Raw genomic sequence first — 122,341 nt, forward strand, 5'->3', positions numbered from 1 at the left:
TAAGACAAATTTTATCTCCTTAAAAGAAGAGCTTTATATAAAGATAGAGGAAACTATCAAAATCTAAAATTAACTATATGAATGTTATTAATTACCATGTATGAGAGTTTATAGCTTGAACAATCTTATCTAAAATTAGAAGTTGATCTGATCGTTATTCTTACATTAAAATATCCTAGCTTAATTTTTTCTAGCTTATTGAACACCTTACCAGGCCTAGGTCGTCCTCTAGCTAGCATATTCCTTTTCATCATATTCAACATCAAGTTGCGATCATCTGCAAGAAAAGAGGGTACGTTTCAAATATGTTTTATTGGTTTTATATGGTTTACATGTATATAGTCCTAAGTATATAGCAAATAATTTGTACCCAACGGTAGAATGTAAACTTGTTAAGTAATCATTGTAGTTCTTTGCTACTTGTTCTAAGTATCTTTTAAAAACCCAGAAATAACTAAAATGAAAACATTTGACATAACATATTTATTCATAAATACTTTAATTTTGAGAACCTATATTTTTGTCAATTATCAATTTTGCACTGTATCGCACTACAGTACCCCTTGAAAACATGATCATTTGCTTAACATGTTTAAGGTTGTATAGGAAATCCACATATTGTGACGTACTTTCTATCAAAATATACAATAAAGTCAATCATGATTTTACATTGTTTCCTTCCCAATATTCTAAAGTAACAGCATAGCACAGTTTGTAAGATGGTCACATACGGATCTGTAAGTCACAAGTTCGAATCCCGCTGGGGCTTTTCAATTTTTATATCTCCAACAACTTTTTAAAAGATATTATTTGGTCAAATGACTTATTTATATTTTTTGAAATTCCAAACGCTGAAATTCTTATGATTATAACTTTTTAAACCCACATTAGTATCGACAGGTGTCTATTACCACCTGAAGATTATGGAATAGTTATTTCAGATATGTGTCTCCAATATGTCTTAAATTTGTCAACTCACCACATGATGAGTCAACCATATATATATATATATATATATATATATATATATATATATATATATATATATATATATATATATACTCGGAAAAAAATATATTGCACAGTCTATTCGTATTTTGTTAGTTTAAAATATATAAATGCATTATTTGAAGTAAAGCTTGTACAAAACATGGCATTGTTAGTTGCTCGAAATGTATATAAGCTGGATATGATATAAACATACCTACTGGTTCCTGCCCTCTTGAATGAAAATGGGAAGTCACATATGTTGATACCATTAACACAAGGAAGAGAACAACGTGGGAATTCATTCTGTCATTATAAGGTGAAAACATTTAATTACATTCATTGTTTAAAGTTTTAAACGAAAACTGTATTAAGGCTTTGCGGGACATGCTTTTGTTATCTCAAAATTTCTATTAAAACCCCACATAAATTGAAATAGAAATGGCTTACATGGGCGAACATTTCATACTTTTTAGAAATTATGTACAAGTAATTGTTAACCTTTACATTTTCTCTCATGTCGAAAGTTCCGACAAAATTTGTGATGAAGTATAAAACATGATATTTCTTTAATAAAACAAAACGTACTTACGAAATTGAGAAGTATTTAATAATATTTTATCATAGAGAATCATAAAAAATTAAATGTAGATAACATACTTGTAAGGCGATTGCTGCTCCCGAATTTGTCAGCTTGAATGGTGTGGGCATCCAGATGAAGTCATCTTAAGTAATCTAAGTGAAGCTCTAACTCTCATTTGTAACTCTTCGCTTGCAGGCGTTTTCTCCCTTTGAAACGTTCCTCGAATGCCAAAATTACTGCGCACAGTTATCACCCCCGACTTAAAAAGACGCGAAAAGACACGCTGATTTAATGAGTATTCACCTGTTTGGATCTTTCACTTTTATGTTTTAATTGGTCATTGACACGTCAGTAATATAAGGGAAGGGGCAATTTGAATCATTTAAAGATGATGAGTCTCTTTTCTCTCGCTGTTGAAATAAGATAATTGCACGTGGTGGTGAATAAAACAGCTTAAGGATACAATTTTTACTTTTTTGGAGCAATATCCGCATGCGAAACAACCAGTGTCAAACTTTTCTTGCACATTAAATTACATTTCAAAAGGGAGAGAAAGTTAATGAACTCAATGTAGTTAACATGACTTATCTAATCATGAAGTAGTAGCTGTGTTATCTATCTTAGTTTATCAGAGGAAAATCATAATCACTTATTGCAATCTTAATTCATTGTACAGGTAAAGTTATTTTCTAATTTGAATTAATTTACAAATCTGTTCTATATTTGTACAGAAAAAGAACATGTAGACACAGAGCATACACTTTTCAAAATGTCGATAAAATTTGTTTGCTAATTCTTTGTGTATTCTTCAAAATGGATTTGTTTATTCACATTTTTTTCTAATTCATGTGTGTTATGTCATTTTTTTGTTTTGTTACGTTTCGTAAATTCTGGAACACCTACATGTGATTTCTTTTAATATTATGTTCTAATCATTATATACTTTTTAAAAATTCTATTGCAAGTTATGATTTTTAAATTAATAAAACTGAAATTGAAAAAAAACCAAAAATTTGAATATAATCCATTGTTAGCTAAAATAATTTTCAAGTAATCTTACTGCTGATTAGTACAATTATTATTTAGTTGAATCATCTAAATGTGTACGAAATGGGTATTCTTATTAGAATTCTGTTCATTTTTTTTTCTTTCTTTATTTGTATTATATATATTTTTTAGAATCTCTCTGAATAAATATGTTAATAGCCATGACATACAAAAAATGTAAATATTGTACTACATGGTTATGAATGTCTATCTCACTTAAAAAAAAAGATGTTATTTTTTTAGAAGTTCATTGTTTTGTAAAAACCTGTAAATAAAACAGTAAAACGATTTTAGAATTTAAATTAGCAATAAGTAACAATATGCCACTTAATATGTAAATGCATATTAATTATTGAGCTTATTATATTTGCTATATATATATATATATATATATATATATATATATATATATATATATATATATATATATATATATATATATATATATATATATATATATATATATATATATATTTCTTATTTGTATTTCATCGTTAACTAGGTTTTTTTTTTAATTCCGTAATCTATAAATTACTAAAGCGTCTATGTAAAACGAAAATATATATAATTATATATATCTTGATCTCTAATGGAGTGAACAAATAGAGGTAATTTTTGTTTGCTGTTCAATTCATATTCATTTTTATACTAGTATTTATGTTATGAATAAAATTCTCCCTATACATAACTGTCGTATCTTTAACCACTTTCAAAAGTACATGTAAATGGGTATTTTAGACATCACAGTATTTAAAGTACAAAACTCAGTTATAAGTTATCTCTCTTTTAACTTGAGAAACTGTTATGATAAAAATGAATAAGACTTAATGATTATCCTTTTCGGAACCATTCTAACAAGACCTTGGAATCTCAGTAGTTAACTTGAGAAACTGTTTTGATGAAAATGAATAAGACTTAATGATTATCCTTTTTGGAACCATTTTAACAAGACCTTGGACTTTTAGTAGGGTGTAACTATCTATTTCTTGCGTCAAAACAAGTTAAAAATGACGCTGTTTCAAGCCAAATATACACAGACTGCGTAGTCTTAGGTCAAATCTTGTTGATTTCAAAGAGTCATGGCTGAGTTGCCAACAATGAAATAGACCTACGTCACTTTGTTGTTTGACACAACTACCCAAAGTCCAAGCTCTTGTTAAAATTGTTCTATATAAAGCAAAACAATTTTTAAAGCAATTTTGCATTTAAAAAAATCTTTAAATAATTAGTTCTGCCTTTTTTGAGTCATAAGTTCTTGCGTTAGGAAAATTTCGCACTTTTTTATGAGGGTTGGATAGTAATAATGTAGATTAATTGGTACAGGTAATATTCAGACACCTTATATTAGCAACATAATTACATCCCAAAGTTGATACGTTGTAGAAATTAGAATTAAAATATAAGTTCCTCTATATTTGGTAATAAAAGTAGCCCTCTAAAGTCTAAGACTTTTAAAGAATTATTATTAATAAGAACAAACAAAGTATGCCATAACTTCAAGCACAATACTTGTAATCAGTGTAAAGACATAATGTATAAATTCCCGAATGGTATATATAATTGTTGATATATACTCGTATGTTATGCATATAAATGTACATGCTCTCAATGAGATTCACTTTAAAAAAAACCAACACCACTTTTTTTCTAATTAGTTATCTACAAAGCAACATATTATCTTATACCTCAAATACTATTTTTTTTATTATCGTTATATAATTTCCTATTGCTTATGAAATAAAATACAAATAATGTTTGCGTATAGTATACGTGTATTCACAAATAACACAGGCGTATAGAGGCTATAATTAGCAATATATAGAGGTTTAAGTTAATGTTCAAGTGATATCCGGGCGGGCCGGGTAGACAATTTCATCTACATAAATTATTATAGTCCATCTCATGGTCTCCGAGTGTAGCAATACATGGGCAGATCCTATGTATCCAGGGTATATAACAGTCTACTATATTACAGTTGTTCAGTGTAATTGCTTGTATTTTAAATTCATAAAAAAAGAAGTTGCTGTCTTAATTGGGAGGCTCTATTTAGCTTTACAGTCCATATCCTCCCTTAAGTCTTAAGTCTAAGACTGCATAGTGGTATTGGGGCCAGCTGAGTGTTATGAATGAGATATAAACATTTGAGAAGTTTAGGTGACCTGCAGAGTGCGTGTGGTCAACGATACACATGTTGGTATTATCCCTGGGTGCAGGATAACGATAGACTACCCATCGTGAACCCGTCGTCAACGTGGGAAAAGTGACGCAGGCGGAGGCACGAGCACAGTATGACACTGGTTTAGGGTCCATTAACATCTATTATGAAAGGTTTGATCTACATGGCAGTGTGTCGATGCACGTGTACCAGAATATGCGTTATACATGTACGTGTGATGCATCCTTATCGCCAGTGATCTACATAAATTGTGGTCTCAACTGTTCATGCATATTCCTGCTGCCGGTGAACTTGTTTATTTTATTCAGAAGACAACTTGCTAAAAATATTGTTCGGACTAAGTATTAATAAGTGTCATCAGCTAAAGCCATGTTATATACTCTGTTTATATATATGTTGGGGGGATATGTAGGTTTTTGTGTGTGTGTGTGTGTGTGTGTGTGTGTGTGTGTGTGTGTGTGTGTGTGTGACTTTTCAGTTATTTGAAGGTGTGATTGCGAGTGTTTGAGAGTGTTTGTGTAGAGAGTGCTGTATGCAGTAGCTATATTTTTTTCTTTACACTGTAAATAAAGTCATTTTCACGGTTCTTCATCTTTATTTATTCAAACATCAGCTCATAAACGAGGGAATTTCCAGGCCTTTTAATACCAATTTTGACAATCAATGACCAAATTTTCCTTGGGTATCTGACAGCAATTTACACGAAGCCAGAAAGAGAAATGGTACGTACATAGACTGCTGAAACCAACAAAGCACACACAAAGGATGCAACAATACCAATAACTTCACTGCTTGGTCATGGAATAGTCATTAATATTATGGAATCATCATTGTTATTGGCGGACTAATGTTCGTGGGTTTATTTTTTTTTGAAGGGGGGGGGGGTGTAACTCTTACCCACAAATTTACATCCTTACGAATGTATATATACAAACATTTGTTTAATAGTTATTTAAGGAATAAGGAATCATTCTTTGAGTATAATGAGGTGATAAGTTTGGTCGGGGCATCATCAAATCCAATAAAGCCCGAATGGCTTTATGATAGATTTGATTACACAGATGAATCTCTGCCATTCAGTTAACTGAAATGTGACTGAATGGCATATCTGTACCATTAAGTCATCTTTTCAGACCTTTTAGTTAACATTCAATTGACTGAATGGCAGAGGTTCATTATGTGTTACGCCCCGACCGAAATTATCACCTCATAATATTCAAAGAATGATTCCTTTTTACTTATATTTAATATATAATTTTGAGCCATCGAACGATTAAATATTTAATTATGAATTTGTAAACCCCGCTGGCGCCCAATTTAGCGTCATTTGAAGTTATGGGTTTTATAGTAAAAAATCTATGCGTAGTGTTATTACAGGCAAAGACACCGGAAAAACAAATATTCAAAATTAACCTGAACCTGCTGTCATCTACAAAGTTTGATTCTCAATAATCTAAAGTTTTGTAAAGGACAGGTTATCGTGTCAAAGATTTTACTTCTGTTTATTTTGTTTTTCTTCTAAATTTTGCGCGATTTTAATCAAAATACTTTCTCAGGGTTTGAATATGGCTATTGTTTGGAAAAAGGTTAAAATGTTTGTAAATCACATTTGCCGTTTTTACTATCATGAATTTAGATAAACGAGTAACTACATAAAAAAAATGGAGGACGGAATATACCGCTTGACTGTTTTGTCCATGTAACATTCTGAGTGCTGTAACATTAATTTCTTCTTGTTCTTTTTTTATATGAATAATTTGAATGAGGAAAGTATGATACATTCTTTATTTGTGTTCATAAGAGCATTGACGGTTATAGTTATTAATAAATCACCGCACAAGTCGCTGGCATTTTTATCGATTATATATATCGATCGGGCAAACATCGAATAAAAAAAATTAAGATAAAAAAATGGCGATAAAGTTCAAAATTGTTTAATGAATATGAATAAAACTTAAAAAGAGAATGCAATATAAATAATTGACATAAATGATGGAAACAAAAAAAAATTGCCTTCTTCAGCGGCCTTGACACAAATAATTACGGCGGTAGACAAAGACAGTTCAAAGACTCAGTATCCATGGCTGGTCGTGGGAGTATTTCTTTTAATTTCTTTCTTCTCCAGCGACAATTAGTTGAATCCTCCCATTAGGAACGGCCACATCATCATGCTGTCTGGAATGTCCACCATCTGGTCCATCCAGTACCAGTTCATGGGATTCATTTGTCGTCTGCGGACTGATCCCCTGCTTCCGGGTGTGCTAGGGTTTAATGTGTCCGTTGCTCCTTAAAGATGGTATCAATGAAAAAAATATAGCACAAATACACATTTATAATTATACAACAGACCAATTTTTATTCGCGTGCGAGAAATTTTCGCGGGTTTATCGAGAGCCTCATTGTCGCGAATGTTTCTCGTCGCGAACTAGTTTTTAATCAATACAATTGTAATATAAAAAGACAAGTATGAGTAAAGCTTGATGCGAAAATTATTCGCCACGAACCAGTCCATCTCAGGTAAATCGCGAAATAAATTCGACGCGAATAATAGTTCACTTACAGCATACAATAAATCACAGATATATAGCGATCACGCTTATTATTAATGACGCTTACAGCGAAGTGATTTTTATGTTGAGCAAATACACATTTATGTATATAAATATAACAAGGTAATAGCGAACTAGCGAACACGCTCGTGATGAATTAACGCTTACAGCGAAGTGATTTTCAATCCCTTTGACTTTTTGACTTGTTGCAAACTTGACGAATTACGCTTTAAACGAAGCGGAATAGCTCATTCCGTGGCATTTATTAGTGTTTTACTGTAATCAACTATTAGATTTCTAAACATATTAAGAAAAAAGAAGTTCAAAATAGAATTTTGTAGGCATCAAAACGGGAGCATTAAAAATGAATGATAAATGACAATAATAGAAAAATACTAAATCAATAATAGAACTACTTCTATTCCATGAAATGTGTAAGAGAACTATTCTTAAATTTGCTAGAGTTTTCATCACAAACAGAATATTCATGTTGATTGTTGCTAATACTGTATCTTAATATCTTAAAACTGTTTCATTTTTCAGTAATTAATGTGAATCCATTATAAAAGAAGAATCACTCTTACCCTTTGGCGCAATGCTGTTGGAATCGAGTCCTCCTGTAATACAACAATGACATAATAACAACTTAATGTCAAATTTGAAGCAAAAATGACAGGTTTATCATTTTAACATTTTTTCTTGAAAATTAATTGCATTTTTCTTTTGGAGATATAATCATGAAAAAGTAATTAAAATTGTTGTCTACATGACTTATTAATTAACATAATTATGATCAAAAGCCATCTGTTTTCCTTTAGAATGTAAACAAGACATAAGGGACATATTTTTGTAAAACTGCGCAAATGTTTACGATTTTTGTCTTCTGAAATAAATGTTGGTTTTTTTTTCACATTCTAACACACATTAATTTGATGATAATAATAAATGATTGAGGGGGAAAAATCACATCATTGGCGGGGATTTAGCCATTTTTTTCAGAGAAAAAGAGTTTTTGGTTTGTTTGATTGCTTGCGTGGTTGGGGTTGGAATTCTAAACCTATCTTAAAGCTTTGGTGACCTAATGTATTTTTTTATTTCCAGATTGATTGTTTCTATGGGTGGGATAATACATGTACCTGCAAAACGTCATTTTATGCCTTTTATTTTGGTTTGTAAGTATACTAACTAAAGTAGCTGGGGATCTTAATTTTGTGTACTGCCACCATGTATAAATTTAAACTAAAGCAATAAAAACCCTATTATGAATTCATACTGACATTTAATTAAAAATAAGTATGGATTACTACTATAGCATTTACACTATAGATCTAAATAGGATACTTTTATTATTACCCAAAGCATTTGGCGTTGGTTAGAAAAAGTGAAGCGGGAAGTCATGAAATGTCTCCGTTATGACGTCATAAACGAATGTGCACAAAACTGCTACTGTAGTTGTCTAAACTGTCTACAGTTTTGCAAACTCGCGACATACCTTACGGGAAAGGGGGCGGGGGTTAGTTTCTGAACGCTTCCTAATATAATTTTTTTTTTAAATGTTGATATAGCCATGCATTTCCGCTAACTATGTTCTTTGTATAAAACAAGATTATCTATCAATTCCTTACCGTAAGGCTGATTATTCTGGCTCAGCATTCTGTTCAACGCTGTCATAAAGGAAATAAAATAACAAAAATTCAATGTAATATTGAGGTAGTAATCGAATTTTATCTATTAATATATATATTTAATTAGAACAAATATCGTATCAATAGATTTGAAAAAAAATCATTATTGATAAAAGCTCTCCTGATGAATGTTATACTTAAAAGTTTGTGATATTCGCTATTTATGTAAATAATTGTTACCAGTTTTAAACACTCTTATTTTACCATTGCTTTAAGTCGTTTATAAAATTTATCAAATCTCCAACTCCATTTTCAAAGGATTTTGCGTAATCCTACCTAAGGCAGTCCATAAATGATCCTGGGCAACCGCCATTCCCAACAGACACAGGGTCAAAAAAAGGACAGCATTCATTGTGACGTCAGATCCGTATTATCTCACCTTTAAATCACATACGAATTGAGAAATAAAAAAATATATTTAACGGCAGTTCAAACTATAGCCGATTGCGTTTACGTACATGTAAACGTGACAATGCGTATTTTTTAAGGGGCGTTTTCTAGCCTGCTCGCAGAATAAATAATTCAATCGTAGATTTCTGAATACTTTTGAATGAAATGGACTTAAAAATTGTCATATTTAAGAAAATATTTTAACGTGAAAAGTTTGATAAAAAAAAACCCCACTTTTTATTTAATTAAAATTACATTTACCTAATATACGGCCGATATAGCTCTTAAAGAGTCTTAAAACAAGACTTGATACATTAACGTTGAGTGTAGCTTTGAGCGTCGTAATTTAATTAATGCATGTATCTAAGAGCGTCTACTTCTTTCATTCCATAGTTTAGGAGCATGTTGGGGATATAATTCCAATTTCATCTAACCAAGTGGAAATGAAATACAACCGCTATGATCTCAAACGTAAATCACGCTTTTAGTATAGCGGTTATCTATTTTTGGCAAATAAGTTATTTTTTGCGTATTCTTCGCGTATTCTTCCTTGAAAAAAAAGGCATATGCAAAAATATTTGCTGGTATTTAAAACCGAAATATATAAATTGTTTGAGATTTTGAGATTTGTTTGGAACATAAATCTGTTAATTTACAAAGAGGAGGTGTGCGCATTTGAAGCCCTGTGATGATTAATCATATAAAGTAAGACGATGATTTTGATTAATTAGCACCCTGGCCCACTTGTCCAGCGTATGAGGTCGACAAAGTTGTGGAGTGATTTATACAATAGCTGGTCGTATAATAAAAACACAGTACTTGTGTACGAAATTTGTAGTAATTCACAAAGAGATACACTCAGAATCTTTTTAATTCAATCACACTATATTAATTTTTGCACTTTCGCCGAGAAAACATTCACAAAACCGTTCAATTGTAAGAAAAGGTCGAGAAGTTAGTAAATATTTAAAAAAAAAAAAATTAATGAATTATGTGTTTGAGATTAATGAATTTCAATAAAACAAAACCAAATATTTGTTATAAAAAGGATAATTTGCAATAATAATTTTAAATTAAAAAAAATCACTGAAATGAAAACAACTTGTATTTAAAAATTTATACATGTAATGCCCCTTTTCAAAAATGTCTATTAACCCTCGTCATGATGAAATCGTTTTAATTTTTTTTTCTCAGTAAAACGAATTCAAATATATACTTTAAATCAAAAGGCTTGTAGACACATACAATTTTTATAATTTGTTTTAAATTGGATAAACATAAACTAAAAAACTTAAAATATTACATTTCATCAATGGCTATAAAATCTTGATATTTCATTTCTCGAAAAAAAATTTTGTTTAAAATTGAAACAAAAAATTCACATTACCTGATTGAGGAACCTGTATAATTAAAACTAAAAAAAATATTTTAAAGTGGGGGTTTTTATATGAGGCGTTGATTTTACCTGACCGTCATTTCAAAAGGTACCGGGCCAAAAGAGGCGGGGGATAAATTCTCGCTGGGTCAGTCCTGATTCATGTGGCTGACCTGATTAATGTCATTGATGCTCCGGCCTGGATTCGCTCTCATAATTGTCTGGCAAACCATCAGCGACCCTCGGGCGCTCATCGGCGACTAACCCACAAACTGCAATATTTCATTTCATTTCATTCAGCAAGGATTTTTTTTATCTAATGGATTCTTCCTTTTTTCGCCTTTTTGATGTTTCACACGTGTTGAAATTACAAATACCACCGGCGCGCGCGTGGTACGAGCTACATTTATTCTGTTTTGGGGTTGATTTTTTTTCTCTCTTTGGGTATAATTATCATTAGACGTAAAGCTAGGATGGTAAAAGGTGTTATAAATTTCGTTTCAAGCTATGAACTATTGAGCCACAAGTTAACCGTCACGCTGTAACTGTCTTGTCCATTAAAAGTCACGCGCTGATAACACAATAATTCATAATTTTTCACCCTAATGTGTAAAAGGTGATGAAAAAAATATAAATCTTTGTATGAAAAGACCATCAATGAAAACTTATCATTCTACGCCGTTACTCACTTAAGTAAAAGTCTTTGGAAGATGTTGCATACGCATATTAACACTTTAGTTTTAAAAGTAAAAATAAAGAATATATTTCAAAAAAAAATTAAATAACATCTTTTATATAAAAAAAAAATATGTTTAAAATATGATTTGTTGCAACCGAGCATCCCAAGTGATAAATTTAGCAAACGTTTTACAAATCTGTATGTCAATCATCTATCTATCTATCTATCTATCTATCTATCTATCTATCTATCTATCTATCTATCTATCTATCTATCTATCTATCTATCTATCTATCTATCTATCTATCTATCCATTTAGCAGTCAGTTGACCGAGTCGCACTTGAATCTACATGTGTATATTCAACGCTTTAAGGAGTCAATTGGATCTTTATGTATTTGAAAATGAAGTTCAGCTAAAAACTATCATTTAGCAAAAAAAGTCCGTCAATCAGATTTACTACTCTTCTTCTTAAGGAGATCAATATAGTATCTAAAACGTCACAACCATTCAGTCCTTTTAAGAGCATACTCTGAAAGCCATTTGTAAGAGCATCAACTGACTCATATAATTTTTCGTTATATATTATGAGAAAAAGTTAAAAACACTGCAAACCCGAAAATCATTCCAGTAGCTTATATGATATTTCCTGCAATAGACAAAAAGAAATCGAAATTCACATGCCATTGTACCAATTAACTTTCAAAATCAACCGTTTAATAGTATATTTTGCATAGCTATAGAAACTGTGTGTTAATTGTAAAACTTCAGTATAATTTAATGATAATCAAATGAAGTATTTTGAATTGGAACAAGGGTTAATATAAAATGTTCTCTAAAATTAATGATATTTGTAAGAAACGTCGCAAAGTTAGGTAGAGAAGGTAGGTTTAAAAATCAGAGAGATTAACATTGATTTCTGAATTTCAAATACTGAAATATACAGTATAATAGCAATTGTGAAGAATACTAAAATTTGCTTTCTTCATGTAAGGATACCAGAGAAACACCGCTTCCTCTTTATAACACCTATTTACGTTTTAGTTAGAAAGTATTTGTTTTGGTTACAAAGTGAACACATTCATTCAATTTTACCAATTTTTCACAGTTGTTTATGGCCTTATTTACGTGTACAGCATGACTAATTGAATTAGACGTCCGCCCATTATGACTTAATGAGAACGATTTGTTATAAACAACTTGGGTTGAATAATGGGATAGTAATATAGTTATGTAAGATAGTAATATTACTACATGTACCTGTGCACATGCCTTTTCCAATGTCAAGAGCTCTCTCTCTCTCTCTCTCTCTCTCTCTCTCTCTCTCTCTCTCTCTCTCTCTCTCTCTCTCTCTCTTAAAACCCCCAAATATTTTAATAAAATCATTTCATGTCTCAGTGCTCTCTCTCTCTCTCTCTCTCTCTCTCTCTCTCTCTCTCTCTCTCTCTCTCTCTCTCTCTCTCTCTCTACCCCCAAAACTTTTTCTATGAGTTAAGATCGTTTCATGTCTCGGCGCTTGCTTCTCTCTCTCTCTCTCTCTCTCTCTCTCTCTCTCTCTCTCTCTTCTCTCTCTCTCTCTAAGCCCCCTAAATCTTTTACTATGAGTAAACATCTTTTCATGTCTCAGCGCTTCTCCTGATTTAAGATTCGCTAGACTGCAATTCATAGGGGGAGACTGAACGAGCGGCCAAAAAAACAAAAGTGAACGGCCCCGGTTTGTGTTCTGTTTACTTTCTTCTACAAGATTCTATCATCATGACTTAATTATCACGACATCATAAAATTAAAATCCTTTCTCCCTTTTAAAACATCGTTTCGTCACAGGTGGTAAATGAATTTATCAACCAAAACATAACGTCTTCTTGTGTTATCAAAAGCTTGTAAAAAGCATTTAACAACAACGCTGACAATTATTAATAATCGGTGGCAATTAGGTTTATGCTAATGGTTATAAGTACAGTGTCTTATCCTGGAACTGACGTCAGGTCACAAATAAAGAAAATTGTCGCCTTTAATGTATGATCACCCACGATTCCAGCATCTCGGAAATTATTTTGACAATTCCTTTGGCGTCTCAAAGTCTTTTACCGAGAGAACCAGAATCTTTTGACAATTACGTCTGTCCTGAGAGCATCTTAACAGTTGCTTAATTCTCTCACGGTCTTTTACCAGTGGCACATTTATAAATGGCACTTTCGCCAATAAGTTCAGTCTCTTGGAGTCTTTTACCAGTGGCATTTGTACAAATGGCACTTTCACAAATAAGATTAGTCTCTCAGAGTATTTTACCAGTGGCACATTTAAAAATAGCTCTTTTACTAATAACATCGCTCTCTTAGAGTCTTTTACATGTGGCATTTGTACAAAATGGCACTTTCAGCAATAAGATCAATCTCTAAGAGTCTTTTACCAGTGGCACATTTATAAATGGTACTTTCGCCAATAAGATCAGTCTCTCGGAGTCTTTTACCAGTGGCATTTGTACAAATGACACTTTCACCAATGACATCAGTCTCTCAAGTCGTTCAAAATGGCACTTTCACCAATGAAACCTGCCGCTTAGAGTTTCTGTTTTACCAGTATTACTTTAACCAAAGATTCTGGCCTCCTTCAGCTTTGTCCCCAGACTACCAGAGTCTTTTAACAATGGTCAAAAACGCATGTCCCTCAGAGATTTTCTTTTAATAATAGCACTTTTACAAATCGTGCTTTTCTCACCGTAATCCGTCACTGATTGCTCTTTTCAAATGGTTCTTTTATCGTTTACACTATTCCCTTATAAGTATATACCAAAGACAACAGTCATTTAGAGAGTGTGTTACTAGAGACGCCAACCAGTTGAAGTATATTGCTAGTCTCTCATTCTTTTACCAAAATATCAGCCTATCAGAGCTTTTAACAAATTCAACCATTGGTATAAGCCTCTATACGAGTCCTTTACAAAATAAATATACTTTTACCAATAACACCCGGTCCTTCTATTTATTACATGTATCAATGACACTTTTACAAATGGTAATCTTACAAACAACATCCGTATCTCAAAGTATTTTAACAATGGTAATTTTACATAATTTTATGGTCTTTAACCAATTAATCAGTCCTTCAGTCATTCATCAAAGGCATCTAAGTCAAGGTGTTTGATTATATGCGAAAGACTCTCAAATATTACTCGATCAGCATCATCCTGTCAGGGTTTTTTTTTAATTTTACTAATGATCCCTCCCTTTAAGAAGCTTTTTGCAGTGAAAATGTTTGCTTATATAAATCCAGAAAAAGGTGATATATGTTATATTTGCGTTATGAGTAAATATTCTTATTATATTGCATCTGCACAATAATTTGACGTAATGATGATTCAGATTCTAAATTTAAGCAGCTGAAAGTTCATATTGAACAAAATACCGTCATTAAAGACAGCTTTCGTATACATGCAATATTACATGTATTAAAATGTGTCCATGTGCGTTAAGATTAATGCCTAATACATATCAAAATTATTTTTTTTTTAAATATGCCCAATGCATATCAAATTTACGGTGTGAAGTTTACACGAATCAAAGGCCAGGCTGAGGCTAATATGCATTTATAATATGCACTCAAACTTTAAAACAGAGGTCAAGGTGAACGGCCAGCGATTCGGTGCATGGAATGTGAACTTTCGCGCATTATTCTTTCGTGAAATTTCTTTCTTGTTTATTCGCTTTGACGTTTATGTTAGTGAAAAAATGACAGCGTAGTAAAATAAATTACCGCGCTGACGAGGCAATGTGTGGTGAGAAAACATGACATTATGTGCCTGACGTTTTGATATATCTTTCTCTCAATGGCCTTTTTTACACCCCCCCCCCCCTACTTTTTTATCCATTAGATAAGGAGGTATAATAAGGGAGCAGCTAACATACTGAAAATGTGGTGGAAAAATCTGGACCTTATGTGTTTGCGTTTTTATGGATCTCTCTCCCCCCTTCTTTTCTTTCTCCGTTAGATAAGAAAGTACAAAAAGGTAGCCACGAACATATTGATAGTGATCAAACATTTGTGTGGTGGAAAAAAAACTGGACACAATATGTGCTGGCGTTTTTATGAGTCTTTCTCTCAATATTTTTTTTGCCCCCCCCCCCTTTTTTTCTCCGTTAGATAAGAAAGTATAAGGGAGCACCATGCAAACTGAAAGCGACCAAACCTATGTGTGGTGCGAAAAACGGGTCAATATGTGTTGGCGTCTTTATTCATCTTTCAATGTTTCAATGGTTTTTACCCCCCCCCCCCTTCTTCCCAATACTGAAAGTGATCAAACATAATTATATGTGGTGGGAAAAACTGAATATTGTGTGCCTGGTGTGTTAATGATTCTTTTTCAAATTTTTTTTGCCACCTCCCCCTTTTTTTCCGCACGATCCAAAAGTATTAAAAAGGAGCGCCTGTCTTTTGAAAGTGAAAAAGACAAATTCTAATAATTAAAAAAATGTCACCCAATTTCAGAATAAATTAAAAAATACATTATCATTTATATATTTGGAAATACGAAATATTTTTAATAAAAAGATTAAAGGTTATTAGATTAAAATATCAAACATTCTAATATTAAAATAAACATATTGGGTGATGTAAAACAATCGAAGATTCAACACCATCAGCTTATTACGGCACTTGCCATGTTAATGAGTTTTTGGCAGTATGTCCAAAATGTAGAACAGTCGACTGATGTACAGACACACAAACGCTCTCTCTCTCTCTCTCTCTCTCTCTCTCTCTAATACACACACTGTGGAATCATTAGAATTCGTGGTGTGTCATTTTCGTGGTATTCGTTGGTAGCCCTTCCCCCACGAATTTAAATCCTCAACGAATTTTTTTTTAGAAAGAGTATTCTTTTTTACTGAAGTTAAAACTGATGACGTACCCACGAAATTAAATCCCCAGGAATAAGTTAAAAACCAAAAATACACGAAATTTGGCCCCTACGAATTTAAACGATTCTACGGTATATATATATATTTCATTTAGGGCGAGGCGATATTGGATTTAGAATAAAGATTGTAGCTGTTTAAAACTTCTGATTAGGAAAGGGGGTAAACTGTTTAATTTGAGAAGACATTATGTTATAGGGAGGGATAAGTCTATGAAATGTAATCGACAATGGTGAAAGGTGAGATAGATACATGTATGCGTTAATTCCTGCTGCGCTCGGTTCAACGGTAACGCCGTTAACATATCATTTACAATAAGCAAGGGTGAAGCTAGTATAGTTGGCACATACTTGTTATATTACGCAAATATCATAATTTAATAATCTGCGGCAAACATACATCTAAAAAAATTAATAATTCTTTAATGAATTCGAAAACACTCGCATAGATGGTCAAGTGAGCCACAAGCCTGACTGAACGTAAACTTTCTTTCAAATACATATTTTATAAAAAAGCAAACAACAAGATATTGATTATTCATAATATTTATTTTTGTTTAATCGTCAAGCAATAATCAATCTGGAGAGTCATTTTTTCTGGAGTCAAAGACAGGAATGAGGTATCCGTCGTCGTCGTCAAAGTTGAAGAAATAATCTGTCGATGAATTTGACGTCCTGTGAGTAGCTTCTAGATAACCCGGCGGAGGGGTCATGACCTGTGTGTCGTCACTTCCGCTAGGATATGGCGTCAAAACAAATGTTTCGTTATCGTTATCTGTGTCCAGAGACGATGAATTTCTTTGTGCTGAGAGAAGGTGAACGGCGCTTAGTTTTTGGATTTCGATTCTAAGTTTGAGTTCATGAAGAGCTCTTCGATAGAAAAATCCACACTGGAGAGAAATAATGAGAGTACATTTATTATAACTTCCTCGAATAGATGTCCAATATTTACAACAAAATATGAATTACTGACAAAAGAAAGATGTAAAACACTGAATGATTATATGTAAATTAAAAGAGACCAGTAAAAGTTCAAAGACACATAAAGTCGGGCTGTTTTAGCTTACATGTAATATGTAAGTTGTCTGAAAACAAAGTACATTTGAAAAATGTTTTATATGCCTACATGTAAGTAATGCTTCGGTGATTCTTAAACGTACAAGGTATTTTAAATTTTGTTTGCTTTATTTTAGGCCTATAGAGGTGACCACGAATTTTGCAAAAATAGACAAAAATAGACAAATGCTAAATAAAACCCGGATATTCGTTATCATCCATATGTTATCCCAAATGTATACCTTCCATAAAAAGAAGCTCAGTAGTAGAATAATGGCCACTCCTGTGAAAACAGCAAGAGTAACGAACCAATAATGAATTCTCCCGTCCGTTTCATGCAGCGAAATATCCTTAATTTGAGTTGTTAAGTTCCGCTGTAATTGTACATGTTAACATTATAGAACAATAACTTCACTGTATCCTCCAAATGACAATCAGGTTTAATAGATGAACTAAGCAATAATATCAAACTAAGAGAGATTTATTAAAACGGTCAACCGCTATTAATCGACATTTATTTGCGAGGACTTAATTTTGCTTACGACTATTATTATTTGCAACCACTACTCTATTGATAAAAAAAAAACCAACAGTAATACACGTTAAATGTCTGATTCGTGGCAAGAAATGTTCACAACGACAAAGTCTGGTGCCTAATTTCTTTTTCAGCTAGTGAATTGAGGTTTGTTAACTTATTAGCTTGTACTTTTCTAAAATTTCTAGCCCTTGTTCACATGCATTGTATACAATTGTATTTATAGCGCGATTATATTTTGTGATATTTTCGCTGATGAAGAATTCCGTGAAATGAACGGAAATCTCGAGGGACTGGCGGGTTGTTGAATCATTATTCTTAGATTCTTAAATTTTTCATTTTACCTTAAAATCAAAGACATTTGTAATAAAAAGTCTAGGATGGATGTTAAACAACAATTGGCCAGTCATATTATCAAACTGAGAAATAAACTCACACATAACGGATTCTCTCCATGAATGACGAACTTGCTTGTATAGCACATGTAAGTTGAATATCCATGTTCTGTTATTTCCTTTATTAAAAAAAATGAGTAAAAGCATAAGAAGTTTGATCAAAGTAAATAACATGAGAGAGAGAGAGAGAGAGAGAGAGAGAGAGAGAGAGAGAGAGAGACAGACAGACAGAGAGAGAGAGACAGAGAGAGAGAGATCGGTGGTTAGTTTTTATACTTCGGCAAAGGGTAGTCTCCTGGAATTGACAACCAGATTAAAGGACGCTGCCAGTGTTATTCGTATGGACGTTGGTCTTATTTCACAGGTCAGCACGTCACAACCAACAGTCCTGCATATCTGCAATATGATAATACCGTATATCCGGTAGTTTTCGCGATGATCTAATTTTTGCTTTTTCACGATCTATTTTAAATCTCATTTTCTATAAGAAACTTCTTAAATCGCAAAATATGACTGACACAAAAAACAATTGTTACAGATTTCCCCCATTTTTGCATATATTTGACACACGAAAAAAACCGGATGTACGATATTGTACTCATCATCACCGGTATTTTGAGGCATAATAACTTACTCCAACCATTTTTGAATTATTTTGAAAATTAAAGAAATTCTAAGTTTTTTTCTAGTTTTGGTTTTAAATTAAAAATAATAGATAATGTTACGTTTGGTATTTGCTGATTATATAATTCAATGTTCATTCTAAACAAAAACTACCTTTTGATTGAGAGCCATTATCCTCTCTAGTTCTTCACTTGAGTTTGTTCCATTATTTATCACACAGGTGATGTCGCCTTCTCCATGTTGAATATCAACCTAGTTTAACAATCAACCATTGCATTCGCAACCTCTTGGGCCTTTCGGGCAAGATCTCAATTCTTCCGAGCTCTGCCGGAAAAACCCGAGGAGTTGCAATTGTTAGATACAAAAGGCAAAATCATTATATTAATTCATGTATCACAATGTATGTTGACTATTCTGAAAGCAAGAACAAAATCTTATATGGTTCAATCGTTGAAGCTTAGCCATATCTTTTAAAAGTATGATATCTGTTATAATTGCGATTTGTAAAATCAATTTTTAATTGCTAACATGTGATGTACTACTTTTTTTTTCTACTTTGTTATTTCTAAATACCCTATGCTTAAAAAAAGTTATCACTAAAACTAATAAGGAAAATGCAATTATTTTTTTGATTTAATGATAAAACACGCACATACATGAACTTACATCTGAACTGGACAGTGTCAAAGTTCTCCACAAGACAGGGAAAAAGAAATGCACAATTTCTGATTCTCCAGGGCGCCATAACGATAAAAAGAACTTATGCTTGAACTGTATCCAGTTGTTTTCATGAGTATTGACCATAACGTAGTTTGTAGGCCGTGAATATCTGGGGGAAAAAACCCAAATATCAACAGTGGGTAGTTTTGTTCTTGTGTACTACTGTGAAATGATTAACATTAATGATGGCTCAATTTTTGTGGTATTCGTGATTAGCCCTCGACCACGAAATGACATCCTCGACGAAAATTAATCATAAAAGATTTAAATTTGATTTCCTACTGAAACTGAATACCCATGCATCCATGAAATTTACACCCCGTGAATAAGCAAACAAAAAATATTATCCCTGAAAATTGGCTCCAAGAAATTAAATGAGTCCAGAGTAATCAGAATTAACAAATGCTTTGAAATCATAATTATTATGAGTGATGGCCTCGTGTTCTTGAATTTTCGTGAAACCCGTTATCTATTCCTATGAATTAGTCAAGTGTTCTTATTTAGGTTGGTTTCAAAACAAAGTTTCGAGAACCTTGATTGCTATAGCTATAACAAAATTAAGGATAATATCGCAGAAATCTATCATTCATACAGAAATGATGAAATACAAATGAATGTAATCTGTTAAAACCTAATGCTATTAAAGAATAAGAAATCAAATGTTATACTCCTCTATATAAGGGGATTTTTGCGTAGATATATAGAAAATTTTGAAATTTAAAAGGCTGAAATATTAATATGATGTTTTTTTAACTGAATAATAGTTCATACTTAAATTCATCATATCAGAAATTTTAGCACTATCTAATTGTTGACCACTTATCCTTCGTAAGAGTGTTTTGCATATAATTTTCAGAATGACTGTACCCTTTGACATCAGCATAGACACTCCTTACAGCCTTCACAGAATACTTTTCGAACACTTTCGGAGATGAGTTATTCGTCAATCCGAAATTTAATCCACTTTGCATTGATATGGTTGATGTGTTCACCATCGCCTGTCGTATTTCATAAATAAGTCTCAAAACAATGGTTTCGTTTGCCTTCAATAATCCTATTAGACACTTCAAACGAATTTGCTCAATTGTGCACGGCAGTGTTCGATTTAGATTTGCCCTCTCTATTTCAACGAAGGCAATTCCAGTCGGAATAATTTGAAACAACGTGACGTCACTGGCAGAAACTCCGCTGGCGGTGGTTGTCAGTGTTGTTACCAAGGTAACCATTCCTGGGTCCATAATTAAAGATGTCCCGTTTAAGAGGTTTTCCCATTGCTGATGTAATGAAACTCTAATGACGCAATCTATTACTTCGTCACAAAATGTGCTGTAAAGAAACTATTATCAACATAACTTGATGGTTTGAATTTTTTAAACTTTCTCACAACAAATCTTATACAAAAAAAGAAAAAAAAATACGAAAGCGTATTCATTGCTGTCACTTGATATTATTTTAACGCAATAAATTTCTCATGTTTACGACTTCGTATTATTTGGTATCTTGTATGTACAATGTAAGATATATTATATGTAATTCCTATGCACGTCTTAAAACTCGAATGTACGACATAACATCTTGAAAGTGAATTTTCTAGATACGCAGTAAGGTTTTTTTTAGATTGTCATTTAAAGGAGGCTGAATGCATTGTCTACCTGACAGTTTAAAATATGGGATTTTTATGTTTTTAACTGAAATCAAGAGTAATTAAAAAAAAATCCAAATATTTAAGCATTACAAAATGAACGTGTTCCTATATCTATATACAGTTGTGTTCATCTAAAGCAGGTTAAAATAGTCTTACTAAAAATCAATTACTAGACACATCCATCCAGTCCCCCTTAAAAATAATTCATTTTTATGTACAAAGAACTTAACCTCATGTGGTTTGTTTCACTTAGTTTTACGTCGTTTGTAAATCTTTTTGTACATACATGTATTCAATACTACCTAAGTCTCATTCGAACGTGTGTAAAACCTGAAATTTCGTATATTTACGACACATCATTTGGCAGCAATACGCTTCCGTACAAAAATGTATCTTTTATCTGACATGGAAAAGAAAACTAGCATCTACATGTATTTAATTGGATAAGAAGCGCTTTAACACGTCACAATATGATGCATCAATAACAATCAAAGTGAACCTGATAAATTTTCCATACAATGAAATAAGTTATTATTGATCATATCGAATTCCATCTCTTGCTTTGTAAAAATTTTAAACTCTTTTAATATCTTTTTTTCAGCCTTTCCATTATTTAGTAGACAAATGATTTCATATAAGAATATAGTCAAATGTTGCAATTCCAAATTGAACTTTACTGTCTTGAAAATATTGCTTTCTTTTAAATTCTTTTAAAAAGATGTTTATACATACTTATTTACTCATACTCTCAACATTTTCAGAAAAAGGTGGCTGTTTTTTTTTGGGTTTGTTATGCTTCCTTTTTATCAGTAGGTGCTTGTGCATTTAACAATCTCTTGTAACGTTGCATTGCTTACAATATATATTGTGCTATTACTCATTCAGACAGATTACCCAATATAAAACATTGTACAGGTTTATCTTAATCGACTCCTGCAATAGCATACCTTGTATGTATAACTTGGTGGTATAACCGGAAGTTCTCTGCTGCCAATGAAATTGTTCAATGCAATGGTGGAGGAGTTCGTGGTATGAAGCGCATGCTCAATAAGTACTTCCACACCATCCACTTTCGCTTGGAAATTCTATAATACAAACTTATTCGTAATGATATCGATTCTACGCATTTTTTAAAACATTGTTTCTATTTACTAAACTTTGATCTTTTCTTTGGGCCCCAGCTTTGGTCGTCAGGGGTCACGATTTTTACAGTTTCCCCAATTTTTACAATTGACCCAAGGTCAAATATGTGAAAAGTTTCCTAGCAGACGGACAGATAGATGGAAAAGCTCACTTCTGTTCAGTTGAGATACATGTACATGTACATGTCAAAGAGAGAGAGAGAGAGAGAGAGAGAGAGAGAGAGAGAGAGAGAGAGAGAGAGAGAAGAAGAAGAAGAAGAAAAAATCACTTTACAAACAGAGGTATCATGATTATGTCTATAACTATTAAATGAATTATTTTCTTTATAGTCCGAAACACGACGAGTTATCACGCTTGGTATTTCATAAACATGTGCAAGTTCAGTTTGTAAAGCTTAAATAACTTTCACGAAAAAAACCTTTTATAAATAAGACATCATGAAGGTTTCATTTTCTGTCCATAAAATTGCATAAAACTGGTCATTTTCCGGCAAAATTTTGTTTCTTTAAACACTAAGTGCAGACTAAGAGGAAAATATTAATATTTTCATCACTGATTCACCTTTGGAAAACTGATGAAGTCCCCAATAATTTTTTGCTTTAAAATCTGCGTAATGTTTTCTATAATCGACATCTGAACTCTTTGTAATCCATTGTTTGACGATTTTGGTATGCAGACAATACTTCATACCAAGAAACTATTAAAGGGCTACATCTTAAGAAGGCTGGATGGCCTTGATCATTTTTAGGCTATATTTACCTCATTTATATGAAGAGCTCGGTATAAAAATATATAGGAAAATGCTTAAATTTTAAAATTCAAATTTTAAAAAAATTTCTCAACCAAATATTAGTTTATGGCCGAAAACATCAAGTGACAAGGTTTAGCTCTGATATGGTGGTTAGTTTGATAACTGTCCAGCTTCCTTTATGTGTTTGCAACATGTAAATATACACGTTATGTTATTATTTTTATCTAAGTTCCGTCACAGTATAATCAAGCATTTTACCCCTGTAATCCGCACAATTTTTATCATGCTGAATGTGTTTCCTCCGTACGTGCCGATAGCTTAATTACACAATAAAGTATACGTTAGAGAAAAAAAACCATTCGACGGGTAAACAAACGTGACGCACATTATAGGAATAATGATAGTAATAATGTCTGCTAAAATGAAAGTTTACTTTTCGAGCTTAGCAATTCAAAGGACATTGTAACGATTTTGGTCAAATTCTATTTTTCCATTATTATTATTATGTACAATGCTTTAGGAATGCATTTCTAATGATCAAATGAAATTTGAGAGTCAGTCATAAGGTTAAAAGCAAGAAACATGTACATGGATCATAATTATTTGTTGTGTAAACAAGGCCCGTGGCCTGTTTCATCAATTTTTAGTTACATCAATTTCCTGTGTGCTCTCAAATGTCTCAAATAAATTTCAATAATATTAGTCTGAAATATTAATCTAAAATCTCAAATATGCATGAATTCAAATTTAATTATACTAAAATCTGTACTTAACAGCCATCCGATCACAGGATATATAAATAAATCCAATTTTGCAAAGAATGAAATAGTATCTAATAGTGCTAGTATCGTGCAGACGGTCTTGTATATTTTTTGGCATAGACATGCTCAAATTTCTCTGTTTTCATTCTACAGTGTTTCAGTTTTTTAATAAATCCTTCCATTTATCTATGTTTAGAATTATCAAGGTATCAGAGCGAGCGCTAAAACTATAAAACGTAGAGACTGGTGCAGGTCTATTTCTTTCCTTTTCTATTTTTAATTTGAAACTGATTGGCAAAAATAAGAATAAACTAAACGAAAATCATAATTGAATTTTAAATGATTTTTGCTACATACAGAACAATTGATTGAACATAAGAAATATTCAATAATTTTATCTCTAAATCATTGAGATATGATCATTCTTGGATTCATTTTTTTTTACAGAACTTACATGTATGTTATTTATAATATATTTAAACTTTTTCAAAAAATTGTTAAATTTCAGGTTGATATTTTGTCTTTTTAAATACATCATATGATGCTGAGCCATGTTTTTTGTACGTCCATTTTAAGTTCCTGGGCTGACATGACGTGAATTAATCAAAATCTAGAAAATAGACAACGATTAAATTGGGAAAAAACATAAATATACATAACACATATGTGTACATAGGATTTTTATTAAAACAATTTGCTTAATTAAGTCGAATTATTAATTGATTTTAATTGATTTTTTTAAAAAATCAATTGTCAATAGCAAATTTTGACAATTGATTAAAAAAAAAATAATTTTATTTGGTATGATTGTTCCTAGTGTTCACAACGGTTCATAAACTTAAGGTTTTTCAACCTGAGTGGCAGTTTCAAATTATCACATTGAAGAAAGCTTCCGGAATAAGAATAGGTCATTTACCGGCAGCAAACAATTATCACTCAATTTTTTTTGCTATCTCAGCTTAGCATGCCAATATTGGCAAATGCTAATGAAGAAAAGACACACGGACGTCAAAAAATAGTTCTTAATGGCTAATACTGTTCCTAAGTACGTACCCGATTGCACCTCTGTTATCGTATATAATTCTGATACCAATATCTCACTGCTGAGTTTATTACTTTTAATTAACTTGAAAAAACTCCGCTTTCAGACGGTTGCTAGAACCTCTTTAAAACCCCAAAACATTCATTTCTACACTGAAGTGAAGAAATTCCCCCCTCTTTGACTTTGTAACCAAACAACTGACAGGATGTGCCAAATCTTCGAAAAATTTCCACGGCATCTTCGCAAGCCAAGAGTCTTCTTCTCTGCAACCTTTGACAGACTTATCCAATGTTTTCAAAAATAGCATAGCGCCATCTAGCAATCAGAGTTAAATTACATCAGCAAATACACTTATTTTACATGTATATAAGTCGCATTAGAGAAAATGGTTGTGTGTAAATAGAAAAAAATAAGAATAGTTTACAAAATCTATCTGTTAACATATTCCATATGATTTAATTAGTCACGTGAAAAATGTAATAATGATTGTATTTTAAATTTTCACCGCCAATTAGTAAATTCTCTGCGACCGACTGTCTTTGTCGCCAATAAGTAAATTCTGTGCGATCGACTGTCTTCGTCGCCAATAAGAAAATTCTCTGCGATCGACTGTCTTCGTCGCCAATTAGTAAATTCTATGCAATCGACTGTCTTCGCCGCCAATCAGGTTCCGTTGCGCGAGTTTTAATTTTGTCGGCTCAATATGCCAAGGGGTATAGGCCCTTGGTTAACGAAGATGTCTCTACGGCAGATAGAAAAAATCTATCTGTAAAGTATAAATACCATATAATTGATTACGCAAGAATGAAGATTACGTAACAAACAATCCCAAAGTGATTAAAATTATGATCAGTGTAGTGAGTTATAAATAAGTATCAAGGCTTATTATGTTGACTGTGTGTTCGTAATAAAATTATCCAGAACTAATCATTGACCATTTGTACAGTACCATATATTAAGGTATCCAAGTACTCACATCTACAACAAGGACGTAGGAGCTAGAACAGCTTTTGTCTCGTGCCGTCATTGTTAATGTGTCTTCAACATGCTGAATAGACATTTCTTTGTTCAATCCTGTTGTTAAGTACACTCCGTGAAAAATATCGGCATCTTGAAGTCTTACAGTGAAGTTCAAGTTAACTGTCCAAAAAAGTAAAAAAAAAAAAAACAATGAGAGACAAAAAAAGGTCAAAGATGATTTTAAGTCCTAAAGTTAAGATATAGTAAATTTAAAAAAAAATCCCTTCAGGATTATGCATTTCAAGATTTGAATTGAATTTCTTTCAGTGATGCTTCATAACTAAATGGTGTAGGGTGATTTCACCATGCATCGGACACCTTTGGATTTTTCCCTTTGTTCACGCATCAAATATCGTCCAAATTTAAATAAAACTTGTTTTAAAAGTTGCAGGTTTTCCCCTTGCTTAATTATTGAAGAAAAAATTGTGAAATTGTTAAAAATGTAGAAAATAAAGCAAATTAATGAAGCGTTGAACTATTTCACCATGGATCGGACAATATTTACCAAGCATCGGACAGCTATAGCAGTGCAGTAGAGATTAAAAATAACAACATTTTCTGGTTTTAATGCAAAAATACAAAGGTTCGGAAATATTAATTTATTCAATTGCAATTCATATTTCTTTTAATGTAAGTCCTTAAATCTACATATAGGAATTTAGACTAGTGCTTCTGTTTAAAGGAATATTTATCATAAGGGGTTCTTTATCGTGCCAGCTCCTACAGGAACTTTGGACTAAAAAGGGTGTGTCCGTAAACCTCGATTTTTAAGTGGTTTGAGGAAAATGTTTGTATCAATTATTTTTTTAATTTATATTTTACTTCACATTTAAAGTATATCACAAGGAATGGGCACATAATCTCCATATTATTTGAAAAAATCATGCAGTGAAAACTGTCCGATGCATGGTTAACTTTTGTCCGATCCATGGTGAAATGTATGGAACGCCAAATTAACATATATTCAAATATTTGTACCTATCTTCAAATGATTGTACCTATCTTCAATTCAATTGTACCTATCTTCAATTCAATTGTACCTATCTTCAAATTGAATTAGAGATAGGTACAATTCAATTATACCTATCTTAAATTCATTTGAAGATAGGTACAATTGAATTGAAGATAGGTACAAATGCAATGAATTGAAGATAGGTACAATTGAATTAAAGATAGGTACAATAGAATTGAACCTATCTTCAATTACTAAAATATTGGCAATAATGAATACTCCCTGTATAGTACGTCATTTCCGTTACGTCACAACTGGCGCGAAATAAAATCGGGATCGGGATGATAAAATAGGCAATATGATTTTGTCAACTTTTCGAAAGATTGCACCTTAAAACAAACAAAAACTCATAATAATTGTTACCGCTTTAATAAATAGAGTGATTATCAACTGAATTATACATTCTTTGATAAAATTATAGAAAATAATAAAGCCAGTTTTTTATTTAGGTATATAGTGACCCTAACTACGTCACTACCCTAACTCCGTCACTTTTGGGGTATTCGGGTATACATGTTTTTGGCTTACTTATTGATATACATGTATATTTTAATAAGTAAATGATGCCTTTTGCAAATATATTGCCCACATATATATATATATTTATTTCTTCTTTCATCTTCGTTGTTGGTGCTTCCCTTGTTTCCCTCCTTGTTGAAATGTCTTTAAGGGAGCGTTCATTATTTTCAACAATACACAAAACGAATTGAACCTAGGTATAATTGAATTGTACCTATCTTCAAATCCTTTGTAGATATGTCTGAATTGAACCTATCTTCAAATCAATTGTACCTATCTTTAAATGAATTTTACCTATCTTCAAATGAATTAGAGATAGGTATAATTCAATTGAACCTATCTTTAATTGAATTGAAGATAGGTATAATTCATTTGTACCTAGGTATAATTCATTTGTATCTAGGTATAATTCATTTGTACCTAGGTATAATTATTTACACCTATCTTCAATTCAATTGTACCTATCTTCAAATAATTGTACCTATCTTTAATTCAATTGTACCTATCTTCAAATGATTTGAAGATAGGTACAATTAATTGAAGATAGGTACAATTATTTGAAGATAGGTACAAATATTTGAATATATGTTAATTTGGCGTTCCATAGAAATGAACATATGGTGCAATAATGACCTTGACATTAATTGTTCAAATTTCTTGGACTTATTTTAATCAAATTTTGTTTCAAAACTTACTTCTTTTTAATTATTTTAGGCAGAGAGTGCATTTTCACTAATTCACAATCAAACGCACAACATTCAAATAATGCTTTAGTGTAAAATCTTCGTAACTAAATTTTCAATAATGGCGTATTTGATGTCATTTTACGATGTCTATATTGCTATTTCTTTGACAATGTGACTGTCAAATTCTTAATAATGATAAAGTTCATTTGTTCTAATTCAGGAATATACGAAACAACACATGAGCGCATGCACATTTATTTGTATATTTATAGTTGTCCGATCCAAGGTATGTGTCCGATGCATGGTTAAATCACCCTACTGGAATTTATTTTTTTTATTGGTAAACACAATGAAAAATCATCCTTTTAATTTAAAGTAGTCCGAGTATCGCACTACGTCATAATACGGATTTTACAATATTGATTCGACTTTTACAAAGCGATTTAGATACCCGGTATTGATTTTGCTCTACATCGCTGTAAACAATGGCAATTATAAGCAATTAGAACGGTAATATATGTATTCTATGAGAGATAGAAATGATTAATGTTGAGAAACTCGATTCTGTTAAAGTAAAATGAAAAACGAAGTTTCTGATTAACCAGGATATCAGGTATGCTTATATCTTCTTTGTTTTGATGCCCCCCCCCCCCCGGCCGAATTTTTCTTTTTCTTTTACTAAAACCGGTTTAAATTTAGAGACAGAAGCTATTTCGAATTTAATAAATCGTCAATTAATTAATGTTTAAATGATATCTAACATTGTTGACAGATCTAGACAGAAAACTGTAGCAAAATGTGATTTTTACGGATTTTTTCTTCAGGGTCTACTTGGTTTAGAGCTTATAGCGTAAAAAGTAATCCGTCAACATATAATTTATTTTACCAAATTTTTTTTCTAAGATGCGAATCTATAGAATAAACACCATGAATTTAAGTTTGAGTCCATAAAATAGTAAAAAAATTACCAAACGCGATACTAGCATTGCATTTTTTGTATTCTATTTTGATACATCAGGTCCATAAAGCGTACTTACTTACAAAAATTTGCGCAAAATTATTGATGAGATATGGCTTAAATAAATATTTATACTCTATTTTGTATGTTCAGTTCTAATTTTCCCAAAATTGGTAATTATTTTTAGGAAAAACGGACGTCTTGCAAAATTCATAATTGTCAATAATTTTGGCAAGGGGGTACACCCGTCTGAGAGGTGATAACAAACAAACTAGCATGTAAACATACATATTTTCTTTTGTATATGTATTGCTAGAATGTATATTTATCATTTAAAGCTAAGCTTTTAATGATTGAGCCCATTTAGTGCCGAGTAAAGGACTACCTTAACTGTCAATCTCTATGTTAAATGGTAATAACAAATCTCGGACTTTTGTTCGTTTTATAACTAATGAAATATATCTAGAACACATGCAGTCTCTTCAGAAACGGCATCAGGGAAGCTCTTCCCCTTCAAATGAAGACGTGGGTAGCGGGATTGCTTTGAATTCTCATTTATTTAATAAACAATGTCAAGAACAGCGGGAAGAAAATTTAATAAATCAGATACGACGTCATAATGGACGCATTTGCTGGAATCATTTACTATATTAAGAAACTATATTAGGAAACTTATCAGGAGATAAGAAAGAAAAACAAGTATAATTCCTTTTAAAGGAATGATCAGCATGAAATATCATTGGTCAGCTCTGTTTATGTAATATACGCAACATGCAGCGAACTAAATATACATGTAGCACCGTTTTATTGATTTCCGATATGACAAGGCATAAATGAGCTTTTATTACTTTTAGTAGGCGAATTATACTTCCGACTAATATTCCTAAGCATATATATGTGAAAAAACGTGATCTGAATCATTATGTATGTAACTCTATAAATGTTTTATTTGCAGGGTAAACGGATAAGATTACCGTTTTGGTAATGTACGTCTAATTAAAGATTTAAATAAGTTTGTCATTGCATACATTTGTAGTAAATAAAATAGTGCAAGGCGCAATGCGTGCGCAAATAGTTAAATTTGCCGAATGCCTCATATGGACACAACTGTGATCGGCCGAAGCCGATCACAAATATATGTAAAAGTGTACAGTATCTTTATGGGGGTACCTTTTAAGTGTAATATTACTGTTTAGTATTTCAGAGTACCAGACATGCAGTGTTACTGGTTTTGTAAAAAAGGTAACATCAACCTACAGGCATCTAGCGGTCAAGATCAGAAAATAATAATTTCTACTATTTATGTTAATTTCATATTTTTTAAGAAACTTAATATACTGTTACATATGTATATATATAAAATATACATTATCTAAATAAATACATAAATTTTAATCATACATGTAACATCACATATTGATATAATATATGTATGAAATATTTTGTTTTTTTTTAAATTTCGTGCAATGAAGAGTTTGAAAAAGGAAAGAACTGCTACATAGTACCTTCTGCAGTACTATGGCTTTTGTTTCCATTATCCTTGAAACAAATTTCAAAGGCTACACAGAGTGTACAGAATTTCGGTTTCTTGAGAAGCTGAACACTTGTTTCAATCTGCAGTACATCTACACTCTGCATAACCACCGCTTGACTGGAAAGATGACTTCCGAAGGCAACAACTGAAAACCAAACAAAATTCATGTGCAATAAATAATTTTTTTTTTCATATTTACATATCGAAAAGTCCATGTACGAACTACTTTAATCTGTGAACTAGTGTCATTTCTATTTTTGGTTGGCTTTAAAACACGCACTCGAACACGTCCAAGCAGATAAGTGGTACTATATTTCGAGAATGATTATATGCGTGAATAATATCGCCATTTTTAGGAAATTTTTTCATAAACTTGGTCTATTGATCTGTGTCTTGTTGAGAGGAGTGTCACCCTATTTGGGGCGATTTAAAAACACAGTCACGTGTTTTGTTATCGCTGAGCACAGTGGCGTCCAAATCATGACAGTTTCTCATAACATCGTATTATTTTTACATCACTAGATAAAAGACTAAGACAGATGACATATTGTAAACCATACACACCTTGCGCATCACCCAAAAAATCAATTGATTTAATGGGATTTGACAAACTTTTGAATGAGGTACATCAACAAGTTTTATAATTTGAGAATACTAAATCAACACAGTAACAGTAACTGTTTGAATTTTTTCCAAAGTGCATCGGGACCAAAATAAACCCTCTTTGATTTTTTTTCTTCAAAAAGTGTTATGAGGTACATCAACAAGTTTTATTATTGGAGAACGGTGCGAAGTGATTTTTTTTTTCAATTACCAGTGCATCATTTTATTCAATATAGTTTCCCTACCCTTAATCTTTCCTTCCCAAACATATGCTGACTGACGTTTTTCATACTAATTGTTAGACCATAAATAATCACCTAATTGTCTACGGACTTTTCCACTTTTCCCAATTACGACAAAGAGAATCCGGCGGTTGTTACCGGCCAGCAGAGGATGCTCACTCCTCCTAGGCACTTGATCCTTCCTCTGTCTTTTTAGAGGTCAGACAGTGTTGTTCTGCTTTGAATTTGTATTTCGTTCTATGGATTTTTGAGATAGTTGAGAGTTTGTTATTGTCATATTTCATGATAAGGAGAAAGCTTTCTTTGTTGTAAATTAAGCAACGAGACAGCTTAACATTAAAATCTGTAAGTGTCTAAACATACACCCTCTTTTCAAATTCAAATCATATAAATTACGTCATCATTAACAAAATAACACTCTACTCACATAAAATTGTTAATAGCCTCGTGTATATTTTTGCACTAAAATTCTTAAAGATCATAATGTGTTCAATAACCATAACTTATGTAAATTTTTTCACACCAGGTTTGTTTATAAGCACATGTAACTGAAGCCAAATGAAATACATATATGTTATACATTGATCTCCATAATATTAATCATTTTCGTTTTTGGCATAATTATATAATAAAATTTTGTAAGTTCTATAAAATAATTTTAAAGAAGTAAATTTCCTTCATATGCATTGTAAAATAATAAAAGAAAGGAAGAGCAGTTGCTATGCGATGCAGTTTATGTCATATTTTGATAACTGTACTCCAATAAAACATTTTGTATTCAGTCCAAAAAAAAAACCAACAACAAAAAACCCCAACTAAAATATAATCGCACTAATTAAAAATAATACATCGATTGAAGTTAAATCGATCTTTTAGGCAATAATAAATGTATTTATTTAATATTAAAAATATACTAATTTAATTAGAAGTGTTACTACTACGCTCGTCGGTATTGTACTGCGGAATCATTAGAATTCGTGGTGGCTCAATTTTCGTGGTTTTCGTTGGTAGCCCTCCCCCACGAATTTACGTCCTCCATGAAAATTTTGAAAGAGCAAGTTTTCTTACTAAAACTGAAAACCAACAGATCCTCGAAATTGCATCCCCACGAATAAGCAAAAAACCAACAATCCACGAAAATTGGCCCCCACGAATTTCAATGATTCCACAGTAATTTGTTAAGGCCAGATTCATTTTTCTTTATTTCTTTAAGCTTTACAGCTCATCAGAGTGTACAACTATAACTAATAAACATGGTAAAATACAACAGTGGTGGTTTTAAATGAGACCCAAGTTTTTACATGAATTAGAAAAATTATATAAGAAAAAGAAAAAAATCAAACCAACAACAAAATTTGATTACAGGTATTGGGTCTAAATGTCACACTCAAGGAAATTTACTTGCCGAGGTTAAACATATCTTTAAAATTTCCATTGGTAAACAACTGTAGATGTCTGAACTTGGATTGTTTTTCAAAGAAATATTTTTAACGTTTTTACGGTTCTCAAAACTGGGCACAATAAGATAAAACATAATTCATCTTCATTCTAGGCTTTATATTAAAGCTATTAGGCTTTGTGTGTATAGTTGTATCTTCCAGTTTCGATGACTGGACGATATGAAGAAAATCTTTCCGATATACGCCGTTGAAATAAAACAGGAACTGATTTTCTTTGGTAACACGCAATGTATCGAAAACCAGGGAAATAGGTGAAAGTTCTAATCATAGTTAGATTGAAATAGATAAATACATGGCGTGATTAAAGAAAAAAAAGATGCTTATCAAAATTAATCTATTTCTAAAATCAGCAGGGCAAAATAAAAAAAATTATAAGGAAAAAAAACAAAGTGTTCAGGCAACAAGCACATCGTTTGTAAATCACTCAAGCCATTCACAAAGCGTGCAGCTATTTTTAGTCAACAACACCTAGCAAAAAGCGAACCGTTAAGGTACAATTAACAAAACGAACCTTGTCGCTCAAGAAACGAAAGGTACCGTTAAAAAACCCGTACCGTTCAAAAAAACGAAAGGTACCGTTCATTAAACGAACCATACCGTTTAAGAAACGAACCGCATCTTTCATAAAACGAACAGCACCATGCAAAAAACGAACCTTACTATTTACACATCGAACCGTAACGTGGTAGAGGTGAAGCTAAATGTTCAAAAAGCCTACCGAATCATTACGTGCAATTGGTGTGGAAGCACGTCTCAGGTTTTGTAATTCAACGTAAAGCTAGATGACATAAACATTTGTTCATGTTTATACATGTTCACACTTGAAGTCAATGTGTATCTGACTTATTTTTTTAATGTTAAACAAAACCACGATCTTGTAACGAATTTTAAATTTTTGGTCCAGAAAAAGATATAGCGTGAGACCGTTCTTGACACTTGCGTCATATTTTTCTAACTTCTAATTGCAATTTTTTTTTAAATTTGAAATCTGAGGAAAAACAAGTAATAACCTACTTACTGTAAACAAGTTATCAGGTTGCAAACTTTGGTGCGGTTAGGATAAACTTGTAAGATTAAATCTGTCGTAATTTAAGATAGATAAATGTCAAGGTGAGAATTATAGGAAGAGCAGAACAAGCCAAGACAGGTTGTAGTGTGAATGAAAAAATGACAATAACAAACTGTCAACCATCTCAAAAATCCATAAAACGAAATACAAATTTAAAACAGAGCAACCCGGATCTCTAAAAAGATAGAGGTAGGATCACAAATACCATGGAGGAGTGAACATCCTCTGCTGACAGGTCACCCCCACCGTTTGCTCTTTGTCGCAATCGGGGAAAAAACGGAAAACTCCGTAGACAAACAGGTGATAATACTACATGTATCTGCAATACCTGCGTAGTACTTTGTTGGTCTTTTAATCTAAAAAAATCTTCTTTTTTGCAATAAGCTAGGGTAGAATTTGTGTCACTATCTATCTATCTATCTATCTATCTATCTATCTATCTATCTATCTATCTATCTATCTATCTATCTATCTATCTACCTATCCATACATATTTGTTTATTATGTCCACAACACAACACAACATAAGATGGGATCGATCTATCTATCTATCTATCTATCTATCTATCTATCTATCTATCTATCTATCTATCTATCTATCTATCTATCTATCTATTTATCCATACATATTTGTTTATTATGTCCACAACACAACACAAGATGGGATCTATCTATCTATCTATCTATCTATCTATCTATCTATCTATCTATCTATCTATCTATCTATCTATCTATCTATCTATCTATCCCTCCCTCCCTCCCTCAATATCTTTTTTATTGTCCACAACGCAAAATTGAAAGATGTGATCTATTTTAATACGATCGTGTCTGAACCTCTCGTATCTCACAGAATACATTTATCACCACGAATAGGGTGATAATGTTGTGGATGTTACATGTATATATTGGATTTCTCATGATTTATCACTTCAAAATCGGGTAATTATGTTGTGGATGTTATATATATATATATATATATATATATATATATATATATATATATATATATATATATATATATATATATATGATTTCTCATGATTTATCACTTCAAAATCGGGTAATTATGTTGTGGATGTTACATGTATATATAGGATTTCTCATGATGTTCGATGGTATATGATTTTTTATCAAACGAGTTGTGTGTTTTCTTTTCCCGAGCCTTGGCGAGGGAATAGAAAACACACAAAGAGATGGATAAATTCATCATCCATCGCAAATCATGAGAGATTTTTTTTATCACATGTTTTACCACAAGTTAAACCTCAATCTTTCTATAAACATTATAATTGTGAGCTGCACAACGCATTCACTACAAGACGTCAACAACTTTATAAATGGAAAAAAAAAATCCTTAAAGATTAACAAACAAACATTTCATTTTTGGTATATTTTTATCAATTTATAAAAAAAATTGAAACAACATTAAATGTTGCACATTTATAACTCTACTCTTTTCAACTGAATTATTTTGTTACTTTTTCATTCTACGGCAATTAATAGTGTGCTTAAAGCTACATACTGTTTAATTAATACGTCACATGGCATAAGAACACACAGTGGAATATCAAATATTTATCCAATGAGTGATATCCACCGTAAATGGAGATACCCATGTGACAAAAAAAAGGGTAATACTGCCTAAGTTTATGGGTTTTTTTTTTAAATTTTCCACATGATCACTTAGTGCAATGAGACCGGGTGCTAAAGTGGAGTACTTTACTTGATAAAATAACGAATGTTTTTCGGTCTTCAGAAATAAATTACGATTTTTACAGCATTGCTTTGGGATAATTATAGCAGTCAGATTATGAATGGGAAAATTTGCATTTAGATAATCATTTAAAGTTTTTTATTAATTCATTTGTCCAAGAGAAAAAGGAGTTCCAACTTCGGAACCCCTTCTGGATCCGGCAATGTTTTTGTTTACCTGTTTTGTTCTGAACAGCCATTGGTCTAGAGCAAGATATTCCAAATCCTCGCAACAGTCCGTTTATTTTAGAAGCTTTTATGTGTTGCGTGTATTTTGGCCAGATGCCAGATGACCAACCATTGAACACATACACCCCTCCTTTGCCATCTTCCTCATAAGGGGCACCGACTACAATTTCTACAAATAGATATATATCTTGAAAATATATCTGAGGTTGCAGTTTATCATCATATGTTATAATTTGCTATTGCTACTTAATGAACAAACAATTCTTATTTCAATTAAACACCAAATTCAAAATGAAAAAAAAGTGTTTAACTGTGTTAAAAATAGGTAGTATTTACTGAAAACAGCTCTTGTAACAAACTAAAGGCATAGGTTCGAATGCTCAATTATTAAGTATGAAAGAAAATAATTCACTTTAAAAATGTGAATGGTTCTTAATATAATATTATACATTTATAAAGATCGAGCTTTTTCATTTTCATTTCAAGAAAGTTAACTACATGCAAGGTGTCGTATATCCGGTAACTCGCGATGATCTAATTTTCGCTTTTTTCGCAGTGTCTTTGTAAATTGCAAGTTATTGAAAAAGCAGAAATAATTTTCTGTATTTTGTTCTATAAGAAAGTTTTTAAATCGCAAAAATGACTGACGCAAATTAAAAATTCTTCACATTTTCCCCATTTTCGCAAATTTTGTGACACGCGAAAAAAGGGTTTACGGTATAATAATGAAAAGGACCATCCAGTGAGAGTATACGATTATGTAAAAACTGACTGAATTGTCAATTAATATTCCACAGAGAATGATGCAGTATACATACAAGTATATACATAGAGAGGAGGACATTATTACTTATTAGGTTCGTTACTGACAATTTGTGGGGTCGGTAAAGTCCATAGAAGGCGAGGCGGAGCCGAGCCTTCTATGGACTTTACCGACACCACAAATTTCTGTAAACAGTCAGTAACGAACCTAATAAGTGTTTTGTTTTGTCAAGGACCTACAGTTTGATATGTAAACAAACGAAAGATAATATATAACGATTAAATTCATAGCTTAATTCTCTAATATTTTACCTTCCTCGTCAGTTGTTTGTGCAAACCTTGATGCTATTGTAGGATCATAATATTACGTCACGGGCAAAGGGGGGGGGGGGTCACTCTAAATATTTTTGGGCTTAAAAATCAAAGGTATGGTTGAACGTTTGTGTAAAAAATCAGCTCAAATAACGTTACGTCCGCCATGTTGCCGTATAAATTTTGACGCTTGCCCTATTAAGAAATTTGTGAGGCAACCACGTGACGCGATTCATCCAAAGACGTCGAGACATTCTAGTCCGAGGCAAAACAAATTATATATCGTATCAAATTAACGTTGCAAGACTGCCAGAATTGAAAGAAAACGTAAAAAAAGAAATGAAATTTCAGTCAATTAGAACCATTAAAACAAAGACCCTTCGTTAGGACGTAGCTATGAATTTCTTGCACATACACATTTAGGTAAACTCTGGTTTCAAGTGAAATATGCACAGCTTGCGTAGTCTGAGCTAAAAGACCAGACAACATCTGGTCGATTTTATAGAGCTATGGCTGAGGGAAAAGCAATGAAATAGACAGGCCAAGCTCACATCACTGTTTGACACAACTACCTGTACCTTAAGTTCATGCTCTTGTTAAAATGGTCTTGGATACTACTGAGTGAAAAAGATTCCGAGCATCCAGCTATCTGGCTTGTCATTCTGTGGCAATTTCAAACAGTGACGTAAACAACAACGTTTTTACAGTATTCTCACGTTTATGGTGGTTATTGTAAATTTCTGGGAATTTGACAATTCCGGAAAAAAATGCAATTGCTAGCGAAAAATAAAGCCTGTTTCGGATTACTTATTTCTGTAGAAAATTAATCAAAATGTATATAAATAATAACTATATATTTTAGAAAATAATATGATATGCGATAATAACGTGTTTTTTTTTATTCAGACTCGTCACGATCAAAGTTTTCCGTTTCTCCTCGGATCGTGCCCACAGATTTATATTGATTTTTGTAATATTGTGAACCCTAGTTAGGCAAACAACGACAACAAAGACAGCAGTTATTGTACATACGTACTCATGAAAATAAGAAGAAAATTTATCCCCCAAAAAAGTGAGCAGTAGTTTTTACGCCTGAATTTCTTTTCTTTTCTTTTCTTTTGGGGTGGGTGGGGAGGGGGTGAAATTACAAATACTAGGGCCGTACAAGAGAGATTAGAAAAATAATCAAAAGTATAATGGGCCGTCGTTTTCATTTTTAAATTTCTTTTTCAATTTTTAGAAGAGGTAGGGAGAGGTGAAATTATTATTAACATCTTAAAGCTAACATGAATTCATAAATACACATCATTTCCCTTTTATATTCGACTACCGTCATATTAGTTGTCGATTTCTATTGTTCTGCTCATCGATACACACCCCCTATATAAGGCCGAGAGCACTATTCATGCTTCTCCGCATTCAGGTATTTCACACATAAATTTTAGTTGAGTTATTTTTCTCTTGACTTTAATGAAATATGTAAGCTAAACAGGCCAATTTAACGATCTTATATCCTCAGCAATGTTTGATTAACAGTTACTCTAAATTATCCGGAATTCTTTTATTTGTTCCATAAATCTGCTTTTTCAATAGACAAAATCTATCAGTATTGTAAATGTTACGTTCTGTTATTCAATGAACTGCTTGGCCTGTCGGTCCCACGGAGACCTACTACATAAACAGAAAGGAGTTCGAGCCACCGATGCAGCAGTACAAATTTCCTTCTCATTTGATCTCAACTTGTTTTATTCCATCATATACATCTTGGCCAAAATTTCAATAACTCCGTAAATTGCATGGATTCCATCTGTGATTTTTGTTTTAACTTCAGTTTGAAATAAAATTTTGAAAAAATCAATATAATTTTTATGAGAAAAAAAACCTGACACTGAGGATTGGAAAACCTTTAATAGTTACCTAAGTTGTTTTATTTGACAAAATGGAGATGAACAAACCATCTAGAAGTTTGTTCTGCACTGAAAAATAGGAAGTTAAGTTAAGTACTCTTAAAGTGTTATGAAAAATGTTCATTTTCTCCTTGAAAACCTTCCGCTACGATATATAGTTTATCTTATCCCTTTAAATATGCAATTTTTTCTTTAATATTTAATTAATTCAATATAGCTTTTTTTTGCAAGTAAACTAAAATATGCTGGTAGAATTAATAAATGATGCAGAATTTTCGGACTAGAGGGACTCAAGATGGCACAACACCCATCCCCTCCCCCCCGAAAAAAATAAAACAAACACAAAAATGAAAAGAACATCTCAAGAGGGCTTGATGGACAAGGCCAATTTTAGACTATATCAATTTCTTTTATAGAAAGAGCTCTGTCAAATGGTAAGAAAAATATTATATAAAAAAATGAAATATAGTACTAGACACGTTTCTTACATGTACCTAAAAAGTACATGTAGTTTTAAAAAATATTGTAAGTTAGAAACGAAAAGCATTTTAATTTTGGATCAAATCGAGATAGAGAAAAAAAACAACCCAAAAAACAATACATGCTTCACCTTTGTGGCATCGCAAATTGAAAAAAAATTACGCACTCTAAATCTCGCACCAAGTTAACCCATTTTGAATTTTTTTTTTCGAAGTGAGTTATAAAGGTACATTAACATTTTAGTTGTACAATGATACTTCATCATAAAATTAATTTTGAAATTTCTTCTTTAAAGAAAAAAGTGGAATTTAAGACTAACGACTTGCAGATTATTAGCTGACCCTTGCACTTAATGTGATTCTTGTTTGAGAATAGGATATTTACAGAGTGAAAAAGGAGTATAAAGTCATACCTAATTCAATTGTTGTTTTTTTTTTTTGAAGGGCTGCGTCACAAATGGGTGTTCTTTTATTCTGTAATTAAAGGACCCCAAAACCAATTTACTATAAACGGATTTATACCATTGAATCCATCTCCATTAATGTCACCCAGCACTCCAAGGGAAGCCCCAAACTGCGCATGCGCTGACGAATCTCCTTTTATCATTTGATGTTGCTCAAAACCTAGCTAAAACAGTTGTTTCTGTAAGAATAATCAACTTAATATTTGGTGTCTTATAATCAATATTGAAGACGAGAGAGAGAGAGAGAGAGAGAGAGAGAGAGAGAGAGAGAGAGAGAGAGCGAGCTATCGTCGGTTTTAATTTTTTTTAAGCATTCAGATTTACAATTCCTCTAGATTTGAAGACGTAAATTCTCCCTTCATTGACGTAGTTTGCGGAGAAATACGGTGCTCCAATTATGATGTCATCAAGGTATCTATTTTCGAATCTGTAGGTCAGTAATGATGATCCAAACCTGCTACCAACCTGAAATAAAATATATCTGCACGTTGTGAATATCATCGTCGAAAAGAGAACCTTACTTCAACAATCCGATTTTGAAAATTTAAACGTTGAGTAAATGATATCCTTCAATCGCAATTTCTCAAGTTTTTTCCGATAAAACTCGATAAAAACACCGCGCCCGCCCGAGAAATTGCAATTGCGTAATCCTAAAGTGCACAAAGGACATATTCTAAATTTATGTTTGGGCCAATGAGTGAAACCTTATGAAATATATCATTAAACGGTGGTATATACGTAGTGGATAAAAGTTAATATTAGATGTCTGTTAATAAAAAGGAACACACAAAACATATTATATAATTGAATTACAAACACCTTTCCATCTTCAATAGTGTATACTGGATGATTAGATTTGTCCATCCACTCGTAAATCAATACCTGTAAGATTGGAAATCATAAATGACAACTGAATGTATATAAATATGAAAAAAATAATTAAAGAAATAATTCTTTGGGGTTAACGTGGGGATTATCCAATCACCAGAAATAAAAAGAAAGAAAAAAGAAATTCAATTTCAAATTGACGTAAAGAAATTCCGATTAAAAGCAATTTTTGGGAGTTGATTTTAATCAACTCTCCTATGCACTTACTCGGGCAAAGCGAAAGTGAAACAGTGTTTGGACCTAAGCACAAATCAATACCGCTGACAACACTTAGTTCTTGAAAATAATCGAAAAATTCGATGCTATATATTCTGAAGCATTGTTTTTCAAGAAAACTTATTTATCAATACCATGAAAATAATAAGATTTTAAATTGTACAAAGTTTAGATATTTTTTAAAGTCGTATGTATTCCTACGCTAGAGTTCAATGTAGTCTCGTTCAACCAGAGGCTTGGTTGTCTCCGTTAATATCCGACAAAACAGAGTCTCTCTTGCTTGTCAGAGATTAACGGAGACAGCCGACCGTTTGGTTGAACAAGACAAGAGTTCAATCTTGCCTGGATCCATACAATTTCTCAGAAATATTTCGATTACTGATACTACTTGCCATGCAAAATCACATATCGTTGATTTTGAATAAATGATAATCGATGAAATTAACTCCCGTCAGTACTTCAGTACTTTGATTTATTATGTTTTAGTAAATTTCAATTCACGGGGGGAAAATGCAATTTACATTTCATAAGCATAATAATCCTTGTAACAAAAATTGAAAAAAAAATAATGCAACCATAATACAATTCAATTCAAAAAACGGAAATTGAAAATAAGAGAAAAGATTAAGCATCGTAATTGATTTTTATTCGTAGTGCAGAATGAGTGAATTCTCAAATTTGCTCCGTAATTTCCGAATACGAGGAATAATACCTTGCCAGCACGTGGAGCTCCCAGCGCTATACTTTTGGTAGACTTGAATAAGTAATTCCCCACAGCCAATGAAGAACCTAAAATCAGAAGGTTAAAGTGAATCAAAACTGTATAGAGTTCAGTTTACAATTATTCCTTCCATGGCTTCATATACCAGGCACGGATCCAGAAATATTCAACAGAGAAGAGGGAGCCGACGATTCTCTTTCGTTTTCTAGTGGTTGTAATGGGAGGGGGGTGAGGGGGTTCGGAGATTTTTTTTTAAATGTAACCCCCCTGTATCAATTTGATAATAAAACTCTGAATTAATTTTTAATATATACATGACAAATCGTGTAACTTATTTGTTTTAAACATTAATTTTGTTTAGTTTGACATCATAACTCGCAAAAAAAACTCGACTACATTTACCTCTCATACCGTATACCTGACCGCCATAGGGCGGTCAGTAGTGAAGCAACATGGCGGTATACAATGTACTGATTTTTGAAATTTACCCTAAAACAGGAGTTCTGTTAAACTTTTAAAGAGAATCTCAATTCAATAAGATTTTAGTGTTATGTCTTATATAGTCTCTATATTGAACTTACCCCCCCCCCCCCCCTTATTTGACTAATTCGCTGATTAATAAAGCTGCTTTTTCAGGTTAAGAGTTGGTCATAGTACTGTATAAATCTAAAGCAAAGCTGAATTAATTCAAAGCCCTAATAACATTCCAAAGGGAGAGAGGGGTTGATACAGTCTCTTTCTGGCTACCTCTTCTAGAGGATCTGCACATGTATTTTCTTCTTCAAAAGTATAAGGGTAAGAACTTGATGCATTCATTTACCTATTTGAAAATCTTGATAGCTGGACCTGGGAGGTTCGATGTAGTGGATATCGTTTGTGTTTGTTCCATCTCTTTCAATTACCACGCCTCCTGATAAATAAAGAGAAAAAAAAATCCACGATAAACTTTAAGGAAGCTGGATGGTCGTGATCATTTCGATTTAGATTTTATAAATCTCCTTAAGAAGGAAACCACTTCCATATACCCGGTATTAAGCGTATAGTTAAACACTAAAAACGCATAAATATACAGTTTCTTTATGTTTGTTTGAAAGTTTAAATTATTATTTTTTTAAATTATGGTAGATCTAATGGACAATTTGTTGACCTCCCAGCTTTCGTAACGCTGTATAACATTTTGGTTCATATAGTCGTAGGTGTAAATGTAGGGGCAACGTTCTTCAGTTATATAAGTAAAACAAGTTGCTGTCCTTAAAAAAAGGACTACAATACGTGGACCATTTGCATGTGTTTCCAACGAAAACGTGAAAGCCTGTAGATTATCAGAGATTCCACCGACTCTAGCCCTCTGCTTTTAACATTGTATTACTAATACATGTATGTATAACCCTGACTTTTTATCTCAGAATTTTAAGGATTCATACTTCTAAAATAATTTTGATCTATCTATGAATGAAGTTTGCATGTATAGTATCAGGCATTCGGTGAATTCTACTATTTGCGCACACATTACGATTCGCACTACTTTGTTAACTATGCAGTGACAGCTTTGTGTAAATTAAAAATTTCATATTTTGATGCATTTTTCTTGAGATTCAAACTTTTATAGTGACATAATTAAATGCTTAAAAAAATTAATCGGGAAGTTCTCTAGCCTCGACTACGTTAAGTTACATGTGTATTCGGAAAACAACAAAATATTGCAAATTATGCTATTTGATACATGTTGTAGTTTCGGCATAACATTAACTTATTTCATAATACTGGTACATATGTAGTTCATATCACATGCCAATCATTTCTTTAAAAGGAATACTTTGTTTCTGTACTGTTTACCGACAACTTTACAATTACAGCGCCTTTGAACTTATATGTGCATATGGCACGGAATTCCGATCCCGATTCAGATAAACGTGTAAGCCTGGTTCCCTGAGCTACCCATTACGCACAGGAACCAAGCTAGCTCATGCGCAGGCTGAATTTTCCCCATTGCATCCGGTTTATCTTCGCTTATATATTTTCTGCGTGGACCTCAGGGTCCACGCAATTAAAAACTCCGATCCCGAGTTAAAAATTCACCAGAATAACGTTGTATTATATAATCTTTACATTCCATAAAATATGTTCAAAAATATTGCATGCACACAAAATGTTCATGCGTAGTTTTATTTTATTTTTTGTTTTCTGATACAAACTGATATTTTTAAAGCATAGAGGGTCATCTGTCCACGGTTTTGTTGAGTGAAATCGATTTGATTTCCATTAGACCTAATGTAGACTAAAACAAAAATATTGAACCCAGACCCACTCTAAAAAAAATTGAAATGCACTGAAGTTCTATGAAACGTCACTATTGGGAGGGTTGGATACGCATACATCACTTAAAATAAACATATCTCAAGTATTGAAAATATTTAAGGGTTACAAATTGATGTTAGGTTGAATATACATTGATTTAAAAACTTTTTTAAAACAACTTTTCAGAGTTTATTTTCACAATATTGTATCTGCCATCATCTAGGCATTTTGCACGCCTTATTCACCCATCTTGTTTGGTCAATGTTTGTTAAACTTTATTTTGTCTTTAAAACAAACACTATTAAGATTGAAAAATCTTGCAAAAAAGTTCTAGATTTGCAACAGCATAAATATTTATATTATTATATTTCAATTTGAATAACATATACAAAACATAAGTATGTAAATTCCTTTAACATCATTCACTATAATTGGAATTATACACACCTGACCAATCGTTCATGCCCGGTGCTCCAAAAAGCATGTAACCGGATACCTACAAAACACATAAAGGTGTAGTAACTTCCATTCGCAATGATTTAAGTTGGCTTGACAGTTGTTGCTATTTCAATTTTGGACTACAATATAATCTTCTTTGGAAAAAAGCATTGTATAAGGATTAGAAAACAAATAATTTGGCTAACAATTCCACATATGCCTTAAGATTGTGAGTGCATAACATACATTACCATTTATATATATACACCCGTTAACATTGCTACTTTATATACACTTATAAATATGGAAACTAATACACCTAGAAACTGTACACAGGCGTAAACATGGCTACTGCATTTAACTGTAAACATAGCACAATCATACCCGTGTAAACATGGCTATTCAACCTTGTGTAAACATGGCTACTTAATAAACTTGTATACATGGCTACAACATATATAACACCTGTAAAAATGGTAATTATATTTCTATGTAAATATGATTTCTGCATACGCCTTTAAATATGGCTTCTACATACACCTATAAACATAGCATCTTCATACATGATCACCTATAAACATGGTCACTTTATACACTATTAAACATTACATCTTCATAAATGGAGTTATGTCCAAGACACGATGTAGTATCGATATCTATGATATTGAAGATATTGTATCGATATCGATTCACTGATTTCAATATAATAGAACTTAATGCATATGTACACAATTACAGCTCTCCAAATTTAACGTCCATATTTAACGTCGATATCGTCGATATCAACGATATCGTATCAATATCGATTTTCTTTGTCCTCAACTGAATTTGTTCATATTCATGTCGATATCGTCGATATCAAATCGATATCGAGTTGCACAACTACAGCTGTCCATATTTAACGTCGATATCGACGATATTGTATCTATATCGATTTTCATAAGAACAGAACTCAATCTTTTCATATTTAACGTCAATATTGACAATACCGTATCAATATCTATTTTTCTCTGTCTCTCTGTCTACAACTTAAGTTGTCCATATTTTATGTCGATATCGACGATATCGTATTGATATCGATTTGCATATAAACACAACTGCAACTCACCATATTTTAACGTCGATGTCGTCGATATCGACGATATCCTTACGATATCGACTGACATATGTACACAACAAAAGCAATTTGCTTTTGTGCAGATTGTTATCAAGTACTTTGGAAAACTGTACCATGCTTATCTTTAAATTTGACTATCTAGACGATCACAATTATATCATTTTACAATCCTTAAAACCCATCATTCAGACGTTCTTCTCATTGTTATTTATTAAATTGATTTCAAAATAATTCATATGAGTCAGTATTGAGGTTGATGTTGTCATTTTAAATAATATTGTTATATTGGTTTAAATACAATTATTAAGATCGCTATTGTTTAGGATATCATCATTTTGTGTACAATATCGCCTATAAATATTAAGCCTTAAAACTTATTAGTGTTGATATCGATGTCGATATCGTCATTTTGTGTAGGATATCGTCGATATCGACAATAAAATTGATATTGCAACTTCATCGGTGTATGTCGATATCGATAAGTTTTGTACGATATCGTCGATTTCGACATCATAATTGGTTTAGCATTTTTCAAAATTCGATATCGATGTCAATATCGTCATTTTGACGTCGACATCGTCGATATCAACAACAAAGTTGGTCTTGGACATGTATGCATAAATGTACACTTGAAACATTTCAACTTTATACACTTGCAAACGTTCCTACTTTATACACCTGTAAACATTCAAACTTTATACACCTGTAAACAATCCTACTTTATACACTTGCAAACATACCTACTTTATATTCATGTAAACATTCCTACTTTATACACCTGTAACATTCCTACTTTATACACCTGTAACATTCCAACTTTATACACCTGTTAACATTCCAACTTTATACACTTGTTAACATTCCTACTTTATACACTTGTAAACATTCCAACTTTATACACCTGTAAACATTCTTACTTTATACACCTGTAAATATTCTTACTTTATACACCTGTAAAAATTCCTACTTTATATACCTGCACCTATAAATATGGCTATATACACCAGTAAGCACGGTCACTACATACATGTGCACCTCTAATGATGGGTACTACCTACACCTGAAAACATGGCGGACATTCCTAGACCCCCCATTGAGAACTCGGCGTAACGTTGACGGTTGACAAGTCTTTCTCGAATTGTCAATGCTGGAATTTTTCTGGCGGACTGTGATAAACTTGAATTCAGCTGATAGCATATTCCATTCATGTGAGATATTCCATTCAGATGGATGTTTAGATAATTATCCTTCCATCGATGAGCGCAAATCTTTAAAAAAAAAACCACGAAAATTGCCAATTTGCATTATAAAACATACATTTGTTAAGTATAAGTGAGTTTTAGAAGATTGATGTGAAGTGTTTTTGTGCTTTATCATTGTTTTGTATGAGACAGAGAAATCTATTTACTTTTTGATTCCCTTTTTTTTTGGGGGGGGGGGGGGGGCTTATAGATAGTTAAATGCAAAAATAGTTATATTCAAAAGGTAAAAGCAGATCTAGTGGTCAATAATTTGTTGGCCTTAAATACTTCATTTGAAAGTTAAAAGCAGATCTGATGAGTATTTGGTTAATCAATTAGTTTATTAATTATTCATTTATTAACTGGATAGTTAATTACATGTACCACCCAGCTACCTTACATTCTACGTAACATTGGGTTCTTGATATTGGTGATACAGGAAAACAGCTTCTACCGATTACTTTTATTTGTGGAATGGTAGTGAGGTTAATATCACGTTCATGAGAGACCTTAAAATGACAAAGCAAATCAATGATGACGTTTGGAAATGCTAATTTGATTATAAATATTAGCTTTATTTTTGGAAGAGCAGTGCGATATATATCACGGAAATGTGGCCATTAAAGGAAAAAAAGAAAGATAGATTATGGCGTACATAGCACTGATGAAGTTTTTTTTCTGAAATGAATTGACAAAAAAAAAAGTTCTGACAAGCAAGCTTGTTATGGGGGTGTCAAAGAAAGTGCGAGGTTGGCGCGAGGGAAGTGTGGGGGAGGTTTTAACTGGAGACAAAACATCTCAACGTGTTAATTTGCCAAAAATGTGTCTTAAACTTATTCACTGATGAGCAATATGGTTATGTCAAGTCTGAAGAAAGTGTGATGTGGTCGCGAGGAAAGTCACAGAGAATGGAAATGGGTTGTTAAGTATGATGAGACATGATAAAATATTAGCAAAAATGTGTCTAAAACTTTAATATACTAACACTTGTAAATGTTACTGCATTTAAGGGGGAAAAAAAAGATAGATAATTGCGTACATGAGCACTGATGAAGTTTTTTTCTGAACTGAATAGACAAAAAAAAAAATTCTGACAAGCAAGCTTGTTATACTTTTCACAAAGTAATGGTAATGCATTACTTTACTCATGTAATGGTTATGTAATGCATTACTTCAAAAATTTAAGTAATGGTAATGGTAATTTAATGCCCTAATTCATGAAGTAATGGTAATGTTATGCATTACTTTACAAAGTAATTCGCCCCAAGCCTGATATATATATATATATATATATATATATATATATATATATATATATATATATATATATATATATATATATATATATATATATATATATATATTCTCCTTATATAACACTGCACAATCCGCTGTTTTTCCTGCATAACATAAGTCAGGTCAAGAGATCAAAGTTGTGCATATATGTATAATATGGGTTACTTTTATATACTTAAAACTATAACAACTTACTATAAAACACCTAATATCGTAATGAAAACATAACATAGGCTTAAAGAAAGAAAAGTATCTGTAATTTGTTATAAGAACTTTTATTCATTCATTTTTTTTTTACAATATATATGCGGGGATAAATGATCATGATTCAGGTAAGATAAATTATGTTATTTGACAATAGCAATTTGTCAAAGTAGTTAAAATCCGTTAAAATTCATTTCTGACTTTTATGACAAAGCTTGATCATAATCGCAAACGCTACATCACAGTCATATCGTGTTTAGTTCATTTACGGTCGAATTTAACTCTTTCTGCCTCTCTGTTAGTTTTGTTTGGTAAAAGAATTTAGAATACTATGTCTCAAGGCCTATAATGTCCGAAAAAAATCACCATCCTCTTGAATCTGATTTTTGCGATAGGATTTCCTCTGAATATGCCTAAGTATTCCCTAACTTCGCTTTCAATTGCTTTGCTTTCAAATTTCCAACCGCTCTGTGACTTCAACGGGAGTGGTACTATTTCGCCATATTTCAGTCGGGTTTTTTTTCAATTTCAATTTTCCATTCACTTTACAAAACGATCTTTGAGGAATTCTATGACAGATTACAGTTATACATGCGATGTAAATAAATAAATTACTTTGTTTTATATAAAAGAAAACAAAAAATAAAAACAAAAAACAAGAAAAAACTAATGAAAATGTAAAGTTTTTTTTTAAATTTTGTGGACTATCTTCGGAGCACAAAACATTTGAAAAAAAATTTGAGACTTTTTCAAATTTAGATTTCAAAATTTGGGTATTTTTATGTTTTTAGTTGAATCATCAAAACCTGAGCAATGGATACAAATATAATATATATATATATATATATATATATATATATATATATATATATATATATATATATATATATATATATATATATATATATATATATATATATAATATGTTATTGCTCCTATGTCAACTTCTCAAAATACCAATTGCCCAAATGTCTGTGAAAATTTAAATTCTATAATTACTATTTAAAGGCTTTGTAAATACATTTTGCTTTTCTTCCCCATCTCTTTCCTAAAAAATGTCCCCGTTTAATGTGGTGTCATTTATTACCAAGTATAAAAACAACCATATTTCTAAATGGAATAAAACAAAATTTAAAAAATGATTTCCCTACCTTAAGAACCTTTTTTTTTCTAGAAAAAAAAAAACAAACTAATTTTGGAGCGCCGATCAATAGGGATTTGAATAATTTTGTTGCAGTAAACATTTAGCCTTGAATTTTATTTTGGGAAAAACTTTGCCATGAGGTGAAGTATTAACCAATTCGTAGATTTTTTATGTAGTGCCCCCCTGGTCGGAATCTTTTTTTTCCGGGCGGGGGGGGGGGGGGGCTGGGGGGGGGGAGAGAGGGGGTGGGGGGGGGACATGAGTCTCTCATAGTAGTCTTTGTAGTTTAGAGGTTTGCAACTTTGTGTCCTTTCTGACATGCTTTATTTCTTTAAATAAATCTGCAATATGACGACGTCATATTGCAGATTTTATTTAAAGAAATAAAATATGTCAGAAAGGACATTTGTTTTACGACATTAATATCTGTTTTCGTTTTGTGTTTTGATGCCCAAATATAGAGCCACCCATACATCGATGAAATAGTTTGAAAGTGTAATGGTTGGCAATGTTGGGCTTTCTCCCATGATATCCTTTGATACCTTGGGGTTGAAATTGCAAAGGGAAAAAAATCAATCCGCTTTTCCGCGTTTAGCAATGTGGCAAAAAGCAGATACGTAGCATCGGTAGCGGGGAAAAAAGGGGTGGGTTGCTGCCCCCATATATATATATTTGAATGCTAAAGAAGCTGCCCCTTTCTTTGATTTTTAAATTTATAATTTAAAAAAAAAATTATGTTTTACGATTAAAATTGAAGTTTAGAGAGGAAAAGTTTTTTTTCTTGCTCGCTAAAATTTTGAATAAGTTTGTTACTCTCCCCCTACTCGATCCGCTTTTTTAAATTGATGCCACGCCCCTTAACTGTCTATGCAGATGACGACTTACGAGGACACTTGACTGATCCTCAGGATCCACATCTAAGGAAACGCCCAGCCATTGATTTGATTTGTCCGGATGAAAACGGATTTTTCTCTGATGAAAAATCCTCGTTTCTTCAGTGTTTCCTGAAATAAAAATAGAAATAGCAAAATAGGAAAATGACATAATTATAACAGTGTGCCGTTGCACCCATCTAGGCTGCATATATATGAAAACAATCAAATATGCCATATGAAAGAACACAGGGGCCAAGCCCGTTTTAACATAAATTTCAATGTAACAATAAAAAAATGAAAGGGGTCAAACTCTCAAAAGACTGATAAAAAAAACTACCACCTCGTTTCAAAAGCCTTATAAATCAATTTACTTAATAACATTAGCAATATGCATGTAGTTTTAAGAAAAGTGATATCTGAGATACACTCATGCCGAATTTTAAGTTGATTGGTTCTAGAATAGCAGAGATATACGTCATTGTTCTCTTGAAGTTTTTTTACGAGGCTGGGTAGTAACCAAATTACCTATCAGTATTTATCCTAAATTTTCAGATATGATTAGTTTAGGTATAAGTTATTATCTAACAATTTTTTTTATTTATATATTTTTTCAGCTTTTAAGTTTGGGTTTTTTAACTAATTATCACCTTTACATGTATAATGACTCCTTTTTCTTGAGAAGATTAGTACAGTCTAAAAATGGCCACAACTCCAACCCCATTGAGGGAATGTTGAAAGAAATACCACGAAGAAAGTTACCATTGTATTTTTTTTTCAGCTTCTGTTTTTAAAAATATACAACTATAAACGTCTATTACCTAGATATACATAACTCCATCATCGAAAAAGTGCGAATTTTTTCAACGTGCGTTGTATCAAGGGGGTTTTACGTGGCTATGTTATTTTTATTTTGCCTAGGTTTTGCTTACATTTTTTATAACAATGCTATTAACTTTTGTTTCATTGAAGAACAAGTATTCTTTTAAAAGATCGGTATGTAAATTAAATCATTATCAGCTCTGTAAATGTAGTATAAAGGCATTACGCTAAATGCAATAAACTATACATACACGAAGCACTGTTGTGTTGATTTCCGAAATAGCATGGCGTGATTAAGCTTTACTTTTAGTAGGCGAATTGTACATCCGATCAATATTCTTACGCATATGCGTAGAAAAACTCAATTTGAATTAGTATGTATGTAACTGTATAAATGTTTTTAAATCAAGGCAACGGATAAGAGTAACGTTATTAAATAAGTAATCTAAATGTACATGTAATAACAGATTTAAATGAGGTTGTCATTCTTTAGTAAAAAAAAAAAAAGTAGCGCAAGGCGCAATGCGTGCGCATGTAGTAAAATTTGCCAGATGCATGATATGAACAAACACCGCAAAAAACTGTGATCGGGCGAAGCCAATCATCAAAATGTACGTACCTGTGCTATCCACATTGACCTCTTCGCACTCTGAGTCTTTCCCCCAAGAAAGGCGACATTTAAATAACGCTCCAGGCCGTCTTACCCAGGGTTGAAATATGTCATCAGATTTGGGAGCGCCGACCAAAACCCTTAAAATTAATCAAAGAACTGAGAGTAGTCATGGGATTTTTAACTCATTTAATAAGAGCGCCGACCAAAACCCTTAAAATTAATCAAAGAACTGAGAGTAGTCATGGGATTTTTAACTCATTTAATAAGAGCGCCGACCAAAACCCTTAAAATTAATCAAAGAACTGAGAGTAGTCATGGGATTTTTAACTCATTTAATAAGAGCGCCGACCAAAACCCTTAAAATTAATCAAAGAACTGAGAGTAATCATGGGATTTTTAACTCATTTAATAAGAGCATTTAAAAAATTAGGGATTTTTTCTTTGTAATCATATGTACATATACTTGCAAGAGGAGAGATTCTGCTTGTTGTTGTTTCTTTAATACATGTATATTAGGTCTCTATTTGATTAAAAAACTCGTGTTACATTAAATTAGAGATCCAAACGTTTAGGAAGCCGACTGCAATGGATTAACTCAATTTTATTAAAAAAAGACAATAATTTCTTCTACATACTCCGCGAGAAATCACTAAATTATTCAAATAATTCAAATACAGGTCAAAGTTGTTGCAGATTCATAATCTATTTGATTAGATAAAACAATGAAAATACATTTGTATTATATATCATATAACAAATATCACTTTTTTTAACCTGGAAATAAAAGGTATGATGAGAATTTATTTGATTGGGATATTTTTTCCTAGGCAGAAGCATTTGAATCGATATCGTTTAATGATAGATTAAGAATACATTGTACATTGAGATTACTACCCGCTATTTAGATGTAATCTACAAGTAGAATGTCATTATAATTGTGTGCTGTTCTTTTTCAAAGTTGTAAAATGCGACGTTGTTTTAAAAAGGTAGAGGCATGTGTTATGATCACAAATTTGAGACTTCTACCTTCAATCCATATTTATCAACTTTCAGGTCATACATACACATAAATATTGTCAAGTATCAAAGCACATGTTTGTCTATTGTTCTATGTTTAACAGTAGTTGTATATTTGCGTAATCAAAGTTATATCAAAGGGAAATTAATTATAGAAAAAACATGCACTCAAAGTTTGAATTAGAAAAAAAACCCTGATTCTTCTTACTTTCGCTTTTTCTGTTGTAACCAAGGGTTGAATTCACCATGTGATTTATTACCCCTGGTAACTTTGTGAATACAAAATTCTATGACGTCACGTGCAAGGTAGCATGTTATGTGTTAATTAACTTGGACAATCTTTTCGAATACGTCGTCAAGCATTGATATATAAAGTCATCTGTACTTACATGGGCGTGATCTTAATGATGAAACCATAGCAAATAGTATAGTTACAGTACATGTACCATATAGAATAGAATTCGAAAGGGTTATGGTAAAAGAGTCATCACATTATTTTTAATACATGGAATTGATATTCATGTTAGTCTTTTTTAGTACCATTCCTATAATGTCAGCTCCATCTCTAATGCATATTAAGAGATTATTGTATCACTATTTAATATCTTAATTTATGTTGGAAATTGACAAGACTCTGTAATATAATAAACAAAAGCGATATTAGGTTAAGAAATAAACGCATCAGAAGCAACCGAAAAAGACCCAAAACCCGGCGCTAAGTGCAGTCATCTTTGATAACCTGTTTAAAACATAACTTGAACCGAGGACACCCGTTAAATCAAAGATGGCGAATGTTTTGGTTTTTTTACTTTTTTTTTTTTTTTAACTTTTTTTGAGTGAACATTGAATACACTTTTTTTTTTATCATGAATGAAACGGGGGTTTTCTGTAAATTTATTAATTGCAATACACCGGCCGAAATGCACCCATGATAACCATGTTAATTACTTTTTTTTCTTTCGGACTGAACAAATAATTAGGAACTTCACTACCTAATAACCAAATCCCTGTGGTATCTATGCCATACCCATTGAACTAACGATGAGAAATGTTGTTATTAATAAATTTCCTCCCGAGTGCATGGTTCGATTTAAAATAGAAATTCATAAACATGCGGACATTTGTCTAAACATAAACTGGGAAGGTATAGTAAACATTCGTGAGCTGACCGGCGGATGCCCTAGAAACTATTAAGATGTTCCGAAAATCTTTAGCATACAGACTTGTTATAAATTATACGTTGTGTTAACAATTCAGGGAACCAGTGTGTCAGTGTGCATTAAAGTCATAATTTGATTAGTCATAAATTAAAATAAGCTTATTGGTGAAAAATTAATTTCTTAAAAACATTTTTTACGAAGATCATCTTAAATGTATTTATCCTTGGTCTCGACGTGCAGATACTATAATGTGTTTTCTGCAGTGTGGTTTTTTTTCTTACCTCGTGTGTGTGTGTGTGTGTGTGTGTGTGTGTGTGTGTGTGTGTGTGTGTGTGTGTGTGTGTGTGTGTGTGCGTTTGCATAATCCCGATACTCACTACATGTACTAGGTTACACACGTGCGACTTACTACATTTTCAAAACTCACTACTTGCACCCGTGTAGTGAGTTTGAAAACGCCGTAAATCGGGATTTTTCGACGTGCTTTACCCAGAAAATATAAAACATAGCTTAGTGTGACTTTCCGGTTTACACATGATTTTTGTTACACACTTACCGTGTCAAAATGGGGTAGTTACACACTTTCCCCTGGATCTTATTCGCGCATGCGCGAATTCAACTTCCTCTCAAAACAAGGTCGGGTTGAAGGAAATGAAAATGTAAGTGTTTTTGTTAAAAATGATGTGTTTTATTATTCTGTTGACACTTTTGATAGGTTTTCAAACGTATTATTACTTGTGTTTATCATGAATATCTGTTAAAGCAATATATCCCTTTGGTATGTAAAGAAAAAATGTTTTTGCTCAATCTGATCTTGAAATCTGTTGGTTGAGATGTATTTCTTTTAGATTTTTACAAGGCTAAGCTTCGAGTAATCATACAGTGAGCGTTTTTATTAACGTTTGTGTTTTAATTAAACACTCATTTTGTTATAGTTTTGGTAGATCATTAAAATTTTAATAAAATCGCGAACAGTTAGAATTTCCTCTAAACTTTTCAACAAATTGCATGCAGCTCAATTAAAAAATACGTCTCCTTTAGAGTTTCTTGAACAATTTAAAGGATTTAATTGTACAATTTTTGTGTTGTATTCTTTGAATACTTGTATTTAAAGAAGAAATTAAACGAAATTAACATTAACTTTGATCAATACAAATCTAGACCATATGAATTAATCGAAAGCAAAAGAATACGGGCATACACAATATTTCTAAAGTAGGGCTTTAACTGCAAATTCTTTTAATTATACTCTCTTAATGCTTTACAAAGAACACCCCATCATTAAAAAATAAACACTTATTTGCTTATTTTCAAATTTACACCCTGCACAGTATGCACTTTCATTTCATTTAAAATTGAGTATATATTTTTCGCGGTTTTCATTGTAGAGTAACTTTGTAATATTCAAAAAGAAATCAGCAAATTGTTTATCATATTGTTTATATAGTATGTACCTTTTCTTTATATTTCCCTAATTCTTTTATCAAAAGCTTAAATCCTTATTAGAAAATCCATAATTTTCAACTTATCAATAAAGCATTAGTATAGTAAATCACTTAGTATAAACTCCATACATGTTTTTGATTAATATTTACACCCTCGTTTATTTATTCACTGCACAAAAAACAAAGAAAATATCAACATTCATTCCGGGGGAAAATCCTAAAATTATGAAGTTTGACTCTCCTGAGTACACCCATAACTTTCATTTAATGTTATAAAATCAGTGTAGTTAAACACTTATGAAACTCCTAAATCTGTTAGGATCAATGTTTGCATCCTAATTCCTCCTTAATGACAGTATTACAATGATATAACAATCATTAGTTATAGGAAATCTTCATTAATAAAAAATTTACACCCCCACATGGAAACCCATAATTTTCATTTTAACGTTAAAAAGTCAGTATAGTAAATCACTCAAATAAATCTAAAATCTTTTTTGATTAATATTTGCACTCTAATTTATTCTTTCTTACGTTATTGCAAAGAAAATGTCACCATTATTTAAAAAAAATCCTATAATTATGATGTTTGACACCCATGAGGAAACCCATAATTTTCATTTCAAAGTTACAAAATCAGTATAGTTAAACAGTTATGATACTCCTTAATCTTTTAGGATCAATGTTTGCATCCTTATTCTTCCTTAATCACAGTATTACAATAATATAACAGTCATTAGTTATAGGAAATCTTCATTAATAAAAAATTTACACCCTCACAAGGAAACCCATAATTTTCATTTTAACGTTAAAATGTCAGTATAATTACTCACTTAAATAAACCTTTAATCTTTTTTGATTAATATTAACACTCTAATTTTATTCTTTCTTACATTATTGCAAAGGAAATGTCACCATTTATTAAAAAAAAAAATCCTTTAAATATTAAGTTAGACGCCATGAGGAAACCCATAATTTTCATTTCAAAGTTACAAAATCAGTATAGTTAATCACTTATGAAACTCCTAAATCTTTTAGGATCAATGTTTGCATCCTAATTCCTCCTTAATGACAGTATTACAATGATATAACAATCATTAGTTATAGGAAATCTTCATTAATAAAAAATTTACACCCCCACGTTGAAACCCTTAATTTTCATTTTAGCGTTAAAAAGTCAGTATAGTAAATCACTCAAATAAACCTTTTATTATTTTTTTATTAACATTTTCACTCTATTTTATTCTCTCTTACATTACTGCAAAGGAAATGTCACCTTTTATTAAAGAAAAAATCTTTTAATTATGAAGTTTGACCCCCATGAGGAAACCCATAATTTTCATTTCAAAGTTACAAAATCAGAATAGTTAAACAGTTATGAAACTCCTAAATCTTTTAGGATCAATGTTTGCATCCTTATTCCTCCTTAATGACAGTATTACAATGATATAACAATCATTAGTTATAAGAAATCTTCATTAATAAAAAATTTACACCCCCATGTTGAAACCCTTAATTTTTATTTTACCGTTAAAAAGTCAGTATAGTAAATCACTCAAATAAATCTAAAATCTTTCTTTGATAATATTTGCACTCTAATTTATTCTTTCTTACAGTATTGCAAAGGAAATGTCACCATTATTTCAAGAAAAAATCCTATAATTATGATGTTTGACCCCCATGAGGAAACCCATAATTTTCATTTCAAAGTTACAAAATCAGTATAATTAAACAGTTATGAAACTCCTAAATCTTTTAGGATCAATGTTTGCATCCTTATTCCCTCTTGATGACAGTATTACAATGATATAACAATCATTAGTTATAGGAAATCTTCATTAATAAAAAATTTACACCCCCACGTGGAAACCCATAATTTTCATTTTAACGTTAAAAAGTCAGTATAGTAAATCACTCTAATAAATCTAAAATCTTTTTTGATTAATATTTGCACTCTAATTTATTCTTTCTTACAATATTGCAAAGAAAATGTCACAATTATTTAAAGAAAAAATCCCATAATTATTAAGTTTGACCCCCATGAGGAAAACCCATAATTTTCATTTCAAAGTTACAAAATCAGTGTAGTTAAACACTTATGAAACTCCTAAATCTTTTAGGATCAATGTTTGCATCCTAATTCCTCCTTAATGACAGTATTACAATGATATAACAATCATTAGTTATAAGAAATCTTCATTAATAAAAAATTTACACCCCCACGTGTAAACCCTTAATTTTTATTTTAACGTTAAAAACTCAGTATAGTAAATCACTCAAATAAATCTAAAATCTTTTTTTTGATAATATTTGCACTCTAATTTATTCTTTCTTAAAGTATTGCAAAGGAAATGTCACCATTATTTAAAGAAAAAATCCTATAATTATTAAGTTTGACCCCCATGAGGAAACCCATAATTTTCATTTCAAAGTTACAAAATCAGTATAGTTAAACAGTTATGAAACTCCTAAATCTTTTAGGATCAATGTTTGCATCCTTATTCCCTCTTGATGACAGTATTACAATGATATAACAATCATTAGTTATAGGAAATCTTCATTAATAAAAAATTTACACCCCCACGTGGAAACCCATAATTTTCATTTTAACGTTAAAAAGTCAGTATAGTAAATCACTCAAATAAATCTAAAATCTTTTTTGATTAATATTTGCACTCTAATCTATTCCTTCTTACAATATTGCAAAGAAAATGTCACCATTATTTAAAGAAAAAATCCCATAATTATTAAGTTTGACCCCCATGAGGAAAACCCATAATTTTCATTTCAAAGTTACAAAATCAGTATAGTTAAACAGTTATGAAACTCCTAAATCTTTAAGGATCAATGTTTGCATCCTTATTCCTCCTTAATGACAGTATTACAATGATATAACAATCATTAGTTATAAGAAATCTTCATTAATAAATATTTACACCCCCACGTGGAAACCCATAATTTTCATTTTAACGTTAAAAAGTCAGTATAGTAAATCACTCAAATTCACCTTTAATCTTTTTTTATTAACATTTGCACTCTAATTTATTCTTTCTTACAGTATTGCAAAGGAAATGTCACCATTATTTAAAGAAAAAATCCCATAATTATTAAGTTTGACCCCCATGAGGAAACCCATAATTTTCATTTCAAAGTTACAAAATCAGTATAGTTAAACAGTTATGGAACTCCTAAATCTTTTAGGATCAATGTTTGCATCCTTATTCCTCCTTAATGACAGTATTACAATGATAAAACAATCATTAGTTATAGGAAATCTTCATTAATAAAAAATTTACACCCCCACGAGGAAACCCATAATTTTCATTTTAACGTTAAAAAGTCAGTATAGTAAATCACTCAAATAAATCGAAAATCTTTTTTGATTAATATTTGCACTCTAATTTATTCTTTCTTACAATATTGCAAAGAAAATGTCACCATTTTTTAAAGAAAAAATCCCATAATTATTAAGTTTGACCCCCATGAGGAAACCCATAATTTTCATTTCAAAGTTACAAAATCAGTATTGTTAATCAGTTCTGAAACTCCTAAATCTTTTAGGATCAATGTTTGCATCCTTATTCCTCCTTAATGACAGTGTTACAATGATATAACAATCATTAGTTATAGGAAATCTTCATTAATAAAAAATTTACACCCCACAAGGAAACCCATAATTTTCATTTTAACGTTAAAATGTCAGTATAATAACTCACTTAAATAAATCTAAAATCTTTTTTGATTAATATTTGCACTCTAATTTATTCTTTCTTACATTATTGCAAAGGAAATGTCACCATTTATTAAAAAAAAGAATCCTTTAATTATGAAGTTAGACCCCATGGGGAAACCCATAATTTTCATTTCAAAGTTACAAAATCAGTATAGTTAATCACTTATGAAATTCCTAAATCTTTTAGGATCAATGTTTGCATCCTAATTCCTCCTTAATGACAGTATTACAATGATATAACAATCATTAGTTATAGGAAATCTTCATTAATAAAAAATTTACACCCCCACAAGGAAACCCATAATTTTCATTTTAACGTTAAAAAGTCAGTATAGTAAATCACTCAAATAAATCTAAAATCTTTTTTGATTAATATTTGCACTCTAATTTATTCTCTCTTACATTACTGCAAAGAAAATGTCACCAATATTTTAAAAAAATCCTACAATTATGATGTTTGACACCCATGAGGAAACCCATAATTTTCATTTCAAAGTTACAAAATCAGTGTTAGACCATGTGCTTTATTCAACTCATTCACTAAAAGTAACTTTACAGGATGAAGAGCTCCCTTAGGGGGAGATAAGTAAAACATAAACAAGAGTTACTTCTCTTGTCATTGCATATTAAGTAAACTAACATTAATTATACTTTTCTCTTTTTTGAGCATAATGTACAGGTAAACAAAACTAAAAATGACAAAAGTTCAGAATTAATTAGAATGTGTCTGGTTTAAGAATAACAGTAATTCTGTCCATTTAAAACACAAAGTCTGGCAACATCCGTCCTGTCTGAAGAATCTTCAAAACACATAAACCATTTGCTCCTGCTTTTGTTAGGCAATTTGCGAGCTGTTTTTGTCCAGAACACCACTGAATTTTCCTCACATCTCCTTGAGTAACTGCTTCAGTCAATGCAGCGATATAAATACGAAGTCTCCTGTCCTCCACCAGTTTTGTCGAATGCACAGATTCTATCACACTCTTATTGTCTATAAATGCATAAATTTCAATGGATTTGCTGGGGACTCCTAAAATTTCCTCTAACATGTGTCGATAGTAAAAACTTGCCTCCAGTCCTTCTTGTAGACTAAGCGCCTCTGCTGCTAGCGTGGAGCGGACAACTCTTCTTATCTTTTTAGCCTGCCAGAAAAGGGGACAGCATTTCCCTTGTCTATCCATAATCCAGATAATGACTCCTTGAGTACTTCCCACTCCATCATTCAGGTTTCCTAGAGATGCATCGGTAAATGTCATTATCTTCACTGAAGTGAGATCTAAAGCTGGAAATCTCAGAATACTTTTGAAGTCTTTAAGCCTATTTATGGTTTTCGTTGCTCTAATTAAGTCTGCCATGGTTCCACTTCTCAGCTTAGTGCTCATGTCTATCATTTCAAATGCAAGGTCTGGTCTTGACCCCTGCACTGCCCAATTGATCTGCCTATGATCTGTCTGTATGCAGTCTGTTCTTCAGTGCTTAGCTGACTTTCCTTCTGATATGCTCTCAGGGGATCAATCTCTATACTTTGTAACTTCTCCATATAACTAGTGTGATCCAGTTCTATCCCTTCTTGAGTTTGCTTAACGTAGAAACCAATATATGGAAATTGGCATTCAGCAATTTTTCCTGCTGAAAACCTCTCTCGAAACCTGCAAATCTGCCCCTCAAAGATTTCGTCCCCAGCATGGAGAAAATCATCAAGATGAGAGCAGATGATTCCATGAAGCCTTCCATCCTTTCTATAGCAGAAGAGAGCCGGGTCTACGCTACACTGTTCAAAGCCGAGTTTATCAAGTTCTTCTTTAACACTTAAGTAAAACTGTCTAGCACCATCTTTCAGTCCATAAAGACAGTGTTTTAACTTCCATATCATTCCTACAGGAGTGATACTTTCCTTTGGAGGTTGAAGATAAACATCTCTATCAAGTTTTTTTCCTTGTAAAAAAGCTGACTTAATGTCTGTGGTTTTGACATCCCAGAATTTACTTGCTGTTATTGTCAAAAATATCTTAAGACCCCCTTTTCCAACTGTCGGACTGTCTCTTGGAATATCAAATTCCTCCTCAAATCCACGTGCTACAAGTCTTGCTCTTACTTGTTCTTCTTTTGAAGTGATAACCCATCTTGTAGATAGTCTATTTTGTCCTTCATCCAGAACTTCAGTGTATGTGTCAAAGTTTTTGAGCTTCTCTAGTTCATTTTGTTTAGCTAGGGATATATTGTCACAGCTTGTATTTTCACATGTTGTAGAATTAACACATTCATCGCTGATTCTTTCCCAAGGGAGCCTACTTAGGTCTATGCTCTTTTGTTCTTCACTCTCAACATCTTTTACATTATACCAATTTCTGTTATTACCAGAAGCTTTGCCTGCTCTGCCAAGAATTGTTGCCTTTATCCAATTTTCATCCTCCGATCCCATCTTATACTGAATGTTGTCATTTGTTTTTAGTGCAAAACTGCGTTGAGGAGGTAAAGGTAACTTCTGTTCCTCTTTGTTCTCTGACAGGTATTCAGAAACTGTACACTTTTTAAGTTGCTTTTCACTTGCTTTTCCTTGGTGTGGTGTTCTTTCTTTATTTGTGCCTGTAGTTTCAGTGTCTGATATCTTCTCTTCTACTTGAGTACAGCCTGCGGTTGCTTTTTGTAATCTGTTAGGGGACACTCGAACAAAAACTCCCCCATGGCGAACAAAAACAACTTTTCCATCCTGAAACACAACTCTACCAGGTCCAAGCCATCTGTCTCTACCCTCACGCTTGTAGTACACCAAATCTCCATTCTCATAACATTGTTCAGCTGCCCTCACTTTGTTCAGTAATGCCCGTCTGATTCTCTCATCAGCTTCTGCCTCTATGTATGCTCGTCTGGTGCTGTGCAGTAAATTCAGATGTTTAGCAAAAGTCTCACTCACTGTACGGCCTTCTAAAGCTGGTAACTTGTCTGTCATAATGTTGGGTAGATTGGGGTTCCATCCAAACACAAGCTGGTGGCTACTAAAGCCGTTCCACATCTGTAATACATACCTTGCCATGTTAGCCCAGCACAACAAGCTCTGCTCATTTACATCTTTGTAGTCCTGTTCCAATTTTGTTAGCATCATATCCGTTACGGAGTGCACTCGTTCACACAAGCCGTTCTGAAATGGGCTTTCACCTGCGGATGTGCACACTTTGACGTTCAAAATTGATGCCACTTCTCGCATTTCGTCAGAGTTAAATTCTCCTCCATTATCTGTCATAATTGCACCCATAACACCAAATATCCCTATCCAGTGAGACATGATTTTATCAATGACATCAGTTGTCTTTTTCCTCTGGATAAAAATGGAAATTGTGTATCTGGACCACATGTCAATCAAATGTAAGATCCACTTTCCTCTCCAGTACTTCAGATCCATGGCCACCTTCTCATTAAAGTAAGTCGCCATTGGAAATGACACAACAGGCCGTGAAGGGGTTCTTGCATAGGTCTTGCACACATCACATCTCTCTTCTATTTTTTCAAGATCCTCGTCAAAGTTGTCTCGCCAAGCACCCGCATCCTGTAAGAGGGATACTAATCGTTTCTTTGGTGGGTGCGCAAACTGTCGGTGCAGTTTTAACAGAGTTGAGTATCTCTTTTTTGGGTCTACATCATCAATCCTGACTGAGCAAACTTCCTCAACAGGTATCATTTCTGCTTTATCTATGGGAATACAATAGTGTCCAGAAGAGGTCACATTAAGGTTCATTGTTTTCCCTAAAATCTCCGCTGTGTCATCCTCTAAGTTCAACTTCACACCAGCAGTTTTCATAGCCGTTCTTGACAACAGCAACGGAATGTCTGAATCAACAACATCAGTTATTATGGTCACATCTTTCCCTGCTATACGAGCTGGAATTGCAAATTCTCCTTCAGATTTCAGACGAGTCCCCCCTCCAAACTTAAACATTTTTCTGCCTTCAGTTTTCTTAACTCTATTTTTGTCCAAATCATTGAGTGAATCGATGTATGTGTTGATCCATGCACTACCACACACAGTACTACTGCAGGCACTGTCTAGGACTGCACAATTTCTAGCTTCCATCCCCAGGTGTCTTATTTCCTTTGGTTGGTAACCTGTAAACAGTACGAATTCTTCTTCTTCAGTTGAACATGCATTTACTTTTGCCATATTTTCCCAACTATGAGGACATGCTGCCATCAGATGTCTATATGACCCGCAAGACTTGCATGTCAACACATTTCCATCTGGTCCTGATGGATTCATACTCTTTTTAACTGCTGAACTGCCTGCACGTGATTGTCCCCCATGCTGACCTCGATAAAAGCCTCGACTTTGGCCACTTTGAAATCCTCTGCCCCGCATCTGCTCACTTCTTCCCCCTCCTCGATAAAATTTGTTGTTCCTCATTCTAGCATATCCAGCTGCCATCAGCGCATCTTCGTTCTCTGCAAGGAATGCTGGTTCAAGTTTAATGGACATTGGTGTAGAAGAAGAATGTCCTTCACAAGTTTCACCTTTGAATTTTTTAAGGGATTTCTTAGCTTCCTCATACAGAGTTTCTTTATTTTCAAAATTCATTCCTGTCAAAACAATCATTCTTTCTTCTTTGCTAATTTGTGATCTTTTGAGTAATTTGAATGCTAAAATCTCTGGAGGTAATTTCATATTTTTCTTCTCAATTTTTCTGTATTTAGCATCAAAAATGGAAATGTATTCATTGACAGATTGTCCATCAGACCTTTTAAAATCTTCAAAGTCTTCAAATTTCTCTAAGCTATCTGCTAAATCATCTTTGGCCAAATGTTTGTCCAAAAATTCTATCAATGTTTTCAAACCTGTCTCTTTTTTGAGATCCTCCAAATTCAGCTGATCAAACACTTTTTCTCTTATCTGGGACTCATCATTTTCAGGAAGAGACAATGCTATAGCAACACCTTGTTTCTTTTTATCTAACTCAGTGACCTCTTTCCATGCTAAAAGTTCTTGCTTGAAGAGTTCATAACTTTTGATTTTAGGATTGTACAAAGGGGGGTTGATTTTTGTTGACATTTCTCAGTCCACTAACACCACTGTTTTTCACATTTATCAAACTCTGAATAACAAGTAATTAATTGTCACACCTCGCTTACACTGTTTCTAACACTAGGAATCACCAATTTTCTTTCAACCACGCTCTGCTACCATTGTTAGACCATGTGCTTTATTCAACTCATTCACTAAAAGTAACTTTACAGGATGAAGAGCTCCCTTAGGGGGAGATAAGTAAAACATAAACAAGAGTTACTTCTCTTGTCATTGCATATTAAGTAAACTAACAATCAGTATAGTTAAACAGTTATGAAACTCCTAAATCTTTTAGGATCAATGTTTACATACTTATTCCTCCTTAACGACAGTATTACAATGATATAACAATCATTAGTTATAGGAAATCTTCATTAATAAAAAAATTACACCCAATTGAGCTAGGAAACCCATAATTTTCATTTTAACGTTAAAAAGTCAGTATAGTAACTCACTCAAATAAACCTTTAATCTTTTTTGATGAATATTTGCACTCTAATTTATTCTTTCTTACATTATTGCAAACGAAATGTCACCATTTTTTAAAGAAAAAATCCTTTAATTATGAAGTTTGACCCCCATGAGGAAACCCATAATTTTTATTTCAAAGTTACAAAATCAGTATAGTTAATCAGTTATGAAACTCCTAAATCTTTTAGGATCAATGTTTGCATCCGTATTCCTCCTTAATCACAGTATAACAATAATATAACAGTCATTAGTTATAAGAAATCTTCATTAATAAAAAATTTACAACCTCACAAGGAAACCCATAATTTTCATTTTAAAGTTAAAATGTCAGTATAATTACTCACTTAAATAAACCTTTAATCTTTTTTGAATAATATTTACACTCTAATTTTATTCTTTCTTACATTATTGCAAAGGAAATGTCACCATTTATTAAAAAAAAGAATCCTTTAATTATGAAGTTTGACCCCCATGAGGAAACCCATAATTTTCATTTCAAAGTTACAAAATCAGTATAGTTAATCACTTATGAAACTCCTAAATCTTTTAGGATCAATGTTTGCATCCTTATTCCTCCTTAATGACAGTATTACAATGATATAACAATCATTAGTTATAGGAAATCTTCATTAATAAAAAATTTACACCCCCACAAGTTAACCCATAATTTTCATTTTAACGTTAAAAAGTCAGTATAGTAAATCACTCAAATAAACCTTTAATCTTTTTTTTATCAACATTTTCACTCTAATTTATTCTCTCTTACATTACTGCAAAGGAAATGTCACCATTTATTAAAGAAAAATCCTTTAATTATGAAGTTTGACCCCATGAGAAAACCCATAATTTTTATTTCAAAGTTACAAAATCAGTATTGTTAATCAGTTATGAAACTCGTAAATCTTTTAGGATCAATGTTTGCATCCTTATTCCTCCTTAATCACAGTATTACAATGATATAACAATCATTAGTTATAGGAAATCTTGATTAATAAAAAATTTACACCCCAATGAGCTAGGAAACCCATAATTTTCATTTTAACGTTTAAAAGTCAGTATAATAACACACATAAATAAACCTTTAATCTTTTTTTAATAATATTTGCACTCTAATTTATTCTTTCTTACATTATTGAATATTATTACATTGCTTGTTTATAATGAATTCTTGACTATGTATGTGGGTTCGATTCCCACCCTAGGCATAATGGAACAGAAAGCTGGTGCAAAGTGGGCAGATAGCCTAGTGGCCCCGCATAGTCAGAAGGATAGAATTTTTTTTTCCTAAAACATTCAAAGTGCTTCTTGGAAAAATAAAATATCAATCACTGTTTTATTTAGATTAAGTCGTTCGTATTTAATGATATATACATGTACGTTAAATTGGAAATAATAGATTAATATTATTATAATATATCTATGATAATTTTCAATATAGAAAACATGCATACGCGAAGAAATGTTCAAAATTCTGTCAAGCCTTGCTTATCTGGAATTTACTTACTATCATGCATATATAGTTCTCAGCAATTTTGACAATAAATTCATATTGAGTATAACTTGAAAAATTGATATACATAAGATTGGCCCAAAACAGGACTGAGGTGTATCAAGAGTATGCTCATGTATGGGAATATTTGCTGACGTGATTAAAGCTCTCAGTACACTAATTACACTTTTGCTATTTTAAGAAGTAGGACAAGTTGGTAGTTTATTAAGTTTATATCAGCTGCGTGTAGCATTTAACACACACAACAAAGGCAGTTAAAGTAAATACTTTTTCTTTATAATATGTATCAACAGTGTTGTGACTTGATGTCGGTATCAACAATGTAGTGACTTTGCTGTGTGCATCAACAATGTAGTGACTTTGCTGTGTGCATCAACAATGTAGTGACTATAGTGTGTGTCAACAACGTAGTGACTTTTTTGTGTGTATCAACAATGTAGTGACTATGATGTGTGTACATAAACAATGTAGTGACATTGCTGGGTGTATCAGTAATGTAGTGACATTGCTGTGTGTATCAGTAATGAAGTGACTATGCTGTTTGTACATAAACAATGTAGTGACATTGTTGTGTGTATCAGTAATGTAGTGACTATGCTGTGTGTATCAACAATGTAGTGACATTGCTGTGTGTACATAAACAATGTAGTGTTGTTAATAAAAAAATACAAGAAATAAAACAAAATTATGCAGTACCCGTATATAACAATGCATCTATTGACAAAATTCCAAATGATGAAATTCAATTCACTGTCAATGACCAGCTCTTTCTTGAAACACTATTAATGGAAATCAGGGGCAAATGTATATCATATTCTAGCTATGCCAAAAAGAAAAATAACGAAAAGGGGAAATTTTTAATAAACCAAATAAAACAGTTGGAGGAAAAGTATGAAGAAAACATTCAAACAATTAATTTTAAAAAGAAAGAATTAGAAAATATCAGAAATCACAAACTTATGGGAAGTCTAGTAAGATCAAGAGCTAAATGGACCTGTGAAGGAGAGAAACCAACAAGTTACTTTCTTAATCTTGAGAATAGAAATTTTGTAAATAAAATTGTCCCAAAATTAATAAAAGAAGATTGTTCCGAAGAAATTAATGAACAAAAGGAAATCCTGTTAGAGATAGAAAATTATTATAGAAATCTATATCAAAACAAGGGTGAACTTCAAGACTATGTTTTAAATGAGATTCTAGAATCAGACTCTGAAATTTTTAAATTAAGCGATACTCAAAGAAATACCCTTGAAGGTGAAATAACTTATAATGAAGCCTCTCATGTATTGAAAAAAATGTCGAATAATAAGAGTCCTGGAAGTGACGGTTTCACTACAGAGTTCTTTAAAGTCTTTTGGAAATACTTAGGAGACTTTGTTATTAGATCAATAAATCACGGATACAATCTAGGGGAGTTATCTGTTACACAAAAGCAGGGTATAATCACCTGCATACCAAAAGATGGAAAAAGTAAATTTTACATGAAAAATTGGAGGCCAATCTCTTTATTAAATGTAGTTTATAAAATAGGGTCAGGCTGCATTGCTCAAAGAATGAAAACAATAATCAGTTCAATTATCAGTACCGATCAAAATGGCTTTGTTCCAGGAAGATATATAGGTGAAAATACTCGTCTTGTTTATGATTTAATGTAATATACTGAGAATAATGACATTCCTGGATTACTGTTAATGATTGATTTTGAAAAGGCATTTGACTCTGTCTCATGGAAATTTATTGATAAAACGCTTCAATTCTTTAACTTTGGTCCATCGCTCAGAAAATGGATATCAGTTTTTCAACAAAACACCTCCTCCTCTGTATCACAAGCAGGTCACTTATCCAACTTTTTTAAATTAGAGCGTGGTTGTCGTCAGGGTGATCCAATTTCATCATATATCTTTTTACTATGTGCTGAAGTACTAGCTATTAAATTAAAAAATAATAAAGGTATAAATGGTATTAACATAGATAATTCAGAATTTTTGTTATCACAATATGCAGACGATACCCTTATTATATTAGATGGCAGTGAGAGGTCTCTCAGAGAAGCAATTAGAGAGTTAAATAACTTTTATCAAATTTCTGGTCTCAAAATAAATATATCAAAAACTCAACTTGTCTGGATTGGTAGTAAAAAATACTCTTCTAATATAATATGTGAGGAAATGAACTTTCAATGGACAAGCACCTTTAAACTTTTAGGTATATATTTTGATGTGGACTTAACAAATATACCAAAACTTAATTATGACAAGAAATTAGTAAAAATCAAGCATATCATCAATCAATGGAGTAAACGACGACTTACTCCACTTGGCAGAATAACTCTTATAAAATCATTGCTTATTGCACAATTAAATCACCTCTTCATTTCTCTACCCTCCCCATCAAATACTTTCATGAAAAATCTGAATGAAACTCTTTTTAATTTTTTATGGCATTCCAAAGTAGATAAACTTAAAAGAAAGCAAGTAGTGCAAGACTATATTAATGGAGGTTTAAAAATGCTTGATATTAACAATTACAATCTGGGATTAAAATCGTCATGGATAAAAAGAATTCTCTATTCCCAAGAAACAAAATGGAAAGTGCTGCTTGGCAAAACTGTATCTATAGAAAAAATATTAGAAAGTGGATCAGACTATATTAATGTTGTTAAAAAGGAAATAAAAAATCCTTTCTGGAAAGATACATTTACTGTCTTTCAAATAATTCAAGAAAAATTAGAAGTTCAATCATGGGATGAATTTATTACTCAGCCTATTTGGAACAACCCGAAAATCAAAATTGAAAATAAAACAGTTTTCTATACAAACTGGTTTGATAAGAACATAGTATACATAGCAGATTTGCTTGATGAAAATGGAAATTTTTATTCTTTACAAGATTTACAAAAAAAATTTAAGATAAAAACAAATTTTCTGAATTATGCATCAATTAGAAATTCAATTAAAGCAAGTCTCTCAAGCTCAAAAATTCAAATTGGAACAAATAGACCTAGACCGTTTCTTCCTCATAATATTAAAACATTTTGTAACAACAAAAAAGGAACAAAACATATCTACAATATTCTTACTACAGAAAAAATTACTCCTCTTGGAAAAGTAAAATGGGGAAAGTTTTTTGAAATTTTAGACCTTCAGTGGGAAAATATCTTCACATTTCCTTTTTTATACACTAAGGATTCTAAATTGCAATGGTTGCAATTTAGAATAAATCAGTATATTTTGACAACAAACTCATTTTTATTTAAAATAGGTAAAACCGACACAAAATTGTGTTCTTTATGTCAAAGAAATGAAGAAACTATCGTGCATCTGTTTTGGGACTGTTTACATGTCCAAAATCTTTTAAGCCACTTTATATCAATATGTGACGGAAAAGGTTTACATATTACATTAGAAGAAAAATCATTTATATTAGGAACCCCTAATTCAATTTATTTGGGTATAATTTTTCTTATAATCAAATCTTACATATACAGGAAAAGATGTCTACAGGAAAACCTATCAATCCATGAACTTCTGATTGATCTCAAAACCCATATAACTACACTTAAATACACTGCAACAAAACAAGGCAAATACAATAATTTCTTAAACCAATGGACTGACTGGCTTTTTCTCATGTACATGTAGATCCTGACCATTGACATATTTACATAAGGCACGATTTATATATACCTTGTCTGAATACAACAACTCGGTAGTAAATATTTTGATTACGCCTAATTATTAATAAAATATTTTTGACATGATACATGTTTCCTCATAATTCCCCCACTCTCTCCCCCCACTCTCCATTTCCTACTGTCCCTCATTTTCTCTCCCTTAAATTTGTTGAAATTGATCTTGTCAACAGACTTTTCAATTGTGCTAAATATACTTACATGTATATATATATTGTATGATATATTGTATGTGCAAATGAAATTAATATCAATAAAAAAAAAAAAAAAAAAAAAAAAAAAAACAATGTAGTGACATTGCTGTGTGTAACAGCAATGTAGTGACTATGTTGTGTGTGTCAACAATGTAGTATCAAAAGTGTATTGACTTGTTGTGGTGTGTGTCTAATAATGATACATATCTTTCTTTGTCTTGTTGCCTGCCTGTCTGTTTTAACTCTCTCTCTCTCTCTCTCTCTCTCTCTCTCTCTCTCTCCTTTGTTTAATGATGTTGTTTTTATACTGAAAAATAGCAAACATATACAACATTCCTATTTTGTTCAAGCAAAATTATAGTATTTTGATGAGCAGGACGTGATGAATCTCCAGGTCTGATCTGAATATATTAATTTTAATTGACAGGTGTAAATAACGTTGATTTATTTATCTATGTAAAGAAAAAAAATATTTGAAATGTAATAAAATGAAATTATGCGTCTCTCTCTCTCTCTCTCTCTCTCTCTCTCTCTTTCTCTCTCTCTTTCTCTCTCTCTCTCTCTGTGTTCAGTAATGGATGATTATTGTTTTAAAGGACAAGAGCGTACAATGCCCGACAAATCCCCCCACCAAGAATGTTGAAATGGGATATATACAGTCATATAAAAAGAAATTTACTTTTGAAAATGAACATCAGTACATGTATAGTATAAAACATCATTCTCTATCAAATTAACAAATATATATTTATACTTTGTACTTATCTTATTTGTTTTATTAGTTTATTTTCTGAACATGAATATCATGGTCTCACATCTGTGCTAGCGCTATTATTATGCGACATTGTGTGTACAGAACATGAACATTACGCATTTTTTTTTATCGTTATCTAGAGCGTATTAAATATTTTTTCAATAAATCTAATATTAAAAGAATGTCTTGTGCGAAACAACATAATTTTTTTTTAAAAAGTCGGCTAAGATTCGAACACCCTTATTCTACAAAAACTTATCCTTTAAAAGCACTTTTAGGATGGAGTCAAAATCCGTTCATACAGTATATGATCAATATTTTTGCATAAAACACCGTGCAGCTTAATTTGGAAACCCATATTTGTCATGTTTACAGAATGAAAACATTTTTTTGACTCGCACCATAACATTCATACTATAAACAATGCTTATAAGCCAAATAATTATATTTTTACTGAAATTGAAAATCGTTCGTCTGTATTGCTCCACATGGGGGGGGGGGGGGGGTTGTTGTTATACAGCGCCTTTTACGCCCCTGTCCTTTCTTTTTTGCATCCACAATCGGCAACATTATTAAATGTAGTGACTTTCAGGTAAATTGAGTTGATTTACACACTGTAGTGAATTTCCAGTGTGTAATCACAGTGAGTCATGTGACCTAATGTAGTGATTATAAGGTGTAAAATCATGAACTTATAGAGTTAGATTTTCCTTGTTTCAAGTAGCAGAATAGTAAATAGAATCCCTATTTTACACAAAAATGTAAATATATATTGAATAGCATAACTAGAACATGGTGTAGCCAATTTCAGGTGTAAAGTCTGGTGTAGTGAGTTTCGACATAATACAAGTATGTGTGTGTGTGTGTGTGTGTGTGTGTGTGTGTGTGTGTGTGTGTGTGTGTGTGTGTGTGTGTGTGTATGTTGGTTTTTTTTTACAACCAGCGAATAATTGAATTATAAAATAACGGTACAAAATTCATTTTCACACTGAATAACACATATAAGTTAATATGTTGTATTGATAAGGTAATTAAGTCCTATTAAAAAAGTCGAATGCCTTGAAGTTATTAATCTTGACATGCGTCCGTTAAGATCAAATTTTACCTTGGTCGGGGGAGGGGTATTGGGGTTGGAGGGGAGGGGAGGGTGTTGAGAACTTTCGCACATAAAAAATGTTTTAAATGATTGTCTTTGAGGCATTGTTTTGAATTGTATGATCAAAACAGTGTTTACTTGTCAGCCATTAGAGACTGTGTCACTGTAATCTGATGGAACTCGAATTGTTAGTTATTATGATAGTTATAATTGGGTCATACACAGGCGTGGGTCCTCGGATCGCCCACAGACTCAATGTAAGTGTGTTTTGTTCTGTAAAGTGTTCACGGTATTCGTCAAAAATTCGTACACCTGATCGGACGAGGATTCAGAAATTCTGATGACGATATCTCCACTACCAGAGGTTTTTTTCTGGCCGGGTTGAGGGGGGGGGGGGGGTCTGAGGGATACTTATGACTGCCGAGGGGCCCAATGCGTATTATCGGTTACGTTATCACGTAAATTTAATAATTCCGACATTTTTTCCAGAAGTTCTGAATATCCGCGACCCCTCTGGATCCGCTCATGTATTTAAAAAAATTATGCAACAAACGTTTTTTGTCCGACATATCTTTATCACCTTTTAATGCCCTTTCAACAGTTATGGCAGAAAATATATTAATAAAAAAAACCTACATGAAATCCTTCACAAGTGACTAAATGAAAATTCGATTCATGTTTAGATTATTAAGACTTGACTTTATGCCCAACAAGGAAGCTACATGTATATCCATGCGCGGATCTAGAGAGAGAGAGGGGGGGGGGGGTCAGGGAGGTCAAGAACCCAACCTCTTCATGCAAAATTCAAATTTCTCTAAATTATATTATAAAATGAACAAAAATTTACATATGCCCCTGACCTCCCCGCTAGCAAACTTATATAACCGTCGAATACCCCCCCCCCCCCCGGGATTTTTTTCTGGATCCGTGCATGTATATATCTGTCTCTTACCAATCTCCATTAGAGTTCCTTAACAAGGCGACGGAGTATCCGAACAAACTGCCGTTCTGTCCGCGGTACACAGTGAAGTTTTGTAAATCCAGAAGAAAAGAATTAACAAAGACATCCAGCAGTAACACTAAGCATTGAATTCTCCATGCTCTCTCCATCCTAGTTCACTGTGTGCTTTGTTTCGCTTGTGTTCAACTTTGGCATTTTGCTGCACCGGCCGCCGCCGAGGAAAATGTCAATTGAACATTATTATTTCAGTAATTCTAAATTATTATTAATTGGATCAAATTTTCTGGTCATTATCTTCCTATTTTTGGTATGATTCAGAGAGTTCTATACATAAACACTTAGTATTTGATAGTAAACTATATGTTAATTACGTGTGTTCATATTTGCATACTGTAAACGGTCTCAGGTTTATTTTTTTGGCGCGCGATCGTGAAAGAAGGCAAATTTCAAACTATTGCTTGGCTTTATCGACTTAATCTTTACATTCTCTTGTTTTGTTTATGTTATTGAAAGCTTTTACACATTCTAATAAAATTTCAAAAATTTATTTTTCGGGAAACATGAAGTAATATTAAAATTTTATTAGGCATTGGTGAATTGTAGAAAAATGTACATGTTTTAAGGTAACGCAAATGATTGAATTTAAAGCGATTCCAGTCCTTTTATGCATTGAAAGAATTTATTGATAAGTTTTAATTTTTTAGCTCTACTTGGAAAATTTTCATAATGATGATATCATGTTAATGCTACAAATAAAAAGTATGCTGAAAAATACAGCTTACATTGCTTTAAAGATATTGCTTTGGCGCGCATATAATGCTGTCAAATTGAGTCAGTTTTGACTTGATTCGTCAAATACATGCTTACAAAATTAAAAATTGTGGTTATTTTAAAACCTTTGAACAATTATTACCCGGAAGAAGTAGAAAAGACACATTTGTATCAACAAGCCTGTCCAGGAGAATCTTCGGTAGCCCTGCATGTGTTTTGTTTACGGCAAATATGCATGCGTAATAGTATAGAAGGCTGAACCCCGAAACACGTTGCGATGTAAATATGACTATGGGTTATACATAATTATTAATTTTAATACTTTAATTAGATTTATTTCATGAAGAAATTTGTAATTTTTTGAAAGTTTATGCTTCATGAGTAGTACAAAAATACCGAACCCGATCGGAAATTTTTTTCAAGTCGGTTTTTTGATAAGATGCGCCGTACTGTCTCTTCAAACATCACAGGACATCAGAAATTTACACAATATAGTGTGGTGTCCCATCAATTTAAGTGTCGAAAAAACCCAGCTTATGTCTCTTCTGTGGTATATTTTAGGGTATATCGAATTTAACGAAGTCTAGCTCTCATCTCAACAGATCGTAGAATGTGTTGTATTTATATCAAGTCCTGTAAAAAGGAGACTGTCATGCCATTGGACCCCTGTGTACATGTACACTCATGTAATAAGTGTTTTTCAGAGCTCTACCAGAAAGGCCCGAGAAGTTGCGATTGCTGTCAAATTTCAAAAAAGAAGAAAAACAGTAAAAAAAATTATAAATAGATGGGTTAAGTCCACTAATTCATTTTCCATAGGCGGTATTGTTAACGTTAAGGTGCATAGCTTCGGCCCTAATTTTCGTTCAGCAGCAAGGGACCCCTTGAATGAAAGCTCATCAAATTGACTCTCTCTTGTTAAAATTGCGCGGTCTAAAGTCAGATTCGTTTTCCGGCAAAATGCGTCTGTATTGAAAAACTCTGAAAATGAAAGTAAAAGCAGGTAATTTCACAATTTTGGAAAGGGTGTACATTAAACAATTTCAATTCTTTCCATCAAAGGATAATTCAGTTTTGACACTTGCTTTTAAAATTGCAAATCCTCTTTTCTGACATGTGTCAAGCATTCTGATTTAAAATGTCCCAATAAATGTGTATACATTCCGCAAGTATAGGAACTATTTTGCTGAAAGGCACTACTTTGTTGTCCTGCCAATTTTAACAATAGTTAGAGGAATATACCTAGGTAAGAAGCTAGTAAACACTCTCTGATGATAATATTGACTGCCATAAATATATTGAAGGCCAATTGATAAACAACCATCTGTGATTCATCAGATAATGGTGAAGCATCACCATGGTTTTCATGATTAAAGATGATCATCCTTTTATTAAGAATCATCATCATGTACAAGTAAAAGGTTCATTACATTATCTTTAAACAGCATCATTGTTTAAGTTATGAAGTATCATCATATAATAAAAAAACCAACAACAACAACAACCATAAAAATGGCCATTTTTAGGCTTTATTGATCTCCTTAGATGAAGAGTTCTATATAAATATATAGGAACATACCAGAATGTTGAAGGTTAAATATATGGATTTCTTCTTTTCCTAATTATATTTACATGTAATAGCTGAACAAATATCCTAAGTTTTTAGGGAAACCTGACGGTTGATTAGATGGTCCTCTACCCTCCTTAAATCAAACAATGATTTTTCTCATTGTCTTGTTATTCTGCTCTGCTTAAAAAAATCTCATAAAATTCACAGCTTTGCATTTTTATTCTATATTCTTTATTCTAAACAAGTCTGCTAACTGCCAACCAATCGAAGTGGTATGGACTCAAATACCGATTTCCTAAAATTTCGGCTTTGAGAGAAATTATTTATACCAATTTAGAAGCCAGCGCCTGAAAATCGGCAACTTCATGTAGGCGTGCCAGAAACCCTTTAATTTTGGATTAAAGAGAAATTCCATTTTAATCATTACCGTGTCAACTGAATAATTAAATAATATGGCAAAAACGGAAAAAGCCAACATAAAATCTATAAGAAAAATTGCTTAGACAAACAATGTGGAACACTACTGAAAGGTTAAAATTAGTATTAATTTCTTATGTGTTGTCTATATATAAAATACATGGTTAAAGGCGCAAAATGTTGCAGGTTGCAGGATAAGCAAAATGCACGATAACTATCTTGAAATGTAAGCGGTAGTTGGCCTCGGGTCGAAAACGTGAAGAAGGCTCAGTCGGCAATATCCTCACCCTCTAACGTTTTCTTATCCTCGACCAAATATCGCTTATATTTCAAAACAGTTAACATGTATTTTTAAGTATGTAGCTATTAGAAAACAGACAAGATGAAATGCCGTCAACTCGCACCACGTTGTATGGGTCTCTCATTGATGTCAACAGATAAAATCCTAAAATCAAGATCAATGTAAAAAAAACTATATAATTGGAAATTCCTCAAGTACATGTAACTATGAAAGGGGGAAATATACTTCATGAATCGTTACATGTTTAGGCCAAAAAAAATTAATCATTAGTTTCTCGGGCCAAAATTTAAAAATTTTGATGAGGCAGGCAGGTTTTTTTTTTTTTTTTTTTTTTTTTTTTTTTTTTTACAATTTACAATGACGGTAACCCATATCATATGATTTATTTGTGTACTTATCAGCAGATATTCATCAAGCTCATACATTGGCAAAGTTTAAACATTTGTTTTAATTTGTTCTTTTTAGTTTAAACTGTTCTGTTTCCTTTAATAAGGTTAAGTTTTTGCATATGAACAAACAAGACAAATGGTTTATGCCCCTGCTTCATTTTGCGGCCCATCTTTCCCCTCCACAGTAATAACAGAAGTCTAAACTCAAAAAGGGGACTTCTTATGGCATTTTACTAGTTGAATTTGCCATATAAAAATTTATCAAATAATTAAAGCATTCATTTGGGGGTGTTTTCTTATCAATCTTCAGTGCGTTGAGGACAGAAATCAAGGAAAAGTAAATAAGTCATCATAAAATTCTCAAACAATACAAGTGTCCTTTATTCCTGTTTCTATGCAATATCACAGAGGCCTCAATTTCTGAAGATAACAAAGAAATTTCAGTGGTTGTGTTAACAGGGACCAACCCAGAGCAAACTTAGTTTAGGGAGACTTCACATCTGAAGTTCTCACTCACAGAAAAATAGGGAGAAATTTGAGAAATCAGGTAGACTTCCATTCTTTGACAATGGCATAATGCTAATGATAATACATTTATACACAGATTCAACCTTAATTTGAATTTGATTAGATTAAAAATAAAACAACTTCTAAAAAATTTAAAATCTTATCCAATTTTTTAAATTTAATTTATTATGTGTATTCATTCATTTTGTAGCTGAAATGTTTCGTAATTGTGTTGTCTAAATGACAAATAAAATCAGTTTATGTGTTTAAGTGTATTTTGGAGGTATTAGTCCAACCCTTTGACCCAATTACAACCGTCATATAGTTGGTTGTACAAAATTTTTTTAGTTAAAGATAACTGTAGACAAACGGTTTCATGATTTTTTAGCACTAATTTGGCAGAGTTATTAATTAATTACAAGTTACAAACTAATTGTAATATCAGCACCTAAAGTTATAAACATCGGTTGTAATTTTCAGTGCACATGTGGTTGCATCAACCGTATTTATAACCTCTGAAGATAAGACAGTCGCTAGTTATTAATCACAACAGGGGTTAAATTAGCCTATGAAAATGTCTTTTGAATTAGATGATTATCATTTTATTGCATTTGGAGTTAACTTTCACGATCGTGCACTCAGAGTACAGGGCAACTTCAATCTTTCTGAGGAAATTCTGGCGAAGTTACCGACCACAAAGCGAGTAATTATATTTACATAAAGTTGTGTTTAGCCCAGGTAGCCCCATAGGTTGGTCACTGGGTAGATGTTTCAGATAAAATAACGTTTTTCACTGACAGAGACAAGCATTTGTTCTGAGCGTTTGTTTACATAGATTCCAAAATAGAGAAAACCGATAATGATAAGATATAAAAAATCCGGAAAAATAACGATAAAAAAGTTTGATGCGGCGATGATTTTACTGATGCGACGGTGCCTGAGAAACAAATCATTAATTTTTTTTGGCCTTGTAATAAACTTTTTATTTCAAAATTGAAAACATTAACTTGGGAAAAAAATCAACATGAGAAAAAATTGCTGAGTCTGATAGTGTGTTTTTTCTCAATCTTATTACTTCTTAGAAGGGTTACATGTATTTGTTTAATATTTAAAAAAAAAACTGTAAAGCATCATGTTCTTCAAAACTTTATTGCTACAAAAAACTTAATGATTTTATAGGAAATTGAAAATACATCAAGTGAAAAGCACTCGCAAGCAAACAATATGTTCAAATTGCGCTTGGGATAAGGAAGTAAGACCCCGCCCACTTTCACAATCCAATGGGCTGTCAGATCTAAATAATTTTACCTATATAACAAGCAGCATCGGTTCTTAAGTCAATAGTTCCATTGGCCAAGGTGAACCTTACACATTATTAGTTTTACAATGACGTTACTCAGGTAAATAATTTTCTATTAGTAGGTGGAGAACATTAATTTTGCTGCTACTTAAGACCAAGTCTAGTTATTTTTGAGCTGCTGAAAGAATTGTAATACCATTTAGCTAATCCTTATTACAGAATTAATGTATGAAACATTCATCACCTTTATTTATTAGTTCATTTGATACTTCGTTTTGCCTTATTTTATTTTTATTTTCTAAATCAATTACTGTCTTTTTTTTTATAATTTATTTAGCAATCGATTGTCTTTATTTAACAACGGCTTTGTAATTTATTAAGTTAATACATTATGAATATCTATTTTCAGGTTTTCCACATTGATCAAAGTTGTTTTTTGTGTAGTTTTCCTTGTTTCAAGTAAGAAAGGTTTTGTGATTCTTGACTTTTTTAGTGCATATATACATGTAAAATGTGCATCGATAAGGTTTAACAGACACGGTGTAATTTTGAATGCTAGTAATTAAAGTTATATTTAGGAGAAGAACATGTAAGTTGTAAGAAATTGTTTCCAGTACTGTTGAAAGTGTTATTTACACAATAAAATATGTTCAAATTAATCAAAAGTTATATTCGTATGAATTAGGAAAAAAAACTTCGTTATAAATTATTGACTCTGAACGATTTGCCGTTTTCAAACGTAAATACAAGTAATGAACAGCAATGTTAAAAGGTTTGTCGGCATATGAATTTGGTTGGTCATGTGATCAAATCTTCTGAGAAGCCATTCGAAGGACTTGATCACGTGACCAATTGCAACACACTTAATTACTGCTCATATCCTAAATCAAAGTACTGGAGTATTGACGGGAGTTGATTTTATTGATTATTACTTATTTTAAAATCGGTGACATGCCTGGTGATTCTATGCAAATTATATCAAAGCAATATTAAACTATACGTAGGAATATACATTATACGACTACACAAAATAACTAAATCGTTCCTACCATTTAAAATCTGAATATGTTCAAGATATATATAATTAAATGTCCTTAAAAACAATGCTTCTGAATACATTACATCCACTTTATCAATTGTTTTCAAGTATTAAGTTTTTCAACGGTGATGATTTCTGCTTAGATCCAAACACCGTTCACTTCCAGTTTGCATAGGAGAGTCGATGAAAATCAACTCCTCAAAAATGATTTGCCATTCTTTTAATTAACGTACCGATGTACATTTACAATTGTTTGGTAACATTGACCTTCTTTTTACGATAATTTCATTAGTTAACGCGGGTTATATATATCTTATGCAATGTCATATTCCGTCTGAAATACCAACGATTAAATGTTCATGTTCGTAGACAGAAGGACACATAATATCATTCGTGGAATATATTCACATTTTGACTGTTTAGCGATTGTAATATACATTCCCCCTTTTTTTCTTTCAGTGAAACAGGTGATGTGTTTAAGTAAGTATACCAACATTCACATGACTGTTAAAATTTTAAACACATAGAATCATTTTAACAAGAGCTTTGGCTTTGGGTAGATGTGTCAAACAGCAATGTGACGTAGGCATGTGTATTTCATTGCTAGCCACTTGGCCACGGCTCTTTGAAATCAACAAGATTTGTCTGGCTTTTATGCTAAGACTACGTAATTTCGCTTGAAATCCCGTCATTTTTAACTTGTTTTGATGCAAGAAATAGATAGCTACGTCCCACTGAAAGCCAAGCTCTTGTTAAAAAAGATGGATATATGTTTAAAAATTAAAGTAAGAAGTTTATTTTTTTTTAAAATTGAGATTTAAAATTCTGAATTTGAAATTTTTAAATAAATATACTAGCGTGAACAAATATTTCATCTCCTTGTCGACCTGCTGAATATTGTATAATTATTCTTCGATTTTGGTGAATATCTTCGACTGTGAGCCGAATCTCAATTCCATTGTCTTCATTTAAACTATTCTGTTTTAGCTGTGCGTCGATTGTTTGATTATGTTGAAGAGGGCGGAAGTGATGTCAAAATCACAGTGATGAAAAATAAGACAGACCCAGAAATACAGTGGACTTTTTATCCTGGTTGGTATGATCTTTAGGGGGGGGGGGGGGGGTAAATATTTTCGTAACTTTATGTTCTTCAGTGTTGTAATTTTTTAAAAAGCTTTATTAATAGCATCACTTGGCCACTTAGAACCACTTTAACAAGAGCTTTGAGCAATGTGACGTAGGTCTGTCTATTTCATTGCTGGCCACTCGACCATTGCTCTTAGAAATCAACAAGATTTGTCTGGCTTTTGAGCGAAGACTATGCATTCTGTGTATATTTCACCCCAAACCAGCGTCATTTTTTAACTTGCTTTGACGCAAGAAAAAGATTACATCCTACCGAAAGTCCAAGGTCTTGTTAAAATGGTTTCATTTTAGAATTCATGCCTTCAAGTTGATAAACGACAGACAATTCATATAGTTCTAAGCATTCTTAAAACCCATTTAACATGATTGTCTATAGTTGTGTGTTTATTACACTGAATATCCATTTATTGATCATGGCACATTCATTGTATATGTAAATCAAAAGCAATGAACTCAACTTTTGAGAAGGCCGTATCGTGGACAAAACTGTCATATCAACCTCAATAGTTAAGGCATGATTTCTTTTCGCTTAAACATTTTTGTTGCAATATTGTCCCCGTTGAAATGGCCACTAAACCAAGTTTGCTATTTGTATAATGGTTCATCGATCATCATTAGAAATGATATCAGTTACTCTTGCATCTGTTGAGGCCGTGCGAGGTGCCCCAGGACATTGCTTTTCCTAAATGTCTGTTTGGCCAATTTAAATGTGCGTGTAATGCACAAAAAAAAATTCAAAGGTCAATTGAAACCTGTATTTTATGGAATCTGATTAGTGACATAATTTATTAAAGGCCCTTCGTATATCTTAAACAACATTTTGATACCAAGGAGGTTATCTTTCAATATTCACAAGAACAAGTATATTTGCTTTGTTATATATCAACAATTCGATATTTCTTCTGAACGTTTTTTTCTATAGAGAGGCGATCTAGTTTATGAAGTCAGGTATTTCTCGTACACTCAAAGGGTTTGTTAGAAACAGTGTACCTGTGTTTCCATCACACGCTATCGAATAAAATCACACCCAACGACATATATTTCATATATATTTAATTACAGTCCTTATATTTCAAGGGTAATGTAATATGATCATCACTTTTACACGTTCTATATTTTATGTAAAACATACAGTGAAAAAATGCTAGGGAAGTCGTAATTTGAACAGCGGAGTTGAGCTCTTCGAAATAAACATTCGAATCAAAAGTTATCGTTTTGACTGGAAGAAAAAACGTGAAATCGACATTGTTTTCAAACTGATTACGGTTTGTTTTACTGTAAACCAACTATTATTCGCGACTACTTTATTTCGCGATTTATCCGAGATGAACGTTAACTGGTTCGCGACTAATTTTCGCGACTAAACCTTATCCACACCTGTTTGTTTTATTATAACTATAAATACTGGTCCGCGGCGAGAAATATTCGCGACAATGAGGCCCTCGCGAACCTCGCGAAAATTTTTCGCATGGCATATATCTACATGGCATCTCCTTAATCTCGGCAATAGCTATAGTAGAATTTATTCCATGATATAGTTACATGCATAACCAACTAAAAAGCAAAAAAATATGAATTGTAGCTAAAATTCACTTCAGATGAATGTGCTAATATGATGTGTTTTTCTGCATGCCGTACGTAGAAGTTTATTTTTAAACTGTTTAAAATTTTTGCCTACCATTTTGTACAAATTCATCGTTTCATTGATTAAATTAACCTGAGGAAATAAATGAAATTGAATTGAACTATAATTATTATTGACAGTAGTACTGTTACATATATGAATGAAATAACATGCATAGTGACATTATTTTTCATATTCATGATGACTAATATTAAGATTAAATGATATAGACATCCTTTGAATATTGTTTATGAAGATTTGATTATTATACGGTACTGTATTAGAAATGGTCACAATTTTGGGCAGCTATTTGAAAATATTAATATAGTTCTTTGAAACACTTTTTCTATATCTTAATACAAATATCTTTGTGAAGAGGAAGTAAAAAAAAAAGCCTCTTAAAAATTGTTGTAATTCATATTGTAACATTCTTTCATCATTATTATTAAGATTACTAATTCACAATTACAGCCTCAAAATACATCCAATTTCGTAAAATCAAAACCGGTCTGGAGGTGTACGCTCCGGAAAACAATAGATCAGACGAAAGGAAGCGGTACCAGCTGATTGGCTTTGTGGCAGGCACGGACAAAATGGTCGCCAAGTTACGGTTTACGATCGTAGATAATGACAGTAAGATAACTTATATATATATTTGAGAGAGAGAGAGAGAAACGTGTGAAAAAGAGAAAAATAGATGCTATTTATATCAACTATTAATCACCTGATGATTAGTACATCATGCGCATGCGCGGATTCAGAATTCTATTCCTGTTGAACCCCCACTCCTTTCTAGATCCGCGCATGCATTACATTTTGGAGATATATTTGTAATGAGTCTTGAATTTGATAAATACAATTTTTTTTAACAGGAAAGGCAAAGAGAATCTTAGAAATCGGAGGACCGATAAAATTCAACGTGAACCATAAGAAGACCCCTTATCGCACCGAATACATGATCTGTGATTTTACGGCAGGTAAGTGCTTTTAATCGAGTATATTTTATTATGTTTAAGTTAAAAAAAATATGATCCCTTTGATTTTCACTTCAACATTCAAAATGTACAAAACCTTTGTTTACATAGCAAAGAATTGTAGGCTCTGTAACAAGCTATTAACTCAGCGAATGACACTCAAATTTTGGTTGTCTATCAAAAATACATTTCTGAGCCTTTATAAACAATGAAATAAAAAAAATAATTTTCAACCAAACTCGTGAAAATGCCCCTTTAACAAATCATTAAGAGTTCACAGCATCCTTAGTTGCTCCTAATACGTATTCAACATTTTCATGACCATATAGCGGAAATCAGTGCTGTAACACATACTGTGAAACGATATGTGTCTGATCTTTCGTCGTGAACACAGTTCACGCTCTCACGGAAATCAGAAGAGAAACACTTTTATATTGTATACATGCGTGAAAAAAAAAGGTTTCCGCTAGATTGTTGTGAAAGCGTGCACTACCTGTAATATTGATCTGTTAATGTTATGCATATTCTAACCCTGTTAATATTATACAACGTAGGTGTATTTGTGTAATATCTAATTTGGTTGAATAAATAAAAAGATTAAAAAGAAAAATGATTTTGATAATATTTCTTTTTATCAAATTAAAAGGTTTACTCTACGTTGACATGTTAATTGCTATTTATGAATTGAATTACCTTAAATGATTTTTTAATGAAATATTTTTCATACCTAAATACGCTACAGTCATATTCTTTTTTTTATTTAATTTCTAAAGATATCTACAACGACTGGGAATTTTCGCCCATGAAAATAACGTTTCCGGCAAACCAGTCCGGTTCCGCCATTATGTATGCCCGGCCAAAGGATGACGACATAGTCGAAGGCACAGAACGGTTTGTCCTGTCCCTGAAAAAAATTTCACGGAAGCTAGTGTCTCATGTCCAGAGCAAAGTCGTTGACATCATTGATAATGATGGTAGGTAAATACTCTGGAACAAGGTCATAACGAGGACATTTACATTGTATTGGCGCTTATAGGGAACTCTGTTTCATTTTTAGACATTAAACCCTGTACCTAAGCTTTTGTTTCAATAAGAATTTGCTAAATACACATGTACTTTGATAATTATAGATGTCCTTTGTTTGGTATCAAAGGCAATAATTATCGAATAATTTCACAAGAATTCAAACCGCCCAGTGTTCATGTTTTTTAACGTTTCCTATAACGCTTCATGTTTCAGTACAGAACGAAAACAAAAGTACAATGTATACGGGGATTTTCCGTTGTAAGCATTTAAATTACCATGGTAAAAAAAGTTTTTTTAGAAGAGACAGGGAAATTTTCAAATGGAAAAAAATGTTAATTTTTTTTTAAAAATTATAATTCTCCATGAAAAATGTATCAAAGCTGCTTTGTCCGATTCGTATCCACTGATTATCTTATATGCATCCTAAAACATTGATAATGAGTATATGTATAATAATATGCAATGTAGAAGAATTATGTCATAATATATGTAAATATAATATAAATGATTAAAAAGTCTGTTTACGAAATAAACTTTACCTAACAGGATTTCCTCCTTAATAAAGATTCGCTCAGATATCAAGGCAGATTTGATATTATTAAGACTCGGCATTTGCCTAGCAAGATAATGTTAGTTAGGTTATAAAATGTTTTGTAAATCTAAAAAAAAAAAGCCTGTGTACATTTTATCATAAATACTTTTTGACTTAGTTTGCTCCTACAATCAACGCATTATATACAGGTTGAAAAAAATCCAAGTAACTTTGAGATAAAACATTTACTAATAACACCCCAATGATGCACGAACTTTGTTTACTTTTTGATTTTTGTAACTGCCATACTGAAATTATTCTTATTTACTTCGAGTATTTCTATCTGTAAAAGGACACCGATTCTTTTGGTATAAAAAAAGATCAATTAAAATAAATACATGATGTAATAGTCTGCTTTTAAAAGGTAGATTGTGTAGCTGGTGGGTTTTCCAATTTTGAATTAGAACCATTTTTACAAGGCCTTGGACTTTCAGTAGGGCGTAGATATCTATTTCTTGCGTCAAAACAAGTTAAAAATGACGTGGTCTCAAGCAAAATATGCATCAATTGCGTAGTCTCACCTTAAAGGCCAGACAAACCTTGTTGATTTTAAAAGCCAAAGCTAAATGGCTAGCAATGAAATAGACAGGGCTACGTCACATTGCTCTTCTTAAAATGGTTTTATCATGTAGAGAACGTGCACTACCTGTATTTAAACACTTTTTTGTAATGATCTGTTGTTGTTATACATATTTTAACCCTGTTAATATTATAAAATTATGATAGCTGGCGGGTTTTGCAACATTGAATTATCATGGAGAGAACTGCTTTGACTCTAAAATTCTTAATAAGGTTGAGTTTTGAGTTCTTGAGCCGTTTAAACTTTTACACCTTATTTATTTCCTTTGCAGTCGTTGGAAAGTGGTCCGAATGGCTTCCGGTTAGTAAATGTCAACGAGATATCTTTGGAGATTGTTACATGTCAATGTCGCGACACTGTACAAGCGCCGGAAGTCGTCTGTCGGTAAATGCTCACTGCGATGGTCAGAGCTTTAAAAGAGGCAGGTGCTCATGTTAAAATGGTTTTCTCTCAGGTTTCATTTTTGTATTGTTCCATAATATATACACTGTACTGAAACAGGAAGAAAAATGCTGTATACATATTTTGGAATAAACAACAAATTATTGTTTGCGATCTTTCATTACTTTTATTTTTTCCCCTAGGATCCTATAGCTAGGATTTGTCTGTTGTTAGCTTTCATTAAAATATGTTTGAAATAAATTGACTTTAATTTTTCAAATAAAATCAACATCTATTTTTAATAAAAATCTGCCATGGTAGATAAGCAATATGAGTTTTCTGAAGATGGTTACAATTTCATTCGATTTCCATAATGGTGAAAATTATCTTTTATTGCGACCGATGTCAGTTTTAAAAGATTGTTTTATCATGTTAATTTTTCTAAAGATAGAATGATTTTGCTTTTCAAGATGTAAATAGGTAACGCAAATAAATCTAAATCAGATAAAACCAGTCATCTTCGTCACACTCAATGATATTTCTTAAGTGATTTTTTGGATTAAAGCTAAATTTGCTTGATAATGCCTGTGATAATAAGGTTTCTGACCATGTCATAACACTAAACATTATTCAATGGAAAATTCATATTTACGACGTTATTTGTCTAAAACGTGAAAATTCCAAAAAGTCCAATATTGACTTGTAATGCAAGATCTGATCCTGAATTATCATTGGCTGATAAGGTAAGATGTGTTTATGTTATTGTTATTTATTCACAATTTAAGCCACAATCGTTGTGGGGTGAAATCTAAGATTAGAGAGACCCTGAAGATTTGTATTCCTCTCCCTCAAAAACGGATATGGCTATATTATTGCAGCTAAAGAATCTTGATAATATAGATTTTGACGAAAATATGGGTTTCCGCAATATTAAAACTACATATTTACCCTATTCAATGAGGGATAAATTAGCTAAATAAAAGTTTTATTAGTTACACTAGCCTCAGATTCAGAAGATGATTTGTATCAAACCGTACAGCCACAGATAAAATTTGGTTACAAGATTTGGAAAGTTAAACGGCAGAATAACTTACCATAGGTACTTTATGGTGACTTAAATATATCTTAACATAGTTTTTAAAGTGACTGTTCCATTCATAAAAAATGGAATGAAATTTAGGTTTTATTGAAACCATAAAACTTACGTTATACCCAATCTTATAGCTGTACAATTGTAAGATAATTCTATATCTTTATTCAAAGCTCTCCCGCTTAAGGAGATTAATATTATTTGGATTAAATATCGCTCGCCTAACACCTTAACAACTGATTGAAAATAAAATACTCGTATTTAATGGTTATTTTTTCACATAAAATCTCTTTAGAAAAATATCATAGATATAAAGAATGATAATAGTTATATAAATACGATTTGGTTTTACTAAAGATCGTAACTCAAAACGCTGACGAAACTTAGGCCAATTTTGTGATTTACTAAAGATCCTATTTTACATAGGTGTAGCGTAGATTTTAGTTTAAATACACGTGTAACATAAAGCAAACATAGAAACATACGCACCGTAATAAAAAAAAAGAGCAACGCCCCTTTCTCATGCAAAATGCATCCAAAAGAGCGGTAACTCTAGTTGCGGAGGTCATAACAACATACACCAGTAATTGATTTTTTGATATAGATTTTTTTTTCAAGACTTGTTCTAACTAGAACTAATTGATGCTTCTGCTATCACGTAAACCGATAACGGATAGTATCACCCATTTCTCACACAGCTTGTAGCTGGCTTGGCCATTCAAATGATTCAAGTCTTTGATACTGGTGAAGAGTTTTATTTACTGTTGGTTCTTCAACGTAAGAACTGTAAACAATACAACATTTATAAGTAATTACATAACAACCAGACATTCATTTCATTCACTAATTAATGTAAGTAAATAATCAAAATCATTTCTGGTAGCAAGGAAAATATTATGTAGATATTTCACCGAAACATGTAAACAAACCTGGCGCTTTACCTTACTTTACTGTACAAAGGGGAATAACTCTTAGTTACTAATGACACAAAATTCTGAGGGTACAACAAATAATTCCACCAGTAGCAATTCAAGAAGAAAATGAAAACTATTTGATCAAAATACAGTATTGAAATATTGATACAAAATACTAAAGGGCCAATTATTATCAAAGTAACGTTTTACTACGCATGGGTCAAAAATGGCGCCATGTATCAATCCACCCTAGCAATACTTGTACGTAAATGCTCTAAATACAGAGTAATCGTTATGTCTACATTAAATATATATATATATATATATATATATATATATATATATATATATATATATATATATATATATATGATCAAGGTCGTTAACGTTAAAGTAGGCATTAGTACATATGCATATAATTGTAAAATACCTTGTTCTCCTGACCAAGTCACTAAACGTTACAAATCGTTCATCGTTCTCGTCAAAAACTAAGATGCTGGGCGGAAGTTACGTAATACACTAAGTTTTACCGGACTCAAAAAATAGAAAAATTGCCCATCCGGAATTAATTACATAAAATCATACCCAAATGCAATAAACAAATTGTAAATAAAGGTTATTTAAACATTTGAAGTTTTGAAGAAGCAACATTTACACAGCTGCAGTTGACGAAGTGAAGTTTAACTTATTTGTGAAAAGTTTCCTAAAAAAAATTTTCACCCACATATCAAATTATGTGTGTTTTACGCCCAGAAAAAAAATATGTTTTTGTAATTGCCCATTCCTGTCTTAGACGGGTAAATATGGCAGGACATATGTTGCAATATTTGATATTTTCCATCCGTTCTGTATCCGAATTTATTAATATGAGTTTTTATGATAAAAATATGATGACCGTAGTCGGATGAATATCTCGTAGTTTTCAGCACGTGGTACCCATAAACGATATGATTATTCGGGTTTGTATGTACCTCAACTGTCACTAGTATCAACGTTATTTCTTATTTCTTATTTCTTAACGATGAAATGGGTAAATCTGACGTTATTCATACGTTTTTTTCGGCTGTACTGTCTCTTTTTAAATAATTTTGATAAGTATAAAAAAATTTTAAGCGGAATCGGTCCAAATTTGAAAATGGCAATTTTTTTCAAAAATCTTGCATTTTCGTTACAATTTCTTTGTAAAATAAACTTTTTTGATTAATGCTTTAAATGAATCTTGAATATAGTAAAAAGTAACCCATGGAATTAAAAGATATACAAGAATCGCGACTTTAATTTCATTGATAATTTTTATATTAAAAAATTAAGATATCGAAAAGATTATCTTTGATATATTTTTATATATAATCATATTAAAAATCAACTGGAACTTAAATTTAAAGCACGTAAATATCTTGTGTGCAACAAAAATGATATTTGCCGTTTCTCTTAAAAATACAGAAAAATATATCATATAAGATAAATGAATGTATTTTTTTTTTATGAAATTATACTTAAACAGATTATCTATCGATCCATGAGATAAAATTTTGGTGTGAAGAGGAACCTTATTTAAAATCAAAGTACTGAAGTACTGAAAGCCGGGCTCTTTTGGTGTGTCTTTATGCATATTGTGTAGTAAAGACTGAAAAAATCTCTCTCTCTCTCTCTCTCTTTCTCTCTCTCTCTCTCATGCTTTTAATGTCGGCAAAGCATCAGAGAGCGACCAAATTTTGTAAGCGGCTATAAACAAAAAATATGTCTGTCTAGTAGAAGTAAAAAAGTTCAACAGTTGTTGCCTTGAATTTTGCAACAAGCATTATATATTCAATCCCCGTTTCTTCATCGCGCAGCAAAGTAGTTCATGGAAATTCATGCGCATTGTGTGTGTCAAAAATGCATAGTAATGTTTTAAAAACACGTTATGAATAAGAAAACTAAAAAAGATAGACAATTCATTAGAAATTAAAAAAACGAAACAAAATGGCAACACTTTTGACAAAACGTGGCTCTTTGTGTAACTATTTGGTATAGCGGAAGCTTTACCTTGACGCTGTTTGGTTTTTTGTTTATTTGTGCTAATTATAGTAACATTGGCGATTTGCCTGCCTATATCCAGGACTCTGCTTTCAGCAGAGCCCGGCTAAAAAACCACTTTTAACAAAACCTCGGTGACTTTCAGTATGACGTAACTATCTATAACTTGCTCCAAAACAAGTTAAAGATGACGCTGGTTTCCAGCAAAAATATACACCAGTTATGTAGTCTATCTCAAAAGTCAGCCAAATCTTTAAGTTAATGATTTCAAAGAGCCATAGCTGAGTGGCCTTCGGCTCGCAGTCGGTGAATATAGTACTTATCGGGTAGGTAAATCATTTGTTATGATTTTAAAACAAGCAATAATTGTATAATATTACTTGATAGTCAAGAGGACATGAAAATCATAAGACAAAAACGCACACATTTGCTAGCAATGCTGTTTATTTAACAATACATATACTCAATGTTTTTATTATCTGATTTCCGTTCACCCAGTGGAACAAATGTAAGAACGACGCCTGCTAGAAAACCCTTTTAACACGCGCACCTGGTTCTTTTCAAGCTTTGACCATGGCAGTGAGCATTCACCGACAGTCCACTTCCGGCGCTTGTACACTGCCGCAACATTGACATGTAACAATCCCCAAAGATACCTCTCTGACATTTACTAAATGTAAGCCATTCAGACCACTCTCCAACGACTGGAAATAAAAAAAATATGGTGTTTAATTTGAATACCAAACGCAAAATTGGCCGATGAATCAGTTTGGAATTAAGGCGATTTGCTAAATGATAATTCAGTATTGCGAAACTATCTACCTCCTGAAAGCAGACTTTCACATCAATTATATGGCAGAAAAAAATCATTTTGACTGGGGAGTTTGTTGAAAAATGTTTTTAAGCGGATTGGTTTGACTTTTTTTTGGCTAATACAGTGTAATATCCTGATATTTATATATAACATGAACGTTAAACGTAACGTTAGGAAACAGATTAACCAAACGTTTTCCATTCATAGATTGATCCAGTGTGAGTAAGAACATAACCCACTTATTCATCCAATCAACAATCGCTAAATGTTCTATTAAGTGATATATTTAATCGTTAAGAGTTTTGCTATGTTCACAGCGACGTCACATTCAGATTGACAGCTTAGATAGCCGCAAACAAAAAAAGAGTTGATATTTGATTGTCACAAAACTTTTTGATCAGCCAATGAAAAAAGTGGGTTATGTTCTAAGTAAGTTGGATCATATTATGTAAAATTTACGCAGTTAATAAGGAGTTTGGTTGCTTCGCTCCCGCCGCCCCCTTCTTAATCAATTAAATTTTACATAATATAATCTAATCATAATCATAAGGCTCGATAGTCATGGCCAATTTTTTAGTAAATCGATATCCTTTTAAAGAAGAATTATATGTAAAAATACAAGAAAAACCCAATAAAATGTTAAATGTATGTAGTTTTTCTGTACTAAATAAATATTTTTTGCTAAATAAAATAAATTATGCCTGAAAATTAAGGTAAATTTACTTATATTTTTGTTTAAAATTAAGGTAAATTTAATGGTAACTTTTTGAAAATTAAGGTAAATAACTTTGTTGACCATCCAACTTTATTTTTTTTTTCAAAAAAAGGTGACCAAAACTGACAGATGGTTTATATCTAGAAATGAAACATAGTTCCTTATAAACGCCAGTGCAATGTTAATGTCCTCGTTATGACCTTGTTTTCAGAGTATTTACCTACCATCATTATCGATGATATCAACGACTTTGCTCTGAACATGAGACACTAGCTTCCGTGAAATTTTTTTCAGGGACAGGACAAACCGTTCTGTGCCTTCGACTGTGTCGTCATCCTTTGGCCGGGCATACATAATGGCGGAGCCGGACTGGTTTGCCAGAAAGGTTATTTTCAAGGGTGAAAATTCCCAGTCGTTGAAAATACCTTAGACGTGAAAAAAATAATGGCAAAGTGTTGTGAAGGTATGAAGACTATTTCATTTCTTAAAAAAATAGCTTTTTTAGAATCATTCAAAGTTATTCTATTCATAATTAGCAATTTACATATGATCGTAGAGTAAACTTTTCGGTAAACACACATATTGTCGAATGTGAAATTTTTTTATTTCCGCTAGATCGTAACGGAAACCCGTAATATTCGTGTTTTGGGCAACTTAGGATGTACTGAGCCCTTATGACTTGTTGATACAATACGATACATGAAAACTCTTATCTTGGTATGTATTCAAGATTTAAGATTACGAATAACGATTAATCGATTAGTAGATCTGCAATCGATTGCCTTCCTTAGTATGAATATTCACATGCAGTAGTATTACTGTAAATTCCTTATATTACGCGAGTACTTATTTCCGCGATCCCGCTGGTTTGTATCAAATCGCAATAATATGAAATCGGGAATGTTGAACTTTTCTCCTTATTTCTTATAGTTTTCAACTTTCAGAAAATAATGGCAAGATTTTAAAATCCGCGAAGGATGCTTCTCGCGCTTTTACGCGGATATTAATTCCTCGTGTTTAAAAAGGAATTTACAGTATACAGTATTCAAAAAACTTCATATCCTTAACACGTCAAAATATGCCGGGTTAAAAAAGACTTACCTGCCGTAAAATCAGAGATCATGTATTCTGTGCGATAAGGGGTCTTCTTGTGGTTCACGTTGAATTTTATTGGTCCTCCGATTTCTAAGATGCGCTTTGGTTTTCCTGTTAAAAAGGTTGCAGTTATCACATTTCAGACATATTGCAAATATAAAAGGTTACCAAAAAGTAATACAAGGGCGGATCAAGAGCAGGGGTGTTGGTCACGGGGAATGTATTTTGGATCCGCACAGGTAAATGCCAAAAATAGACTTTCATGCGACTTTAAAAGAATCTGTAAGATCTGGAATTTTCAATTTTTCTGTACAATTTAATTACAATGCAAAGGTTATATGTTAAATGACGCTATTACATGTAACTACAATATACATACTGCTTAAAAAAACAAAATAAGATGAAATTTCTTGTTCCTGGCTATATTTGGGTAAAATTTAAAGACCATTATTATTATGTTTGGTTAACTATTGCGTGCTTTTCAACTGTTAATTAAAAAATAAAGCTATGAAAAAATACATAAGTTGCAGTTTTACATCAATAATTATCGCCAGAAAAATAATTGAAAATGATATATTCAATATCTAACAGAGAGGAAGGTGACCAAAAGGCCTTGGATCTCTCTCTCTCTCTCTCTCTCTCTCTCTCTCTCTCTCTCTCTCTCTTATTTTAATATAATCCTCTTACTGTCATTATCTACGACCGTGAACCGTAACTTGGCGACAATTTTGTCTGTGCCAGCCACAAATCCAATCAGCTGGTATCGCTTCCTTTCGTCGGACCTATTGTTTTCCGGAGCGTATACCTCCAGACCGGTTTGGGTATTACGAAATTTGATGTATTTTGAGGCTGTAATTGTGAATTAGCATTCGTAATAATAATGATGAAAGAATGTTTCAATATGAATTATAACATCGATAATAATTTTCTTATCAGTTTATAAAGGTTTTATATGAATTCGTTCTATACGTCCAATATTGAGGTCATAAAAATACCTTAAAAGTTAATGTCACATAGAAACAACAAAAATAGTCCACGTAGATATTCGACCTACGACATCGATGTATACTGGTACATGTGTTTGTATTATTGGGTTTTTTCTATAAGTACATGTTCATCATTTCTGCTACCATAACGTCATGGTCACCAACTAGATGTGCAATGTTAAACTCGATAGTAAACAAATCAAAATTTTCCAACAGATATGATTATAATACTTTAATTTAAGAAATTATATTTTCGGAGATAAATCTAATTTATTAAATAAACAAGTTTTATACTTAAGCTTTAAATTTTGAAATGTTCTTCGATCTTTATACAGAGTTTTTCATCGCAAGGAAATCATTAGTCTTGAAATTATAACCATTATCAAACCCTCTAAACATAAAAACAGGAAAATATGAATGGTACTGACATTCGACTCTCAACTTAAAACCTTGGGATTAATTCTATAGAGGTGGCAAGATTAGACCTCTAATAAAAAAGAATCTTAAAAGAAAAACCCAAAGAACATACAACTCTTCTCCCCAAAACAAAAAAATAAATTATACCAACCAGGATAAAAAGACCAGACTATTTTTGGGTCAGTCTTATTTTTTATCACTGTAACTTTGACATCACTTCCGCCTTCTTCTACATAGTCAAACAAGCGATGAACAGCTGAAATAGAACAGTATGTATACATTATAATTCATATTTCATTCGATTTATCGTTGGAGAAGTTGAAAGAGATGAGTCGAAGAAATTTTTGCCCCCGCTCATTCAGCATTATGGGATAAATATAAGAATTGCACAAGTCGGAAGAGAAATCAAACATTGCTTACAATAAAAAAAAGTCAGTTAAACAGTTGATTATAATGAGGAATTTCGTAAAGGAGTTGCATATTTATAATCCGGTGATTTTAATAAAATAGGAATTGAATATGGAACATAGCTAGGATAATTATGTCCGTCTTAGATGGATGGTTTCAAATATAGCATACACTCTTACGAAATTCCTTTACGATTTTTCGAAAATCCTACAGGATTAAAAAATTTCCTCTGTGTGAATTATCATTCAATATGTAATATTGATTTAAAGTACATGTGTAATAGGACACATGAAAAACTACTTTTAAAGTGATCATATATACTTTCTGGACAATGAAATATCATTTGATATTATTGATTTTTTTAAACCTGCAAAAATTGAAATCTTGCCATTAGGATAATTCAACGTCACACTGTTTCTGCTGTGATGTCAACATACTTTGAATTCATACTTAACACATCAGAGCTTGGTGGTGATTTGTGAGAAGGTCAAACTTCTACACACACACACACACACACACACACACACACACACACACACACACACACACACACATATATATATCTATATATATATATATATATATAATTTATATATATATAAATATATATATATATATATATATATATATATATATATATATATATATATATATATATATATATATATATATTATTAGGACCATTTTAAGAAGACCTTGGACTTTCGGTTGGACGTAGCTATTTATTTCCTGCGTCAAAACAAGTTAGAAATGACGCGGTTTCAAGCGAAATATTCACCGATTGCGTAGTCTTAGCCAGACAAATCTTGTTGATTTCAAAGAGCAGTGCTGAGTAACCAGTAGTGAAATAGACAGGCCTGCGTCACATTGCTGTTTGACTCAACTGTCCAAAGTCCAAGCTCTTGTTAAAATGGTTTCAAGAGAGTTCGATGCATGTAACCATTTTAGAATATATTGATCTCCTTTATAGAGTTCTATTATAAAAATAGTAAAATACTTATATTTAACAGGTAAGATGTTTATTACTAAATGATAGTTTATGTCATATTTTAAAATTTAGGTAGATAGGATAATTAATTTGTTCACCATCGATCCTCCTTGAATAACATTATGTTTATGTATTTGAATTTTTATAATACACGTTTCATTAATTATTGATCTGATAATAATTGATTACATTAATTATCTTATCGGACTGCATTTTCCCATTATGCTTGATAAAAAAATTCAATTTGCACATTTTGTTAATTTTGACTACATTGAGAACAATTATCTAAAATTATGATTAGTTTCTACAAAAAAAAATGTGTTGTTTATAATCATACATAGTCATGTACTCCATAATTACTCAAAAATTGCGTTATTTGTTAATGATAAATATAATATTACAATTCAGCAGAATTCGTTTTCAGCTTCATCAAACAACTTTTGAATAAAGGGTTTTTAAACATGGTTATTTTAAAATCTGTTTTCTGGAAAAAATATTCTGAAAATTTCCTATTACAAATAGAATATAAGTATACTCACTTAGGCAAGCCACTCTTTTAACTGAAAAAACGAAAGAGAAAACATATAAATTGATTTTTGAAATAGAAAGAAAAGTTATAATTAAGTTATCCAAAAAAAAATCTATGGAATTTCCAAGAAAGTTAGCATGTTTCCAATACAAAAACTCGGGTCTTTCCGACAAGCGGAAAAATAACCTTGAGTATTTACGTACAAATGTAGCTAAATCTATGCATTCATGATAATTCCCTTTTTATATGACTTAGTAGCTTTTATTAGCATTGAAAATGAAATGTATATTTTTTTATTTTTGCTCTGATTTTTAAAAAAAAGGAAATAAATAATACAAAGATTCGAATTATCAAAGTTTAATTGTTCTGAACACTTTCGTTCTTTATAACAAAGGATATTTAGATTTTAAAGAATTAAAATTGTTTGCCTTATACAGAAATTAAAGAATTTGAATTTTTGCACACTGTTTTCCTTACTCCAACAAATTAATTGTTGTTGCTCTTCTATAAAGGAATTACTGGGAATATTAATTAAGAAAGAATAAAAAAAACAACATGCATTACCGTAAATTGATTTACGAAAAATGTCATTTTTGTCACGAGAGTCGGATTTGTTAGCTACGATATTGAATTACGATACATCAAAAACAGTCAAACCTACGCTAATAGCCATTAGATGAAAAAAAAAATATTTCTACAGAATTGATTCGGGGTATAACTGACAGCAAATTTAATATTTTCTGGGGGGTTTTCACAAGATTGACAGTTTGTCTTAATTTTGTATAATTCATTATAGCACTGAATGATTTGTTCTTGACGTCATCGTGACAAAAATTGCCGTCAGGTGAGATGACAAATTGAATACAACGCGCGTTACATTGAAAATTACAGTAGAATGTAAATATACAAATATATAATTATCTTATATTCTTTTTATTCCTATCAATATAGGAAGGGAAAATTATTTTTTTCTCGTTTTACACAATTCATTGACAGATCTTTCTTTCTGCACTTTTTATCTTAATATTCATATTAATATATTATGTGAAATAACACTGTGCAATTTCAACATAACTGCTAGATACTTGAAATTGTTTTATGAGCGACGAGCTTAACTTTTTTTGTATCTTATTTTTTATATTTATAAACGGAATTAAAATTAATTGCAGCACATGGTTTTCAAGATGTAAAAAAAATTATCTGCAAAAATTATACCAAATAAATCCAGGGCTCAGATTTTCAAAAGTACTTACGACTTGGAACCAAATTAATGAATGATAATTACTAGTAATCACAAAATAATCAATTTCTATTCAAATGGCTATTAATTAAAAAAGAGTTATGGGTGTTAAAATAGTTATAAAAAAAAACGTTTTTATATTATTATTTTCATTTAAGATGAACTCCATGAGACTGAAATTATGTACGACTTTGTCATAAGGTCTTTTATAAAACGCAGTCCTGGACTGATTCGCTCCGAGAAATATTCGCGACGTTAAAGCTTTTGTGAAATCCGGTACATTATCTCGCACATGAATAAAAGTCGGTTTACGGTCTAAATGCACCGAAAAAGTCAACAATCACAAAGCTATCTTACTTGAAACAAGGAATACTACACAAAAGGCAACTTTGATAAATGTGGAAAACCTGCAAAAATATTGAAAATATGAATTAATTTTATGTGTACAGACTTCATTTGTATTCTAATTATAAGATTTTATAAGAATAAAAGAGTATATAAAAAATGAAATAAATAAATTAATAAATCTATAAATAAAAGGTTTAAAAAATTAAAGAATGTTTTATAAATAAAAAAATGAATACTTAGATAAAAATAAGCTCAATGTATGAAATTTAACTTTCAGGAAAAAAAAATCTAGATTAAGTATACAATGCCAGCAAACGCTCTTGACAAAGTGCTCAATAAAAGCTATTTACCTGAGTGACGTCATCTTAACACAGCTAACGTGTAAGGTTCACCTAGGACAGAAGAACTATCGACTCAAGGACCGATGGTGCTAGTTATATAGATAAAAAAAATTAGAACTGATAGCTCATTGGATTATAAAAGAAGGCGGGGTGTAAATTTATTATCCTACATGTACATCTTTGACCATTATGATATTATTGATAACGGTTGGTCATCATTAGATTTATCTTTTAAAGTTATTACTAAAATGATCACAAAGATATTTTAAACAAACGAGCATTGAAGAAATTTTTTCACTTACAATTCAATTTCAAGCAAAATTGAAGTATAAACTCAACATTGTCTTTTTTCCTTTTTTTGTGGATAAACTACAATAGCAAAACTCTTTATTTTTAACCAGTTGTAATTTACACCAACCCTACTATATTTGCAAAGTTTAAAGTGCATGTATATAAGAAAGCATTGATTTTGCGAGCTACGTGAAAGATTTCTCAAAGTAGACAGTTCTTTTAATGTGGGCTGCACATGTCATGTCGAAAATCTTCCGAAGGTGTTAAACGTCAAAATTCGATGGTCTGCGAGCAGTCACCAAAGTCTGTTATTATACTTTCCTGTTAAATACTGAAATCTGATTGGTTCATACGCAGTTGATAATCCGTTCTATACCCTCAGCGTTGGCAAAACACTTGGCAACGGGTAACACAACGAACTGTTACATGCGTGTAAATTATGCGCGTATGGTTTGCCGTGGAATTCACGTCATTTCTATATAAAAGCAGTAAAAATTTCACTAAAATTAAGACATTCAGTATAATAAAATAAATAGTGCCTGTTTGGGAGGATAACAGTTGAAATTGACACCCTGCAAAAACCACTGTCAGCCTCCGTTTTGCGTCGGGTGTCAATTTTAACTGTTACCCTCCCAAACAGGTACTATCTATATAATGGTGTTGGTTTTTTTTAGTGAAAACTATATTTTATTTTAAAATTAAATAGGATCGGACGGCAGACATAGCCTCTTTTTTGTCCTCTTATTAAATCCGATTTAGTCTTTAGTCCGATGGTGTGACATGCCATTTGTTATTGTTAGACTCATATAAAAGCCACACACATTGTTTCAGTTGTGAACATGGTCTGTTTTTATGCGTCAAGATAAGCTTAAGCATATATAGGCCATATTGTATAAAATAAAGCTAAAATGAAGATATAGAGGGAACACTGAGCTTATGGTCATAACTTTTTGAATCAAACAGCTATTACCTAATATTTCTTAGTTTTGATCTCAAACAACTTTTTCAAAGGAAGCTACATGTATCGGGTGAAAATATCTGTTCTGTTGCATTTTTGAATATGCTTTTGATTACATATTGATTACAATATTCTAAAAATAGGTCCCATGCTGACTGTGGAGTACCCTGAGGCATAGTTACAACATTATTGTAAAAATTCAACTTTTCTCTCAACAAACGAATGTAAAGAGGAAACCATTGAATCATTTTCAGATTTTTTTTTAGATTTTTAAATCTTCAGTTCGACAGCTCTTCTAAGTGATTTAAAATACACTGTTCTGTTCTTGTATGTATGATTTGCATATTAAAAAAAAAACAATATGTAGAACCTCATATTTATTGCTTTTCATCCTTCGGTTACATATTTGTTCAGCTTTGCGCAGAAACAAGCCAGTTCAAGAAATGTTTACATTTTTATTCTTAAATGTACAAGATGGCCGCACATCCCCCTTAAAGTTGACATGAATTCATAAATGCGCATTGTTGCCCTTTTACCTCCGACTATCGCCATATTAGTTGTCGATTTCTATTGTTCTGCTCATTGCTACATATTCTCTATAGAAGAGGACATACAGGACTTCGTATTTATTGCTTTTTATCTTTTAGCAATATTTTTTGCCAGTTTCGGGCAGAAACAAGCAAGTTCTAGAAATGTTTACAGTCTAATCCTCAAATGCACAAGATGGCCCCACAACCTCCATAAAGCTGATAGCACTATTAATGCTTCACCGCATTCAGGTATTTCATACACCCGAGCATGTTACCTTGTAGAAACGCGCGTTTTGAACAAAAATAACATGACAACAAGTTCACTGGCAAGCAATATCCAATGACCGACGAAACAAGACAGAATGAAATCCAGGCACAGAAACTTCAAAAATCCTCGATAATTGTAGACCGTTTTGCTTTGTATGGTATAGCTTCGAAAATGCGCAAACCACACTCTGGCAATGTGAATGATCGCATGCATTTTTGAAACGAGCGTTTTTGTAGAAACCGATGAAAATGATTTTACGTTGTAACTTTCTTGGATTTACTATCATGTAGCTTATGTATTGGATGTAGTGCCGCCGGGGTTTCTAAAAAGATGGCAGACGTTATGCATGCTGTATGAATGACACATGACTGTGCTCGATGCGCATGCGAAGTAAGGCTGCACTATCTGTGCAAAATAATAAGGATACCTTGAAAATTCTCTCAAAGAATAAAGATAGTATTTTACTGATTGTTGTTTTCTTTATTTCAAACATTTTACTACAATGTCTAGTTCATGCATTCAGAAATTCATGCAACCTGAATGCCTCGATCGGAAAGCAACCGACCGTAACTTTCCCCCCCGCAAAAAATACTTACATACATGTACGTCTATCAATTTTAACATGGTGGTTTTTGTCAATTTAAAAGTAAATAAACATTTTCGCAGTAAAAATGTTCAACATAATAATTGAAGCTCGTCCCAAACCTTTCTGGATCTGCCATACTTGGCGAAACCCATACGGATATATCCGGAAAGGATAATTAATTGTCATGTACAAATATCCATTCCAGATAATCTAATTTTTTGTAAATGAACGTATTTATTGATTGATGTGGTTTGATGTCATCATAGCTCAGTGGTTAAAGTATCAGGCTTGTGAATTGCAGATCACGAGTTCGAATCCACTTGGGTTTATCGTTTAGATTTACTGCATCATTTATTTCTTATTATTTTAATTTCTAGGATTTTTTTTATTGTTTGATCATAAATTTCATCCCAAATTTCATATTTTTCGCCCATTTGACTAAATATTTTAAACCATTTTAACAAGACCGTGGAATTCAATAGGACGCACATGTAACAGTGACTTTTTATTTCTTGTGTTTTAACAAGTTAAAAATGACGCTGGTTTCAAGCGAAATATGCACCTATTGTGAAGTCTTAGCTCAAAAGCCTGACAAATATAGATGATTTCAAAGAGCAATGGCCGAGTGGTCAGGAATGAAATAGACATACCTACGTCACATGTCACATAGCTGTTTAAAACAACTAGTACACAATTTAAAGTTTATTAAGCTCTTCACTTTTTGGCTGATACGTGTATGAGAAACGAATTTCAAGTTGTAGTGAGCCACCCTAATTCCCATGTAATAGTGGATTTGTATACGTACCTTTGGCTTGTTTGAAAAGAAAAAAACTCACTTGTGAACCTTGCCCTTTCATGAAGATGGACCGTTGCTTCTTTCAATTTGGTTTTGATCTGAATTGACATGAGAAGAGATCTACAGGGGCGACGTGTGTTTGGGGGGGGGGGGGGATGTATGGCTTTAATTAAGGCATAAGGAATCATTGTTTGCATGAGTATTATGAGTTGATAATTTTAGTCGGGGCGTGGTCAAATCCAAGAAAGCCCGAAGGGTTTTATGATAGATTTGACCACGCTCCGATCGAAATTATCACCTCATAATATTCAAAGAGTTATATATTATTATTTATATTTATATTATTCCAATTTCTACGCTTTAAAACAAGTATAACCACGCGGCGCAGCCAATGACGTGTCTCGGTTATGCTGTAAGACACGCCCATTTTGTGCCGCTCATTTTCTATGAAATTATTGGGCTATAGGGTTCAATATTGATTCGTAAAGTTATCACAGACAAAGACAGTTGAAAATGTAAATATTTTTTTTTAATATCGAGGTTTTTCTTAACTGTTTATTTGGTTCAAAACTATTGTTTGTCCCAAGATATCCTCAATACTGATTTTGCTTAATTGCTTGATATTTATTAATACCTCAGGGTTCAAACGATGCTCATTTAAAAGTATGAAAATTATGAAAAAATTACCCTAACCATTTATAAAAAATCAGCCCGAAAAAAGAACTTTTTACGGTATATTGAACAAATGTAAACAAAACATAACACGAGCCTTGTTTACGTAACAAAGAATGGTGAGCTCTGTATCTTGCTTATAACTCTAAAAGCTTACACTCAAAGTATGGTTGATCTTTAGAATTGCCTTACTAAAGCATTGTAAACATTTAGAAATAGCAAAATCAAATTTGACCAAAAATCGTGACCATGTCCTTTTAATGCAACTACGTCCGTTTTCCTTCTCATCACTCAAAAGATTGAATATTGAGCAATTTTAAATAAAATAAAATTTACCTAAGATAAAGCATAGGAAAAACCCTTTTTAATGATTAAAATTTACTTTTATAACATGTATCTAATTATTATTATTTTTTTTTTTTTGCTTTAAATACAATACACTGTCTTAAAAATTTGTCTGTTATTATTTTTTTTAATCAAAAATTTACCAAGAGTCAATAATTGAACAGACTAGAAAAAAATTAAGTTAGAGAACAAAGACTGAGGGTTGGATACCACCAAAACTCTTTTCATTTCCATCGTGTGAATCAAAATATTCAAACCGACTATACCCGTAGTATAATTTTCTTTTCTCGCAAAATTGTATCATATAATTTAAAAAAAAAAGAATTAAATGTAAAAAAAAAAAGATAAAAAAAAAAAGATAAAAAAATCAATAAAGTAGTAAAATGAAATTCTACTGAACCAACGGGCATTTTCTTCATCTTATATCCCCATCTTTTTGTCATGTTATAAATTTTGGTGTAAATTAAAAAATTTACAACATGACAACTAGTTCTGATTATACTTTTAAATAACATTCCTTCGATAGGCATACATGCTGTCAGAAAACTGAGCTGTATTTTTTAGGATTTTAATTTGCTGCCAAAACATGCTAAACATGGTGATATGTTGTCTACTTAAACCTATGTGATAAATATCATAGAAAAAAAAATTATACATTCAAGCGCTTCAATCAGGGCCTCAAAATAGCTCTCCCCACAAAAATAAGACTTTCAGAAGATTGTGTAGGTCACTGAAATAATTAGTCACAGTTTCACAATACATGTATATGAATTTTGCAGCTCATATTACTGTAAAATTATTGAACTGCAGGTGCGCATCGGTGCACAAACAGTTTATTTCTAAGAACGAACTATCACAATCTTATCCAAGCGTTCTAGTGACTGAGATTGACAGAGACAACTCGGAGCGTGATTGACAACACCGTTGTCGTTGAATTGAATACGGAAAATGTCAGAAGATTTCACAGTTTTAAGAGACTTGCAGTCGCACTTACGAACAGCTCAAGTACCTTTTGAACAACTATCAACTTTAGCTCAACAGGGAGATGACTTGGTGAGATTTTCTTTTACGAATCTGTAAATGATTAACAGGTCCAGTACAATCTCCAGATTAAGCTATATAGCTTGAATAAGCTAAATAGCTTTATTTAGCTATTCAGAATAGCTTCATTTAGCTATTTTGTCATACATTTTTCTTAAATGTGTAATTTTTTCAGTTAATTTAAAAAATCGCACTTTAGTGCAGTGATAATTTTCAACTTTGAACTGTTCTGTAAACAGTGCATGTAAAGATTACTCATAAGTTTGCGTCTCCTTAAGAGACTTTGCACTAAAAGTTTTGGGGCAACAGATTCATGACCACACAGTTACTTCTTGAATGAAATATAAAGGAGGTCAGTTATGGTAAACAAGATAATTGATTGGTAATAATTTATCACAATGAGAAGAAATCATACTTATCCACGCTTCATTGCACACAAAATGGTGAACAGTTACCCAAACAATGGAAATATACATTTTGCTTAAAAGTGTTTAAAAGCTGCAGTGTTAAAACTATCTTACATTTGGGTCAAGTTTATAATGGTCAGTGGCGCAAATATGAGTAGCAAGTTAATTGCGATTTCTCGTCCATTTCTTACAATTAATATTTTCTTCAAAAACTGCATATAAATAGCTTTATTAAGCTATTTTGAATAGCTTAATAAAGCAATATAGCTTTTTCAAGCTATATAGCTAAATCTGGAGATTGTACTGGACCTGATTAACGAGATGTGCGTTCTCAATTAACATATCCTCATGTACTGTTTGGTGTGTTCAACTTAAATAAGAATATGTCAAAGTGGATTTTTCCGTTTGTCATCGTACATGTAAGCCGTTTGATTCCATTTTATGGCTATCAAAAAATTATTTGTGTTTGTGCAAGCCAATTCTCATAGAAAGATATGAACTTGTTTGAAAAATGTTTTTGTTGTCAAAGTTGCACAATAAAAAACCAGTGATTCATTTTGAAAATGGTCTTTATGGGTCTAGAGTACCACTCTTAATCATATCTCTGAGTCCTTTAAGCCGAAAACAATGAGTCCATATTTTATTCCACAAAGAATATTAATACCAAACAAGCTACATTTATTTAAACTACAGTTCTAAATGACTATTCTAAGAGATAGGTTAAGTGCCATCACTGGGATCCTACAGAGTTTTCTTTCTTTCTTTATCGCCACCATCATTTAATTCACGTTTTGGATCAGTGTTTTGTTCAGCATGAACCTCTTTGTTGTTAATTATTTCAGATTAACTGCCACTTGTCTACTTTTTCATAAACTTTGGAACTTAAACTAATCTAGTTCGAGAGAAATTTTGTCTGTTTTGTTCAGTAGCATCGTGATCAATATCAATTTCCCTGCCGTAATGTCATGTATCATTGAATCTCATTGGTTAATTATGACTAAGTGTTGGTGAATGCGATTTTGGCTTTTGTAGAGTTTTTTTTTATTTGGAACATTTCGGGCGTGTAGTTAGTAGGTAAAGAAAGGAACATGAAATCGATGTTCTGGAATTTCTTAGCAAGAAAACATGTATATATTATGTATTTCTAAGTTTAATGCGTCCTTTTGGATGCACATATAATCAAATTATGCATCCTGAACAAAATACATGTACATGTGTGTGCATATTTTATGCAGGACACACGTCAAAATGAATCACTTGCAAAACACTTGTACATGAAATGTGGAAACAAATTGCTAGCTTGAACTATTGACCTGGTAGTTAGGTACATGTAATAAAATAATGACATTGGATGAAGGCCATACTGCATGTCTCCTCTTCTACAGAGAGACGGACTGACAATGAAAACTTTCTCATAATATCATTTGTAATCATTGATGAACATATATAGTGTGTTTTCAGAGGATCTAATAATAATAATAATTGTCTTCCCTTCTTACTGTGAGCTGGATAACATATTATACATGTATACAGTACCGATCAGACCCAACCTAACAGAAAGTAAACCCCAGCTAAACCCTGCATGAAATTTACTTCTGGGGTTTACTCTGGGTTTACTTCAGGTTAACTATAGAGTGGACCCAGAGTAAACTCAGAGTAAACACAAAGTAAACCCAGAGTGGACACAGACAGTAAACTCCATTCAGAAGTATATCCCAGAAAGCAGATGCTACATGTTTATTTGGAATATACAAGGGGGGGGGGATTACAGGCAGTAAGATGGTGCAAGATAAATGACAGGTCTGCTTCACACCTCTTAGTAAACCCAAAGTAAACTCCGAGTGGATGCAAATTTTCAAAATGCAGACCCAGAGTAAACCCCAAGTTAAAACCCCGAAAGTAAATTCGGGGTTTAGATGGGGTTTACTCTGGTGTTAGATTGGGTCTGATCGGTACTGTAAGTTATACGTACATATATGTGTTAAAATTCTATGATGACATTTGACGTGATTGGATTTAATTTAAGTAATTCAAAATTTCATTGCCTTTTTCTCTGTTTCTTTACTCTACAGCACTGGGCCCTACCTGCTGCGGACCATCAGGTAGACACTGTCTGTGTTGTAGTGTATCGTATCAGACTGTAAACCAACTTTTATTTGCAAGGACGTTATTTTGTAATTTACATAAAATAAACCGGTAAAAAAAAATACACAGCTAGTTAATTTCAAGGGACCATATTAAAAAATGTTGTTATAGTGATAATTTTGTATAGGCTTATAATAATGAAATCGTAAGAAAATTTAGAACAAATTCGTTGTAATTATAAAATATCTTAAACTATCAATGGTTATTAAAATTAATACCACCATCATTTACAAAAAATGTCAGTATTAAATCTTCTTTCTTCAATTTTTAAAAATAAATTCTGTGTAACTCACATTTGAATTGGAGATTTTATATATTATGCATCTTTAAAAAGCATGTATCTTTAATGAAATTTATGATTTTATGGTAAATATTCATTTCAAATGATAATGAAATATGATTGAATGTTGCCAGTGGACAGGTTACTTTGGTATAGCAGGAAATTAGTGGTAACTGTTTTTGTTAAATTTGGCAATTTTTATAGATTATATTTTATGTTTTATTGAGATTTTTGCAGGGAATGTCATCATAAAGAATTTGTTTTAGCCATAAATTTCCTATATCCATGTTCGCTTTATTCAAGTTTTGCTGTACAAATCTTTTTGGAATCACAATCAGTTTATATAAAAATTTGTTTAACGATATTTTAAAAATTGTATTATAATCATGATAATATATGATTCAAAATTTCTTGAGGTTTGCTAGAGCCTTGTCGTTGCGAAAAATGTTTCGCAGCAAAGCAGCCTTTTTCCTGTGGTCGTAATAACAATGACGAAATCAACTCACAAAAATTAGTCGTCGTAGCCCTGTCAATCACCTGTACATCGTAAAATAATTTTGTCGCGAAAATAAAGTTTGGTTTACAGTACTTCACTGGACAATGATATTTTTATTAGCACATTACTTGTCAACCTTATCTCTTTGTTACAGTTGTCTGAAATTAATTCTCTTAAGATGTCCACACAGATACAGTTGTTTAATTTTAAACAGTTATAATATGCAAAAGGCTATCGATATACATCAAACCAAATGAGTCTGTCACATAATGTATGTTGTACTCAATAGTGCATTTTTTAAGTTAAGTGCATGAACTGAGGTTATGTCGTTACTTAAAGTATGACTACAATAGGAGTTCATCAGTAGTAAAAAGTATCAAGAAATTCCTTATGGAGAGCAAAAGCTAATTAGAATACAATGTAAGTACTGAAATTGCCTGCTGCGTTAATTGAACAAATTTAATATATTTTCATTATGAAATATCTTTTTAAAAAAAACACTCCCCCAAAAAAGAGAGATTTAAATGTGAAGCTAAGAGGGCTTGATGGCCATGCATGGCTGCATTTTCAGACCATATTAATCTCCTTTAAAAAAAAGATCTTTGTATGATAGAGATATTTGGAAAGTGTCAAATTTACAGCTTAAGTATTTGTATTTTTATTCTTTACTAAATAATACATGGTATATTTACTTATAATTAATATGAACATCTTGACAATTGTTGATTCTGAGTTGTTTCGACTCGCTCACTTGGTGGTCCCTAACTAGGGCCTCTAAGTTTGATGTAGGTTTATCAATACATTTATACTAATGAAGAACTGTTTAAGATCTTCTTCTTAACTGCAATACTTAGTAAGGTAAAGGAATGCATAATTCAGAGCTTGAAGAATCTTATTGATAATCATTGACTGAATTTTGATCTCTTTAGTCAAAAATTGACCCCAAAAAAAATGATTAAGTAAGAAAGATAAAAAAAATTATAGCATTTCTTTTAAGATTGTTATTTTTCTTAATTGAATCAAATTTTTAAGTGCATTTTGATATTTCAATTTAGTTAATGTAAACATCATTAGAATGCCTCGATCCCTCTTTTTTTATTTTTAGTTGGTGGAGAGGTTCCTGACAGAGAATATCCGGATACAAGGATCCGGTCCGGAGGTTCTCCAGAGTCAGCTCTATATATGTAAGTTATGCACTGCTAAGCTGTTAAACATAATTGTGTAATTATTAGGTTTTCATGTCCATGTCATCAAAGACTCATTGAGTTTATTTTATTATTTGAAATCTGTGAACCTTTTACCCATTTTATTTGATGTCACCTCCTCTCAGTTTTCACTCATTGTTTAGATCCTTACATATATATAGTCATGTGTACAATTATCAATCGGTAGTCTGAAATATGGCGGCCAGCCTTAGCCAGTCGTCCAACTCACCCAGAGTCTTGAGTACAGATGCAACTACTGGCCATATCCGAATTGTTAGAAACATACCTGTTTACCAGTAATTGTTATTTCATTAAATTGTTGCCATTGTTTAAACTCATCTAATAAGTTTGAAAATCCTGCATCAAGTGGCTTTTATTTCTCTAAAATTGCATTTTGGTGGACTTTGGGGAATACGGCACACCAACCCTTAGTTTTTACCTTATGGCCTGAAGCGCTCACTTGCAGCGCCTCAACCTTATTAACCTTGTTCCCTCTACGCCATTAATTACATTTCTTTACCCCGTCTACAGGGTGCAATTCCAGAAAAATTACCTATAAGCACCGCGTACAAATCTAGGCGGTCACAGAACCTGCCTCTGAAGAAGAAGCTGACTGCATGAGGAAATGAAATGGGAAAATTTAATATAATTGTCAACCTTTCAATATCATGTAGCAATGTGTGAAAAATACAAAATATGATTAGTCCATGGATGGCTTTGAAGATGGAATGTATGTGCGTCACTTGCCAGACTTAAAGAAAAAAAAATTCCTCCTCCTGCCTTCGTGAAGATTTCGTGACTTTATGAATTGTCTGAATAATTTTTGTTGAAGTACTACGTGACCTGACTGTGAAAGACACAATTGAACAGAAATCTGATCGAGACAACGACCAAACCTAAATTAAGTCTAGCTGCTTTTTGTGTTGGCTCTTAAGGTGGAATAAACACACCTGGAAAAAGTCACTCAAATTAACAGGAGATTTTTCGATAATGAAAGATATAATGATAAATGAAATGTACAAATGTCAAATAAGCAAAAAATTTGGGGATAAAAAATGAATATCTAAAATAATTATTCCAGTAACTAATAACAAAAGACCCTGCGGGATTCGAACCCCAGATGTACGGATCACAAGTCCGACACTTTATCCAGTCAGCTATGGAGTAAGTTACATGTTTCAGTCCATAAAATCCTTTTAATAAAATGAAATGTTGTTTCGATCAGCGGTCAGCCATTTTGTGATGATGTGTTATTCCACCTTAATGCATTATTACCAATCAGGTCTGCCTCCAGGGGTATAATAAAACAACCAAAAGCTGACACAGAGAGGATACAGGAAGCGAACCCGAAATTCAGATGGAGACTCTGAATTAGCTACCTTCATAAATATACAGTGTAACTTCAGTATCTCGAAGACTGATATCGCAAATACAATGGATGATGTTGAATTGATTTGTTCCAACCACTTATTTTTGAAGTATTTTAACATCGATATCTGGAATATATAGATATCTTGAAGTTTTTAAACAGTCCCATCTACATATAGGTCGAGATAATAAAGTTCGATTGTATACACAGTCATGTACATTTAAATGAACTATTTATATTTACTTTAAAAAATTGCTTTTTTAAATTGTTCCTCTTAGCAATTAATCACGGCCTAATAAAAAAGAAAAAAATTCAGAAAAAATAGGTATAAATCTTTGGAAACATTTTTCCTACAAGAAATGAGTAAAACTGAGTGCTTAAATGGATGATGTTTTTTTAAAATCAATACATGATAATGTCACATACCTTTTAACCCTCCCTCATCAGTTGTGGAAATTCTTGATGCAAAATGGCTAAAAATCTTGAATCTACTGGATCAAACCCAACTCCAGTGAATCTACCTATATAACCATCCTCAAACTCTACCCCCCCCCCCCCCCCCCCACCCTTTATTCTTAACATTCGAGCCGAATTTCACATCCTCTTACTGTGTTGTTTTGTTGGGGGTTTTTTTTTTGGCAGTTTTGGTTTCAGAAGCTTGAATAAATTAAAATCCATTTATTGAGTACTCAGACAATTTAAACATGACAATTTTCATTTCTTTCTCTCTCTCTCTCTCTCTCTTTCTCTCTCTCTCTCTCTCTCTCTCTCTCTCTCTCCCCCTCTCTCTCTCTCTCTCTCTCTCTCTCTCTCTCTCTCTCTCACTTCTGCATGTTCTGGTTTAGCCTAAGATCATTTAAAGTATTAATATTTATAATACATGTACGAGGGTCAATCAAAAAATACGAAGACAATGTGGCTGTCCATCATATATTTTTCATTAAAGTCAACACTATCAGATTAATCTGTGCACCAACACATATGTTATTGATGTGCGAAGTTTTAGTCCATTGATGAAACGGTATTTTTGTTACCCCTTTTTAAAAACAACATGTTTTGTCACCACGGCGCACGGTAACGTTCAAAACATGATGTCAATATTAAACACACACAGTTTACAGATAAACCCAATCTTTATATCACGCTTAGTCTCTTGTGCCTCTCTTCTTACAATTTAATATAAAATTGCACTGAACCACTTAACATTTTATTTGCACACATTTGTTCGAGAATCATAAGTTAGTTCTTCAAAGTTTTCATTTTCTAACAGTCTATCTCTTGGTTTACTGTAACGATAACCCTGAACGTCGGTTGACGTTACTTATTTTTTTAACAAATATTTACAGATATTCTACTCTCTTTTGGACTGTTTTATATTCAAAATACAATTACCACGACTCCCACAAAATGTTTTACAGTTAAACACAAACTTGCAAATAATTGTTGACTTATTTTTTTGCACCATTGAGCATTTTCACAGCTTGTGTCGGCTTTTTCCTGGGTTAAATCCATTTTGTTTGTACCTCTCGTTGCGCCGTGACGTCCGGTGACGTCGATTTTTTTAAGTCAATTCTAAAGAGGACTATCTGTCATTAGTTACTAATATCTGTTCGACAAAACAATATATCCCGTCTTTATTTGAAACATAGAATACCGAGACAAAACTTATTTTAAGGTTTCAATATTATTTGATTTTAAGCCCAAAATATAGAGATATTACTTTCAACATTATATGGTTTATTGTTGACATAACACAAATTTTTGCGCCTTGACCTCATTTTTGCAGGATTAGATTCTAATTAATTCTTAGAAATAAAGGTATTTATTAACTTTTTTTCTTGCAAATTGTTTGAAACTGTTGTTAAATAATGTCTACCAAATTTAGTAATGATATGACCTTAAGTAACATAGCTATGACAAAAGTCTTCGTATTTTTTGATTGACCCTCGTACATATACATGTACATTGTATGCATATATACCTTATATATTTAGGATAATTTAAGGGAAGCATTAAATAAACACAAAAAATTTAAAGTTCTAGATTTTACTTTTAATCACAAACTTATTAGGTGTAATAACAAAAACCTGATAATAATACCCATGCATGCAGACAGTATTGTCACACGCGTCTGGCACTGTTTGTAAAAGTCTAAATGATATTTCAGAAGGTTAAGTATTTATAGAACTGAAGCTACAGTCCCTCACAAAAAACGTTCTTATATAACTTTCCCACGTAAATGGTGAGCGCACGCTGAGCAAACAGTGAGCACACTCTTAGCAAACAGTGAGTGCACAGAAAATTGGAAAGTAGAACATTTCAGGGACTGTACAAGTGTGATATAAGAGCAAAGACAGTGGAAAATGTGTTAATTTTAAATATTGTACGTCAGCCTAAATTTGATCCAGTGTGTTTGTGGGGGTTGCAAATTTAGATATTAAAAACATGTAATTATAAATAAAATAAATGCCACAATTAATCATCAAGGCCTTTTTTTAAGCACACGATATCCATTTTAAACATTTAATTAATCGTGAATAAATCATTTCATCAATAATCTATTTACAGCTTGCTTTTGGGGAATGAAAGAAATTGTCCAGCAACTGTTAAGCAGAGGAGTTGGTAAGGTTTATTCAACTTGCATTATTACTGTAAATTCCTTATTTTACATGAGCCTGGTTCTTTAACTCCGAGGTTCCACTGGTTTGCATTGAATTGAGAGAATATAAAATTGTGAACACCATTTTTTGTCATTATAATTATAAATGTTTGAAAATGAAATAGATAATTTGAATATGCTTTTCACAATTTTATGCAGATATTTTTTCCTCGCCTTTATTAAGGAATTTACGGTATATACTGTAAATCAACTTTTACAGTCAATTTCTCAGGACTTTATAATAGCCTGAAAAACAGCAACGAATATACATGTATATATAACACAGGAAATTCCATTTCTTTGACAACTCTCTTTTTATGAAACTTAATGGATATATTAAACACAGAATTTTTTTTTATCTCTTATGATCAGTTAGCTAGACTTTATTAAATTTTATGATTATGATTAATATGATTATGATTATGATATCCAAAAATACACCCTAGAAGAGACAATTAATTGTGAGGGCTGTCTAGCTAAGATTTATATCGATGGAAAGCGACTCCATGCAATTTGTAAAAAATTCTAACACCTCGCGATGTTAACATATTCAAGATGGTTTTTTCAAGCTGTGCCAAAAACTTTTAATTAGCTAGCTTTTATTTTGCTTTGAACTTTATTTTGCAATAAACTGAAACTGGTTCATGATGTGGACTATTTTTAAATTTGCAATAAATATTTATAAATAAATCTAGATTTGTAGATCATGTATGAATTAATGTACAGTATACCAGAAACATTTGAAAACTGGTTTAGTCAGCAAGAAATTAAAAATGTTTACCTGACAGTACTTATATACATTTAGGCTTAGAACTCCAGAGCTTTGAAAAATTTTCTTGCACATAAATGAAAGTTGAATTACGGATTACACCTAAGTAATATGATTAAATAACAATGCAGATCTAAGTTCTACAAGGTAATGTATGAGTTAATCTCTCTCTCTCTCTCTCTCTCTCTCTCTCTCTCTCTCTCTCTCTCTCTCTCTCTCTCTCTCTCTCTATATATATATATATATATATAACACTCTGAAAACCAGACTTTATCTAAAATAATAAAAAGATAAAAGATTTCATTTATTTATCACAATTACCGGTATCTTTCAGCTAGGCTGGGCGAACTTCATATTTCATTAAATCAGAGTCTTTAAATGTTTATTCAGGGAGGCAGGGATACCAATGCAAGCATATTTTTTTGATCATTCATAGAACAAAAACAATTTGCAGAATTATTTCACAAAATGATACACCTAAGGATAAATATATATGTCTTGACTTAAAGAAGCATAGTAATACCAGCAAATTTTATTCATTAGATGTATAAACAGTTATTATGATGTCCACTAGCCTTATCAATGATTTTATCAGTGTGTTTTGTTTATTTCATCAAAACTGCATATGGTATTTGTAGAGGTATAATCAGACTCTTGGCAAAAAAAACAGGAAGATAAATGATTATTATGCATCCAGTAATCCAGCCGACCTTAATAATTAGTTTTTATAACCCACGTCAGCAGATTCCACCAGAATTTCATTACTTTTTAGCTTACCTGAGCCAAAGGCTCAAGTAGCTGTTCTGATCAAAATTTGTTTCTTGTGTCTGTTGTTGTCATGGTAACTCCAGGTGTCAAAATCATCTTTGTTGTTGTTATAAACTTTTCACTTTAAATTTTTACCCCAAACCACAGGACCAATTTCAACTAAAGTTACACACAACGCATCCTTGAATGAATTAAGGGGATTAAAGTGTGTTAAAATGATATTCAGAGTGGCACCATGATAAGGGGGTTTATGGAGTATTAAATCTTTAAAATCCTTTTTTTAATCCAGTTGGCTAGAAAAAGCTGACACTTGTGTTGAAGCATCTTCAAATTTTGTTGATTCAAGTTTGTTCAAAGCATGATCCCCAGGGAATGGTAGGGGGCACAATTGGCGGGGGGGGGGGGGGGGGGGTTGTCAACTTTTTACATACCTGGTAATTATGAATTTATAAAGTATCAATTCTTCGCAATACCCTTTAGCCCAAAATGCAGAAACCTGTGTTGAAGCATTCTCAAGTAGGTAGTGAAGATTTAAGTTTGTTCAAACCATGATCCCTTCAGGAATAGGGTAGGGCTAGAATTTTGAAGGGGGGGGGGGGGGGTTGGGGGTTCAGAAGAACTTTCGAATATATGGAGAAAAAATTTGAAAATCTTTACAAACAAGATATACTTTTTTAAGTTGTCTATATTTTTGTATATGAGACTAAAACTGTCTAAAACTTTTCTAATCAGCTATGGCTATTGTTGCTCAGGTGAGTGATGTGATTTTTGGCATAAAGCTTGGCTTGAACTCATTGTGTCTTCTTTTGAATAATTTTCATGATATTGTTAATCCCAGACTGTTTAATTTTAGATATCAATTTTCAAAACAAAGGGACCCTGTGGACACCACTTCATGCTGCAGCATTTCAGGAACATGGACCAGTAAGAGCCTTTCTGATTTGTTATTTTTTAGATGTTGGTTGTTCATGAAAATGGCCCAGTAAGAACCTTTCTGATTGGTTATTTTTCTGATTGGTTGTTCAGAAACATGGCCCAGTTTCACTCAAAAAACACTCAGAAAAATTCACAGAAACAAAAACAGATTACTTACGAAGATTTATAATGGGGATTGTTATACCCCTGTAAAACAGTTACTATATAACTCTATACGAAAAGAAGTCCAGCATTTTGACTGTTGGACTGGAACTGTTAGATTAGAACTGTTAAAATCGACTGTTAAAAAAGACTGTTGACCGGTGACGTCACATTCCAGGAAAACGTGTTATTGATTAGAAGGGGTATAACAATACAGTTGTTGACTGTATCTCGGGCAACAGTTGATCTGTCGGACCGGCCTTGAGCAACAGTTTGCTAGCCGGTCCAACAGATCAACTGTTGCCCTCGACCCCAGTCAACAACTGTATAATGTTTACATTGATTACTGTTTAAGATTAGCTAAAAAAAAAACCAAAGAAACAAACAAACAAAAAATAAAAAATAAAGCCAAAAAAAAAAGAGGAAAGCTTTCACAATTCTCAGTTTAGCAAAAAATGAAGGAAAGTTTGACAGTGTAGATTAACTATTTTTTTTTTCATTTTTTTTTCTATTTGATATCATCAATATGGATGCAGGTTTTTGACGTTTATTAAGAGCCCTTGATGAGAGAACTACATGTAATTTACCTGAAATCTACCTGTAATTAACATCATGTTATTGACCTGTAGAGTCGTATTGCAGGTGGTTATGGTGCTGCTAGAAAACGGAGCCGCACCTGAGAAACCGGATTCCGAGGGCAGGTATATGAATTAGTGGTCAACTCTTAACCGACATGTATCATTAAGGTCACACAGTGTACACATGTACATGTTAACGATACAGTGTAATTAGTAAAATTAATGTTGTTTGTGACAAACAAAGTAATCAAGAAAAAAAAACTCATGACAATATGCTAGGTTGAAATAAATGGTTCAGTTTTCATGTACATTTATACAGGTTCAGTGCAGATTTGCTGAATATCTGTTGCCGTTTCAGAGAAGTAAATAAAAAACTAGTTTTATATTAATATAAGTAATTAAACAAACTTAAGTTTATTCTTTTATTAAATACATGTACATGTAAATCTTAATTATTTGTCAAGAACCCTCAGTTTGTTTATCTTTACAAAAGATCATGTTATTGATTATTGCTGTAGTTTTACTCGAGATATTTTGCTTTAATATTTCTTTTTTATATTCAGTTTAATGATACAGTTAGTATTGGATGAATTTTGATCCCAGACAATATACAAGATATGCAATTTTGATAAACAGCCAATCGCTTGCCATTATCGTGACTAAATCACTACGTGGGCAGCTTTATACTGATTGAAAGTCTAAAACAATAGGAGGCTGTTTGGTCAATTAAATTACCCAATATGGCATCAGAGCTCATCTAGTGCCTCAAAGAATAGTTAATATATAAGATAAGATATTTTAGGCCATATATAATTATTAAGTAAAAATAAAAACTAAATATTTTTGCTTTGACTATTAACATGAATTCCTATATTTCTATGTTTGCCATTATTTTCCTTCAAAATTTGTGAAAATTGTGCTAAAAACTCTATTATTATATACATACATGTCTGCATGTATTTAAGCTAGAGTGCCGCAGCACATTATGTTTGCCAAAAAAAATATGTACGAGGGTCAATCAAAAAATACGAAGACTTTTGTCATAGTTATGTTACTTAACGTCGTATCATTACTAAATTTGGTATACATAATTTAGCAATAGTTTCAAAGAATTTGCAAGGAAAAAAGTTAATTAATTTCTTTATTTCTAAGAATTATTTAGAGTTTAATCCTGCAAAAATGAGGTCACGGCGCATTGTCAAAATTTGTGTTATGTCAACAATAAACCATATAATGTTGAAAGTAATATCTCTATAAATTGGGCATAAAACCAAATAATATTGAAACTTCAAATGTAGTATAGTCATGGTATTCTATGTACCAAATAATGAAGGGATATATTGTTTTGTCGAACAGATATTAGTAACTAAAGACATATAGTCCTCTTTAGAGCTGACTAAAAACATCGACGTCGCCGGACGTCACGGCGCAACAACAAGTACAAATAAAATGGATCTAACTCAGGAAAAAGCCGATAGAAGCTGTGAAAATGCTCAATGGTGCAAAAAATAAGTCAACAATTATTTGCAAGTTTGTGTTCAACTGTAATAAATTTTGTGAGGGTGGTGGTCATTGTATTTTGAATATGAAACAGTCCGAAAGAGAGTAGAATATCTGTAAATATTTGGTCAAAAAATAAGTAACGTAAATCGACGTTCAGGGTTATCCTTACTGTAAACTAAGAAATACACGGTAAGAAAATGAAAACTTTAATGAACTAACTAAATATGATTCTCGAACAAATGTGTGCAAATAAGATGTTAAGTGGTTCAGTGCCATTTTAAATTGGAAGGAGAAAGGCACAAGAGACTAAGCATGATATAAAAATGGGGTATATCTATAAACTGTGCATGTTTAATCTTGACGTCATGTTTTGAACGTTACCGTGCGCCGTGGTGACAAAACATGTTGCTTTTAAAAAGGGGTAACAAAAATATCGTTTCATCAAATGGACTAAAACTTTGCATATCAATAACATAAGTGTCGGTGCAAAGATTAATCTGTTAAGTATGACTTTCATGAAAAACATATGATAGACAGCCACATTGTCTTCGTATTTTTTGATTGACCCTCGTACTTTACTGGGTAATATGATCTAAAAATGCAAATACCGATATTAAAAGAAATGTTTTCAAAATTTAAGGTGGCTTGTTGGTTGTGATCATTTTTAGACTGTATTGATCTCCTCCAGGTAAAGAGCATTATATAAAAATATAGAAATTGAATGCCCAATTAATTTATTTAAAGGGTTTAACAAAATCTATGGATTTTTTCCTAACAAATAATTATTTATCGCTTAAAAGCAAGTCATATCTGAAAGTTTAAGGTAGATTGCATGGTTAGTTTGTTGACCATCCAGCCTCCTTAATCATGAAAACATGGAAAATATGCAAGACTTGAGAATACCGGTCACCGTACTGGGTTTTTGTTTTTTTAAGGACACCCAAGGACTTTGCATCAGCTTCTGACAAGATCTGGCCACATTTTGGCGCACTGGGGCTAGAGAGAACACCGAGATGGGAACTTGTTGAAAAAAGTGTTATTAAAAAGGTACATTATATTCATTTCTTAATTACGTTCCAATCCAAGTCATGTTGAAATAGTGTTTAGTTGTTTAAACTTAATGATAATGGTAGAACTGACAAATTAGGTAAACATATTTAGAAAAAAAAAAATTTTTTTTTTTTTAAATATAATTTAAATGTTCTCCAATTTTAATAGTATATGTATGCGGGTATTTAGATAAAGGAATAATTTTGTAACCTGACCTAAAGCCAATATTTTGGTTATTGACAGGAGTCCGACACAATGTTCAACTTAAGAATAATGTAGCTGACCAAGTCTTAATTGGGATGATTTATTACGTGTTTCACTTCAGTCTGATAAACTGGTTTGCACCTACTAATTTGACTGGAATTTATGTCTACACATAGGTAATACAGCTATTAGAGAAGTCTCAAACAAATGATACATTAAGGGACTCCAGGTTTCACAGAGATAATGCTCTTGCAAAACTCTTGAACAATTTTTCAAACTAGGCAAATAAAATTTATTTTTTAGTTACTGTAAAAGCAGAAATATTCCTTGAGGATTTAATTTCATTATTTTCATTGGCGGTATTGATCAACGAAATTAAATCCATGACTAATTTTTAACCAAAGTATTCATAAGTAGAGTTAATACATTTAAATATTACGATATGACAAAATTAAATCCCAAAGATATTGTATTTGGTTTAAAAACAACGAAATTTTAATCCAACAAATATACATGCATGTGCTTCCACAGTATATACATGTACATTTAAAAATATTTTCTTGAGACCTTTTAATGCTACAGTTTATTAACTTTGTAAATCACAAGTAAGATGTTAAGTTCCTTCTTTCACATACTGCCTCTTGTCTTGCCTAGACCCCCCCCCCCCCCCCCCCCCCCACCCCTATTAATGAGTTAAAACTGAGTGTTATTTAACTGAGTGATTAAACAGTTAAATGGTGATCAAAAAAATTATTCACTTGAAAACTGTTAGTCCTTTGTGCATGGTGGCCTCAATTGGCATCTTTGTAGCTGTATATCGCAAAAATATGATTGATGTATGCATGTACTAGTATATTTTTTACTCTGATCCTCTTTTATTCAGGTTAATCAAGGTGTATTAGGTCAAGACAGTCATCAAAGAAAAAGTGCTATACGGATGGTAAGTATTTCATTCACTTTGTAAGAGAATTGCATCATGTACTTGTATATATAATATATACTGTTAAAGTTACGTTAGGCTAAGTTAAATCTTCCTCCGGGCCATGAAAATGCAAAGGGATGGTGCTTACATGTTTCTTTGGTTTTCATTAGTGCTAGGCGAATAAGAGTGACTCCCCCTTGGATGGAACTCCAGTCCCTTGCATGTTAACGCTAAGTGTAAGAATTAATTCCATAGAGATTCTTTGGGGAAACGGAAGGATTAAAACTGATTCCACACACGATAAATATGATTACTGTTACTGTATTTTATCTTAATGATGTGTGTATGTGTGATAAGGATGGGGGCATCTTTATATAATTTGAAGCAGGCCAAAAGGGGGGGATGTTGAATGTTAACTATTAGTTATATTTTGCACAAAATAATATTTTTTGATGCTATTGTAATATGGCAGTTTCAAGGTTTTTGCTTTACAAGCATCTAACGGACTTAATTACAGTTTGATGACTAAATTTTTTCAAATAGATCATGCATGTAAGACAAAAATTACTCAAGATAATGTAATTATGAATAAACAAAAATGTGAGATAGGCTTGGCAAGCCTTGCCCTCTGTCACATTTTCTTACCCTCGCTCAAACAATTTACAGGCCAGATTTTTACTAAATGTGACTTTTTAGCTCACCTGATCTGAAAACTGTGAGCTTTTCTGATCAAAGTTTGCCCATTGTCTGTTGTTGTCAACAACGTTGTCATTGTTAGCACATTTTTTACTCTTTGCCAAAAATTTTGCTTATACATGTATCTTAAAACAGTAATCATGTATTTTATATATTTATCCACACCAGGCCCTGGGGCCATAAAACTTAGACGAACTTATTTTCGTTCTAAGTCTCACTTTTACAAAAGGAACATATAGTGGAAAAGTGAGACTGAGATCAAAAGTGAGCTTGTCTAAGTTTTATGGCCGCAGGGCCAGATTTTTACTATATGTGACTTTTTTTTTGTTTACGCACAGTCCTCAGATAGTCGGCCGGAGTCGGCTTATGCATACAACAGTGACCCATTTATCCATGCAGCGGTGACGGGGGATGTGCTCGCTGACCAGGATGAGGAAAGGAATGGAAACACCGCAGACCAACCAAGGTTTTCCATGTGGCGGTAACAGGAAACACCAAAATTGTGTCTGTGTTGGGCGGTGCATTTAATTAGGAACCACAAGAAACTGTCCATGTGGTTTAATTGTCTTAAAACAAAAATCACCACAAGATTGTGTGGGGTGGTCCAAGAAAGTCCTATATGGTAAAGGACAGGAGCCACCACTGTAAGAGAGGATTGTGGGATATGTTGCGTTTTGTCCATGCATTTTTTAACTTATTAATTTTGTGATTGTTGATTGTTAATTTATGAGTGAGGTTGTTATAATATTATTTATATGTACATGTTGTCTGTTTTTTTTATGTAAAGATGAGTACTTACTGTATTAACTGTGATATGGTATATAGTTAAATTGTTGTTTTTTGTTGCACCTCACCTCCCAAAAACACCCCAGCCCATATCCCCCAAAAAGAAATAACATGTATTACATTGTACATTGTTTTGAGTATTAACAAAAGTGTTCATTTTTTTATCATCAACTATATAGAGTTAATGATTACAAGTATCTTTCAAAACTTTTTTGTTAACTTTAAGACGGTTGGATGGTTGTGCCATTTTTAGACTGTATTAATCTCCAAGAGAAGAAGAGCTCTGTATTAAATATACTGTATACAGGGAAAATATTCGCCCCCGTTTTATTTTCATCTCTTTCGCCCTTGTTTTCAGTGGGCGAATTTAAGACTTGGCAAATACCAATGTCTCAAATTATCAATCTTTAAACACAAATGTGTCTGGGCGAATTCAAGATTGGGCGAAACTGTTTGCAATTGTTTGCAAGAACGGCGAACATTTTAACACGGGGCAAAAATAACCCTGTATACTGTGTAGGGCAATACTGTGTAGGGCAATACTCAAATTCAAAATCTGAAATACAAGTATCTTGAAGTTTTCCCTACTAGATAATATTGTACACCCAAGCAATTCATATCGGATAATTTAAGGAAGACCTGGATGTTAATTGGTTCATCAGCCAGCCTCCTTAATTGTATACAATTTTTTGTGATATTGAAAGTATTATATTATGTTAAGATATTTTTGTAGTTATTATGATAATTGAAACTTAATTAGAACAAAAAATTTTAAATGAAAATACTGATACAGTGTGTTTACTGACATTTTTTAAATGTCAAAAAAATTACCAAAAGAAATCAAAGCTTAGATATTTTTTGTTTCCAAACCTGATGCATGTTGACAGATGACTTCTTACAAAACGTTAAATTTGTAAAGATATTAAATGTCAATGGATTGTTTTGTGCAATTTTGTTTTATTTTTTGCAAGTTTTCTTTCAAATTGATCCATTTAAATAAAAAAAAATGAATTTTGGGGTGGAATATTGTAATCTACCTCAATAATTAACATCTGGATGGAAATTAATTTAGTACATTAATCCAGACAGACTGATGAAATGTGTTTCAAGTTTTACAATTTTGTTATTTCATTAAAAGAGTTATTGAAGAAATATCTTTCCGAATCTTTAATAAAAGTTATAGGAATCTTTATTCTGCACATGGAATCTCGTTATTAAAATTGGTGTGCTGATTAAAGAGAGAATCACAAGATCACTTCAAAGTATTATTATATTTTTTAATGATATTCTTTTATTTCTTTTTAATAGAATGAGTTGTGCATAATAAATACATGTAATTAAATTTGTGTAGTTTTATCTTCAGTATTCAAATCAGGGTTGGCAAAAAAGCGGGAATACTCATATTTCCCAGGACGGTGGGAAATACTGGTAATTCCCGGGAATTACTGGTATTTCCCGGGAAATACTGGGAAATAAAGTACAACTACATATTATAGTACTATCTGTAGGGATGTAGACAATAGTACACCTTGTCAGCAATGACATTTTATAATGTTCTTTGATTTTAACAAGTTTTGACTGGTCAGTAATGCATTGGTTATCTCTTATGAATACTCAAAACATGGTTCATTCATATACCATTGTAATTTGTTTTTAAGACTTTAATCAGGTATAGGTGCATCTACACAGTTATCATAAACATGATATCAAAAGTTCCATTTTCTGGTTATTTGGTGAATGTGAAAATGGGGCAAGAAAATTGTGAAAAATAAAGTGTGACTGTGTCACTACCTCAGTATGCAACACACCTCAGTATGCAACACACCTAAGAAGATGCCAATTAGCCCTACTCATAGTACATATCTCCCCAAAACAGGAGCACAAAACTGTCAAGTGTCAATTATTTATTAAAACAACATATGTGATTATTAAGTTTTTACTTGCAACACCTACACTAATTATAACAGTTTATTTTGTGCTTTGAATTATAAATCTGTAAAACACAACACTTGAAGTTAAAAAAAACTGGACTAAAATTTGTACATTAGCAGCTATAGAAATCTTTTGGAAAAGGTGATCTGGTGAATTTAAGATTTATAAACTGACAGTGAAATGGGGAAGTATAATAAATTGGTTTTTGATGCTTACTGTTAATATCTTTTATCATAAACATAAGTTTTACATTGAATAAACTAAAGAAATATAAGATTATAAATTTGTATTTCCCAGTATTTCCCAGTTTAGTGGAAAACAGTAGTATTTACCGGGACGGGAAATACCGGTATTTACCACCGGTAATTCCCAGCACTGGTATTTCCCGGCCAACCCTGATTCAAATGTTTGTAATTTTGAAGTAATATCCAATATCAATATCATGTCAATGAATTCTGACATAATTATACTTGTACAGCAAGTCAAATTCTGATTATACATGTATATGTA

At 32.1% G+C, this 122,341-nt stretch overlaps 6 protein-coding genes across 7 annotated transcripts in view; 2 read left to right on the forward strand and 4 right to left on the reverse strand.

Annotated features, from left to right (window-relative positions):
• The window catches only part of LOC128163564 (uncharacterized), an 8,440-nt gene extending 6,656 nt beyond the window's left edge, over positions 1-1,784 (reverse strand). Inside the window, exons 1-3 of the mRNA XM_052827193.1 lie at positions 1,648-1,784; positions 1,205-1,293; positions 212-277 (exon numbers count right to left, since the gene is read on the reverse strand). Of these exons, the coding sequence (XP_052683153.1) occupies positions 212-277; positions 1,205-1,292 (154 nt within the window). The 5' untranslated portion in view covers position 1,293; positions 1,648-1,784. The remainder of the gene's footprint in view (positions 1-211; positions 278-1,204; positions 1,294-1,647) is intronic.
• A 5,118-nt stretch (positions 1,785-6,902) lies between these two features.
• LOC128163563 (uncharacterized) lies at positions 6,903-10,852 on the reverse strand. The gene is made up of 5 exons (XM_052827192.1): positions 10,805-10,852; positions 9,304-9,406; positions 8,968-9,006; positions 7,927-7,959; positions 6,903-7,079 (listed from the first exon to the last, which is right to left on the reverse strand). The coding sequence occupies exons 2-5, from the start codon at positions 9,377-9,379 to the stop codon at positions 6,925-6,927; spliced, it is 303 nt and encodes a 100-aa protein (XP_052683152.1). The 5' UTR covers positions 9,380-9,406; positions 10,805-10,852; the 3' UTR covers positions 6,903-6,924.
• A 6,060-nt stretch (positions 10,853-16,912) lies between these two features.
• LOC128163634 (integrin alpha-9-like) lies at positions 16,913-73,177 on the reverse strand. Its single transcript, XM_052827263.1, has 21 exons — positions 72,969-73,177; positions 51,899-52,029; positions 50,471-50,589; positions 46,759-46,968; positions 44,593-44,641; positions 42,668-42,757; positions 41,839-41,915; positions 40,842-40,904; positions 40,347-40,487; positions 40,081-40,186; positions 36,088-36,267; positions 30,755-30,928; positions 26,031-26,194; positions 22,305-22,442; positions 20,580-21,049; positions 19,659-19,821; positions 19,146-19,244; positions 18,645-18,764; positions 18,410-18,487; positions 17,681-17,812; positions 16,913-17,272 (listed from the first exon to the last, which is right to left on the reverse strand). The coding sequence occupies exons 1-21, from the start codon at positions 73,124-73,126 to the stop codon at positions 16,958-16,960; spliced, it is 3,177 nt and encodes a 1,058-aa protein (XP_052683223.1). The 5' UTR covers positions 73,127-73,177; the 3' UTR covers positions 16,913-16,957.
• Positions 73,178-78,284: 5,107 nt separating this feature from the next.
• LOC128163764 (uncharacterized) lies at positions 78,285-85,799 on the forward strand. The gene is made up of 8 exons (XM_052827417.1): positions 78,285-78,332; positions 78,642-78,691; positions 79,731-79,751; positions 80,259-80,363; positions 82,513-82,674; positions 82,914-83,018; positions 83,789-83,989; positions 85,485-85,799. The coding sequence occupies exons 1-8, from the start codon at positions 78,319-78,321 to the stop codon at positions 85,649-85,651; spliced, it is 825 nt and encodes a 274-aa protein (XP_052683377.1). The 5' UTR covers positions 78,285-78,318; the 3' UTR covers positions 85,652-85,799.
• Positions 85,800-90,051: 4,252 nt separating this feature from the next.
• LOC128163927 (uncharacterized) lies at positions 90,052-97,572 on the reverse strand. Its single transcript, XM_052827620.1, has 8 exons — positions 97,508-97,572; positions 97,167-97,216; positions 95,580-95,600; positions 93,796-93,900; positions 92,929-93,090; positions 92,248-92,352; positions 91,371-91,571; positions 90,052-90,321 (listed from the first exon to the last, which is right to left on the reverse strand). Exons 1-8 carry the CDS (start codon positions 97,519-97,521, stop codon positions 90,155-90,157), a joined length of 825 nt encoding a protein of 274 aa, XP_052683580.1. The 5' UTR covers positions 97,522-97,572; the 3' UTR covers positions 90,052-90,154.
• Positions 97,573-102,807: 5,235 nt separating this feature from the next.
• LOC128163650 (26S proteasome non-ATPase regulatory subunit 10-like) lies at positions 102,808-121,241 on the forward strand. 2 transcript variants are annotated; one of them, XM_052827273.1, is made up of 9 exons: positions 102,808-102,997; positions 105,465-105,494; positions 107,419-107,497; positions 111,456-111,509; positions 113,937-114,007; positions 114,803-114,861; positions 117,177-117,288; positions 118,379-118,435; positions 119,452-121,241. In XM_052827273.1, exons 1-9 carry the CDS (start codon positions 102,893-102,895, stop codon positions 119,596-119,598), a joined length of 714 nt encoding a protein of 237 aa, XP_052683233.1. In that variant the 5' UTR covers positions 102,808-102,892; the 3' UTR covers positions 119,599-121,241. The 2 variants fall into 2 exon arrangements, with proteins under 2 accessions (XP_052683233.1, XP_052683234.1); XM_052827274.1 differs by lacking the exon at positions 105,465-105,494 and having other exon boundaries at positions 102,809-102,997.
• Positions 121,242-122,341: the final 1,100 nt, after the last annotated feature.

Source organism: Crassostrea angulata, chromosome 9, assembly GCF_025612915.1.
Source record: "Crassostrea angulata isolate pt1a10 chromosome 9, ASM2561291v2, whole genome shotgun sequence".
Taxonomy (NCBI): Eukaryota; Metazoa; Mollusca; class Bivalvia; order Ostreida; family Ostreidae; genus Magallana; species Magallana angulata.

Excerpts from the sequence above, each read along its gene's own strand:
- LOC128163563 (XM_052827192.1), bottom strand. The coding sequence starts at position 9,379 with ATGAATGCTGTCCTTTTTTTGACCCTGTGTCTGTTGGGAATGGCGGTT. Across the intron at positions 9,007-9,303 it reads TCATTTATGGACTGCCTTAG|CGTTGAACAGAATGCTGAGC; the intron begins GTAGGATTACGC and ends CCTTTATGACAG. Across the intron at positions 7,080-7,926 it reads CAACAGCATTGCGCCAAAGG|GAGCAACGGACACATTAAAC; the intron begins GTAAGAGTGATT and ends ACCATCTTTAAG.
- LOC128163634 (XM_052827263.1), bottom strand. The coding sequence starts at position 73,126 with ATGGAGAGAGCATGGAGAATTCAATGCTTAGTGTTACTGCTGGATGTC. Across the intron at positions 40,187-40,346 it reads TCTTCAAATCTAGAGGAATT|CTAGGTTTTGAGCAACATCA; the intron begins GTAAATCTGAAT and ends CAACTGTTTTAG. Across the intron at positions 18,488-18,644 it reads GGAGACTACCCTTTGCCGAA|GAAATAACAGAACATGGATA; the intron begins GTATAAAAACTA and ends TTTTTAATAAAG.
- LOC128163764 (XM_052827417.1), top strand. Across the intron at positions 78,692-79,730 it reads TGTAGTTTTCCTTGTTTCAA|TGAAACAGGTGATGTGTTTA; the intron begins GTAAGAAAGGTT and ends TTTTTCTTTCAG. Across the intron at positions 83,990-85,484 it reads TGACATCATTGATAATGATG|TCGTTGGAAAGTGGTCCGAA; the intron begins GTAGGTAAATAC and ends TTTCCTTTGCAG.
- LOC128163927 (XM_052827620.1), bottom strand. Across the intron at positions 93,901-95,579 it reads TAAAAGAGTGGCTTGCCTAA|CTGTTCATCGCTTGTTTGAC; the intron begins GTGAGTATACTT and ends GTTCTATTTCAG. Across the intron at positions 92,353-92,928 it reads CACGGTCGTAGATAATGACA|GAAAACCAAAGCGCATCTTA; the intron begins GTAAGAGGATTA and ends CCTTTTTAACAG.
- LOC128163650 (XM_052827273.1), top strand. The coding sequence starts at position 102,893 with ATGTCAGAAGATTTCACAGTTTTAAGAGACTTGCAGTCGCACTTACGA. Across the intron at positions 107,498-111,455 it reads CCAGAGTCAGCTCTATATAT|CTTGCTTTTGGGGAATGAAA; the intron begins GTAAGTTATGCA and ends ATCTATTTACAG. Across the intron at positions 111,510-113,936 it reads ACTGTTAAGCAGAGGAGTTG|ATATCAATTTTCAAAACAAA; the intron begins GTAAGGTTTATT and ends GTTTAATTTTAG.